This window comes from Chenopodium album, chromosome 20 (assembly GCF_948465745.1).
Source record: "Chenopodium album chromosome 20, dcCheAlbu1.1, whole genome shotgun sequence".
NCBI classification, from domain to species: domain Eukaryota; kingdom Viridiplantae; phylum Streptophyta; class Magnoliopsida; order Caryophyllales; family Amaranthaceae; genus Chenopodium; species Chenopodium album.
In genome coordinates this window covers 5911702-6055880 of record NC_137853.1, presented here as the reverse complement: position 1 = coordinate 6055880, position 144179 = coordinate 5911702, and the positions used below count along the sequence as shown (strand labels likewise).

Below are 144179 nucleotides of genomic sequence, written 5' to 3'. Positions count from 1 at the left end.
AGGTGGTAATTTCATGTAAACTTCTTCATCCAAGTCACCATGAAGAAATGCATTGTGAACGTCCATTTGATGGATTTCCCAATTCTTGGCGGCCGCAATACGATTTCTCCGGAAGTAAAATCATCTTTGTCAAAATTCAGAGAAGTAAAGCCGTTTTGGGATCATCTTCAAAAACGATTCGCTCAGACCAATGGCCCTCGTATACAGCAACTTCGTTCTTCAATTGCTCGGTGTGAACAGAGCAAAACCATGCCTGTTTCGGTTTACTATGGCAAATTACATACTCTATGGCTCGAATTAGATCACCACGAACCGTTAATTTCCTGCAAGTGCTGCTCTTCTTGTACGGCAGGGAAGCTTCATGAGCAGCGCCGGGATCAATCAAGGCTTCATGATTTTCTGATGGGCCTTTATTCGGATTATTACGCCTCACTCCGTTCTAATATTTTATCTCAAGATCCCTTACCTAGCCTCGACAGGGCGTATCAGCTGGTGGTTCAGGACGAACGTGTCCGCAACGCAAGAAAGGAGGTCGAAGCCAAGCCGACAGAGGCTGTGGGCTTTGCTCTCCGGGCTAATTCAGGTGGTCGAAGCTCTGTTTGCTCCCACTGCAAGAAACAGGGGCACGATTTTACCTCGTGCTGGTTTAAAGCTCCGTGCCCTCACTGCAAGAAGAAGGGCCACGATCCGTCTCGATGCTTCGAGGTGATTGGCTATCCCGCAGGTTGGACACCAGGGCCGAGAGAAGGCTCGGGTAAAGGGGGGGCTCGTGCTAATATGGCAGCAGTAGGGGACTCTTCTAGCTATGCCGCAGCTTCCTCGAATCAAGTGTTCACTGCCGAACAATGGAAGGCACTCTCGGGGTTTATTGGTAATACAACTATTCCCGAAAATCGCCTACATGGTAAGTTTGATGATTCTTGTTGGATTATTGATACCGGAGCGACTCATCACGTTACCGGAAATTATTCTTGGTTATTTGACACTCGTTATATTGAATGTCCCGTTGGGTTGCCGAATGGTGATTGCGTACTTGCTACTTTGGAAGGATCGGTCAAGTTATCTGATCAAATTACCGTCACTGGAGTTCTTTATGTGCCAAATCTTAATTGCAATTTGCTTTCTGTAACTCAACTTAGTGATCAATTAAATGTTGTTGTCCAATTTAACTCATATATGTGTGCTATACAGGACCGACTGAAGCAACTGATTGGAACGGGACTTAGAAGGGACGGACTATATTATTTCTATGGCAAACCGAATGTGGTGCAACGGGTGTCTGTGGTTGAAGCAACATCAGATTTGGAGCTTTGGCATAGAAGAATGGGTCATCCTTCGGAAAAAGTGGTTAAGTTACTTCGGAAATTCAAACTTGCGACGTGCCTCAAGGGCAGTTTGGATATCGGCAGCCCACTCATCGTAGTTGTCGCTGGTAAGTCGAGTAGGGGTAATGTAGTCTCCAGGTCTGTCTTGCGGACCCAGAAAATATGGAGAATTGGGTTCAATTTTAAACGGTGGTGGTGGTGGCGGCGGTGGTGGAACACCGTCGCCAGACATGATTATAGTTTAGAAAAAAAAATTATCCTGCTCTTGATACCATGAAGAATTAGAAAGATAATCACTTGCCCTCTCATTAATCGCAATTGGGAATATATAATCAAAATATTCCTCGTATGACAAGATAATGTAGGATCTTAGGTAATTAACTAAAATAGAATATAGATAAACATATGGAAATCAATCTAAATATTCTAAATATATGATAATATCTCAATAAAGATCAAGCTGTTAGTTAAACTATTAAAGGCTCATCTATCATCTAAACATATGTAAGTTCAATCTTTTAAAGTTATTGGTCATTTGCAAAGTTTTTGGTTGGACAGATGGAATATGACTCATCACAAAGCTTGATATTCTCTCTTTCTTTCATTGTGAATCCAATATTTTCCCTTGAACTTAATTAAATACTATCATATTGATTATTATTATAATCAGCTTTAAAAAGAAAAGAAAGCAAATAAAGAAGCAATTTAGTAGAAATTAAACAGTGAAAGAACAAGAAGCAGAATCATGACTATATATGCTTTTAAGTACAAAGTTTGCTAGAAAATGTAAGTTTTTATTTGACCACGTTGTGCTCCATCCCTCATCTTCTTGTTTTGCCGTTAACTTTCTTGATTGTTTTTGTAAGAATAAATATTAATAACTAATTGCCAATTATGCTTGCATAGTTCAAAGTTGATTGTCTGATCTTATGCTTAGTTTTAGGCCTAAATAAGTACGTTAAGATAAATTCTAAATAAATGAAAATCACGTAAATGTAACGCAACACATCATTAAAGAATACTCCCCTCATACCTAAATACTCCATTTGTATACTATTGGGTTTGATTTAACTATAAAGGGTTTCCAGAGGAAAATCCTTGCATTGTATGCAATATAGATAGTAAAAGTTTCTATCAATTTATTTATCACTATCTTACATTATCTAAACTTGTGTCTTTGACATGAACTTTGGTAACCTTACCTATCTAATATCTATACACTAATTGATCCTCATTTGAATTAATCTAAGTCATTGACACTACAGCTTTATGAATAAATCTGGACTTATTAATCATTTTCTAACCTTTTTCTACAACTTATTTTATTTTATTTTTAAAATTTGGTTAAAAGAACAAAGTCTAAGGAAGCACTTCGTATCTTAATTAATCCAGATATATATTTGGAGATGATATTACAGATCTAAGGGCCTGCTCTGATTGACTGAACTAAGCTGAACTGAACTTATTAGAGCTGAACTGAACTGAATTGAACTAAATATTTTATGAAGGAAGGAGATTAAGATAAGAATTGAACTGAACTGAACTTATTAGAGCTGAACTGAACTGAATTGAACTAAATATTTTATGAAGGAAGGAGATTAAGATAAGAATTGAACTGAACTGAACTTATTGAATCGGAGCTGAACTGAACTGAACTAAACTGAATTGAACTGAAAATAAGCTGAAGTGAATAAACCCTTACTTCTCATAATACCATGAACCATGAGAAGCAAGAATGCATGAGGTGATATGATCAAGAAACCAAAAGTAAGCAGAGAGCCCAACAAAAATGTACTCCACATTTGCTTACACACCTATGTTTAGAATGTAGCAAAATAGCATATTTTTTTCTTGATGGACACATAAAAAGTATTAATATACTATAAGCTTGACCAATAAGCCGCCACTTTGATTAATTAATTAAACTATGCTATGTAATACACTAATTAATATTACTAATTATACTAAAAAAGCTGTCATTAGAATATCTAGGTTGTACTTTGAAGTTCATTTTTCAAAGCAAAACATGCCATGTTAGGGTGCTCAGCACTAAGCTACCATTCACATAACTCTTCTTTCCTGATTAAGAATAAGGTTAAATAGGGTTCATTAGTGGACCACTAAAACAGGTAAATAAAGTTTACAAGACAAGAGCTTCACACTACAAGGTGCTCCAATTTGTACTTATTAGGCTTTAATTAATTTGTAATTTGCAACTAATTGTTTCCTTCTATATCTCTTCTATTGGGGCATGCACCATATGCACCACGCACATAGTAACACTTTCCAATATATATTACTAATTGTATATAGCCATAAGCTGCAATTGATGTATAAGAGGGATTCAAAATCAAATCTTGGATACTACCTCCTAATGGTGTAGGCGGACTATAAGCTGCAAATGATGTACGCGACGTGGGAGTCAAACCCAAATCTTTTATAAGGGCACGAACCTGTAGGCGGACTATAAGCTGCAAATGATGTACGCGACGTGGGAGTCAAACCCAAATCTTTTATAAGGGCACGAACCATATAAACATAGTAACACTTTCGAATAGATTACTAATTGTATAGAGCCATAATTTGAAAATGATGTACGCGTACGTACCCTAAACTAGAGTACTACCCCTAATTCTCTAACTAACAAAGATATGAAGTGAGAGTGAGGGATAGCTCAAGTGGTTAGAGCTTCCCTCCCGATTCCTGAAGATCATGGGATCGATTCTCACCCCCGCTCTTGTGGCTCTCTAAACACCGAAAAAAAAAATTTGAAGTGGTTATCATCCGCAATCTGAATTGTTAAAGTATTACTCAATATCATTTAGAAGTGATCAGATTTGGATAAGCTAAAATGGGCAAGATTTCTAGAATTTTATGCCTAATTTGTTGGGGTTGAGCATGCTTTGGCCCAGATTTTTGGCCCAACACTTCACGAAAGGGGGTTTTAATTATGAATACTAAACTTAGGGCATGTTCTGATTTACTGAAAACAATTGAACTGAACTAAACTGATTGGGGCTTAACTGAACTGAATAGTGATGAAATGAATTGTTTATGAGAGAAGGAAATTTGAAAATAGGAACTGAACTGAATTGAACTGATTGGAGCTGAGTTAAACTGAACTGATTGAGCTGAGCTGAACTGAACTGAAATTAAGCTGAACATAACAAGCCCTTCTCAGTATGGAGTAAAAATATATGAGTAGCTATTTCATTTTTTAAAAAGGGGGTACCAAACTGATTGTTATGGCGGTGATTGGGACCACATTTAGTAGGGAAGATCGCGTATTCGATTCCCGCAGCAACAATTGAGAGGAAACTAAAATTTAACCACCTAGAATTGATACTCGAATTCGGATTAACCTAAAAGGTAAAATGGGTGGAATAAAAATTAAAAAATGGTGTCTTTAAAACTTAAATTGATTAGTCCTAATGTCCTACAACTCAATTGCAGGCTTTGGGTTTTGAGCATAATCCATGTTGGTCTATTTGGGCTAGTTGTCTTAATATGTTGCACACGACCTTAAAGTTTATGTTTGGTTTAGGTATTGTACTGGCATTGGGGTATTATTATAGTCCAATAGCTGCTATTTTGGGCTTTGAACTTGGGTTCGGTTATACTTTAAGATCTAACTCTATATCAGTTATATGTCATCCTTAATTGTAGTGTTAATTATTCTTCAATAATCTTCTACTCCTTAGCTATTTAAATTTGTACTCCTTCTATCCCATAACAAAATACTCCACCATTTTCTAAAGGATACTTTGAGGTTGAGGTGATGGAGTAGTGGCATCGCTCCCACCTCATATCCTTGAAGTCTAGGGATCAAATTTCATGGGACTTATTTGAGGGATTTTTCCTTAGCTTCCCCTTCAAACAAGCCCCTTTCTTCTTACCATTAAAAAAATCTAGATTACTCCCTTCAAACAATGGAATTTGACCGCATGGGCGAACCTATAAAGCCCAGATGGGGAGCAGCTGCATCCCCATTTTGTGAAAAATAAATCTGGTCCATTAGGCTCATATATATAGATTAAAAGAAGAAAAATCCATAAATTTGGACCCCCGTTCCTAATGTCATCACTTGAAGACCGGCTAACCAAGACAACTAGATAGAATGTTTTCTTTTATTTTTTTAAAAAAATTGTTGGCTATCTAATCACTTTTCACGAGAGGTTAGGGCCTATATTCTTATTTTGTCTCTCCAATTCCCAGAACTCACAAATACAAACAGACACCTATATTTGCTATTATCACATCTGATCTATCGCTGCCCAACCCGACTTTGCCACCGTGGCACCGTTGACCGATTATTAGTTTCTGGATCCGCCACTATTAGTTTCTGGATCCGCCACTATTTGACCGATGTTAATGATTTATACACATGTATTAATAAAAAAAAAAACAGTCATACAGTCATATGTGAGTAGTTTTCGAATATTAACCTTAGATTAACTAAGGCAGTTAATGCCTTAGCCAATTAGCCATTTCTTGAGAGCTTTTTCGTTTTGGTCTTATTTCACAAATTTAGTTGTTGAAACATTAGTAATGAGGAAAAAACCTGATCCATGTGAAAGGTCTTGTCAATGGGAAATATGTAAGAAAATATATTTAGGGGTATAAATATCCGCACACAATTATTAAGAGTTCAAAACTGATGCAATTAACATTAATAAAGACAACTAAGTAATCAAACATTTGTATAAATATACAAATTCATGTCCGCATGCTATAACTTTTTAAAAGGTATAAATTTACACTTACTGATAAGTTTACAACGTATACTATTGATCAAATTAGCATACGTGTCCAATTTGACTAGGGCACTAAACAATTAGAGGGTTTATTTTATTTTAAATAGAGGTGATCATCAATAGCTACTCCGCCGGCTCTATCCAAAAAAACAAAAAACAAAAAGCGAGGTAGAGGTTTAGTAAACCTAAATACTCCGTATGTATTTTTAGTTTAACACTCGAATCCAAACCATTAAGGGCCTGTTCACATTTACTTAATTTCAGTTTAGTTCAGTTCAGTTCAGCTCCAATCAGTTCAGTTCAGTTCAGTTCAGCTCTTAATTTCCCTCTCTCATAAAATATTCATTTCAGCTCAATTCAGTTCAGTTCAGTTCCAATCAGTTCAGTTCAGCTCCAATCAATTCAGTTTAGTTCAGTTCAGTTCAGCTTTGTTCAGTAAATGTGAACAGACCCTAAGTCCTTAAAAGTCATAAAAAAACCGTTTTAACTCAAAAATTTCTATAGAGTATACCTTTTTTTTCGAATTTGGACACAAAATTTTATACAACGGGCTGGCCCTACCCGATTTTTGATTGCCTCTGAATTGAATTGAAGTAAACCAAAGTTTCCAAAATCCCAAAATTGAAAAAACTCATCGTGCTATACGAAATCCCCAAAATAATCAATTCAACACTCAACTGCGCAAAAGTTTTCCATATTCAGTCGTAACTGAAAACCTAATACTTCGTACTTAAGATGCTGTCACTTCAATAACTTATGCATCACACAATAACTGTGAACACTTACCCAGACACGAGTACTAAGTTTTCAATTAGGGTTCAATTTGGGGGTTAGGGTTTCTGGGAAACTGATGAAACAGTCGAATATGGAATTAGCCGATTCCAGAATTGCAATCATCAAATCGGGCGCCAGTAGTAGTAGCGCAATTAATGATGATCTTCAATCTTCAAGCCCGGAATCTGATTTTGGATTTGCCTTCAATGATAGTAATTTTTCCGACCGGATTTTGAAGGTTGAGATTGTTCCTGATTTGCCTGATGTCAAATCCGATGGTGATGGTTGCACCACCATTGCTGATTGGGCTAAGAATCGGAAGCGTAGGAGAGATGATATCAAAAAAGAACCTGGTTTGTTTTTTGCTATAATTTTCTTGATTTTTTTTTCAATTTCTTTTGATTTATTTCATTAATTTATGCTTTTGAGTTGTATTTTTTGATTGTTAGTTTTTATTATGATTGTAATTGCGGCTTTTAGTGTTGATTGATGCATAAATAATTAGGGTTTTTGGTTACCATTATTGGCAAATTTGACTGCAAAGGTAATTTTTGAATTGAAATCAAGTTTTGATTTTTCAAAAAAAAAAAATCAAGTTTTGATTACCATTGGTTTAAAATCATATTTCGTAATTTCGCCCATATAGTACCCCCTCCAATCCGAAATAAAGTATCTAACTAGTATGAAAGTATTATACTTACTCCGTATATTAGCTGGGGAAACCAATGCCTTGACTAATGCTTCATGATATACTTAGTCTGTGTGAATAGCCTTAATGCCCTTAAGAAGAGGGCTTGATTTTTAAATGGGGGATTACTAGCTAGCTAGTGGTAATTTTAGCTACTTTTAAACGTGTGATTTGGGTTTTCTGCTGTAGTAGTATCAAAGGTGTTTTGAGTTGCATGTGAATGTAGTTTTATACTTTTATCTAATGAGTTTTATTTATTTTTTTTTATAGTGGTTTTCACTAGGATGACCAAGATTTTGGAATATCTTTAGTTTCTACTTGAATCTTCCCCAATTCTCATTATTGTGGAAAATTTATGTAGCTCAAGCACTTGACCTTTAAATGGATGGATTTTTGTACTGTTACTTTGCTGAAGAAACCTGTGTGTTTAGGATTTATCCGAAAACTTAATAAACTATTTGCAAAATTATTGGATCTCTAGTTTTATGTTTTGGGATATTTAGCTCGAAACCAAACTAATCTATATTAGCTTGATTTCCAAGGGTCTTGGTATAACAACATTGTAAGGGGGAGTTTGTTTGTAAAGGGTCTTGGTATGATAACACTATAAGGGGGAGTTTGTTTGTAAAGGGGAAAGGGAAAGAAGGGAAAATGATAGCTACTCCCTTATATCTTTTAGATTGTATTTTTTTTTTTAATTTTTAATTTTTAAAAAACAAGGGAAAGGGAAAGAAGGTCAACAACCATCACCACTATTCTCCATCACCAACTCCATTGTCACTCCTTAACCTGTTTTTGGTTGGTTTTAGGGTAAGTGGAGTAATTTTTAAATAGTTAGAGTAGTTTTTCTGTTTTTGTTATTATTGGGGCGGTTTCCGGCGAGTTCAATCAATCAATCAAAGCCTTAATATCTTTTTTTTGTGGTTTGGGTGAAGTTGGGAGGATTGGTTGTGGTGGAAGGGTGGTTTTGTGGTTGGTTGGGTATGGTTCAATGTTAAGAGGATGATTATGGTGGGTGGGGTATATTTTTAGTGATGGTTGGTGGTTGGGTGGTGGTTCGTCGTGGATGGGTGTTTTTGAAGGTTGTGTGTTTTTCTTATGGTTGGTGAGGTGGTTGGCTGAATTTTTCAATGATTGGGCAGTTCCTAAGGAAGTTTTGGCAGTGATAAAGGCGGTTCCGGTGTTGTTTAAGGAACTTTCGGTGGCGGTCAAAGGAAGTTCTGGTAAATAGGTGTAGTTTTTGGGTGGTCAATTGGCAGTTAAGTTGGTTAGGATGATTCCTTTGGGAGGTGGGGGGGGGGGGGGGGGTTGGTGTGGGGGAATCATGGTAGAAGAGAGTCGGGGAAAAGGGGGTAAAGGGAATCAGTAAATTGGTTTAACAAACAATAACAAAGGATGTTATGGACCTTATGGTAGTTGATTGTCTTTCCCTTTCTTGAATACCCCTAAACAAACACCTCTGAAAGTGATCTCATGTCCGCATGTGTCATTATTTTGACCACTAAATGGAAGAAATGATGCCATCTGATCACAACTCCAATTATAGCTTGATTAATTGTGCTAGTTTTTACTCCTGGCACTTCAATGGGTTTCTTTATTAGAGAATTTTTTTTTTTTTAATCATGAATGAATGGTTGAATCAAAATGTTGGATCACATTGCTCTTCTCTTACTTAGGTAAATTAAAGTAGATTAGAATGTGTTGTCTCAACTATATATGAGATGTTGCTAATGCGGGCATAACTATTAGAATAGTAACATGAAAGGCAGAATAGCAACATCCCTGTGCAATCCTTATTTTCTACTCAGAGCTTCTTTATTTAATGGCCAAATTCTGAATAGTTTAATATAGCAACTGGTTTATGAAGCAGCTTTTAGGGTTCCCTGCCTACTTATGCTTTTAGAGCTGCATCTGGAATTAGTCATCAAATAATCATCTTTGTAGATCATGGTTAAAGTGGGTATATGATATATGTGAGTGAATACCTTTTGAAGCAACAGCCACACCAAGTGATGCCCAATATGGGGTGGAATAAAGTCCAGGATTTGGGCCATATCAGGTTTTTGCCTTTTATTCAACCAAGTGGGGATTCAAGAGACCCCACCCCCCAACCACCACCAGCAAAACCAACCTTAGTTATCTAGCCCTTTTAACATCAAAAATTGATTTTATTTTGGCACAATTGTAAGGCAAAGAAGAAAAAACTGTGAGTTTATCTTCATAGTTTGAATTATTATTATACCTAATAAAGCTAGAAAATAAGTTGGTGATAGATTGGGAAAGGATTATCCCACAAACGGATACTTTGATTTTATAACGAATTCTGATTATTTTGTAATCATAAAATTCCATGAGTTTCCACATTAGTCAAATGTAGGAAAACTCATTTGTAAGGATTTTGTGGAAGGAGGTTTTATCTTTGTTTCTCTGATATTATTTATAGGTTTTATTTTTTTTTTTAATTTTTTTATTTTATGATTTAATTTTTTGAATGAGCTTTTTAAAAAAAATTTCTTTGTTTTTTTTTTAATTTTAATTTTATTTTTTATATTTATTGAGCTTGTCGAGTATTTTTTTCATTGTACTCTTGGGTTTTTGGTATATAAAACCAGACTATTTCACTTTTTGTTTGGTTTGCCATGGTTATTTGCTGACAGCACTGAATAAACATTGCGTGCAGGTGCAGATATTATTCTGCAGCCCGATGACCAGATTTTGAACTGCAATATTCCAGACCCTGATGGTGTTGCCTATGAAAGTCTAGAAGGGGAAGCAGTGGCTATGCTAGAAGAGTCACCAATTATTGATGGTGTGATACTGATTTATCTATTCCACATTCTGGAAATTATTTGAAATACCTGATGTTACATCGTTTTGTGTTTCCATGCTCATATTTTTTTATATCTTTTCATTTGGTTAATCCTCTGCATGATTTTGATCTGTGTTAAAATCTTGTAGGTGATGAGTCTCTGCAAAATAGTGGTTCTCCCTTGAACATGGATTGTTCAGTTGTTCTTCAAGTGAAGACTATTCACATTAGCTCTCCAATCTTAGCTGCCAAGAGTCCTTTTTTTTATAAGGTTAGAATCTCAGTTTGTATGTCAGTCAGTCTTTATTTATTTTATCTTAAAATTAGTATCATGTTTCTGATTGTTTGACACTTCTTCTGTAGTTATTTTCAAATGGGATGAGGGAATCTGAGCAGCGACACGTGACTTTACGTATTCATGCCTCTGGTAAGTACAGATGGAATCATCTGTTTGGAATCTTTTTCTTAATCCATTATTAGATACTCCGTATAAGTGGATTAAGATGGATGCCTTGCACGGTTGTAAATGATCCCATTCTCCTTTTGAATTCTGTCTCAAGGGCCATTATGCTTGAATTTAGTTATCCTTGTCATTATCCTCATCAAAATGTTCTGTTTTGCTGATTCATTTTTCTTGCTGATAAACTGATGGTGTGTTAGAAAGGGTAATTTGGACTTTTGGAGGGAAAGTATGGGAAGAGGGTGAGGGAATCTTTTTCCGTTCTTCCCTTGTTTAAGTATGACTTGGGAAAGTAAGGGATACATTATCCTCACCTTTTAATTAACCAAATCCTTCTAGTGTTGGAACGAAAACACAAGCATTCCCCCTACCCACGCACCCTCACCTCCATTTTTCTTCCCCCTTTTTTCCCCTCTTTTCTACTCACAACAGATGTCAAAGCATAGTTTAAATTTTTAAAATTTGTTTTGACTGAGCTTGGAATTATTAACTTATGAAGCTCCTTTTTTCTTTTCTTTTCTTTTATGGAGCAGAGGAAGCTGCGCTCATGGATCTCCTAAATTTTATGTACAGCAATACTTTACAAACCAACACTCCACCTGGTATACTAGATGTTCTGATGGCCGCTGACAAATTTGAAGTTGCTTCATGCATGAGATACTGCAGCAGGATGTTGCGCAATTTTCCTATGACTTCTGATGTAGCTTTGTTATACTTGGACCTTCCCTCAAGTGTCTTGATGGCTGATGCAGTCAAACCATTGACCGATGCAGCCAAGGAGTTTCTTGCATTGCGGTTCAAGGACATGACTAAGTATGCTTACCTGAAAATAATCTGAATTTCTCATCCTTTTCATAAATAAAAGATGAAGAGAAAATAGATACTTTTGCTGTTCCTACATTAATTGCCACAAAGTTATTAAGTCCAATATAATTGTCCACTAGCTCTTGCAAGTTGCAATTAGTCCATGCTTTCTTGCTTTTGTAATTGTTGTAGGTTATTAGCTTTTGTGTGAGTATTAATTGACAGGCCATTTGCTTTCCAGATTTCAGTCAGAGGTGATGGACCTCCCCCTTGCTGGAATCGAGGCAGTGCTGTGCAGTGATGATCTCCAGGTTGCTTCTGAAGACGCGGTTTATGATTTTGCAGTGAAGTGGACTAGAACCCATTACTCGAAGTTGGAGGAGCGACGAAAAGTACTTGGCACTCGACTCTGCCGATTGATCCGTTTTCCGCACATGACATGCAGGAAGCTAAGGAAAGTCATGACATGCAATGACCTAGATCCAGAGCTCTCCTCCAAGCTGGTGTCGGAAGCACTTTTTTTCAAGGCCGAGCCACCTTATCGTCAACGAGCCCTGCTTGCAGATGAGGCTAACACTTCTGGTCACCGTTATATTGAGCGGGCTTACAAATATCGCCCAGTGAAGGTGATAGAGTTTGAACTACCGCGACCGCAGTGTATAGTGTACTTGGATTTGAGGAAAGAGGAATGTCAGAACCTCTTTCCATCAGGTCGAGTGTATTCCCAGGCTTTCCATCTCGGTGGACAGGGGTTTTTCCTCTCTGCCCACTGTAATATGGATCAGCAGAGCTCCTTTCATTGCTTTGGTCTGTTCTTGGGCATGCAGGAGAAGGGTTCTGTATCTTTTGCTGTGGATTATGAATTTTCTGCTAGACAAAAGCCAGCTGATGAGTTTATTTCCAAATATCGAGGGAATTACACTTTCACAGGAGGGAAGGCAGTTGGGTACAGAAACTTGTTTGGTACACCATGGACCTCGTTTATGGCGGAGGATAGCCAGTTCTTTATCAATGGCGTATTGCATCTCAAGGCTGAGCTGACAATTAGGCAATAGTCACTGGATGCTAGTTAGATGCCCAACAAGGGAAGATGAATTTGCTTTATTTATTACCTGTATATATAGTCGCATAATATATATAAAGAAGTTATGTTAGGATGGTTTAGTTTGCTTTGCTAGAAACCAAAATAGAAGGAAAAACTGTCACTAACAGCTATAACTGGTGGTGCAGTTGGTATTCTATTTCTATGGCACTGTAACAGCTTACTGTCAGTAAATCATGTTATGAAGTTATTTTTATGCTCGTCTTAGCGAAATAAATGTCGTTTCATGCTCATATTTGATATATCTTGTGCATTTGTTGAAAAATGATGAATGGTGCTCCTTTGTGTATTTTGATATTGTCAATGTTGTTGTCGTCCTCTGTTACTCTGTAGCAACCTAGCTCAGCATCGAAGGATGACACACTTAGATGGATATTTAATAGGTTTGGAAAAAGGTGATGGTGATTATAGATGGATTCATGTTACGGATCTTGATCTAATTCCACTTGGACCAGCATTAAAGTTTTTATACAGTAGTTTGTTGCACCGATCAACTTATTACCAAGGAGAGTTTTATGGTATTAATCTTTTTGGTATTGTTCCCAAAATTTTAGACTGCTCAAGGTAATACTCATTTCCATGTAGTGAATCAATTTTATACCCCAAACATGACCAATGAAACCTGGTTTCATTTTTTGGTTGAATCATCACTTCATCAGTCAATTGTGACCAATATCAAACTATAAAATTTTAGGTATTTGAATTGCCCTCTAACTACCTTGACCATCCCATTTATTTAAAATAGTAGTAAAACAAACGACCTATGATAAGTTAAGGAGTAAGGATTTTTTTTTCTAATTTGCTGAGCAAAACTAAACTAAGCTGAGCTGAACTGAACTGTATATGAGAGAAGGAAATTTGAAACTGAACTTAATTGAAATTAATCTGAAAAGTTCTCATTTACTAAACTGAGCTGAACTGAATTGTTTATGAGAAGGAAATTACTAAATTAGGAACAGAACTGAAATGAAATGAACTGAACTGAATTTAAGCTAAATCTGTTCTCATTGACTAAAATGAGCTGAATTGAGTTGAGCTGAACTGAATTGAGCTGAAACGAATATTTTATGAGAGAAGGAAATTAGGAGCTGAACTCGTATGAGAACAGGCCCTAAGTCTTTCCCTTTCCCCTCTACCAATCAAACGCCAACAGTATTTCTCTTGTGAGTATAAAAGATTCCAAATTTCCAATTTTAGCAAAAAAAAAAAGTGTTGTAGCAAAAATTGAAATGGAGGAAAACACAAGGCTATCCCACAAGAATTTGATGTTGTTCAAATTCTTTGAGAGGAAAGTTAGGAAGAAACCCTAGTTTTGTTATGATACACTGATTTACCGTGAGTGTGATAGCACTTGCAGTAATTGATAACATCCAACTTCTGGCCTCGGAATCAAACTGTCTAAATTTGATATATTAAGATGTTCAAGATGAGAAATTTTTGGCTCACTTTAAATGTGTTAGTGCTAGTGTGCTACAGTGCTACCCAAAGGTTTGGGGTCGTAAGATTTTGCAGCAAAGATTAATGTAAAAGTAATTGAAAATGAATTGAGTTTGACAACAATTAACATGATTACTTTTAATTTGCAATCTAGCATAATCTACCACAATGTGAAAATTAAGATAAATAGATGGTCTTTTCAAAAAAAAAAAAAAGAAAAAAAAAGAGATAAATACATGGTACACATAAAATAGACATGTACGGAGTAATACATAGATTGTGTACATAGAAGTTAAAATGTTTTACAAAAAAACTTGCCGTTCAAACAGTTCTATAAGTTAGACTGTTACAATTAAAAAGACCAAACTACTGGTGTGCACATAAGTTGGTATAATTCAGATAAAGTATAACTAAACCAGCTAACCAACATACGAAAGTCGCAGCAACTGCAAAGACATATTCTATACATGGATTCTTGTTGCAGGAGTGTAATCTATTGCCAAGAGTGTAGGCAATTGTTCCACTCCCATAGAAGGCTGAAAAGATGGTCGCATATAAGATCTGCACAAAGAGAGAACATACAAAATAATCAACCCCTACTGCTATAAGAATTAATTAACTATTGTCAGAAAATTAGATTTTGTCTTAAACTACCAATAATCTGTTAATGTGATTAATTATACAGTGGATAAATTCATTTCCCTTCACGCTCTTTTCATTTCATTTTCCCCTTATTTCTATAACTCACTCAATCCCACAATATCAAACTGCTCTCAGCTCCCAATTAATCAAATAGGTCATGACTTCTACACAAAAGTTCAAATGCAAATGTGTTATTTTTTTATTATGAGAGTAGTATGAATCTTAAACACATGATAGTAGGCAAACGCTATTCAAATCTAATACGGAGTACATGCTATTTTAATCAATAAAAGAAGGGTAAAATAACTTGCAAACTAAAATTATAAAACAAATGATGATCTACGATCATAAGATCTTATGATTCTTACCCCATCAGCAAAGAGACATACAATGACAATCTTACGACTCCAAAATGTGCGTTTGGTCACAATACTATAAAAGTCAAATAGTATCATGAGAATGCTCCATACAAGTTGAATGAGAAGAGCGGCAATCAAAAACCTATAGCATAGAAACACAATATATGTTCACATAAGATAGGTTAAGAAAATGAAGTCATCGAGATACAAGATGCAGAGTATCTATCTATAACTATATACTAAACGCGAATAACTATATACTAAACGCGAATAATATATGTCTCGTATCAATTCCTAAGTAAAACATATTCTGCTAAAATTATTTTGTGATTTTTCTTTTGTTTTTTTTTTTGTTTTTACTGCCAAATTGCTTAGGAAAATTCTGTTTCACCATCATATATTCCTTCCTACTTTACCATTATATATGTTTCTTCAACATAAAAATTTATTTCAAATCTTTTATATTATTAATTATTTTAAGAAATGATATTTTGAAGGTAATGTAATATTTCTCTCCCAAATCCAGTATAAGAAAAAATTGTCTTTTACCACCATTTAACTAATTCATGGATAAAATCCGTTAGTGGAGCCTACAATACCGACGTGTCAGCATATTATGGTTCCAAAATAATATATTTTTTGGTAATAAAAAAAACTATAAAACTAACCCAGCCATCTAACCCCACCGCCGCCACTCCTCAACCTGAGAGCCCTGCTCCCAACCTCGGCCATCGGAAACTTGCCCCCTCCTTTTCGCCCTCCCCAAAACTGGTAGCCCTCCCCAATGGCCACCGTTTTTCATACCCCTTAAAAACGGCCACTAGCAGTCGAAATCGTCCGGTTTAGGGCCGAAATGGTCGATTTCGACCATAAACTGGTTGATTTCAGTCGTAAGTGGAGGTTGTTGTTGGTCATTTTTGGGTTGTTTGAAAAATAAACGACCATTTATTATGGCCATTGGGGAGTGATTGTCGGTTTTAGTGGCTGAGGCTGGGCACGAGAGGGCCAAGGTGGGGCTGTGGTGGCAACATGTTGCCGGCAGTGAGGCTGCGGTGGCTGGATTAGTTTAGGGTTTTTTGGTTTTTCTTTTAAATTTTAAATTTTTTTTTCCTTTTTATTTTATTTAAATAAAGTCAAACTAGTGCTATCAACATGTGTGCAAAGTTGGTTGTGTTAGTTATTTTGAACAAACGAGTATTGTTGTAAGTTGTAACTTCATTTAAAAGGATAAATTACCAAGCAACAAATCAATATATTAAAATGATATCTCTTTCAACAATATTTAGAGTGAATTTCCAAACCAAATCGTATCCAACCAAAAAGACTCAATTTAGTGATTATAAAGGTTGTTAGCGTCGATTTCATATTACAGTTACTGTATTACATATATACTTTTAGTTTTAATCTTGTGCTTGATATTTTCAAAGATATATTAGCTTAAATCTATGACATCATTCTGGTGATAACATTTGATTTTCCATAATGTTTTTTAAAAAAACAAAAACTAATCATCAGGCGAGCAAAAGAAAGGTACAACAATTTTAATATTACCGGAAATAAAAAATGGTCTTGGAATCATTAGTTGTGAATAAATCAATCACCCCGAAGATTATTGACAGGCATTGAGTCAGGCGCAGCACAAAGCTCACCAGGGAACCTACGGAACCGTTAACAATAGTCACCGCAAGAGGTGGAGGCCCTTGTCCACCTTCAACATTCATCTATACAGAAATTTTATACTATGTTATTTTGAGTACTCCGTAACACATGACTCATGCACAAACTAACTACAAGCAATCATATAAAACCATATACTTAAGCCATAAGCACAAAATCTGAATTAATTAAGAAAGTAGGAGCTTAGTAAGTAGAACAAACTTGTTATAAAATGCTACACACCATGATAACCAACCATGATCACCTTAATTAACAATCCAATATTGCAAAAACAATAAAAAGCAACTCCTTAATTGCTTAAGGAACCTCTCCTAAATCAAAACCCTCTTCTCCTTCCAATTTACTAGAGGTGATCATTCAGCGGGTTGAGACGGGCTAAAAAATATCAGTCCACTCCTTGGGCAGGGACGGGCCAAGTTTCGGGTCAGAAAAATTATGTGCCATTTCGGACCAGTAAAAAAAATCCCATTCCCAAGCTTGTCCAATAAAATAAAAATTAGGCTGGACCCGGCCCGATTTCGAGCTGGAAAAATCTGCCCAAAATCCGTCCAAATTGGGCCGGGTCGGGCCAGCTCACTCTGATCAGGTCTACGAAAATGGCAGGATCCAACGGCTAACAAGTAACAACAGAGAATCACCGCAGGTTTAATAATAATTTATTGAATTTGGGCGGAAAATGCATTTGAGCACATAAACAGTGAATGAAATTAATACTTGAAATTATTAAAAATGAAAAACTAACCGTGTAATGGGGAAGGCCGGTGAATTGAAATCCGATGATCGTGCAGAAAAATGAGTGTGTTTTCAGTTTTGGTATGTAATGTTTTCGATGTTATTATCAATAATTCTGCTTTATTTCAATTATGTCTTCTTCCATTAACATTTCCATTTTTGTTATAACCCTCTTTCTCTTAGCTTTTGCTCAAACTGGAAATTTCCGCTTTTGACCTGGATAACCTTTACTTGCTATCATAATTAGTTATGTTCAATTTATTCAATTTTATACTGATTGAGTTTTTAATTTTTACATTCATTTTTTCGAATTACTTTTCATTTGGCATAGTAATGGGTGTTTGTGTGCAATCTTTAAAATTTAAGGCATATGATATCAAATCTGTGTAAGTGATTATGCTTCAAAGTTTATGAGATTGTTAGTAGTGATCATTTTAGTATAATGATGAGCAATCTCCATCAGACTTGTTCTTGTACTATACAAGACCTAGGAGCCTAAGACTTGCTTTAAGACTATACGAGACCTGGGAGCGAGCCTAAGACTATACAGCATTCTGATGAGCAATCTGCATCAGACTTGCTCTGTATTGAAGCCTAATGCTTGTTTAGGTAGTTGATATTTTTGCTTGCTATACTACTTAGCTTGAATGTTCAGGCAATAACTTACTGAAAAAACAATCACTAGTAGAAATAAGCAAAACAACACCAAGAGAAAGGCACTGATTATCCAGAGGTCCACCCTTTTGCTTGAAAGGCTAATGAAATCAATATACGAAGTATATGAATTTTGAGAAACTTTGATTATTTTAAATAAAATTTTAACTCTACTGTTTTATTTTCTAAGTTATTATGTATATACCCAATTACCCATAGTAATTCGGCCATTTGGAGATGTGGTAGACTTCACTCTGAACTGATCTTTTCATTATTGCATGTAAAAGTTGCTCTTGATATTAAGAGGATTGAGAGATTGTATACACTTGGTAGATTATTTATGCTCTCATTGTTTATTGTTAAGTGGGTAGTCCCTCACTATTGGATTCTATTCAATGCTAAATTTGATGTGCTAATTTTAATTTTCAATCCCCTGAAATTTTAATTTCATTCAATCATTGTCTTTACAGTTTACCCCATAATCCATGACAGTTTGACAATTCTACTCTTTTGATTCCTCCTGTAATTTTTTTATCAATCCCCCTTTTCAAACCTCTTGATACAACAAGGATTTCTTATTTGTGTTTGCATATAAAAGGCTGATGTTGCCCATGTTGGATTATCTAAGTAAATGGATCATTATTTAGATTTGTATTATGGTAACTTGGTGATCTTTGCAGGTTTCAAAGAGGAGCTTCCAGGACTTTCTGATAAGGAATTCTCTGGAATTTGGGGTGGTGTAAGATGCCGATCATCTAGATGCTATTGGCGCTATTGGTATTTTCTTAATTCCATTGTTCTAACATGACTACCTTTTACAGTTTCATGTGTGAAAGAAGCTCCTTATGTTAGTTTTTAGGGGATCTTGAATGCAATGTAGTTAACTTCATATTTGATCATATGGTTTATTTGGGTGCCTGAAGCTATTTAAATCCATAACTAGGGAGATAAACTTTCCTTTACTACTCATTTTATATTGATGCTCAATAAATTCAGTTTGCTTGATAGAAAAAATGGTTTATAGCTATGCAAAGGGCTGAACTGCTGAAGAATCCATGCCTCTTTTAATAGCATTGCTCAATTTGATGATTTGCAGAACACTGAATGCATCATTATTCCTCCAAGATTAAATGTAAAGTCTTTCAATAACCGCCCTCCCTCCCTCCCTCCCTAAGTCCCCAACTACATCTCTCCCTTCTTTTGATAATAGGGATAACAGGAATAAGGGCGATTGAGAAAATGCTGTCTAATTAATGAAGAATTAGTCCTGAATTTGTATTGTTGTCTTTCAGGACAGTGATCAGACATTCATGTGCCATTTTATCATGCTGTAACCACTAGCCCTGTACTTTTCAATTGCATCTTAATATAGTTATGATGAATAGATGTGGGTTAAGAATTAGGACAAATCTTAATTTATTTTCTCTAATTTCAGGTATTGCTCGTCGCTATAAAATCAACCTCCAAAGCTGCCATCATTGTTCGTCTGTTGGTGCTACTGTTGTCCTCAACAATGTCATTCATTGCCGCTGGCCCAATGCTGCTAACAGCTAACTCCTACTCCGTAGCTTTGAACAACTTTTTTTTTATTTATTTTTTGGTTGAAATTGTGTAGTATAATAATCATTTATTATTGAACATATGCAAGTTTATATATATGGAAAATTGAAATAATTTTATTAATGAATTGCAATCGTTAGAATATTAAAATCTGAACTTTGATTAATACAAGTATGATATATCACTCCCCAACCGCTTGCCAGTGGGATAATATGTTGCCATGTTGGTGCAGGAACTTATGAAGGAGGGATTTGCTGAATGGGACGAGGATAAAATAAGGGGGCTTGTTGACTCAGAGACTCAAGCTTTGAACCTTGCAGTACCTCTGTCTCAAAGGATGGGATGTTTTGGTATTTGGCTAAGAATATTGGTTAGCTAAGGGGGGTGGCAATGATGAGTTTCTGGGGGAAACAATGATCACCTGTGGAGATCAGTTTTGAAGATGAGGGGCCCTCCTAAGCTCCAACATTTTCTATGGAGCGCGATTAAAGGCAACCTTGTAGTGATGGATCATCTCGTGCACTGACATATTATTAGTGATGCCTCATGTCAGGTTTGTGGATGTCAGACTGTGAGAGGGAGACTATATTGCACTCATTGTTATATTGTACTGCTGCTGGTATGCTTTGGGAACATAGTGATTTGAAGGTGTATTTAATAGGAGCTCCCAGTGAGTCTTTTGCTGCATTCTGGGAATGGCTAATTAATAAATTTAGTGTGGAGGAAGTATGCACTATGGCAGTGCTAATGTGGTCTGCTTGGCGATGTGGAAATCTGGTCATTTTTGAGAATGAGCGACCTGATGTAGTGTTGTTTGCGGCAGGGTATTGTAGATTGGTGCAGGAGTATAATATATACAATGCAAAGGTGTTTTTACCTGCTGTGGTTCGATCTAGAGCTTTTAGAAGCACCCCTTGGGGCTGCCCACCTGTTGGGTGTGTGAAGGCTAATGTGGACGGCTGGACGCCCATGTACCTGTGGGGCTGTGGGAGGGGCTGCTGGCCTGGGTGTTGTCTTCGGGGATGCTGAGGCGCCTTTTATTAACAGCCATGAAGAAGGTTGGTGCTTCAAGCCCGAAATGTGTGGAAGCGATGGCTATGAGGTATGCTATGCAACTGGCAAGGAGGCTGGGGTATTTGAACGTATGGGTGGAGTCTGATTTCTTGAATGGTCATCAATGCTGTGTCTTCGAAAGCTTGTGGGTTTTCCCATATTCATGTAGCCTACGATGATATTTGTATTGAAAAGGGTTTAAAAAAATCATACTCTTAATAAATTTCAATTCTCTATAAATAAATAATCCATAAGTAATTAGTTTATGTAGACGAATTGATTCATTACAAGAAAAGAATACATACATTGTAAGACTTTTTTTTTTAATAAGAAAATGAATAAGAAGAGTGTAGTTCATTTTTGTGATTAAATTATTGATAAATTTCTCAATTTATATAGTGAAGATGTCTCGAAAAAAAAAATGAAAATTTTGTGTTAATGTTTATTGGATATTTTATCAAGATTATATCTTATAACTAATTAGATCCCGTGCCATGCACGATTATTTCACTCTTTGTTACGGAGTATCAATTTAAAATTATATATAGATATGAAAAAAATTTGGTCAAAAATCTAATTCTTATTATATCACAAATCAAGGAACTTAAAATACTATTTTGTAGTATCTTTTATGACAACATATTACTTCATACATTTTTCTCATGGAAAATGTTATACATAGCCCTTAGGGCTATATATTAGCATTAAATTTACACAGAAAATCGTAAAAAATTAGGAAATCATGAAAATATAAACACTAATTACACCGATTTACACGTGTTTTTGTCATGAATTCCTAATTTTATACAATTTTCAGGAGTGTATTTAATGCTTATATATAGCCTTTAGGGCTACATATAGCATTACCCCTTTTTTTTTATTCAAGCTTTCTTCTATTTTGTAAACAGATTGCATTTTTTTTTTCACATTTGATAATTTTTAATTTATTCACCAATTATGTTAGGTTGAAAGATATATATACATGATTTTTTTACTATAAATAATTGATATGGCTAGATATCTAAGTTGATAAATGTATTGTTTTATGATTTTTTTTCCTAAATTTTGTAAGAAAATACTTTGAGTTTATTCTTTTTCAATTATTTTAAAAGTTTATTTTCTTACAAAAATATACTAAGGACACACCAGAAGATAACACGTGTCATTGCTGGTGTGTCTTTTAGAGTGCATATATATATATATATATATATATATATATATATATATATATATATATATATATATATATATATATATATTGATGATTGATATATTCCACCAAAATTACATTTTCTTGAAAAAGATTTTATATTTCCATTATGTAGTTAACTTTGTATGAACAGAAGAATGGTTAATATAATTGTTCATTTGTATGGTTAACAAAAATAATTTTTTTTTTTTAATAACTTCCTTAAAATATATATACTAATTATTTATTAAAAAAAAAAAACTAAAGACACACCAAAAATTAACACGTGTCATTACTGGGTGTCTTTTGGTATATAACTAGTTTTGTCCCCGTGCAATGCACGGGTTTATAAAGTATGATATACTAATAGTCAATTGAAATAGAATTAATTGAAATTAAATAACTTATGTAACACTTTTTTTATTTTTAAATTTGAATTTAATGATGTCTATCCTTTAAATTTTTTTAATAGAATTTTTTTTTTTATTTTTTTTTTTTTAGAAAAAAAGAGCATTTTGGAGGGAAAATTTTTCACAAAATTATGCCAAGTGTCCCTTTTGGTGATTACTTTAGTATATAGTATAGACTAGTGTGTGGCTCGGGCAATGCCCCGAGTTGCTAGTTTACAATTAACTTAAAATTATTTTTGCTTAATGTATTGATAATTATCTTCAAAGTGTAATATTTTGAATAAAGATTTGTATTAGGAGAATCATATTCGATATTTGTAACAAAATTTAATATAAGTTGTTAAGTTATCCTATGATTTGTAACAAATAGTACAATTAAGGACAAATCATCTTATCCAAGTTAATTATAATTTTGTTGGATAAATTCACACAATATATGGTTAGCTAAGGTGGTAAGACTTGTATCGTAATACTTATTGGTCTCAAGTTCAAGTCATGTTGTAAGCATTTTTTAAATGTCAAACCTAATTCTTGTTGTGGAGGTGACATGACATATTTATAGTGTTTAAATACATAACACGTGGTATATATTGATGACTTGGCACGTTTATAGAGCTTAAAAGGGTGACACGTGGCACATATTCTGTTTTAGGAACGCTTTTTAATATATAAAGTATAGATAGATTATTGATAATTGGTTAGCACAAACTTTTAAATAAAACAGATGTTCAGTAATTTACTGAACATCCGTTATAAAGTGACAATAAAAAGAGCAAAAGTTACACTAAAACGCACAAAAATTACTCTGACATATATAAGCGTTATTTATATTTCATTGATAAATTTGACAAAAGTGATACTAAATTTGACAAAAGTGACATTAAATTTGACAAAAGTGAACTCGATGTACAGTAAATTACTGAAAACCGGGTGTATACAAAAGTGATTGATTGATTAATTGGCGCTCTATCTTTTCTCTCAAAAAAAATAAAATAAATACGAGTACAATATATCACATGTAGTAATATGCAATATTCTAACATTTGATATATATATATATATATATATATATATATATATATATATATATATATATATATATATATATATATATATATATATATATATTGTTACGAACTAGTTATTGATTTACAAAAGTATAAGGCAGTTTTAATATATTGTTTTAATATTTTTTTTATACAATATAAGTATTTCAAAAATGGTGACAATATCCTCCAAATAATATTACTTACTATTACACCTTTATAATAAAGGATATGCATATCTTTTGCATATTAAGATAAAGAAAGTAATCAATTGTGATCACAACTCCATATCACATGTGATACAGATTTTATTTAGACCACTAATTAATAGCTACTAAAATCTTAATCTTCCAAAATTACATATATCATGTATCTATAAATTCAATTTTAGGATTTGCCAGTCTTTTGCATATTAAGATAAGGAAAGTAATTCATTGTGATCACCACCCCGTATTAAATGTGATAATATTCTTATTTTGACAGTTAATTAACCTTCCAAAATTACCAACACTATGTATCTATAAATTCAATTTTAGTTGAACTCATGACATACTCATAAAATTTATTCTCTATTCAATCGAAAATAATGGCATCAAGTACCATTTTTCCTGTTGTTGTTATAGTTTTCTATCTTTTGATCACTGCAAATGCAGATTATAAGTTATGCAATTTTTATTTTATTTTATTTAACCATATAGGTTTCTCTAGTAATTTATATATGGTGCACATAATGATGAGATTGATGATTGTTTTATTTAGCTACAAGTATGTCATTAAAATTTATAAGGTAGATTCAATTGTCTTAGTGTATTAATAACTTTTTTTTCTTTCAATAATATGTAGGTGGTGATGGCAGTTTGAAGTTCTCACGCAAGGATATGTTGAATAATTTTGACAATGGATATGGATCTATAAAAGTAGAGCTTAACATTTGCCAGCCACAAACTCGTGGTGGACGAACACAATATTGTTGTCTTGAATTCAAATGTTATGATACTCAAAAGCAATGTTGTGATGATTACTATGATGGTGGTTGTATGACAAAGCTCTAAATTTAGAGCATTTATATTTATATGAGCATTTATATTTATATAAGTAATAGTAATCCTTGTCCTTTTAATTGAAAAAAAGGCTATCATATGTTTTATTTTGTTCTTAAATGAATAAATAAAACTTGTTATATATTTTTTCTGTGTATTTAGTTAACATACTTTTTTTACTACGCTGGCCATTGACTAGTCAATTTTTACTCGACTTTACAGAGAGAACCCAAATCCAACCCGATTCGACCCAAATGACCCAAAATTAATTCGATTTGACCAATCTACCATAATTTGTTTTCTTTAGAATGGCAATCTCTTTCTTTGATTGTACGGAGTTAGTAGTCACTTTCCCCTTCTCTCTCGTCTTTTTACCTCAAACCTTTGGTTCTGACTTGTGAGTAAATTGTTGTTTGATTAATACAGAAAAATTGGTAAATTCAATCACAATTTCGAAAACTATCAATTTAATTTTATTTGTAGATCAAAATGGATTTGGGAGTTTCTGGGGTGAACTCAGTTGAACGTTTGATTGATTGCCTCAAATTAGTGTGTTCCCTTCAATTGGCCAACTTACTTGTAATGCAAATTAAGGCACTCAATTCAGAACCGACTACTTTCAATTTTGAAATAATTCATGACTTGTATTTGAATTGTTAACAATCATCCTAACAATTTGATGCTCGTCTTCAATTTTTGATTTCACAATCATTGATTATGTTTTTCATTGTTGGGTACTAGTAATTCATGCTTAAAAGCTCTCATTCAACTGCCATTTATATATAATATTGTGTCAAGTTTTAGAACCTCTCAAGTAAACATGGAGTAAATTGAGACTTTTAAGTACTGGAGATAACTTGTATATTCATCTCTTCCTCTCTTTCTTGTATTGCTCTTTGATAATTGATAACTTTTAAGATAAGGTTCAATCCAATTCAACATTGTGGTGATTGTGGTATGAAAAAAAGACTGACTGTTTAGTTGTGATGTTTTAATCCTAGCATTTCTTATATCTGTTGATGATCACTGTAGAGCTTGTACAAAGGGGAAAAGTGAGCACGATAAAAAGTGAGCACGGTGGCATAAAAGCTGATCTTCTCGGCCAGTTAGATTACTGCATGGTATCATCACTGGATTGACAACAAACCTCTTTACCTTCTTATGGATTGTGAGGTCCCTAATTCTAAAGCTCATTGGTTTGTAGCTGATATTATTCGTAATGGTGGATCTTGGTACCTAAATGATGTTATGCATTTGATTCCAAAGTCTATAAGTTATTGATCAAATATTAGCTGTTCCAATTTCCAAAATTCCCAATTTCTCGAGGACTTAATTCAGTGGCAGCATTCAAAGGATGGTAGATTCAATATCAGCTCTGCTTATCATTAATTAGAAACAAATGTACCCCCTCGGATAGCTGTTTTCCCTGGAAGGGTATTTGGAAGATTAAGTGCCCCTACAAATACAAAATGCTAATTTGGAATTGTATGCATGAAATCCTTCCTGTTTCCGAAAATCTTGATTGTTTTATTCCTGCTATTGCTTCTACCTGTTCTGTTTGTGGTCCAAACCCCAAGTCTCATATCCATCTATTTTGTGACTGCCTCCTTTCTGCTTGCATTTGGAATAAGATTTTAGCTAAAATTGGAGCTCCTACTAATTTTGATCTTAATATCTTCTTTAATGCTCCTTGGTCAGTTTGGCCAAACCATAATCTTAAGCAAAGTGCTCACTGGAAAATGACCTTTGCTATAGCTTGTTGGCATATTTGGAAAGCTACAAATGCTGTTGTCTTTGATCATAAAGCTGCTGCCTCACATTCGGTTTTTAATGGTTCTATTTTGGATTATCAGATCACTAATTATGTACTGCAGGGCAAAGGCAGAACCAGTGCTGTGACTGCCCCAAGGCTTAATCCTCGCAGATGGCGTCCTCCCCCCTCTGGCTATGCTAAAGTCACCACGGACGGAGCTTGGGTTTCCATTAATAATGCTGCAGGAGGAGGGTATGTCAGAAGGGAGAATGGTACTGGTGTATGGGTTTCTCCAGCAAATATAACGCTCTTATTCCATTCGGTGCTGAGCTTCTTGCTGTTAAAGAGGGCCTCACCATTGCCAAAGTTTACAATTTTCAGAAAGTTGTGGTTGAAATGGATGCCCTCTCCCTCAAGGTCAAGTTTGACACTATTGATAATCATCTTCGTCACAAGCTCTCTGCGCTTATTAATGAGGTAGCCGAGCTTACCACTGAATTTGAGATCGTTGAGATTGAATATGTTAGAAGGATGGATAATATCATAGCACATTGTCTTGGGATTAAGATGACAGTGGGGCATATTGACCATGAGGTTGTTCCAGAGTGCATCAAGAACCTGTTTGATGCGCAGATGGATGCTCTGAATGCGAAATAAGCTATTGGTTTTTGGATCCCTGAAACTGTGTTGGCTCTGCCAACCTATTGCCTTTCATGCTCTCTGGATCACTTGTAGTATTATTATGCTTTATGTGCTTTTATATTCTGTTTTAGGAATGACTGCTTTATGCATTTTAGTAGCCCTTTGAGCTCTAAGTTTCCTCGTTCTTCTAGGAAGTTCTTTTGCTCAAACTCTGTTAATGTTGCTGTAAACTTTTCCTTCTTTTGAAGGTTTATTAATATATCCTTTGTTGTGTAAAAAAAATAAAATTTTAGCCTACTTGCTCAAATTGCTCAATTGATAGTGTACGTGCAATCAAATCACACACAAGTTTACTAAAAAGCTCAGTTTTAGACAAAATTTAAATAAACCTTGCATAAACAAGGAGGGTGATTTTCTCAAATTCAGTAAAAAAAAAATGGCATTTGATGAGGTCAAAGAGGGCAAAAACAATATAGTCTACCTTGTGTAGCTAATACAACGAGCCTAGATAGAAAGGCAATTTAAATATTTCCCTCGTAACAAGCTTAGAAGGCGAGCTTTGCATCAATGAGAGCAATTTCTCTGTTTTGTTGTGTTTCAATCACATATGAAGAGATAAAACAAAAAAATAAACTTTGCCTTAACGTGATCAATGTAGCTGTAGTAATTTATAACTCTATGTGTAGGGTGATTGGAAAAAACATAAAGCATAATAATCCCATATACTTTTAGAAAACGTAGAATATAATGACAAGCTTGCAATTTTTTTTTTTTTTTTTATTTTTATTTTTTTTAGGGGTGGTATTGACTAAGGGCCTGTTCTCTTACGTTGAAATTTAGTTCAGTTCAGTTCAGCTAAGTTCAGCTCAATTCAGTTCAGTTCAGTTTAGCTCAATTCAGTTCAGTTCAGTTCAGTTCCTAATTTCCTTCTCTTATAAAATATTCATTTCAGTTCAGTTCAACTCCTAATTTCCTTCTCTTATAAAATATTCAGTTCAGTTCAGTTCAGCTCAGCTGAGTTCAATCAATGAGAACAGCCCTAAGGCCCTGTTCTCGTACGTTGAAATCCAGTTCAACTCAGTTCAATTCAGCTCAACTCCTAATTTCCTTCTCTTATAAAATATTCATTTCATTTCAGTTCAGTTCAGTTTAGCTCAATTTAGTTCAGTTCAGCTGAATTCAGTCAATGAGAACAGGCCTTAAGTCATTTAGAGCCCAGTTTATCTTTTCTTTGTATAATAAAAGCCCACTTGTGTTGTTGCGAGAAACAGTGATATAGGCAAACTTTTATCATTAATTAATCTTGAATACATAGACTACTCCTACTGAATAGTGAGTCCAACCCAAAGTCCAACAATAGTGGAATAGCCAAATAGGTAATACAAACAGTGGCAACAAATGCCGATATACTAGCTAATAAAAATACAGTACAAAGTCCAAATCCCTCTATACTGCATTTATGAGTGTCAACGGTGTAGAAGAGCACCATCGATGCCATCGAGTTTGTGCCGGCCAACGCATAAGTGAATACATTCTGCGTTTAGAGTTAAATTAATTTGTCTAAATTAATATAAAACTAATTAAAATTATCAGCAAAATTAATATGAAACTAATTGAAAAATACATACCACATCACCGAAACGAATAATAGAATAGTATACACGAGAAGTCCGAATATCTATTCCCTTTATTAGGGCATACATTTCTCCCCATATAAGGAGAAAACTCCAGCCATCCAAAAAGCCCATTAATAGCATCAAACCACTAACAAAAAAAAAATTGTTAAAAATGGTACAAAAATAATTATTTTAAATCCAATATAAAATAAATAACACGTAGTACTTGAACCAAATGCCGTCAGTTAATTTGATTTGCTTGCTGTATATCAACAGAGCAATAGAAATGCTGGAAAAAATCACCTGACCAACTCGTAAGATGATACTAAAGTGCGTCCCATACCGTCCCTTGAAATCGTCCATCCTATTAAGATATGATACAATTTAGCATCTCGAGTAATTAACACTTAATTCATGCACAAATTAACTATACACAACAAATAATTTAGAGACTATCTAATCACTCTCTTATCAGATTGAGAAATCTTCTTACTTATATGACACTTCAAACTTTCAATTTTACAAAGGGTATAATAGAAAATAGGACTTTTAATGAGGAGTTAAGCACACATTTGGTGATCAAGTTCTTGTGTATTTTCATCTTCTGGTTATTGCCACTTTTTTTTTCCACCTTTTGGTGATTGAGTCTCATTTTCAGGCAAGGTAACCCACCGGAATTTTGTTAACTACACCGTTAAGGGCGTTAACCACACAAAGAACTTAATCACCTAATAGCATTTATTGCAAAAACACAATCACCTACAAGCTTCATATCTGCCAAATTTTGCGAAAAATTCAAACTGAAAATATATATAGCCGTTGGGAATTTGGGATATTGTCACAAATCCACATATATAACCATAAAGAACAGACTTCTAATTGTTTTTTCAATCAAAAAATAGAAGCCAACTGTATAAGCATTATTTCATCACAGCTGCATTAAAAAAAAAAATAAAAAAAAAAAAAAAAAATCACAGTAGGCTGGTTTCATCACAAGCAGAAGCACAACTGCACAAGCACACTAACATATACGTTCAGAGACAAAGTATACTAGTTTTAATAATCAGCAATTACGCAAAATTTGAGCAATTTGAGCACAGCTGTGGTTGAAATTTGAAAATCTCCAACATTACAGATGGATTAGCTAGTTCAAATTAAGTTTGCCTATCTTTTATTAATTCATTCTGTAATTCTGTTCATGAATATAATACAAGGAATTACCTTGTATACTATAAGAGTATAATTTGTAGTGCTATAGATATGAATTTTTATGCAAAATTAAATCCAAGCACTTAATAGAACTAATTTAGAGCCCAGTGACAAAACCTATTCCGGTATTCCCTCATTAATCCCATACACTATGCAATGCAACGAGTCCTCCCGCGAAACACCTAACAATGAAGGTATATTTGCAATTTACAACACATAACAACCAAATTTCACTCAATTATCAAATTATACTCCAAAATTCACATCTCGCATTAAATTGTACACACCAAAATTCTACCAATAAAATCGATAGTTATAATATTTCATAAATCAGTAATTATAACCAAAAGTTCAATAAACTATTCACCTTATAAGAACCCTAAATTGAATATACTGAAAACAATTCAATTAACGACAAATCCCTATATTGTGAAATTGATATTCGGTGATTTAGGAAAAAGAAAAAGAAATAATCTTACCTCAAAAGCTGCTTCAATGGAGGAATTCGAAAGAAAGATCACGAGCTTCAATTGAGGAATTCGAAAGAAAGATCACGAGCTGCTTTTCCTTACCGTCTTTCCATGATGTTTTATGTTTTAGTATAAAAATTTCAATCAAGTATGAAAGACTTATATATGTCTCTTTTATTTCCATTAATGTTGGAACACACTATCTTTTAGCTTTTGCTCAAATATAACATTTGGAATCAAAGTTACTATACCACTGGAATAGACTTTTGTTGTTTCCCTCCATTTTTACGTAGTAATTTTTTTAGAGATGGTCATTGGACCGAATAGGCCAAGGCAAAAAAACAAAAAATCAGCCCATTTCTCATGCTAGCCACCAGGGGTGCTTATGAGACGAGACAACTCGCGAGTAACTCGAGTTCGACTCGGTCAAAACTCGACTCGAACTCGAGATTGACTCGAAATGTTAATGAGTCGAGCTGAGTTGATCATTACTCGACTCGAAAGCTCGTAAGAAGCTCGAATTCTTTCATATTATATTATATATAAAAAAAATAAAGATATTTTGATAAAAAAAAAACTTTTATTTTAGATTATACATTAATAATAAAATTATTTATGTACTCTTAAATGACAAAATTAAAGAGAATGAAAAGATGTTAAAGAGAATGAAAAGATGTTATACAAACTCGAGAGTTTTACTAAGACAAATCAAATTGCAAGCTACTCGAGATCGACTCGGTCAAAGCTCGACTCAGTCAAATTCGGTCAAAGCTCGACTCGGTCAAAGATCGGTCAAAACTCGACTCGGTCAAAGATCGACTCGATTTGTCAACGAGTCGAGTCGAGCTACCCCAAACTCGAACTCGACTCGCATCATAAGCACCCCTACTAGCCACCTCGAAAATTATGTGCACAAACCTATCCAAACTAACAGGCCGTATGGGCTTTTCGAGTCATTTTCGGGCCGATCCAAAAAAGTCAACTAAAAATTGCATAAAATCACATTTCAAAGCCTATAAATTTTTACCTACACTTCCTTTCACCACTATGACGTCATTTTATAATATTTCGGATTTTGAATCACGTATAAAGTGTTCATTTTTATATATATAAATGTTCAATTTTGTATCATTAAATGTTCAATCATGTTAATACGATGAGGCACTTACGTAAATCGAGACATTTTCTAACGCACAAATCGAGAAAGTTCAAAAAAATATTGTAAGTGCCTTGTTTTGTGTATTAAAATGTAAACATGTAAATCGAGACACTTCGTAATAAGCAAAACGAGGCACTTACGTTTTTTTTTTTTTTTTTTTTTGCCAAATCTGAGCTCAATTTGGACCTTTAAGAGCTAAAATATTCCCCAAGACCTTAAAACGGAACATTTTCTAACGCGCAAATCGATACAAAAATACTAAAAAATTGATAGTGGACCCTTCTAACGGAAAATTTTTAACGGCAGGATAACGGCAAGGTTATCGTATGGAAACAAAGTATATTGGAGTTACAATGTGAAAAGAGATATATGTTGGGGCACAACGTAGAAAAGTGAAAATAACAGAGTTACTATATAGAAAAACCCAAAATAATATCATGTAACTGAGGTAGTAGGTGCGTTTTCCGGCTGTAAGCATGCAGCTAAGAATATGCCTCACAGTCTCACACCATTCCTCATAGTGGGTTGCATAGTTTTGGGCTTATTTTGTCATTGTCACCCACATATTTGTATTGGGTTCTTATAAGTAACTTAGTGAATTTCCCTTTCATAATAACCCAACTACTTTTGTGGATGTTATATCATCAAACCTTATCTTAATCATCAAGTCCACCTTAATTGTAGCCCAAGATTACATACTTACATTTCGGCCTATCCAGTGATAGTATCCCAATAAAAATTTGTACCCAAAACCCAGTAGGCATATCCACATTTAAGTTTTCATCATGATTGATGATTCAAGCACTATAAAATCATTTCACCCAATCAGCCCAACTGTCATATGACTGAATCACACTTGAAAATCAATTAAGCCAATCAGCCCATCATCTAACATTGAATGTGAATTGAAAATCAAGTAAGGATATCTGAGATAAACAGGACCCAAAAAACACGTTCAGGTACTATTGATGAAAAGATAAACCTGCATCATCATTTCGATTAAATTTGAAGTCCAAAAAATACAGATAACGTTAAACGTCAACCTGCACCATCAGTTGGATTGCATTTGAAGTCGGTTGTTAAACAATGAACTGAGACTTGTAATTGTAACCTTCGTACCGACACATAAACATGATAAAGAAATCCAAAAGTGATCAAACACATCCTGACATCCTCACTTGCCTTGTTCACTGTGGTTATAATCCAATGTGGCTCCGAGGTAATGGCAGCATCGCAGCACTCAGCAGGAAGGATATTTGGAACTTTACTACATATTATAAGAGCTTACCCATCCCATGGTTCCATCAGGAGAAGAATTCGTAAGCTTTCTACAGGGATACTTCTACCAGAACGAATCAAAAATTCTAGAACATCATCAAAAGCTCTTACAAAAGTAATAAAAATAAAAAAATAAAATAGAAGATCATATTCACTTTCAGCCTATTAATAACTATGAGTAAAGTAGTATAGCCAAGACAACAAGGCTAAATCCGTACACACAATCATAAATGTACTAAACTAAGGCTTTGCCAGACATGCTGAGCTTGAGGTGGAGAAGGTGTTTGCCCTACTAATTGGATATGCACGTTGCGAGCTATTGAGCTGCATATCTCACAAATTGTATTGCGTTTTTGTGTATGTGAACCATTGAATAGCACAATGTTCATGGGCAGCTGACAAATTGTATCTACAACTTTTTAATAAAAATGGACATCTTGATTTATTATTTATAAATATGGCATGATGATTAGAAAATGGACTCTACAATAATTGATTTATTCAAAATAGTTGACATTACCTACACATTATTGAAAAATTAGTTGTATGCTAAGATGATTGAAGCTATATTACAAATTTTAATGACATACTTGTAGCCATGGGAGGATCTTCATTGGGGCTTGTAGGAGTCCGACACCTAAAATTTTGAAATAATTACTAGACGTGTGTGATAAAAATACTTTTACTACTTAATTAAAAAAGAATTAATATTTCGAGACCTTAAATTTTTACACCCGAATCATAACATTACAAATTTATGTCATAACTCACAATTTATCAACTACAAATCCAAAATGATACGTAGTTTTAAATTATATTATTTTTGTACATATATTGTACATATATTGTACATGTACCGTAATATGTTGTTGTATCTATTGGCCCATATAAGTTTGTGTAAATTTAATTTTTAAATAAAATTAAACTCACATATTGTTTTATTATATTGTTTATATTTTTTACAATGTTGTTAATTAGAGATATTAATTGTTAAAATTTTGCGATGGCCAGCGTAATAAAAGAAATATGTTAACTAAAAACAATATATCCTTAATAACAAAAGCAATAACCTCAATTGACTTGTCATATGGGCTTGTTAAACAGGCCAAAAAAGAAAAGTAATTACAACAGTGAGTGGAAGGCAGAACATAGTAGCAACCAACCTCTTACAAGGACATATATGGAAAGGCGCTGTTCATAAGCTACAGTGAAGCAAGTATTGTTCATAAGCAACAGTAAGGATGTTGCTCATATTTATAGAAAGGGTTAAGGATTAATAACTATGAGTTAAGTAGTATAGCCAAGACAGCAAGACTAAATCCATACACAAAATCATAAAATGTACATAACTAATGCTTTGCCAGAAATGCTGAGCTTGAGGTGGAGGAGGTGGAGAAGGTGTCTCGCTTGTTTGTCTTGCTAATTGGATATGCACGTTGCGAGCTATTGAGCTGCATATCTCACAAATTGTAGTGCGTTGTTGTGTGAACCATCGATTAGCACAATGTTCATGGGCAGCTGACAAACCCCTCTACACGAACAACCTAAATCAATGAAACCACAGCGGCCTCGCTTGCGATGACATATCCTACATTGTTTCGCTATCATCAGCAATAAAATCCTCCTCGCCCCCTCATCCACTACATCGTCGTCACCCATTTCCAAATCCACCAAACTTTCCGACGACGACGACACAATTTCATTCACCTTTTCCATATCTCACAAATTGTATTGCGTTTTTGTGTGAACCATTGAATAGCACAATGTTCATGGGCAGGTGACAAATTGTATCTACAACTTTTTAATAACAATGGACATCTTGATTTATTTATAAATATGACATGATGATTAGAAAATGGACTCTACAATAATTGATTTATTCAGAATAGTTGACATTAACTACACATTATTGAAAAATTAGTTGTATGCTATTATAAATTTTAATGACATACTTGTAGCCATGGGAGGATCTTCATTGGGGCTTATAGAAGTCCGACACCTATAATTTTGAAATAATTACTAGACGTGCGTGATAAAAATACTTTTACTACTTAATTAAAAAAGAATTAATATTTCGAGACCTTAAATTTTTACGCTCGAATCATAACATTACAAATTTATGTCATAACTCACAGTTTATTTATGTCATAACTCACAGTTTATCAACTACAAATCCAAAATGGTATGTAGCTTTAAATTATATTATTATTGTACATGTATCGTAATATGTTGTTGTATCTATTGGCCCATATAAGTTTGTGTAAATTTAATTTTTAAATAAAATTAAACTCACATATTGTTTTATTATATTGTTTATATTTTTAACAATGTTGTTAATTAGAGATATTAATTGTTAAAATTTTGCGATGGTCAGCGTAATAAAAAAAATATGTTAACTAAAAACATGGAGACAGTACATAAAAAGTCTTTGTTTATTCATTCAAGAACAAAAAAAAAATACATATGATAGCTTTTTTGTCAATTAAAAGGATAAGGATTACTATTACTTATATAAATATCAATGCTCTAGATCTAGAGCTTTTTCATACAACCACCATTATTGTAATCATCACAACATTGTTGTGGATCATCTTAACATTTGAATTCAAGACAACAATATTGTCTTCGTCCACCACGAGTTTGTGGCTCGCAAATATTAAGCTCTACTTTAATAGATCCATTTCCATTATCAATATTTTTCAACATATCCTTGCGTGATAACTTCAATCTGCCTTCACCGCCATGAACAGTACCACCTACACATTATTGAAAAGTACGCTAAGACAATTGAATCGATATTATAAATTTTAGTGGCATACTTGTAGCTAAATAAAACAATCATAATTCTCAATCATTATGTGCACCATATATAAATTCAGGGCCGTTTCTGAGATTTCGGGGGCCTAGGGCGAAATAATAAATTGGGGCCCTATAGTATATATATATATGAACAAATAATCATTTTAAAAAAAAAAAGTTTTGACCAAATAATCTAGTTTTAATTATTGTTGAAAAAAACTTATAATAAGTTAAACTCAATGTAAAAATTCCATTTAAAAAAAAAAAAAAAAAAAAAAAAAAAAAAAAAAAAAACCTCAATGTAAAATAATACTTCTATGATTATATACTACATTACTACTACAACTATATGGTAGTAAAAAAAAGAATTTATAAAGGAAGCATTTTGTAGTTATTATCGATATATACTACGTAAATGGTTACTAATTTTTAAAACAGGGAAGGAAAAAAAATAAAAGAAAATTGGTAAACATGGTAGTCGAACCTTAGGACCATAGAGAACATTTAACTTCACCAACTTATCCTAACCACTAAGCTGGCGAGATACTCATGTTAGCTATTGCTTCTATAAATTGTTGATTAATTTGAAGTACGCACACGCATATAAAAGCTAGTAATTGATACTATTATACAATACTTTATTTTGTCTCTATATGCATATAACTTTAGTTATATGAATTTACATATATATAGTGTATAGTAATATCACAATAAGATTTAGTTGATAAATTTAAGGTGAAAAATTGAGGAATAATTTTTTAAGCACAAAGGGAGTTGTAGATTACACTTCCTTTGTTTTATACTTTTAACAATATATATATATATATATATATATATATATATATATATATATATATATATATATATATATATATATATTGCTAAAAGTTTCCTAAAAAGAAAATGGAACAATTGAAACAATTTACAAAGTATTAGATACTAGTATACAGTAAGATTGATATCGTCTCGTAGAATGTTAAATCAAAATTATATAAGCTCAAAATCAAAACTCTTGTGTAAAGATTCAATTATAATTCCAAATATAATAATGAAGACACTGTGTATGCAACTGTGCATTAATTATGAAGCTTTTGAAAAGTTACTACTTCCTTACCACCTTAGCCAATAACAATTGATGTCATCTATACATATAAATATAACTATAAATGACATGCATCAATTAAAAATGAAATACGAGATAAGCAGTTTGAAAAAAAATAATAATAAGGGGGCGTTTGGTTCACAGAGTGGTATGGGGTTGGAATCAGGAATGGGGTTAAGGTGGTATCGGGTTGGAACTTGATACTTAATACCATGTGTTTGGTTTAATTCTGGAATGGAATATCTCACTATTCTCTCCTTTATTTGATACCTAAGGGAATGGAATGAGCCAAACCCACCTCCCCCAAAAGGTTTCTAAACCCCATACCTCATGGGTTTGAGGTGTGGGTTTGAAATTCATATTTTTGACAACCAAACATATGGTATGTGTTTTAGTCATTCTAAACCCATACCTCATACCTATATTTCGTGAACCAAACGCCCCCTAAGAGGAATAAAATCAACATTTCACAAACAATAGAGTGTTAAAAATTATCAATCTATATTCTTTATCAATTAGTAACATTATTTTTAACATTTATGCATAACATACATAACTGATGATAATATATTTCATTTTGTCAAAAAAGATGATAACATATTTCAAAAGAAACAATTTAATCAAAGTAGTAACCCGGTGTAACGCCCGAGCAGCACACATACGTTACAAGAAACTTGGAACTAATAGACAAAGCTCAGTGCAGCTGATCTTTGTACATACTCACATTTTCAGCATATGACCAGTACTCCCTAACGAGTTTCCCAAACAATGAATCATGCTTGTTTATGAGCTTTGCTGGCTCGTCGAACTCTATTACTTTCCCTGTGTAAAATATAACACTTTTCATTAGTTCCGAAATATTTCATCTGTCCATAAGTAAGGCGTTCGGTTCGTAAGAAATAAGAAGAAACTCACCGTCACTAATAGCTAGAATCCGTGTGCAATCCATTACACTTGGTATTCTATGTGCCACTGTAACAACTGTACTGTCACTAAATTCTGTTCTTATGGTTCTATGGAGGATTGCATCGGTGGTGTTATCAATGGATGCAGTAGCTTCATCTAGAACTAGTATCTTCCTCCTCTTCAGTAAGGCTCGTCCTAGACAAAATAATTGTCGTTGTCCCATGCTCCAATTTGATCCATCTTGTACAACTGCATACCAAATCACCATTACTACATCTACTCATTGAAAATGGAAATGCCGTTACTTTTTCTTTTTTGGTGATACCTGAGGAGTTTAGGCCGCCTTCTTTGTCCTGAACAGCATCTCGGAGATGACACTTCTCAAGAACCTTTTAACACATGTAGAAGAATCACTTGCAAGTCAGAATGGGAAACTATAGCTTTGTTGTTTACACCTTAAAACTAAATTTAGGAGATGACTGAAAAATATGAAAATGTATGCTTTAAATGCACATCACCTGCCAGATCTCCTGATCTGTATGCTGTGACAATGGGTCTAGATTGTGGCGAACTGAGCCACTAAAAAGTGTTGGGTCTTGAGGAATTATGCTAAGGTGAGATCTAAGATCATGAAGCCCAATGGTGCAAATGTCTATTCCATCTATGATGATCTTTCCCTCGGAAGGCTCCAGCAAACGGAACAAAGTGCTGATAAGGGTTGTTTTCCCACTTCCGGTTCTCCCAACGATCCCAATCTTGCTATCACCTTCAAAGATGCAGTTAATTCCTTGAAGAACCAGTGGACCATTGGGTCTATATTTAACCTGTTAACTATCACACTTTATTTTTCGGAAAGCTATATTCTGGCAGTTATAAAGCATATATACTTATATATAAGTGTAGGCTCAAGTTTACCTTCAATTCACAGAATTCAATTTTCCCCACATCAGGCCAATTAGGAGGAGGTCTATTTTCTTGAATTATTTCACATGCTTCTTCAGGGATGTGCATGTACTGCTCCAACCTTTCGGCTGAAACTATCATGTTGGCTAGCATGCACTGGTTTTGGACAGAACTCACAAGATAGATATTCAAGGAGAGACCATAGGATAGTGCCATCCCAATAAATCCTATCACAAGAACATCATCAAATAGAAAATGTAATAAAAGAATTAACAAAATAGCAAAGGTTAACCAATCTGTTTTCGTTGTTTTGGGAGGTGAGAAACTAACCAGAGTTGGTTTCACTAAAAGGAAGCAGAGTCAGGGCAAGAGCGGAGCATGAGAGAATAACTGCACATAGCATCTCCAAGCGTTGTATCAACCATTCATTGGAAGAGAAATTGTGGAAGAAAGGGCTGGCATTGTTGTCTATAAGCTCTACAGCCTTTGAGAAGTATTGATCTTCCTTGCCAAAAGCTCGTATTGTGGTGGCTCCTGAAATGACCTCTGCAAGATTGCTTGCTATTGTGGACTTTGTAGTTCCATTAATTCGCATCAGCTCTTTTGCTGATGCAAAATAGTAATTCTGTATACATGTAATGTAATTAAATTCAAGTTTTAGTATCATAACAGGATCATAAACTCCTGCTAGAACTTTTCAGAATATACCAGAAAATAGTTTCCAAATTTAATGTGTAAGATTTGGAGGTACCTGTAAGAGTATAGTTAGATACACCACAGGCACAATGATAAGCAAGACTTGCCAGGTCACGATAGCCAAGATACCAAAGCTAAAGAAAGCTGTTAGTGTAGACGCTAGGGCCATGCTTACCATCATGGCTACATCAAGGTCAATGATACTTATGTCTGAAGATACCTACAGGAAAATATAAGATAAAAGGTTAGCCTTCCATAATTGACAACGAATGCTCAACCTTTGCTTAGAGATAGATTAATAATCTTACCCGACTTAGTATCCTTCCTAGGGGAGTGGCATCAAAAAAGGACATTGGTGCTCGAAAAAGGGAGTTCAGCAAAGTAGTAAATATTGATCGTGATGTGTCAAGACCCAGGAAAACAATAGAAAATGATCTTACGAGCAAGAAAATTCCCACACTTAATCCTATAATTGAGTACACTGTCACCAATTTCACTTCACTAACACCAGGATTTTGAACATTATTGGCCAACCAATAACTTTGTATAGACTGCCCAAGAAGAAATAAGATATGGGCTAAGACTGCCAAGGATGAGTATAAGAAACCTCTTCCATGACTAAGGTACTGTATATACGGCTTAAAACCTTTGTCTCCTGTTTCTCTTTCTTCTTTCTGAATCAATTGATCACCTAAAGACGCATGTGCTTTGTCCTGATTGAAGCTATCTCTTTCATCACTTTTCAAACTTGGTAGAGATCTCTCTTTACAATTGTCAGACTGCACTGAGTTGTTATGCGCATTGACTAGATTTTGGAACTCAAGGCTTGAAGTCATCAATTGTTCATAAGTGCCTGACTTTATAATCTGACCTTCAACCATCAACTGCAAAAGAAAAAAAAAAAGATACATATACAAGATCATTTGCTTAAATCGGAAAACTATATATCTTTTCTCCTTAGTTTGTTCATTTGTCTTTTTAGTTTCCACGTATTTTCTTTATCTTTCTGTAGATTAGAGCTGAGGATAAGATGGAACAATTGTCAACGAAAGATATAAACTTATTTAAAACTAACCAATATAGAATCAAATGTAGGTAGGAAGTCAACTTGGTGAGTGACTAGCAGGACAGTCTTTCCTGCCAGAGCTCCCATGACATATCTCTGCAAAAAATGTTCAAGTTAGTTAAGCAATAAAGGTTTGTTTTTACTATAACTAAGCAAAGGGATAGGGAGCTTCTTTTTTATCACATTGAATAGACTAGTCGCGGTGTGAGCATCAACAGCGCTGAATGGATCATCCAGGAGGTAAAGATCAGCATCCTGATACAAGGCGCGTGCTAGTTGCACTCGTTGCTTCTGTCCACCACTGAGGTTAACTCCTCTTTCCCCAATTACTGTGAGATCACCACATGGAAGCATGTCTATATCTTTTACCAATGAGCACCTTTTAAGTGTGTCTTGATATCTTTGATGATCCATGTGAGAACCAAACAGAATATTATCTCTTATAGTACCAGTTTGAATCCATGCTGTCTGAGAGACATAGGCAAGCTTTCCATAAACTTGCACCTGAAATTCCAGAAGCCAATCAGTAATTGAATCTCACTTAGCTTAGAGTGCTGTTTACACAACATACACGCATTAATAATTTAGTAAAAAAATCAGAAGCTGTTTGATTAAATCCTGAATCCTAATTTTATTATATAAAACTCAGTAAGAACTACGAGTAATAAAAAAATAATAACAGTAAAGAGAATAGGGCCTTACAGTACCATCAATGCTTGGAACTTCTCCAAGAATGGCTGCCAATAGTGTGGATTTACCGGCTCCAACCTCTCCACAAATGGCTACCTTCTCTCCAGGTTTGACAAGTAGATTTACATTTCTAAGGGTTGGCTTTAGTGAGAAATCCCATGAAATTGCTGTGCTTCTGATATCTATAGACTTCTCTAGCCCCTTCCCTTCCTTCCTCTGCTGGATATGTTGATTTTGCAATTCAGACGCATCAAGAAACCTTATGATTCGGTCTAATGATACACTTGCCTGTATATATGCTCCAGCAACATCCGGGATTAACCTTACAGGCTCCTGAACTATTCTCAATGTAGCTAAAAATGTAAAAACATTACCAGCACCCAAAGGAATTCCTAAAAAACAGCATGCCCCAAATGTAGCTATCGACATCAGTATTGGAAATGACCAGAAAAGAATCATATAGTACCCTTTCTGTAGAAGCACAGCTGCTAGTGACCTGAACTCAATTTCCCTCAAGTTTTCGATGCCTTTCTTGAAATGGTTTTCCCAAGCATATACTTTCAGCACCTTCATTGTCACCAAGGCTTCAGTTATGGCCCCTAACCTTTTATCCTGTTCTAACATAAGCTTTGTTTGATATTTATGCTGTAATTTACCTAAGGGAGAGTTTCCAAGTACTGCAATAACAACAATCACTAATGCCGCAATTGTTGCATTCCCAACACAGTAGTAAATGATCACCAAAGCAATACACATTTGGAGAACCACAGTCCATATCTGATGAAACCAGAAAGGGAATTCACCAATTCTGTAAGCATCAACCGTGACATAGTTCACTATCTCACCAGGAGTGTGACTCGTTTTAGCATCATTCGAGAGTCTGAATTGCTTGGCATAAACAGCTGCAGATAACATCGATCTTATCTGGAGTCCAATCAATCTAGTCCTAAAACACCATTGCCTCTCTGACAATGATTCTAAGCTTTTTGTGAATAAAAGCAGAAAAGTGATTGCATAGCCCTCATATTTAAAGACCCTTTTCCCTTCAGCTATATCAATGAATGCTTTAAGAAAAAGAGGCCCAGTTGATAGAGTAAGCACCTTAACCAATGCAAAAGCCCCAGAAATCATAATGTCTTTCCATTGCCAGGAAAATATGACAGCAGGAAAATTGGAACTTGATTCTTTTTCTTTCCTATTGCTAAATTTCTCCATAAAATCGCGATAGCAGGTTTCTGCCTGATCAGCAGTCCTAAGTTTAGGAATATCTTCATCCACAAGAATTTTCTCCTTTCCCAATTTCATCAGTGGATTTAACCACCAAAATGACATTCTACTGAAGAATTCAGCTTTCGAAAACAGACTTTGATTTTCATCAGTGCTATAAACATCTTCATTATTAAGCAAAGGTACACTAGATTCATGTAAACAAACTTTTGATTCTGATTCAGATTCTTGGTTATTAATATGCTCTTTAAAAACACAGGATAGTAACAAAACAACTCCAGGAAGCAATAATATATCAAGCACAACCTTAACATGTCTCACTCTCCTAGAAACAACTACATCATAAACAGAATTTGCAAATAAAAATGCAGCATATAGTCCAGAAAAGGTGAAACATATACCAAATGATCTTCTGAAGCTCAGAATCAGACTCAGAAACAGCCAAGTGAACCCCTGAAAGAGCAGAACCAGCCATCCATGCAGGGGCAAAATAGTCTTTTCACTTCTTATATTGTCTTCCAAAACCCATAAACCCAAAATTAAGTATGCTAAACTCAGAACAATATTTACAGCAGCAGAAAAACATTTGAATGCAGAAGTTGTATTCTTGGTTGTAGGGGTGGATAAAATGATGAACAAAAATAACAAAATGAGCAACAAATCAATGGAGATTACTATGATGTGGTTTATACATGAATTTGGATGAATTGTTGATGCAAAAAATGAGCCAAAATTTTCATATGGGTAGGCTGAATTTCCACAGTAATTTGCCCAGAAATTGTTACCCATTTTACTGATTTTTGGGGTTCGGATTTAAAGTGAGAAAAAGGCAATCATGAATTCATGATTGAAGTTTCATCAGGTTAACTTTTGCAGTGGAAATAATGTAAGATTCGCCTAAGTTGAAGGTGAATAGCTACGTACAAGCAATAAAGCATGATGGGAGTTTATTTATTTTTGAATAAGATGGGAGTTTATAAGGCAATGAATCTTTCAAAAAAATATAAGGCAATGAATGAAGTAATTTACGAACCATGTATGTTAGTCATTCTTCCTCTTTCTCTTTAATTTGGAATAATCACGACATAATTTAGATCTTAGTTACTTCCTTAGAATAATTATAATACGAAGTAATAAGCTAGGTCCAATGACCAAAATGTGGAGAAATTATTTTGGTATTATTAATTTTGTATTTGGCATAATTGGACTGTTAGAGAATTAGGGCCTATTCACATTTACTGAATTGAACTGAACTGATTGGAGCTGAACTGAACTGAACTGATTAAAGCTGAATTGAACTGAAATGAATATTTTATGAGAGAAGGAAATTAGGAGCTGAACTGAACTAAACTGATTGGAGTTGAACTGAACTGATTGGAGCTGAACTGAACTGAACTGAACTGAAATTAAGTAAATGTGAACAGGCCCTTAGAATAATAGTCTAATAAAAACAATAATTTAGATGAAATTTGATACGAAAGGTCGTTAAATTGGTACGATAATGATAAGAAATAAGTAAATGGGAAATTAAGATAGGGTTATATTCGTACCAAAGAAAATGAATGGTAGGTTCTTTTTATATAGACTATGATAATAAACAAAAAGTGAAAAAGATGATATGATTGATACTCCGTATCAATTAGACAATCAAAATAAAGGACGTATAAACAAAATGGGAAAATAACAAAAGTTGAATTGAAGCTAATGTTACCTTCACGAATGTAATGCACACACGTTGCAATTAGCCAATTTAGATGTCAGTTCCAAGATGGAAGGTCCAATATCAAAACCAAATTGTACTCTCACTAGTGGTAAAGATAAATTACCACTAATTCACTAAATATTAAAGGGGCTTAGGCCTTAGGGTTAATAAAAAACAAGCGATTAGTAAATACTACGCAAGTACGTAATAATAGTGGTGCCAAACTGCCACATGTTTAACTAATTCAACATGTAGAATGGGGTTTAATATCACGTCATCGTTTTAAATTACGTATAATATTTACTAAAAACAGTTGCTACATATTATGTGCAACAATTTTTATATTTTCTTTGTAGGTTGTCGATTTTCTCTTTCTTTCTCCTCATCACATACACCTTTATAGTTTTTAGAGTAGCGGATAACTGTAGCTATTTGAAATTTGACTAAATAAATACAAATTTATTTTATTTTTTTGAATAAAGATACAATTAAATATGGTTTTTTTTTTTAAAAAAAAATAGATACAATTAAATATTTGTAATATGATCTAAGTTTTTTACTCCCTCTGTTTTCAAAAATAATCATTAATAATTTTACACGGTTAATATTAAAAATAAGATATTCCATACAATGTCAACAAGAAATAAGGAATAAGAGTGAAGTAATGAGGAGGATTACAATTTTATCATTTGATAGTTGATACCATTGTTTCATTATTAATCATTACTTTCATGGCTTTAGATTAGACTCTATTTTCAAGTGTATTAAACTAAAAAACTTATTGTATTCATCATGTGATGTAGATCTTAATTAATTGCTCGTCAGGCTCGTCACCAAATCACGATTGATAAAGAAGTTTTTTAAAAGAAATTGGAGAAGAGTTAACACAGCTAGGGTTCTTTTGGGTAAAGGCTTTAAAGTTTGAATTGTGGCATTTGGGCTGGTTTTTAGTTGGGCCAAAATAATCAATAAATCACACCCCTAAATTTGGGTTATCAGGTCAGCTTCGGTAACCCAACCTACTATTGACCCATTTCATTTTTGGACTAAAATTTCCAATCTTAACCACCCCATTTAACTTTAAATCGAGTTTACATTAACCCATTTAATAAATCGGGTAAAATTTCAACCCAACCAACTAAGTTCAGGTCGGATTAGATTTGGTCAGTCCTAAGAAAATCTCTTAATCATTGATTTGCATTTAATTGAATTAAGACACCACTCCTCGCTTTGTATATCAATATATACACGTTAAATAACAAAACGGAGTATCTAATTTTTAGTTGTGTACTTTTAAGCATTATAAAACTTGTATAAAGTCGGCATCGTATACAAAAATAATCCACATGACATAGTGACTATATTCATCCTGCTACATCATGACTATGTTTTTTTATTTACCTAATACTATAAAGTACAAACGATAATCAAAATAAGTTTTAAAATAATGTCATACTTCAAATCTTTTATCGTAATAGGAGTATTATATATACACCATACACAATTTGTTTAATTATCAATTGACAATTAATAGCTCGAGTTGAACTTAGGATATTAAAAAAATAAATACAAGTATACGGAGTAGATTCCAAAAAAAAAATATAAAAATAAATAAATAGAAGCAGCAGTAGACAAAATTTAATAGGCAAATTGAAAAAAAAGGAAAAAAATAAAAAAGCACTTGCTGTTGTTGATTTATAGGCTAGTTGAGAAGACTCACAGTCGGGGGTGTACATAAACTGGCCGGATCGGAAACCGGACCAATGATCCGGTTTCCGGTCCGGGGTTTAAAGGATTTTCCCGGTCCAGACCGAGAACTTTTTATTTTGGGGTATAATCAGGAAACAATTCATTCTCACTCTCACCATTCAACAACGTTCAGTTCAATTCTCTTGAGTCATTTGGCCCTTGCCAATCGAGATAATGAGTTTCTCCTTCATGTTATCAGGCTCTTGAGTCAGCCCGTAACTTGCCAATATTCTCCCTATCCCATGCCTTTTGACAAAGGTATGGCATTATATTTTCTCATGCTAATGCTAATGTATTTATATTTTTGGAGAATCATCCCTACATAGTGCAATTTTTGGAACTAGAATAAAGTGTATTTTATACTATATCTGAAATTGTAAACGTTTTCAATTTGCATAAGTATTTTTTTTCAAATTTCATGTAGTTTTGTTATTTGAGTATCCTTATTGGGAAGGGACATATTCTAATTGTTCATGCCAGTGTATTATTATTGCTCCGTTTCTTTTATTTTCTTTTTTTTTTTAAAAAACATAAGTTTCAACTTTTATGTGGGTAGGGATATTGTGAAACTTGACTAATGTGTAACTGTCCAAACTATAATATGCTTGTTACTACCCCCTGTCCCATTTTTTCGGATCATTTTTATATTTTGCTCCTTACACACCCCACTTGTGTTTCTTTTTTTTTTTTTTTTTTTATAAAAAAAATTATTTTTGCTAATGTACCACTTAGTATTTTTTTAGTATTTAGTCTGGCACAGGGACAAAAAATTTCAGTTTTACTTTATTATAGGCCTTTTCTATTTTACCTTTCCAGTTTGGAGGAGGGTCTTCGGTTTAGTAATGACAATTGTTAAGGTTGTGAGGGTAAGTAGAGATGGTTCTGTGGATTATAAGTATGCAACTTCCATTGATGCGATAATAAAGTAAAGTACAAAATTGATGCATGCCTCAATCTATAGTTTCGTGGTGGAAAAGTTGTGTGGGTAAGCAGAAATGATTATTAGGATTGCAGGTTTGCAAATTCCGCTAGAATGCAAATTAAAAAAATAAATCTATAATAGATGTAGAAGTCTGTCCTCCTTTACAATCACAGCATAATATAGCCTTATAGGAGGTTGAGGAAACGCACATATCTATCACCAGGGGAGGCCTTGTGGCGGAAATGAAGGCAATTGTGATGGCTTCTCCCACAGAATTTTTACCACTTATATCCTAGTGCAAATAGTGAGCATAGCCTAGTAGACAGATTGGTCAATATCTTAATATGGTATATTGGTATCCATGTTAAAATTAATGTTGATTGACTTCCCCAGGCTGTTTCAATGAACCCTTGCCCTTTCACATTCACAATGTGTAGTTTGTAGGATCGAGTGGCATTAGTATTTACTCAAATAAGGACCAATAGATACTCAGCAGGTTTTAAAACTTGGAATAGAAGTGGCAGGTTCTTCATTACTGTTGTTATTTACTGATCATGTTTACAACTGCAATATGCGTGCTATAACACTCCCAAGTCCTAACTAGATGAACTTTTCTGCCTTGTCCCATATATTAGTGAATAGTGATTAATGAATTTTTGAGCACATAGTCATGTAGCTAGTACCAAGTACTATAGCTAATATACATCTGGCTCATTGGGAATCTGTTTATGTATGCAGAGCACATTAAGACTACTGTCGCACATCAGCTTCAAGGTGAAGTTCGCTCAAGATTTCTATTGAACAATACGTATGGTTTTTTGATCTCATTTAGCGTTGCCTTGGTTTACTTGCTGGAATTGTTTTCTAGTAATCCTGTTGTTACTGATGTTATATGTAAAACTAGCTGAATCTTCATCCAATAAGTGAAAACAGGAAACCACAAATATTGTAAATTTTTATAAAGGTAGAATAATAGAAGTTGAGTTTAATAAATGTTAGTTTTCTACATATGGGTATTTTGTATAAATCAGAAAAGTGGCTGGGATTATACTTAGAAATACGTGATTTTGTTTAAGACATGCTGAAGACTGAGTTTTGTATGGTGCTGTGATTCATGGATCCTGCTTGCATAGCTTGAGAAAATTAAACCTATCTCAAGTTTTATGTAGTACTTGCCATATGGCCGACATAAATAATCATGCCATGCATCCCGTTGATGGCTTAATAAGGTGCTTCATTGCACAATAATTAATAATTGGAACAACATTTTTGCTGCTATATACAATGTAATATCTTGAATTTCATAATTGTCTTGGTAAGGAATATTTCGAACAACTTGTAGGGTCCTTTGTTGAAAAACGTGGGATATTTGAAGTCAAAGTTCATAGTTGGAAGAGCAGCTGTCAAAGTTAATCTTCCCTGAAGGAGGCAAATTCTGATGTGTTCTGCTCTACGGGAGTGGTAGGACATTTTTTTCTTTTATTCTTAGGTGCTCATTATTTTTATAGTGAGGTTGTCTAGGCAGATATACAGATTTATAATCTGTCTGTATATATACTTTGAACACATTAGACTTTTCAGGTCAACTCCTGTTTCTTCTGATATCTTTCTCCTTTTTCTTCCTCTCTCTCTCTCTCTCTTAAAATTATGCTAGTGAATACTACCAGCCCTCAGACAAAAGGCTGACAATAGGCAGCAACTAGAACTTTTGTACCATGTATGCTGAGTAGTATGTTTGGGATCATGATTTAGTTGCATATTCTATATGGCGGCTGTATGTCAAATGAAGGTGATGGTTTATCAAATATATTGGTTTGTCAATATCAGGATAATCTCAGGATCTATCATATAATTGGCCTTTTTTAACTTTGTGTGTTATCCAGCTTATGGCCTGATCTTTGATTTTTCCTTTTCATATATTCATATATAAGAAAATCAATTTGTGAATTTTGCAAGTTGTAATCTTTGCTGTTGTGTAAATAGTTGGTGAATAAGTAAATAATTTTTTCTTTTTATATTTTCTTTATTGTTTTACTTCTTAAATAAGTAATGCTGGGAACTAGGATGAAGACCAGTTAGGGCCCTGTTCTTTTGAGTTAAACTGAAAACTGAAACTGAACTAAACTAAGATACAGTATCATGCAAGGAAAGGAAATATAGCATATAATTTCTTATCCAACACAACCACTATGTTTAATCTTTGTAAAGAACTGATGTAAATAACAGTGAAATTATAGAGAAAGATTGATTCTTTGAATTATGTAGATAATCTGATTTTTGTAAGTTGCAAGAAATAATGAAGATGGAAGCTTCAAGATTGATTGATAATGGTGGAAGGGTTATAAAAGATAATTTAATAGCTTTAGGTGAGTTTAGCTCACAACTCTCCAAATGGCTTTAGGCCATAACTCTCCAAAAGGTTCATACCAAATTTCTGCCTCCCTTCCTTCTACCTATTTATACTACTTAGCTAACTGGTACAGCTTTAATTACTAACTTTACTACCCCTTTGTCATTATCCTAATATGCCAACTAGTGGCTGCACCCCTTTAGTTACCGCTGCTTGGTATGGTTGTGTGTCACCACCTTGTTTGAGATAGTGGTCAGAGGTCTCAGACCCTGTCCTTTTTCTCTGCTGGCTTTTGTTTGTATAAGACACAGGTGGCTTGCTCTGATTCGTTACATGCTTTATGCACTAGCTGAAATCATTCTTCAGATTTCGTTTATTTCTTAGTCTTAACCATTTGTTTTCTTTCTTCTGATAAAGTCCAAAATCGTAGATTTATACAACAGCAACAACAACCTTAGTCCCAGAATCATAGATTTATATATTTTTTAAAAATCACAGGGCAAAAAAAAATTGATGGGTGTAAATCTTTTTCTATGATTTTGAGCAGCAGCAGGGCACCAGGGTTGCTTGTGGTTGATGTTCGTGAGGGAGATGGGAGTTGTGTTTGGGTGAGGTGGGGTTTCTGGCTCGTTGATGCGGTATGGGAGTTTTTGGTGGTGAGGGTTGGCTGCGGTGGTTGGGAATTGGTGGGATCTGGGCTGTAGAAGGGTTAGGGTGGAATAGGGACCGGTTGGTGGGTTGTGTGGGAGTTTTGGTCTGGTGGAGGGGTGGGGAGGAGGTTGGCAGCGGTGGTCGGGAAGGGGAGGGGGCGATTCTGTGGTGGGGATGGGACTGGAGTGGTGCAGTGGTTGTAGGGATGGAGAGAGGGGTGGAGCAGTGGTGGTGTTTGTGGAAGGAGAGAGAAAATAATTATTAAAAAAAAAATTTAAGGAGCTGTAGGGTCGTGGAGAAGAGTTGGGTCGGTGATTCGGAGGTGGGCGAGTAGGTAGGATCCGGGTGGGGGAGGTGGGCTGACTTTTTCTCCTATTTCTTTCATCCGTTTTTTTTATAAACTTTGATTTAATGTTTGATCTTAACCTTTTGATAGCGTTATTGATGTTAATTTTTGATTGGATTTTTTTGTGTTAATCAACCTCTAACCTCTAATTTCTAACGGATTGTAGGGGGCTAGAAATCAAACAATTTGCAAAGGAAGTACAAAAAGAATTGCAAGGGAAGCAAAGAGATTTTGAGACCGACAAGATACGGGGAAATGATGTGCGTGTATCTCAGGTGGGTATGAGTGTTTAAAACCCTTTAAGTAGTACCTTATTATAGCCAACAAATTTTTGCTGATGAAATTTTGTTTATTGTTGCAGTTATTATCTGTTGTCATTATTTGTAATTTAAGAAGTGATATGGTCCAATGTAAACAACTTTTCTTCTAACTTTTTCTTTCTTTGTTGATGAGATAACTATAATAATAATTATTGTCGGACAAGTGAAGAATGGGTGCTTATAGTCATCTCTCATCTCATAATAAAACAAATGAACAAGAACTATCTTTAGTGACACACTTTGGGATAAATTTGTTGCACCACTTTTGAATATTTGTATAAGAAGGTAGCAATATATCATCTATTTAATATCTTGTAGTATTGAGTATTGATATAATGTTAGTGATACTAGTGTTCATATATTATTGAGTATTAACAAAATTAGATAGTGTTCATAAATTATTTGAGACAAAGGAAGACATGAAGTGGCATAATAGTAGATTAAGTTTGGGAGCTTCAAATTCGCCCCTGAAACTAGATATAATTAACATGATTCAATGTATTTTACTTTCTGATTTTTCGATTTTGCTATTAATGGGCGATGTTAACTACATCAAAGTGATGAAACCACCCATATGTTAAGGGATACATATTGTTGCGATTTTTTCAATTTGATGATCAATTTCAGTCATACTTGTATTTGCAGTTGGATTTTCTGGGTCTTTTTTAGTGTGAAAAAAAAATATATATATTGCTTCTGAGTTTAATTCAATTTTATTGGGTTTTTTGTGTTTCCTGAAACCTAAATTAGGATTCAACTCTCTGATCTTCATTTCAGTGTTCATCACCCAGAGCTCTTTCCAGTCACCATTTCTTCTCTTGTTTTTATCACTGGCGGTCTCACAGGTTTTTTTGCCATCTTTTTCTCTCCAATCTTTGGTAAAATTTGATGTTATTGAGCTTTGTTTTTGTGGGTTTTGCTTTGATTTTTAATGGGTTTAGTTGGATTTTAGAATTGGGTTTGCTTTAATTCTTAGAATTGTAGTTTAGGTTGGTGTAATTAAACGGTTTAAATTTTGAAATTGAAGAGATTTTTGAATTGTTGTTAAAGTTGTAATGCTCATGAATTCTTGAGACATTGACTTTGTGAGTGTTAAATAAAGTCGATGTCCAACTGCTAGAATGTAGTTGAGAGTTGACTCTGAAATAACCTTCTTTTACTTAATTGATGACTTGATGATAAGTATATTTTGTTAGGCTTCTGATTGCTCTCTTCTCTTATTTATATCGTTTTCTCTCCCTGTTGACTCTGACTATCCTCTTATTGATTTCATGTGTATCTTTATTTCATCATTTGAAAACGGTTTTGGTGAATTAGTTTCGTATGCATATATATTTATTCATTTGAAACGGCTTTGGTGACTGGTTTGCGTTAATGAAAGGCAAAGAGAAAGAGAGAATCAGGATATTTGGATATTGAAAGCAGTTTGTTTTAGCAGAAAAAGCTATAATGGTTTGATTTATGACACTCCCTCTCCCATTTTATGGTTTAAGCTAACTACAGATTATGAGAGTAGAATTGTCAAAATACTGAGAAACATGTAAATGGAGAGTGAGAATGCTTAATTGAATAGCTCTCATGCAACCTAACCTGCCATTAAAAAAAAAGAAGATGAAATCCCGTTGCAGATTCCGTGCATCGGTTGATCATGAAATGCTCCCCTTAAGTGAATTTACACTCTTTAGAGTGGTGAATTGTTAGATATATATGTGGGGCAGATTGAATGCTTCCATACTGCTGCTTCACTAGCATATGGGTTTGAGAAGAAGAATAACGAGATGATTTTGGTTGTCGATCTTGGAGGTGGTTTCGGGTGAGTTCTTTAAAAAGAAAAACTCCAATTTTGAGAAATTCTATGTATTTATCAACCTTCTGCAATAGTTTACTTTTTGATGCAATACATCAGATTTTCTTACATTGCAACTCTTTCTGCCTTTTGCAGTTCTTGAGGTTGGAGACAGAGTTTCAAGGTGTTATCTACATCATGTGACACTCATTTGGGTGGCGATGACTCCGATAAGGTAAACAAGGAATTGGCGTGCCTAAGTATGTGTTAGCTTGAATCAGTTGTTTAATTTTGTGCAGTGAAATGATACAGTTGTTTGCAATTGCTACTACACAGAATGGTAGATTGGCTAGCAGAAACTTTCAAGAAGAATGAGGATATTGATCTTCGGAACGACAGACAAGCTCTTCGGCGTCTAGCTAAAGCTGTTGAGAAGGCAAAGATTGAGCTTTTGATGTTAACTCATATTAGCATTAGGCAAGTAAATGTGTATAATTCCTCAAAAAAAATAAAATAAAAAAAAAAATAAAAAAAAAAGGAGCAAAGTTCGAAGACTTATGTTCTGACTTTGCTTGGAAGGTATTGTACAGAAAACTGTTGTAGTTATTTGCTCAAATTGTGTCACTTTGTTTTGATTACTGACAGACTGCTTTAATTCTGCAGATTAAAGACACCTGTTGAAACTGCTTTAAAGGATGCTCAACTATCAATTAAAGACATAGACGATGTTATCCTATACCAGCTGTACAGGATGTTGTGAAAAAGATGACTAGTAAAGACCCGAATTGCACTGTCAACCCTGATGAAGTAGTAGCATTTGGTGCTGCTGTTCAGGTGAGTAGTTTTTCGTTTTGCTTTAAAGGACGCTCAAATTCACATTTCTTTTTTGAAATTCATGGTTTATGGCTCTATATAATGAATATGAATGGTGAAATGGTAAGGAGGTAATTGTGAATGTTGAGTAGACCATCAGAATCTAAAGCGAGTGGTGGTGTTTATTTGCTTATTCTATTCAATTTGATGATGTAGGTTGATGACTATGTTAGTCTACAACAATACTAAGGAGGATTTGAAGCCAATGAAAGATACAGACCATATGAATGCTGCTCAATCTCAGGATGATATTGTTGTGCAACAAAGGATAGTGCTATTTATTTTTAATCAAGGTAGCTTTTATTCCACAAAGATTATTCGGTACAAGATGCGGCATTTATTGATGTATACAAGTTTATGCATATGGTATAAATATATTAATAAACTTATGATCAATCAAAAAAAAAAAATTCCTTCAAATAATCACTCAATTTTGAATATAACATTGGTTTTCAAAGTAGATTTTTTAAAAGGATGAGCGAATTATTTAGGCATGAGACTAAATAGAGGTGAGCAAACTATTTAGGATAATGTAACCCATCCAATGTCCTCTATAGTCACTCCAATATATTAATTGTCCTAGTTTATAACCTACAGGTATCTATTAAACCTTGGATTTATCTCCATCTAGTTGTTGATAATTGGGCTTTGCGTTCGATTGCTCAACTAGTATAAGAAAATTCAAAAACTAATCTCTCTCAAGTATTACTTAACTAAAAGATAAATTTACAAAAGAAAATCCTAACATAACTAAAACTAAGGTATCCCCTTTCCAAGGCCTACGTACTTCTACCTTTGAAACAAGCTGGGCCTTTTGTAACAAAGTCCAACTTCTTATAAAAACTCCAAAGTAGTCAAAGCCGAGATTGCAGTAGCCTATACGTCCCACCGATTACATGGGCTGCTCATTTAGACAATGATCCCAATCTCCTTTGGCCCATATTAATTAGACCATATGCAGCCCTGTCTTATCATGCAATCGTTATTCATACAAATTCAACAGTATGCCTTGAGCTTATGCTCGAACTCAAATGAAATTTTAGATATCGTGTACAACTTTTTTTTGGTTATTTAAGAAATTAGCATACCGGAGATTGTCCAAGAAGATCAATCCAACTAGTTGAAGAACGTTAAATTAAAGGGGAACTTGTCCAATCCGAATCACACCACTTTGATAATCGACAACTCACCTTCTAAAGATCAACCACCAGACTAGCTAAGTTGGGGTTTTTCTTATATGCCTGCTTAATTCAGTCCAAGAAAACTGCCCTGATAATACATACATCCACCTTTCCAATTCCTTGCCAATTCCCCTAAAACCCTTCTCAGCACTCTTTGCCCTCAACAAATTCATCCCTTGAGCATAACTACAGATCTTTGAAGCATACAAAGCTTACCTCACATCATCAATCAACCTCTTCTTATCAACCCCGGCTTGAACTGCATGAACCTCATCCTTCATCCCTGCAGGCTGCAGCTTCCAGTATATCTGCTAATATTTTCATCATGCACCCACATTTATCATAGAAATCAATATCCACACTCAATTAAAATCCAATGACTATAATCAAATACATATTCTACCAAACAAAAACATGCACATACATAATACACCCTACTTCAATTTCATTACCAGGTACTCCTTAAAGGGATCCCAATCTCTTATAATCCAACACATGATACCACAAAGAAAAACATTCTGGTTTATACAATTTTCCATCACTCAATTAACTACGATTGTCCACGAAATCAAGTCATAAACCATACAAAATACATGAAGGTGGCAACATTATCCGAACATCCAAGAATAGTATGAAGTACACAATTACTAAAAGCATATACTGGTAGTATATAATTCATACCATAGCAAAATAAACATATTCATAACTCGAAACAATGATTCAGGTTATACCTGCGATTCAAAGAAGCAGCAGCAACAGATAACTCAGCAGCTTGTTGAACAGTCCATTTCCCAGTACCCTTCATCCCAGTCTTATCCAAAATTTTGTCAACCAATCCACTTTCTGCTAAATCATCCTAAACCTTAAAGATATCAGCAGTAATCTCAACTAAGAAACTCTCAAGCTCACTATTATTCCACTCATAAAAAATCCCAGCTAATTCATCATTACTCAAACCACCCACATTCTTCAACACATCATATGCTTCCGAAATCAATTGCATACCACCATACTCAATCCCATTATGAACCATCTTGACAAAATTCCCAGAACCACCTTCACCAATGTAAGTAACACAAGGTCCATCATCAATCTGAGCAGCAACCTTCTTCAAGATCCTCTCAACAATTTCATACGCGAATAGAGCAATAGTATATCATTATAGTGAATGAGTATACAATGAAGACTCTCATAAGCCATTATCATGCATACAAAAGGAAATATTTTCATAACATACAAGCACTAAGTCCAACAAGAATTCTCCAAAATCAAAGACCTGAACTCAGCCTAGAACTTTCACAGGGGATAGTAACTCTGTGCTCTAATCTGGATTGATATCTTAGGCATTAAAGTATGGATGATCTCTTAAGTTTTTCCTCTCCTTGATTATTGTATGTATTTGGATGCCCAATTGGTAGCATTTGGTGAATAATTAGCTTGAATTTATTAATTAATCTTGTGAATATATAGCACAAATTGCAGAGATTAGTGCTTGTAGGTTATGAAAATATTTATTGGATTGATTTATATCCAATAAATTAATCGGATTTTGATTACTAAAGGTCCAAAAGTCACTCAATTTACACAATTGTATTGATTTCAAAAGACAAGCTTTTATTAACACCATTTTCCAACATCATTCTACTGAACTAATACAATACTACAACAATTCCTATGTCTAACCAGGGATCATCACTAGAGACACTAAATCCCGATTTCATTCGAAACAACGAAATTACATGATAACAATACTAGAGGTATGATAAATTTTCCTCTTTCATTACAAGGATACCTATAATATATACTCTAAATCTAAAGCTATTTCACCATCATAATAATCTTTACAACATTCAGCTAGAGTATTTTAACATTCCCAATCTAAGCAACAGTACTTGAGTCGTCCAGTCCGATGTACTGGCGCACATACATCAAGAACAATTTTTACCGACCCAAATTCGTTTTCAGTTCTATGGTCTCCACCTACACGTACATTAGCGGGATAATTATTCGAATTTAAATGAAATTCTTATATCTACTAAACAAAACAATTATCATTATTATAAAAACGAGATTAAATTCAATTAAAAATGAAAATGATTACACACTTACAGTTTGCTTTTGCCAACATTGAGCACGAAAAAAGTATGACAACGATAAGCAAAATGGTTCTTGGTGCCATTGTTGTTGGTTCAACAGATTTAGGGATTAAAAAAAAAAAGTGAATTGCGATCAGCAAATTTGGGGAAGGAGAAAAAGAGAGAGAAAGTGGGTATCTTTTTCAATTTTGATTTTGTAAACTGTAAATTTTTTATGAAATTCGGAGTAGAAATAAATAGGAGTATTTTGCTGACTTTTAGGTGAAAAAAATGTGGACCACCAACTCACCAAGTACTGGTAGATTGCACCAAAAAAAAAACCAAGTACTGGTAGATATGTGAATGAAATGGATAAATGTGAATAATATCTTTGAATAATACTATGTTCTTGATTAATACTTCGTAGGTAGAATGTCAATTTTACTTGCCAATTTAGGGAACTTATGCTTAGTAATAACTCTGATGGTTTGGTGTATGCTATTTGACCGTCCATTTAGTGTAGTTTTTGGCTCGTTGACAGCTCTAGTTAAGGGTTTTTTCGGACATGTGATGAGGACTTGTGAAAAATCAAAGATGTTGGAGAGGGTTACAAAAAATATCAAATACAACATGTTAAGTTGTCTTAAATAATAGAGTTAACTCAAAGTCACAGTATGAATATGGATATGAATATCATAAGCACATCAGTATTAACAAGACATGGTTGATATGTGAATGCCCATTGAATATTGTGGAGGTAGTCAGGTAGTGGCAGTTTCCATTTGATCAACTCCACTATATACTCTATCCAGTATGCAATAGACTAAAAGACAAGAAATAGCATACTAGTATTCACAACCAATATACATAGATGTCAGACACAAAGTTTGTTTATCAGATGTCAGATGCAGAACACTTGAACAATACAGTCATACATCAGCAAGGTTCATCAGCTCTGTAGTCGAGAGGCCACAGCTACAGAAGTGCAAGATATATTTAGTACAAAATTGATCAACATGAACTCAGCTCCAGCCAACTTAGGCGGGTATTGAGCAGCCATTTTTCCTTAAAGTGCAGCCAAGAGGCTAAGTGATAATACCATTTTCAGAAGTATGGCCTGACTGAAAGTTATTTACTACATAATTACATGAAATTCAGTTTGTGGTTTAATGCCAGCCCGTTAATGCTTTAAGCTACCTTCTTAATGTGAAGTCCAGCTTAGCTCATGATCATGTAGATTTTAGCCCCATATTTTCACCAAATAATAGCCCAATGATACATCACCCCCACGCCACGAAAAGAAGAATTCCTGGTCTACAGGACCAGAACTCAAGTATACAGAATAAAAACTACACCCTCTATTTCAGATAAAATATGAGCTTCGAACAATCGAAAAGCAGCAGTTACAGACAAGTACAATCACTGACATCATATCACATCTAGAGATCATACACTTCAAGAGCGGGTGTGCAATCTTCTGTTACTTAATAGCCTTACTAGAGCAGAAATTATAGGAAGAAATAAATTTAGATTGATATGGAATTGCAGATTGGTAGGTGATAATAAAAATGGATTTGTATGTAAATGTACGTCTTATGTCAATGCCCATGGTAATAATACACAATTTTGGAGATAGGGTTGCATTACCATGTACATTAAGGTAATATATTTCTTGCGAAATTACAACATAAACCATTCCAATTTCCACTATTTATTACCACCTGCCAAACAAAATGTAAATTTAAAAAAAAAAAAAAAAAAAAGAAAAGAAAAGAAAAAGGAACTATAAGATAAATACTTGCATACAAGAGTCTCATTTGACAGAAAGTTGGTTTAAGCAAAAGCCAAAGTAACTGACAGGGTACAAAAGTTAAGAGGGGATTGTTTCCTTAGAAGTGAATGGACAAATCAACAGAGTAAGCAGCAAGACAATCATAGACTCAAATAACATAGACTCTGACTCAGCCAAGGAAATGCAAAAAAGACCAACAAAGAATTATAAGTCTGCACCACACAGTACACATTGGTTTCTTACATTGCTGTTCTATTTAGAGAGAAGTAAGCAACCTCTCTGCTCCACCAAGATATCTTATAACCAAACTATAGTTCTTAGAAGTCTCAAGATTGAAAACTGGTCGATGCCTTCAACTAAGAAAACCAAATCGGTTCTTAGAAGTTTTATGGTTTATAAAACTTTCTTATTGATCTTCAAAATTTGCTGCTTGGATTAGAGTGTTCTCAGTCTTATTCCTAGCCTCAAGCTATACCACCACCACTGACATTAAATTTTCCATGGTTACGATTTTTCCAAACAGTTCTAAACAGAGCCTAAGGATCACATAACTAGGTTTGGGACTACAATCTCGCCAGTCAAACAGCATAGAATGTTTTCTAAATTAAAGCATGCACTAGATTTCGCTTTCTACACAACAATTGCATTTCCTCCAAGGAGAAATTTATCTAGCATGACAATGATTTCAGTAATCATCCTTCACAGTCTAGTACAAAATTATTTATCTGGTAAAGACAGAAAAGTACGGAAAAGTACCAAATCAAAGTGAGAATAAAACAGAAGAACTGAAAAAGTAGTCAATCAATGAAGAAGAGAAATACTGACATACATTTGTATCGATTTTGAAAGACATGCTCTTATCTACATCTGTCCTTTCAATTGAGCTAAAATAATACTGTATCAATCTCTATGCCTACAGGACTTCCTACATTCAGAGATTCTCATTTTAGATAAAGTTGGTTCTAGTCTTCTTGATGCATAAAGCCAAGTGATTAATAGCATTAGAAAAATAATAGGGAAACATTTTCCTCATGTGAGATGAAGAAATATTCATGACATTAGCAAATAGAGCAGTAGTATATCATTATAGTGAATACGGAGTACACAATGAGGACTCATAACACCTTTTTTGTGAAATTAACTTATGATTCATAATTGTTATCACGTAAAAGGAAATATTTCCCTAGCACACAAGCAGCAAACACTAAAACCATAAAGACAACTATTATGCCCATTTGTTTTGCACCAGTGCAGACTGCAGAGAGATTTATGTAATAACATGTACAGATAACTGATAGTGAACAATGAAAGTATAATAGGTTCTTCAAGTAAAGAAAGGGATACTCAATTTAGTTTCACACAATGCTTGCTTGTATTGATTTCAAAAGGCACGCTCTTATTAATATCAGTTTCCACTTTCATTCTACTAAGCTAAAACAATACTATAACAACTCCTATGCCTAATCAGGGATCATTGGAGACACAAAATCCCGAATTTAATTCGAAAAAACAAAAATACATGATTAAAAAAAAACACAAGGCAAGGGAAAAAAGCATAGCTCAGTGAAGGGCAGCAGCAACATCAGGGTTACTCTTACGAGCAAGCTTTGACCACTCTGTGTGGTAGGCACCAGGACGATCAACCCTCTCATAGGTATGAGCGCCAAAGTAATCCCTCTGAGCTTGAACAAGGTTAGCTGGAAGCCTGGCACGCCTATAAGTATCAAAATAAGCCAGACTTGCACACATTCCAGGAGTACTTATCCCAGCCGAGACTGCCAAACCCACAACCCTCCTCCAAGCTGCTTGCCTCTGAACCATCTCTTTCGCAAACTCAGGGTCAACCACCAGACTAGCTAAGTTGGGGTTCCTCTTATATGCCTGCTTAATCCTGTCCAAGAAAACTGCCCTGATAATACATCCACCTTTCCAAATCCTTGCCAATTCCCCTAAATTCAAATCCCAACCCTTCTCAGCACTCTTTGCCCTCAACAAATTCATCCCTTGAGCATAACTACAGATCTTTGAAGCATACAAAGCTTGCCTCACATCATCAATCAACCTCTTCTTATCGACTCCAGCTCGAACTGCATGAACCTCATCCTTCATCCCTGCAGCTTCCAGTATTTTGGCTGCATTTTCTCTCTCTTCCTTCAGCCCACTTAGGTACCTACAAAGCAAGATTGTACCAATTCAATAAGCAAACAATATCCACACACACATATCATTCAGTACATCTGATAAATTTTCATCATGCAGCCAAACATAACAAAGAAATCAATAAACACACTCAATTAAAATCCAATGACTAATCAAATACATATTCTACCAAACAAAAACATGCACATACACAATACACCCTACTTCAATTTCATTAACAGGTACTCCTTCAGGAGATAATCATTACATTATCCCAATACTTTATAATTCAACACAGGACATGATTTCACAAAGAAAACCATTATACAGACGGGTTATACGATTCCCTATCATTCCATTAACTACATCACTCAATTAACCACGGGTGTCCCCGAAAATCGAATCATAAACCATAATAGTACATGAAGATATCCTAGAATAAGTATGAAGTACACAATTACTAAAACCATATAGTACACAATATCCACACACTGACACACACATACCATTCAGTATATCTGATAATATTTTCATCATGCACCCACACATATCATAGATTTCAATATCCACACTCAATTTACAGATACATATTCTACCAAACAAAAACATACACATACACAATACACCCTACTTCAATTTCATTACAGGTACTCCTTCAAGGGATAATCATTACAATATTCCAATCCTTCATAATCCAACATATGACATGATATCACAAAGAAAACCATTATACAGTTGGGTAACTTGGGTTATACCATTCTCCATCACTCAATTAACTACGGGTGTCCCCGAAAATCGATCCATGAACCATAAATAATACATGTAGGTATCCAAGAATAGTATGAAGTATACAATTACTAAAAGCATATAGTATATAATTCATATCATAGCAAAATAAACAAATTCATAAGTCGAAAACGACATTCGGGTTATACCTGCAATCCAAAGAAGCAGCAATAGTAGGAGCAGCAACAGATAACTCAGCAGCTTGTTGAACAGTCCATTTCCCAGTACCCTTCATCCCAGTCTTATCCAAAATCTTATCAACCAATCCACCTTCCGCTAAATCATCCTTAACCTTGAAGATATCAGCAGTAATCTCAACCAAGAAACTCTCAAGCTCACTATTATTCCATTCATCAAAAATCCCAGCTAATTCATCATTACTCAAACCACCCACATTCTTCAACACATCATATGCTTCCGAAATCAATTGCATATCACCATATTCAATCCCATTATGAACCATCTTGACAAAATTCCCAGAACCCCCTTCACCAATGTAAGTAACACAAGGTCCATCATCAACCTGAGCTGCAACCTTCTTCAAGATCCTCTCAACATTCTCATACGCCGCGTAATCGCCACCCGGCATAAGCGAAGGACCGAAACGAGCACCATCTTCACCCCCAGAAACCCCCATTCCGAGGTAAAGAAGTCCATTAGAATGAGCATCAGAGATACGACGTTCAGTGTTCTGGTACCACTCATTACCACCGTCAATAATGGTGTCACCAGGCTCCATGAAAGAGGAGAGAGACTGGATAGTTTGATCAACGGGTGACCCAGCTTTGACGAGGATGATTATGGATCTGGGTCGTTCGATTGAGAGGACGAAATCGCGAGGAGTGTAATGGCCGAAGAGAGGGAGATCGCCTTCGGATTTAGCGCGGTCGATGGTTTCATCGACTTTGGTGGAGGTGCGATTGTAGACGGAGATAGGGAAGCCTTTCTCGGCGATGTTGAGGGCGAGGTTTTGGCCCATGACGGCGAGACCTGCGAGGCCGATTTGAGAAGCGGCCGCCATTGTTGAAGAGGAGAGAGAAAATGGGGAAGAAGAAAGGTGAAGGGGAGTTGGTGAGGAGAAGAAGGGATGATATAGAAATGGAGGAGGAGAGAGAAAGTAGGGAAGGGAAGGTAAAAGACGGACTCGTCGAGGGGGTGAAGGGACAGTGACCTTCCAAGGGAGTGGAGATAGGTGGAGGTTGAAGGTAGGATTGTGTAGGAGGCCAATTGGTTTGTTAATTAAAATATAATAATCTACTCTATTATTGCTTAATATTGTAGATTAGATTGCTAATGTAGGTTATTTAGTACTTTGCATTTGGTACAGTAGTATGGATATGTTTAGCATACTTTCTTCTGATATTTCCCCTCAATGAAGTTTAGAGCACTAACAACTGATCGCAAAACTATTTTTTGGTTTGAATGATGCTACAGGTTCTTATATAAGAGTTGGTAGATGATAAATGTGCTCGACTTTAGTGTTTTAGTGTAAATTTGATTTCATGGAGTTTAGTTAGTAACTTAGGTTTTGCTATAAATTATAAAGATAAATTGAATTCATGACAAATACTATGTACAATTTGAAATTATAACATACATAACATTTTTTTCAAAATTTAGATACAAAAATATATTGTATCGAAATATGAGGGTAAAGAGGGAAACACCAAAAAATTTCACATTTAAAAAAAATGTTAAACAGTCATAAAATGCAATAAAGATTAGAGCATTTAGGGGATTACCTTTTAAAATCAAGTACAACGTATAGGATTCATTCATTCACTTCTTATTAGTTTATTGTATTATGACATATTCATTCACTTCTTATTAGTTTATTGTATTATGACATGTGAAGTATAAACTGTCGTGTTACGAAATGATTGTGAATTGTAAATTGTAGTGGAGTAAAAATACACTTTTTTAAAAAATTTATTTATTGACAAGGTGTATCAAACAAATGACGGGTATTAATTAAGTATTGTGATGGCCTAAAATACATGCGTATTTGACATAGCCTAAACCAAGAGCCATCAAAGTCATAAATTGTAGGAATGCGGCTTAAGACCTTCAACATGGGTGGTGCATCCACATGCATAGTTGCAGGCACAACTTGCATCACGGGCTCTCTATCTCACTAAAACAAAAGCTAAGAGAGGGAAAGAGTAATACGTTATGTTTAATCAATACAATAATTTAATGTCAATTTGCAAATCATGGATCAACTCACAATCACCCATTATAAGTATTAAATTAGCTACATAGCCCCCACCTTTTGTCCTTTCATTTTCAATACACTTTTGGTACACTTTTGCAACGATCTTTGATTAATTGACCCAAAAAATGTCAACAGCATCATATCTAAATGTGTACTACTCCGTAGTTTTTAGCTTTGTACAGTATATTATTATTATTTTTTTATTTTTGGCACAAATGAGGACAATTTACCAAGAATCATGATATGGTGTTGAAAAGATATTAACAAATAGTTTGATAATTGATACTAGTACATTGCAGAATCAGCTGTTCTCTTTTTGACTCAGATTTTTTTTTTTTTTTTCCCTTTTTTTTGGGAAAACTTTTTTTTTTGACTAAGAGTCTCAGATATACTCTTGGCAGTTTTCTGAAGAAATTTTCCACACATCATGAAACAACTGCATCTGTGGAATTTCATACTACTAGCAGTCTCGTACCGTATACCAGTGAACTACGAAGTACTATATATCTTATTGCCAACCCATAAATAAACACAGAACAGCTCGGGAAAACAGGAGCAAGCCTATAATAAAAAAGATGGCCTAATACCCGATAATTAAATACTCAATGTTCCATATTTCCATTCATAGCTTCAGACTATCCGAAATTACACAAGCTGATGAAGGAACACAGCTTTTCATCTGAAGCTGTCATTTATTTGATCCAATGACCATAAGCAAGAAAAATAAGGAATTCAATGTCTGATTTAATGTATGATGAACAATACATAAAACACTCATGTACTTACTAATCAACTTAGTCACTCGAATGGATAAATAGAATTTGTACTAGTCTCACAGCGATAAACAAATTGCTGATTGTGGTCAATGACCATATATCCAAAATCTTAACGGCCTCGGTGACAAGGAACGCATGAGTTTCTCCTGACCACAGCTCATTATGCAGCAGCAACCTCAAAGAGATGCTTGCGGATCTGCATTGGATTATAAGATTTATAAGAAGATTTCTTAAAGAAGGCCGAAAAACTTAAACATCATACCACCAAAAAAATTAAAATTAAATTCATCACAACAGGAACATTAATGACCTAAGAGTAGCAACTCAGAATCTGTAACGAACCCAAGGGTGCAGCCCCAAAGCATCATCACACATGAGAGGAAACGCAAGAAAAGGTGCAGACCGAGGGAGCAGATGAAATAGAGCAGCAGCAGCAGGACAACATTTTCAGTGAGCAGCCACCACTCAACAAATGACTGCAAGAGGGGTTGGTGGGAATATATTTGTGACTGATCTCTTGGCCTTTTGTGTAACCTAGCTGGCTCTTTTTAATTGTTGATTTTTTTTGGACTGATGTACATTTAAAAAGTGGGAGAGGGCAATTGCTGAGGTAGCTAAAATATGGTATTTGCATTTGGAGAGTTGTGACCTGTAGTCACTTAGAGAGTGGTGAGCCTAAAGCCACCGGTGTAAGAAACTTCCTTGTTTTTCATATTAACCAAGAAGCGGTCCTACTTCCCCAAACTTATTTCCTCTTTAACAAATTATGTGCATTTTATTTTTGAGTCTAAGTGGACCAGGCCAGATATAAAATTACAGCACAGTCACTATAAACCCTGCCAATTGAATTCTCTAAATATTTCACCTAGTCACCCCCCCCCCCCCAAACACTTAATAAGAGAGAGAGAGAGAGAGAAAAGAAAAAAAAAGAACCAACTTTTCTTTCTAAAATATACTCTCTTTGCAAAGAATTAAAAGTCAGAGTTACATGATTAAATTTCTTAATTCACCCTAATTTCAAGTAAGGATGGGATATGAAAAAGATAATACAACTATTATCAAGGGCATTTTTCTTGTATAAACATGTCACCTTCTTAATTTAAGAAGGTTGCAACTATGTGACAAACAATTCAGGGCAGAGGATGAAGTTTCCCAGTTATGCTGATTATGTATCAGATCCACTGTGAAAATACAGTGTAGCTTCACAGGTTAAGGACCTGTTTACTTAAATTAGGAATTGAAGACCTTTATAAACACAAAACGTTACAAAGGAGAGTGAAAGCATAAATCACCTGAGGAAGCTTCTTCCTATATGCAACATCCAATCTTGCATCAAGAGTGTTTTCACACACAATTTTTCCATCCCGAGAAGCCAGCACAACACCTCCAGAGCTAAAAGCAACAGGATTTACAATAACACCATTAGCACCACTTGTACAATGTTCAATACAAAATTTAACATCTTGAACAGCAGTTCTTAAAACTTAATAATTTAACTCAAAAATCCTTCATTGAAATTCAAGCAACAAACCACCTACTACTTAAGGCAGCCTACAAATTCAAAATTGAGAAAGAACATCTTACACAGCCAATTAAATCAATTTAATCCATCCAAGAGCTAACAAGGTAACTTACCAATTAAGACCATGTTCCTTCTGTTGACCAGGACCAGGAGGAAGATGTATAGTGTCAACAACTATCTCAGGGACATGTACATCTGCTTTCTCAGCATATTCATTTTTAGCTGAATTGATAATATGCTCCACCAGGTGCACATCATCCTTTCGGCAACGCAATAAGACAGCAGGTTCTTTCAACCTAAGCAAACTCTGTCAACAAATGAAAAAAACAATTCATGGAAGAATATTAATCCCAATTTCACACTATTTCATCAAAAGAAATCATAATTATTAATATGGCTGAATAAACAAGAGACAATCTCTTTGCACTGTCAAAGTAAGACAATATCTACTGTATAATCAAGAGGCCATCAAGAGATATAATCATATAAGAGGAGATATCTTATTTACAGGTCAACTAATCACTTTAGACAAGGTTTTTTACCCTCCCCTTCCCACCCCCACCCACCCCCCCCCCCCCCAAAAAAAATAAATAAATAAATAAATAAAAGAATTGAACAAGACTAGAAAGAGCAAAATATCAACTAACCTGAACAACGAGCTCTTTCAAAAGCTGCCTGTAATGATGATGGTCTCCACTGACACGCAGTAGCTCTTCGGCTGCTGCTTCTTTCATGGAATTAACTAAATCATCCTGAGCTTGAAGGACCTTGATCCGAGATGCGTTGAGCTGCATAGAGTACTCTCTGCCAAAAGAAGCAGATCAAAAAGTGTTGATGGATTATTATTTCCGCAAATTACAGAAGTCTAATAAAAGAGTTTACTTTAACTACTAACACCATCCCACAAAGACCACAATACATTTCAATCTTGCCTTTCTATGATACTTTATATTACTTCTCACAATCTCACTATATCCCTACACTCTCTCTATATATCTACTATTCTTATATTTTGTGCCAAAGGCAAGTCAAATTGTATTGGGGGAAAATGAAATCATATAATAGATCCCCTCAATCAAGATCTTCTATTCAAGAAACTAACTTACGGTTGCTTGATGTTATGAATAGTTGGAAGTTCTAAAGTAAACTTAAATTTGTGATGGGAGGAACACAACTTTTAAGGCACACACTTTAGTGCTTAGAGAATAAGCAAATCTTTTACTAGTGGAGATTTGTAGGACCTAATAGAAGTAGTACTATCTTTCATGTGTGTAACATGCCCTTTTAGCCTCTCAACTGATTGACAAATCTGATTTTGATAATAATTACAAATACTAAAAAATACGAGTAACATAAAAGAATACACAACAGGACAGCACAAACATTGATGTACAACTTGAAAAAAGGAGCAAAATGAGTCCTGCATCATGTTTATCACAGAAAACATATCCAGGGAAATTGGAGATAACACCTTAAACTAGGAATCCACAGATGAAGTACCACACCAAGAAAATCACATGAATCCACAACATGATTTCTAACCGTTAGTCAAACCACCAATCTTAAATAATGCAAGAAAACAAAAGTTCTCGTCAAAATCTTATCCAGTCATACAAATCTTGGCCTCAAAAACGCAACGGATCTCCAACTCCAGACCAAAGAAAAATAAGACAGAATTCTATAGGCCATAAATGGACAGCTTCACAAAAACAATTTAGCATATAAAGAAAATAGCGTCTTTCCAGATAAATAATATAAATTCAACTTGGCCTTAATCACAACGTCTATTTAAAGGTAAATAGGTACATTTAAAATTACGCAGTGATGCAAAGATTACAATCAAAAGACAATACATATACGAGATACGATGTATAACATTAGGCAAACAGCAATTTCAACCACAATTTGACATTCAGCCCTATGACCTTGATTTAATTCAATAATTCGCAAATCAACATTATCAATCAATCTGGAATTCTGGATCATAAATCTGTAACTAAGTAATCAAAGTCGAAATCGAATTCGACTAGATCAACAATAGCATAACATATAAGTAATCAAAGCCGAAATCAAATTCAACCAGATTAATCATCAATAGCATAACATAAACTGCATTCATTCCTAACCAATAGCCAAATCATGCATTCACAGCCATTAGTCATTACATTATACTTCCACAACAAACCAAATAAAGTATCAATCACATCACAGATATCAAAGTCAGGACAGCATAATCACAATTCACAGTAATCAACATGAAATTAAGCAACGAAGTAAGCAGTACTTCAATCAATAAACAACAGATAGTTTACATTTTCCTGCGAACTTCAACTTGCTTCTCCTTACGCTCATACTCCTGCCTGATCTTCTTCTTCTCCGCTTCAACTAACTGCAATTTCTCAATGTTGAACTCCTACAAATCAAAAAAAAAAAAAAAAAAAAAAAAAATCAATCAATTTCTCTTTCCAATCAAATTCGAACCAAAAACAATCAAAACTTCAATTCAAACAAAATTCTTCAATTAAACTTCAAAATCAACAAATAAAATTCAAACGAAAATCAGTCGATTCGCTTACTTCTTCAGCAGCAACGGAGATCTCGTTAGCCTTTTCCTCCGCTTCTTGGCGGATGAATCTAACCATCTGCTGGATCTGCTTCTGGACATCGGTGTCATTCATCTTCGGATCTGTTGAAATTTTCTCTCTCCTTCTCTAATTGGTTGAAGATGATAGGGCAAGAGGAAGACGAAGATCAGTTCTTCAAAGTGTCGATGAATGAATGAAACCGTGAGACTTTAATTATTGGGGGAGAGTTTGTGAGTCGGACAAATAGTGGTGATAAGAAAATTTGGAAAGAGATCACAAAACAATTAAATAAGGGTTAATTTCACATTAATGTGTGAGCTGGCAAATTAGGGAATATTCACGAGATTGTTGTTGTTTACTACTGTTGTCATCTGATAGGCGGTTAAATATAAAGCGGTTAAATAAGAGGGATCATTGGACGGGCTGGGCTGGGCTGGGTTGGGCCCGGCCAGGCCGGGCGAAGTATTAAAATCAGTCCACTTCTCGGTTTGGAATTTTTGTGCCCAAATTAAAATGGTTGGGCTCCCGGTAAAAAAAAAATCAACTAAAAAAAGCATAAAAACACATTCCCAAATAAACACGCCAACCAAAAAAAATAAATTTTCGGTCCGGGCCATAAAAACCTGCCCAAAATCGGTCATGCCAACTTTGATCACCTCTAGGTTAAATATATAGGATTTCACATGAACTTCCTCTCTCTTCGCCCAGAATTTTTACAAACACAACCGGTGGTATTTTATAAGAAGTACAGTAGTGGATAGTTAACATATTTTGTTTATCTATGTACTGTATTTATGTACGGCGTACAAGCTAATTGTAATTGATTGCACACTGAAAAATGTGTTTGTTTATTTGAAAATATAAACTACATAGTACCGAGTAGTTTTCAAACTCGTATATTGCACACTAATAAATATGTGTTTGATTTGAAAGTATAAACTACATAGCATCGAATAGTTTTTAAACCCGCATATTGTATTAGATATTTTATAATGTAATGCTCGAAATTTGCAATTAAGGTTGGACTCGTCGAATCACCAACTTCTCTCCATTGTATTTTTTTCATGGTTAAATAGATTTAATTACAAAACTGTCTTATTCCAAAACTTTTGCTATTTTTTCTATTTGATTTTTGATAGGATATTGTTTATAGTATTTAGTGAAATGAACTACATAAAACCTTTTGTGACAACAAATTATAGAATTTTCAACCTAAGGTTTAGCCAAAAATTGATAATTCATCCTCAAAAATACTCTTCTTAGGTCAAAAGCAAGCAATCCAACAATTATACATCTGCTATCCAAGTCAATTTTAATTCACGATATGACCATATACACCTCCCTAAGACATTCACTAAAGCTTTTAATCAAATCAATAAATTAAAACTTCTTTTGGAAAGAGTCATTATAAAAAGAAAGACACACTTATCATGATAATGTGGCACAAAATTTTCCAGACTAGATCCTTTTTTACTTGTTCACATGTTTTTTTAAAAGAAAGGTCTAATCTAAGTACAGCAACAATACAAATCTTTTTTTTTATTTTATTCATAATAGAGTACAAAGACCAAATACAAGAAAAAAGAAAATAAAGACTACTAACACAGTAACACTACTAAAACAAAACAAAGGAAACTCCTACAGAGGGACTAAGAGAGGCAAAGCCACGCCCTAATATCCTCCTCTAAACACGAACAAACTCTTTTTATTTTATTTGTTCTCACATGTTTTTGCGGGGTCCGAAAATAAACAATAAAACAATAAACCAAACCCAAAAACAGTTAAAATTAAAACAAAGATAAAAATATATCGATAAAGAGTAGGATGAAGTTTACATCCAGTCCTGAAATCCTTGATGCACTCTTCTTCACTATGATAGCTGCAAATGTAATGACCATCCTCATAACACCAGCAAGTTCCTCCGGTAGGCGCCGGCATTTGTATTGTTGAGAGTATTGAAGATGAGTCACAGGACACGTCAGCACATGCATAACAAATTCTACAGCTGTCATCATTTTTCTGTTATAACAAACTTCTAATTAGTTGAGCTTTTAATTGTTGTAATAAATAGGCTCCTAAAGCCTTCTGTTAGTTCATTCACACATTTTGCTCTTTCTCTTTCTCTTTCCTCAAATTCTCTGTAAGAGTTTCTCTCTCTAAACATTGAAGCTTTCTTCAGCTTCTTCAATGGAGTAGTTTTAGTTTTGCCTAAGCTCGGAATCTACGGATAGAGCGATGAAGGCCATAAATCCTCTTTGTCATTTCTATTACTGCATTTAGATTTCTGCTGCAATACTTTGATATGGTATTAGAGCTTGGTGGTTGCGATCTTGAAGAAGTTTGTTCGATCGTTTCGCATTATTTCAGTTCATAGTTCTTCAGCTTGAGGTATTCGTTCTTCGTTCGATTTCTCTCGATTTTTCTGCAATTAGTCTTGATTTTGCTCGATTCTTCGTTCGATTTTGTTCGAAATTCGTTCAGATTTGTGGTCTGCTGTTCTATTCGTTGATTTTGTTCAAATTCTGGAGTTATTCTGCTTGTTGCTTGATCGTATCTCTGTTTTTTGCGATTTGTTCAATCGTATTCTTCTTCAATTTGATTTTCTTGAAGTTCTTTGTTCTTAATCATGGGAACACCGATCGATCCTTCTCAAAACCCTACTTCTCCGTATTATCTTCATCCTTCTGACAATCCTGGTCAGAAACTTGTCAATTTCAAGTTTGATGGAAATTCTTATGGAGATTGGAAACGATCTATGTTGATTAGCTTGTCTGCTAAAAATAAACTCGGTTTTGTTGATGGAAGCCTTATCAAACCTGCTGCTACTGATGATGCTCATCAGGCTTGGGATAGATGCAATAATATGATTATCTCTTGGTTGCTTGGAGTTCTTGAGCAAGATATTGCTCGTAGTGTTCTGTACTTTGGTACAGCAAGGGAAATTTGGCTGAATTTGGAGGAGAGGTTTGGACAATCCTCTGGTGCTTTGTTATTCTCTTTACAGCAAGCACTTCATGAGATCAAACAGGGACAGGATTCAGTTTCTGGTTATTATACCAGAATCAAAATGCTCTGGGATCAGTTGGACTCAGTGGATCCAATTATTGTTTGTAATTGCTCTAATTGCACCTGCAATATTACTCAAAGGTTACTTAAGTCACAACAGGACAGAAGACTTGTGGAATTTCTGATGAAGCTCAATGATGGCTATGAAATTTTTAGAGGCAGCATCCTGATTATGAATCCTCTTCCAAGCATTTCTCATGCTTACAGGCTACTTATGCAAGAAGAGAAACATAAGCAACTATATCAGACCACAGCTACTACTACTCCTGAGGTTTTAGCTTTTACAGCTCACAATAATAGAAGGTTTTATGGTCAAGACAGATACAAGCAGAATTTCCAGAATAATAGAGGAAAAGATCAACCTCAAAGGAGAGTTAATTACTATTGCGACCATTGCAAGATACCTGGTCATAGCATGCAAAGATGCTACAAGCTGAATGGTAATCCAGGCTATGTTGACAAAGGCAAGAGGTTGGCAGCTAATGTTGAGTTCGATTCTTATGAAGAATCTGAGGATGATCAGAACACTATCTCTCTCCCTGCTGATCAATATCAAGAGTTCTTGCAGTATCAATTGAATCAAAAGACTAATGGTCAGAGTTCTGGATCTTCTGATGGTGCTCAAGGAAGCAAATCTGCTCATGTGGCAGGTAAATTCTGTTTCACTTCCTTTAATAATGTGCAATGGGTTCTTGACAGTGGTGCTACTGATCATATGTGCTTTGATAACACATTATTTGATTCTTTAGAAGTCTATAATGGTGTTGATAATTACATAACCATACCTAATGGCAAGAAAGTTAAGGTCACACACTTTGGTATAATATGCTTGAATGAACATTTAATTTTGAGGAATGTTTTGCATGTACCAGACTTTAGGTATAATCTGATCTCTATACCTAAACTGTGTAAGGATTTATCTTGTCATGCAGCCTTTACTGATGATGAGTGTTATATTCAGGGCTCTTCAATGAAGCCACTGCTTCTTGGTAAACTTAAGCATGGTCTTTACTGCCTAGATGACACAGTTATACATCCTAAGTCTACTTCCAGCTCTCTTGTAGCTAATGCAAATGGGAGTTCTACACCTTCCAAGGATCAAAATAAAATCAAGCTTTGGCATCTTAGACTGGGGCACATTCCTGTCAATAGGTTACATTACATAGTTGATGATATATGTAATAAAGACTATAGTCTAGACAGTTTTTGTCAAATCTGTGCCAGACAGACTAGGAATTCTTTTCCTGTCAGTTTCATTAAGACTACTAGTCCTTTTGAGTTGTTACATTTGGATGTATGGGGCCCTAATCCTGACCCTACTCATAATGGCTGTAAACTTTTCCTTACTATAGTTGATGATTACAGCAGAATGACATGGATATTTTTAATGCATCTTAAGTCTGATGTTGTTCCTATCTTTGTGAATTTTGTGAAATTTGTTGAAACACAATTTGGAACTGTAGTTAAGGGTGTGAGAAGTGATAATGCTCCTGAATTGTGTGAAGGAGAGTTAAAAATTTTCTATGCAAGTAAAGGAATTTTGCATCAAAGGAGTTATGTTGATACACCTCAGCAAAATGGGGTAGTTGAGAGAAAGCATAAACACCTTTTGGAAACTGCTAGGGCATTGTTTTTTCAAGCCAAGTTACCTATTCAATTTTGGGGAGAATGTGTGCTTTGTGCTACTCATTTAATCAATAGAATGCCTCTTCATGTTCTTGGAAATACATCTCCTTATGAGAAACTCTTTCAAAAACCACCTATTCTTTCCCATCTTAGGGTATTTGGTTGCCTATGTTATGTATCCACTCCTAAGCAAAATAGAACCAAATTTGAACCAAGAGCAACCCCTCATGTTTTCCTTGGGTATTCTACTGGTAAAAAGGGATATAAGGTTTTGAACATGGATAATTTCAGAATTCATGTTTCTAGGGATGTAGACTTTCATGAACAACACTTTCCCTTTCATGTTTCTGACACACAAACTGAGCATCATAGGTTTTTCTTACCTGAAGCTACTGATTTACCTCCTTTCAATTATGATTCTGTACCACCTATTTTCAGACAACCAGATATTTCTATCCCTAGTGATTCATCAAATTCTCTTGTCAGTCATCCATCAATTTCACAGTCACTTCCTTCTTCTCCTTCTTCTTCTTCTTCCTCTTCTCCTTCTGATTCACATTCTTCTTCTTCCTCCAATCTATTTGATATTTCCACCACCAGAAAAAGCACCAGACCTGTCAAATTTCCTTCCAAATTTGACAATTTCATCTGTAACATGGTTGACACTTCATAATCTTTTACTCACTGGTGTGGCTTAGTGGAATTTGACTGTCTTCCTTCTTCTCATCATGGTTAACTGCTACTGTTCATAACCTCACTGAACCTGCTTCTTATTCTGAGGCTGTTAAGGATCCTAGATGGGTAGAGGCTATGAATAAAGAGCTTTCTGCTCTGGAAAAGACTGGTACATGGATTATGGTGAATTTACCAGTTGGAAAGAAACCTATAGGCAGTAAATGGGTTTTTAAAATCAAGTTGAGAGCTGATGGTACTATAGAAAGATTTAAGGCCAGATTGGTGGCTAAAGGGTATAATCAAAAGTGGGGGATTGACTATGATGAGACTTTTTCTCCAGTGGTGAAAATGGCTACTATTAGATCTTTATTGGCTATTGCTGCAAATAAGGGTTGGAAATTACACCAATTGGACATCAACAATGCTTTCTTGCATGGTGACTTCAATGAAGATGTGTATATGTTGCCTCCTGAGGGTTATTCTAATCCCCACAACAAGGTTTGCAAACTTGTCAAATCATTGTATGGCTTGAAACAAGCCTCTAGACAATGGTATGCCAAGTTAGTGGGGGAGTTAAAGGGTAAACACTATGTTCAGTCTAAGAATGATTACTCTTTGTTTATTAAAAGCAAAGGTAATCTGGTTACTATCCTTGTTGTGTATGTGGATGATATTGTGCTCACTGGGAATGATGAACAAGAGATAATTTCCTTGAAACTTCATCTGGATTCTGTATTCAGCATTAAAGATTTGGGAAGGCTTAGTTATTTTCTTGGGATTGAGATAGGATATCTTGATCAAGGTATATGCATGACACAAAGAAAGTTTACTGGAGAATTATTAAAGGATGCAGATTTGCAGAGTGGTAAAGGAACATTAACTCCATTACCTGTAAATCTGAAGTTACAGGCAGATGAGGGAGAGTTGTATGATGATCCTAGTAAGTACAGGTGCCTAATTGGGAAGTTAAACTTTCTAACTCATACAAGACCAGACCTATCCTATACTGTGCAGCATTTGAGTCAATTTCTGCAGGAACCTAGAGTGCCACACTACAAAGCTCTTACTCATACTCTGAGAAATGTTCAGGCAACAGTTGGACAAGGTATTTTGTTAAATAGTGCAGAAAAGTTAATTCTCCAAGCATATTCTGACTCAGACTGGGGTGCATGTATGGATAGTAGAAGATCCATCTCAGGGTATGTTATGTTACTTGGAAAATCTCCAATAAGTTGGAAGTCAAAGAAACAAAGCACTGTCTCAAAGTACAGAGCAATGTCATCAGCATCAGGGGAAGTGGCTTGGCTAATCAGATTACTTGAAGAATTGGGTGTTGAAATCTCAAGCCAGTTACTTTGCACTGTGATAATCAGAGTGTTATTCACATTGCTAAGAACCCTGTGCATCATGAAAGGACTAAGCAAATTGAAATTGATGTGCATTTTACAAGAGACAAAGTCTTAGAAGGTCTGCTGCAAATCACCTATCTTCCAACAACTTCTCAAATTGCAGATGTGTTTACAAAGGTTCTACCTTCACATCAGTTCAATGAATTGTTATCCAAACTTGGTATGATCAACACCATGCCAAGTTTGAGGGGGACTGTTGAGAGTATTGAAGATGAGTCACAGGACACGTCAGCACATGCATAACAAATTCTACAGCTGTCATCATTTTTCTGTTATAACAAACTTCTAATTAGTTGAGCTTTTAATTGTTGTAATAAATAGGCTCCTAAAGCCTTCTATTAGTTCATTCACACATTTTGCTCTTTCTCTTTCTCTTTCCTCAAATTCTCTGTAAGAGTTTCTCTCTCTAAACATTGAAGCTTTCTTCAGCTTCTTTAATGGAGTAGTTCTAGTTTTGCCTAAGCTCGGAATCTGCGGATAGAGCGATGAAGGCCATAAATCCTCTTTGTCATTTCTATTACTGCATTTAGATTTCTGCTGCAATACTTTGATATGTATGCCGTGCACGCATATTTATTCGTCCATATACTCGCACAATACCTCCGCGGTTGATCACCGCCCCCGCTTTCATCGACACCCGAATTCGTCGATATACAAGTTGGTATGATCATCAAGATGATGATATTAGAAAATATGGTACTCGTACTTGATAACATTTTTAAACTCAGATTATCAGAGAGAGAATAATGGCGTTAATTTGCTCAAACGAACGATCCAACCGTTGAATGTGAAGATCTAGGTGTCTCCAACAATCTGACCGATTTTCAGCTCGATCGGACGGTTGAAATTCCGATAACGGTCGATTTCGTGTAAGCTGAAAATTTGTGATGAATGAAGATCTTCAATTCAAACCCTTCTCTTGTTTCTTACGTTTTTTGTGGATGGAAAATCTGAAATTTGATGGATGAGAATTGAGAAGAGGAAGAAACAGAATACGAGTGAGAACTGAGAAGAGTGAGAAACAAAGAGGAGAATAGGAGTGAAGACATAGAGAAGTGTAGAGAGAATTTAATTTAATTTTGGAAAAAGTAAAAGCAATTGCAAAATGTAGCTTATCTAATTTTTCCATTTTTGTCAAAGTTTTGGAAACACTCTCTTCAATGGAGAGGGGAATTTTGGGCAATTTATACTTTCTGCTACTATGTTGTTCTATTCTTTACAGCTCACTATTCAGATAGTATGTCCAATTTTATTTTTTTACTTACCTTATCTTCAACCCAGAATATGTGTTACTGTCTGGAAGATATATTCCAGTTTTGCCCTTGTTTCTTTTTTTTTTCCAGAAATGCCCTTGCTTCTTTATGTTTGAATCTAACATAACGTGTCTTGGTTTCTTCGTGAGTCAGCACCATGTGTGTGCTTTGTTGATTTGTTTGTTGATTATTTAGAATTTACCTTGTGATTGATGTGTGATGTAAGTGTTAGATTGAATGTTAGGTATTTAGGTAATTAGGATGAAGAGAAAAGTTACATGGAGGTAATTGTTACAAAAGATTACTTATTTGGTAGAATTATGATATTTGTGTTACATGTGTGAGTCTATGAAAGTTGATCTATCCGTATAACCATAACATGCATGTAAAAAGTATAAAAACAAAAATTCAAGTTCTTACATAAAACTTGTAGTGACAATCTCAACATTCAACCAATAATACCGGCAATAAGCAAGCAACCAACACTATTATTGTCACCCCTTTCAGCTCCCTCCAACTTGCCATTTTTCTCAACCTCTAGTTTAAGCTATGTGCTCATACAAATGAAAAATTGATAATGTTTTTTGGTATATCTAGCAAAGCTAAACCCAAGCTTTTTATAAATGATTATGGGGGTGTGGGAATAAATTGAAGAAAGGTGGTACATATAGTAGTTACATTGCTACCGATTATTGCTAAGATGTCTTTATTTCTTAGTTGGTAAAATGAAAGAAATTAAATTAAATAAAGTAACTAAACTGATAAAATTGGCTAGATTTTGTAAATAACACTTTAATTAGCTAGTTAATGTAACTAATAACGATCATTTTTCTTGTAAACTACACCAAATTAGTTACTATGTTTTTTTTTTTGATGCAAACGAGGGGTAAAGCCCCGAGAAAAAACAATAAAAACTAAGCAGGAACTAAACGTGGCAAAGCCACACCAACAACATCATCATGTAAAATACATCCTAATTCTATAGGAGGGAATTGAATCAACTCGATGGTGTTGTTCTGGGTGACCCCTTGATTCGCGAGCCAGTCAGCTGCTCGATTTGCTTCACGGTAGATATGAATTATTTGCACTTGACAATTGTTTCCATCTATGATCTGCTTGCAATGTCTTATGATGTGGTAACCTTGGCCTCGATGAGTATCTTCTCTTGTGAGTGCTTCGACAGCTAGTTGACTGTCCATTTGCACTTGGATCTTTGTCACACGCATACGCTCTGCCATTTCTAGTCCATACTCTATAGCTTTAAGTTCAGCTAAGAAAGAATTGCACGAGCCAATTTTCAATGCAAAGGCATACACCAATCTTCCTATGGAGTCTCGAATTAAACCACCCCCTCCTGCTGGACCTGGCGTTCCCCTCGCTGCTCCATCTGTATTCAAGGCTAGCCAGCCAACTGGTAGAGCTAACCAACGCACTAGAGTCTCCACCCTTCTTCTTAAAGGCTGGTTCGTTGAGTTCATATCATCCCCTAGTACTCTCCACACTTCCTCAAAGCGTGCAAGAAGAAATTGCCCAATGTCAATAGGTATCTCTTGCGGTTTATCGAAGGCCACATTATTCCTCCATTTCCAAATCCACCACACAGTTATAGAAAAATAAGTCGGCCATATCTCAGGTGAATGGTCACTCCTAGCTTGAATTTTAATGTTACGACCAATCCATTGCTGCAAAGAACCTTGATGAAAACTCGGAGCAGTTGCTGGACCCCCAACTTGACGCCATACCTCTCTGGCAGCCTTGCATTCCCTTAAAACGTGTAAGGTTTTTTCCTCAAAATTATTACAAGTCCTGCACCAAGGGTTGTTGGTGAGATTTCTCTTGAGCCTATTCGCATTTGTCATGATCCTATCATGCATTGCAAGCCATAGAAAAACCTTGGCACGTTGTTGAACCTTAAGCTTCCAGATTAAACTCCATGTTCCATCATCACCAATATCATCGTCACGCCTTATGATCCTCATAGCAGATTTAATAGAGAACTTCCCCTTGGGGCCACTACCCCAGTAAAGCAAGTCCCCTACCTCATTATCCTTACGCAAAGCATGAGCTTCTGTCATTCGAAGAGTCTCAGAAGGAAGTAAATCCGCAAATTCCTCCCATTTCCACCCTAATTCTTCATCCCATAATTCCTCAAACGTAGCTCCATCTAGATGGTCTGGAATGCTAGCTAGGGCAGCAGCTCGGAGGGGGCTTGGTGAAGCCCAATTGTGATCCTAAAAAAGGGTGGTCGAACCATTTCCAACTGCTACTCTAGCCCCTGCTGCAATAATCTTCGAATTTTCAGTCATCCCACGCCATACATTTGACATATTAGCCTTCGATTCGAACATATCAACATCACACCTCCCTTTAAAATATTTTGCCCTTAGCACACGAGCCCATAATGCATTTGGTTCAGTTAGAACACGCCAACCAAGCTTTGTTAAAAAAGCTGCATTTGCTTGACGAGAAGTTCTAATCCCCAAACCACCATTTTCCTTCGATTTTTGTAAAAATTCCCAAGAAATTAAATGAATTTTTCTATGTTCATCATCACCTCCCCAAATAAAACGCCTCACTTTTTTGTCTATCTCATCACAAATAGTTTTAGGGATTTTTGCTGTTTGCATCGCATAAGAGCTCATCGTGGTGAAGGTCGACTTTGCTAGAGTAATCCTCCCTGCTAAAGAAATGTACTTTGACTTCCACCCCGCAAGTCTTCGATCAATTTTCTCACATAAATATGCAAACGTATCCCGGGTAACCCTACTAGTAAGGGTAGGCATACCAAGATATGTTCCCAGATCATCAGTTTCATCAATGCCCAAGGCATGAAAAATTTCAGTAATATTTTCCGTACGCATATTTTGAGAAAAATAAACTCTCGACTTTGAGTAGTTAACCTTCTGTCCCGAGGCACTACAAAACCGTGCAAGACACTCTTGTATCACCACGGCTTGTTCTACTGTAGCTTCGGCAAAGAAAATAATATCATCGGCAAAACAAAGATTTGACAATTTAGGACCATTCCTACTAGCATATATTGGTTTCCATCGATTCTCAATAATCGATTCTTCAATCAACTGATTTAATCTCTCCATACATAAAACAAAAATATAGGGAGATAAAGGGTCACCTTGACGGATTCCACGTCCCGGTTTAAAAGCTTGGGTAGGCTCACCATTCCATAAAACATTCATCGACGAAGTTGTGATACACTCCATTATGAGCTCAATCATTAGAGGTGGAAAAAGAATTTTATAGAGGGTGTCTTGTATAAAATCCCACCGCAACCGATCATAGGCCTTTTCAAAGTCAATTTTAATTGCCATAAGTCCTTTGCCACCTTGCTTATGACGCATACTATGAATGACTTCTTGGACAATAACTATATTATCCGTAATTTGTCTTCCCGGCACAAAACTAGTTTGAGTACAAGAGGTTAAATGAGGCATCATCGGCTTAATTCTATTAACAATAGCCTTTGTAATTATCTTGTAAGTCACATTACATAGGCTAATCGGGCGAAATTGTGTAGGAACCTCCGGATTATCAACTTTTGGAATAAGAACAATAAAAGTATCATTTAAATTTTCCGGTAAACCTTTCCCACTCAATGCATCAAGGGCAACCTTATAAACATTCTCCCCCACCAAGTCCCAATGTTTTTGAAAAAATAAAGCTTGGAAGCCATCCGGACCCGGGGCTTTCATCGCACCCATTTCAAACACTACTTTCTCAATCTCACATTTAGCAAAGGGCCTAGAAAGCATATCCCAATCCCTCGTGGTGAACTCGGGAAATACACCAGTGGGCAGCAGGCCGAGTGTCTCATGTTCATCGGCCTCAAATAATTTCTGGAAATAGGAAACAATATTTTGTTGCACTTGTTCCTTTTCATAAACCTATTCTCCACTCACAGTGTCCTTGATAGCAGTCACATTGTTCCTCCAATGTCGCGCTATAGTGCTAAGGTGGAAGTAAGATGTGTTACAGTCACCGTCCCTAATCCACTCCACCCTCGATTTTTGGTACCAAAGCAACTCTTCTTGTTCAAGGACATCATCCAACTCCTTCTGTAGCTTTGCTTCTAGTTTTATAAGATCTCTTGATTTTTGCTCAGCTAAACATTTTTGGACACCCATAATCCTCGCAAGCAAGTTTCGTTTTTTCTTAAAAATATTATGAAAAACGTCTTTGTTCCATTCCTGTAAATCACCTCCAACCTTTTGTAATAAAGGAACAGGAGGACTGCTTTTATCCCATTTCGAGACCAGAAAATCACGGAAGTTATCATGCGTCATCCAGGCTGCCTGAAACTTGAACGGTTTATTTATTGATGAAATAGGGGCAAACCCATTAGGAGAGATCAAAATCGGGCAATGATCCGATTGTACAGCAGGGAGATTTTTGGCAGAAGCATTAGCAAAACGAAGGCTCCACTCGGCATTACATAAAGCTCTGTCGAGTCTAGCACTTGTATGTGTCTCAATGGTGTTACCTCTAGCCCAAGTGTGGTTTAGACCACTAAATTCTATCTCCAAAAAATCCATATCTTCAACCCATTCGTTGAACCTTGCAGTTCGCCTAGTAGTTTCGGAGCAACTTGAACTACGTTCATGGGCAAAACGAGTATAATTAAAATCACCTGCTACCATCCAAGGTTTATTATGAGTGCTTGCAAAATCTTTCAACTCACGCCATAAGTCACTACGCTTCACAGGATCCGGGCTTGCGTAAACAGCCGTAAAATACCAAGGTTCCTCACCCACCCTTCGGATATTCATAGTAATAAACTGATTATGTTGATGAATTGGCTCGACCGTAACCAAGTCTGGTTTCCAATAGACCCAAATCCCACCACTGAAGCCTTGTGAATCAACCCTTGTATGTCCCGCATAGCCTAGGATGTTAGAAATGCGCTCTGCTTGTTGACCCCCCATGTGAGTTTCAACTAAAGTAAGAACATTAGGTTTATGGTTCCTAACAACTTCTCTAAGTGCACTAATAAATGCACGACTCCCTGCCCCTTGAACATTCCACACTAGACATGAAATAGATTGGGAATTTGGAGCTAAATTAGGAATAGTGTCTTCCATTAATAACGGTATAGAGGGTAAAGAACTTACATAAGCACTAGAGATAAGTCTCATCAGACGACCTATCTCATTGGCAATCTTCAATGTCACTACCAATTCCATTGGCTCCGGAATCGGTTCCATCCATGACTCGATCCTCACCTCCATAACATTCGTCGGGGGGTCGGTTATGCCCAAATATGGTGTCTCCATCGGTTGAGCGACGCATAAAATTTTGTCCGTCGGGATCATCAATTGAACAACATCCGATGGTGGGGGAAACATGAGTGAGCTCCTTTGTTGATTCATCTTGTGATACTACATCTACAACCTCTGGAATCACTTCTTTTTCCTTCTGGTTCACGTCTTTCAAAGTATCAGTGTTGAAATTTTCCTTTCCTTCTCTATTTTTGGAAATAAAAGGTTGAGTAGAATCTTTTGAATTAGCTAAATTGGTAATTGGGGCAAGAGGTCTAAACTCTTGCGTGGCTTTACTGGGAGCTTTAGGATAGTATTTTTTTTATTATTAGATTTATTTCCCAAACTTTTATCCTGATTCTTTTTTCCTAAATTGAAGGAATTAGACTTAGGATAATTACCAAAACAACTTTGAGAGTTATCCCCTAAATTAATTGTAGGGATATTCACCTCATTAGTAATTGGTAGAGATGACTCCAAATCTTTCCTAGTATCTCCGGATCCCAAATTAATTACTTTCGAAAAAATATCTTTTGAAAAAGAATCCTCGAAGGCAATATTTTCGGCTTCATCTTGGGCAGCAAGTACTTCGAAACTGGAATTAATCCCTTCAATCCCTCCCGGTGATTTAGCTTGACTTTTGGAAATATTGTTAATAATTTCCTTATTTGAATTTTGACCCTCTTTACCATGGGTCGGGCCAGCTTTATCCGCTTTCGGGTTACGTTTCCGACCCGGTTTCTTGACCAACATCTAGTCACCATAATCATCAATTTCCTCAGGCTTGGCAGGGGGAGCATTGTGCTGTTTGCCATGATCATTCAATTGATCATTTACAGTAACGATTACCATCGTATCAGTTTGCATTCTTGATGCACATTGGTCTTCAACATGGCCTAATTTCCCACATTTATAACAGAGCATCTTAATACCCTCGTATTGTATCCTCCATATCTTCCCTTTCAGCCAAAACTTAGCTAGCAGGGGCTTCGAGAGATCAATCTCAACACTTAGCCTTGTGAACTGACCTCGTTCTGCATAAGCCGTAGACCTGTCAACTCTAATCACCTTCCCAATTTTTTCTCCAATCTTTCTCAAGAACTCCTTATCGAAGTACTCTACAGAGAGATTTGGAATACGCACCCACGCAGTGAGAACATTAATAGATGCTTCTTCTGGAATGAAGTTTGGAGTCCACTTTCGAATGGTGAGATACTTATCATCGATTAGCCAGGGGCCCTGTGTTAAAACATAATTGTAATCATCGACATTAGAGAATCTAGCAATGAAGTACTTGCAGCCAATATCTGTCAAAATCAATTCACCCTTCAATTGCCATTTTCTTTTGAGTCGTTTCATCAACCCCATGTAATCAAGACTTCCATCGAACATACGGATTATGAGAGTATTTTTCCAGGGCTTTCGCATTGCCCTTTTCTCCTCTTTAGTGAGGAGAATAACAGGGCACCTCTCACTATCTTCGACACCTTCCGGGGCTTCATCATCATCAGAGACATCATCTTCTTCAATTTCGATATGATTTCCCAAATCTGCAGTAGAGGCTAGTTGAGTATCTCTCAACAGGTCCCTAAATGATCTTGAATTTTCCCCAATAGCAGGAGGCGGGTGGAAAGGCTGTGGATTAGAGGTAGGGGGCTTTGGCATCTGCCCTCGAGGGTTCTGGGAAATCTCCCCATTTTCAATATCCATATCTGAATTCCCCAGATTTGGAACAGAATTCCCCTCTTTGTTAAAGATTATATGTGTGATTTTCCTCTTTGGTTTTTTGTTTGAACGAATCAATTGATCCACCATTTCTTGAGAGTTAGGATGATGCTGGTTATCGCTCATTCTAGAGAGAGTTTTTCTCCGTTATCAAATTCAGTTACTATGTATGTATACATGCATGCAATGTCAAAAATAAAAATAAAAGGAAACTATAGCTTTTATAGTTAGAAATTTAGTATATTATAAAAGTGTATTGTTTATTTAAAATTTGGAAATTTAGTGTATTTGTATTCCATCCGTAAGTGTTTAGTTTGTACTGTAAATACTTTGTATATTAATGTGAGATTTGAATAATATACATGAGAAAAAGTTATACTCAGTATATGCCTGGTTTGTAATTTTGTTCAAGTTTCATGATGGGTAATTTAGAATGAGCAATTAATGGTTTTAGGAATAATTAATATACACACTATAGAATTGAGTAATAATCAGCAATTTGTCAAAGATCAATCTTAGAGTTTTATTGGACAGAATTAATCGAACTAGACCGGACGTCAAATACTTAGAGTCTGTTCACATTTACTAAACTAAGCTGAACTGAACTGAACTGAATTGATTGGAGCTGAACTGAACTAAACTGAAATTAAGCTAAAATGAATATTTTATGAGAGAAGGAAATTATGAGCTGAACTGAACTGAACTGATTAGAGCTAAACTGAACTGAACTGATTAGAGTTGAACTGAACTGAACTGGACTAAATTGAACTGATTAGAGCTGAACTGAACTGAAATTAAGCTGAAGTGAACAGGCCCTTATACTCCGTAATATTCTACTCGAAGGCAAGATCGATTTTCTTTGAAATTTTCCTTCCTTTTCCACCTTTTGGTGTAGCCATTGCCCATTAGTAGTTCCTTGTAGGAAAATTTGAATCTTGAATCAATTCATATTTATTTATACATCACAAATTCACAAGTCACAACATCTAGTATGTCATATTGTTCCCCATGTATATTGTATCAAACTATCAATCAAAAATCAACGATAGTCAATAACACAATTTTGTGTCCTCTATTGAAAATTCTTAAATCATATACATCCTAATATAGAGTAAGACCGTTTATGGGTATCACTTTTAGTGAAATTGGTTATTGAATACCCGAACCGTTAATACTAACGGTACGAGTACCCGTCCCGTGCTCACCCCTAGTAAGACGTATGATGATAATCGAAACCACCAAAACAAACCCTAATCACATATTAAAATCTAAAATCTATGCACAATGTGTAGTCAAAGTCAAACTCATAAACAAGAGTAGTACAGTAGTTGATTTTTGGAAAAAAAAAAGTTGTTGTTGTTTTTTTTTTTTTTTTTTTTTTTTTTTTTTTGCAACATTCAAATAAGAGGTGGAGTAAAATGAACTCCAAGAAGTCAGTTGAAGTTGTTGCTGACAACAGTATTATAACATAACCAGTCTATAATATACGGAGTAGTAACAAAAGTGAGTACTAATAATTAGGAATATTATTGTTCCTTACTTTGTGCGTTACAAGACTTACAACCCTTAATCGATCCAGGATGTCCATTATTTGTATGAGCATTTGAGACATTGGGTGCTAATCCAAATTTTAGTGCTTAGTTGATCACGGCTTCAACATCCGATTTCCACCATTTACCTATATGGGTAATCCAAAATGATAATTAAAAATCATTTTCGATAATCAATACCGTTGGAATTAGTTTCCAACATTAATGCTATACGTTATGTACTTATGTAGTAAGTTATGCGTTGCTTGTCCCATAAATTTCCAAAATTTAGAATGAGCAATTAATGGTTTTAGAAATAATTAATGTACGCACTATAGAATTGAGTAATAATCAGTAATTTGTCAAAGATCAATCTTAGAATTTTATTGGACCGAATTAATCGAACTAGACCGGAAGTCAAATACTTATATATACTCCGTAATATTCTACTCTTGTAGGCAAGATCATTTTTCTTTGACATTTTTCCTTCCGGTTCCACCTTTTGGTGTAGCTAGGGATGGCAATAGGTCGGATCTGGACCGGGTCTGGATGGACCCGGATCCAGATCTGTTTTTCAACCTTGGATCCAGATCCGCCCCGGATCCGTCGGGTCTGGAAAATGAAGACCCAGATCCAGATCCGACGGATCTACGGATCTGGGTCCGGATCCGGGTCCAAAACGGGTCCTACATGTTTTGCTTAATTTTTTGAAACAAATGTAATAAAAAACGCATTTCAACCGAGTTTAATACATAAATTAGGATTATACAACTAAATACAAAGTAACACAAATATTGTCTTTGAAAAAAAATTACAAGCTAGCATTTAAATAAAGTACGAATGTACGATGTTACAAATGGTGATGTATCCGATATGAACATCCAAAATCCTTCCCGGAAAGGACTAATCTTCATCACTACTAAGTACTAACACCATCAACATCCTAGAATAAAGAAACAAAGAGAAGAATTAGTAATTGGCAAAAAACTAAATTCTACAAAGTATGTCTTAATAATAATTTATGAATCTTACCATATCAATAATTTACCTCACAGTAGTACATTACAAATTAATCAAACAAATTAACACAAATTACATTTACACATAAAATTGCAGCATATATGCATATTAAACACACAAAATCGCAGCTACAAATTAGAGAAGACAAAAAAACATGTACAGAAATAGAAAAGGCAATAATAAAAAATAACTTGTACAAATTAACCCATAAAATCGCAGCACATAAACATGATACAAATTCATCAAATAAACAAAATTTTGTACAGAAACATCAAAAACAAAATTTACTACTACTATCTTACTTTATTTTCTCATAAAAGGTAAACAATAAAGAAAGAGAAGGGAGTATTGGACTTACGGATCTGAAGTTTTGAACGGAGGTAGGCTCGTGATTGGAGAAGGTTCGCCGTCGATCTGAAGGTCCTCGTTTCGTTCGTCGCCGCTTTGATAAAGAGTTTGGAGTCGTGGAGATTGGAGAAGGGAAATTAGATTGAGAAAGTTAGGGTTTGTTAATTTGGGTTTTGTCTTTCTGATATGTGGGTAAGGTTGGGTACTTGGGTATTTTGGTTGAAAGTTGTGACCATTAGATTTTTTATTTTTTTTAATGAATTTATAAAACGGATCCACGGATCCGGGTCCGGGTCCAGGAATTAGACCCGGACCCAGATCCGTTTTTTCTAGCAAGATCCAGATTCGACCCGGATCCGTCGGGTCCAAAATTTGAGGACCCAGATCCGTAAAAAACGGATCTGTTTCACGGATCCGGGTTGGGTCCAGATCCATTGCCATCCTTAGGTGTAGCCATTAGTAGTAGTTCCTTGTATGAAAGTTTGAATCTTGAATCAACTCATATTTATTTATACATCACAACTCACAACATATAGTATGTCATCTTGTTCCCCATGTCTATTGTATCAATAAAAATAATCAATGCTTGTACCTAGTCTAATTCAAGTCAATGACGCTATTTTGTATCCTTTATTTAAAATTCTTAATTCATATAGATCCTAACATAGAGTAAAACGTATGATGATAATCGAAACCACCAAACCAACCCTAATCACATATAAAAATCTGTGCACAATGTGTAGTCTAAGTCAAACTCATAAACAAGAGTAGGACTGTAGGAGTGTAGGACAATAGTTGAATTTTGGAAAAAAAGAAAAAACACAGGATTTTTTTTTTTTTGGTAACATTCAAATACGTAAGTAAGAGGTGGAGTAAAATGAACTCCAACAAGTCAGCTGAAGTTGTTGCTGACAACAGAAACACAGAAAGTAATCCCTCCTTCAAAAAAAAGAGAGAAAATTTCATGATCCATCTTCCATTTCTCCAATTCCACCATACTCCAATCTTCTACTCAAAACATTGAATTTTCAAATCTCCAGAAATTCAATTCAATCGATAAACCCTAGAAAGCCCAGAATTCAATCAAATCTGCAAAATCAAACCAATACTCAAAGAGAGAAAAAATAATAATCAATGCCAAGTCGGGAATCAAGTCACCGGCTCACTGGTTCACCAATTAGGTCTCGAATTTCATCTCTTATGCTTGCTATGTTTGCTACTATGGCTTCCCTTTACGTCGCTGGCCGGTATTAATCTACATTTTTTAATTACAGTTTTATTTTTTTAGTTTTTTTGTTTGTGGTTTTCAGTGATCTTAAATTCATTCATAATGTGCTTAAAATTTTTTTAATTGGATTTTGATTTTTTTTTTAAAATGGTAGATTGTGGCAAGATGCGGAGAATCGAGTTTATATGATTAAGGAACTTGATATGAGGACTGATAAGGTATATACTGATAATCTGTTATGGTTTTTGTTCATTTATTTGGCAATTTTGCAAATGTGTATTATGTTTTGATCTATAACGTTTTTGGTTAATATTTTACTTGTATTTCTTTTGAACAATTGTTGTGTGAAGGTGGTAGTTATTTTTTGAAATAAGTTAGAATAAGCTGATCTTAATAAGGCCTAAGATTAGTGCTCTATTATATATATGATATTATAAGACCTTATTTTGTCAGAACAAAATTTTTTTGTTTGAGAGAAAAAAAAAAAAAAAAAAAAAATCCTTGTATGTTTAAATTGTCTAAAAATCTGTCTGAACTTGTCTGCTTACCTTTTTTTACCTCTGATTTGATCATATGCTTTTTGACAAGTCAAAATAAGTCAAACACATTATGGCCTAAGTGAGGTAAAAAAAATACAGGACCGAAGTTAATTTTTTTGAATAGTGGTATAGAGGATCTAAGTACGACATAGAGCTTGATTAAAAAGGATTGAGGAAGTGGTTCAAAATTTGGGATCTGTTTGAATAGCGGTGTTTCGTGGTCATTGCTTAAAATGTCCAACTTTTCTGTTGAAGTATAATAACGAGTATATAGTCCATAAGAAACGTAAAAAAAAAAAAACCTGACGTATTAAAGTTTGAGAAGAGGTCACTTATGAAGTTATGACTTATGAGTATCAGACTATACATATATATCCTTTTTAATTGCACTGTCTATATCTTTTGAGCTCTATAGTGTGACATATCAAGTGCCTCAATCTCATAATAGTTTCCTCCATTAGAAGTTGACGCGTGGGTATTATCTCTTCGTGATGCCTTCAACCATTGTGAAGGATATTTTTTGTGTGTTGGAGAAGTTTGGGTAGTGGAAGATTGTTTCTACACGTTCAAGTTCATTAGTCTCTTGAGGAATTGCATAGACAAGGGGTGGGCAATGATGTTTACTGACTGTTGTTTTTGTTTTGATTCATGTATAAAGTTAGAGTCCTTTATGTTTCACTATTTGGAAAATTGTGTTAAACTGTACTTTGTGCAAAGAAATTTGACAACAAATTTTCACTCCCAGGGGCAGACAGCTATATCGGTTGATGACACTTTGAAAATAATAGCTTGCCGGTAAGTTATTTACTCTCTTGCTCTGTTGGGGCTGGGGGGTTGCATGTGTTGGTTTATGAAATCTTATTATGATGTCATTGTATAATTTTGAAATTATATCTTGCTGGTAATTTGTCTACAGTGTTTTTGAAATCTTATTGTGATGTCAATTTATAATTTTTCGCAGAGAACAGGAAAAGAAACTGTCAGCCCTCGAGATGGAACTGGCTGCAGCTAAAAAAGGAGGGTTTATTTCAAAATACTCAACAGGGAATGATGCTACTGCTAAAAAGAAGAAGCTTTTAGCTGTTATAGGAATTGCTACACAATTTGGTCGGAGGAGGAACAGAAATGCTATACGAAAAGCATGGATGTCTACTGGTAATGGATTTGTTTTCTGTAATCTACACTATTAAAGTTTGATGTAGCAATTCGCTTTGTTTTTTTCTAAATGGAAGGTGTAATTTGTAGTTACATCTGTGCAGGAGCTGCATTGAAAAAGCTAGAGAATGAGAAGGGCATTGTTCCAAGATTTGTGATTGGAAGAAGGTCTATGTTCTGTTGGTTTGAATTTATGTTAATTCTCTTTCCTGCTTCCTTAAACTTCAATTGAAAATAAGCAATCTTGCAGTGCAAACCGTGGAGACAGTTTGGACAGAGATATTGATGTTGAAAGCAGGCAGACCAACGATTTCATTATTCTTGTATGTTGAATATCTGCTATCTTTCTTTATCCTAATCTTGTCTCAAATGGATATCTAGCTTGTTCAATCATGAGCTGTGTCCCTGTAGGAATGCAGGATCTTGTTTATAGTCTTTGTACTGTTTAGCTGTAGACTGAGAGTTGGCGTACTACATTGAAGTGTGAAATGCTCCGATGCTCATTTTCTTTTAATTCTGGCTGGTGTTAAGCTACTGTTGCTGTGAATAAATTCATCCATTATATTTGTATAAGAGTTCTGACATGTTCTTGTATGTGATTAGCATAAAGTAATTAATTATTTTTGTATCAACTTCAGGATGATCATGTAGAGGTGCCAGAGGAGATTTCTAAGAAGACAAAATTGTTTTTTGCTCATGCCGCTGAAACATTGGAGGCTGAGTTCTATGTCAAGGTCAATGATGATGTTTATGTTAAAATAGGTTTGTATATCCAACTGATTCTTGACTGGCATGTAAATACAAGTAGATTGGCACACATGATCTCACACCTTTTCATCTCAAGAGAAATTTCTCAATCCCTAAGTTGCATGCTTTGTCGTGCAGATGGCCTCGCTGCAATTCTTTCTGCAAATTTGGATAAACCTCGTATTTATATTGGGTGCATGAAGTCAGGGGAAGTTTTTTCTGAGCCGTAAGTGCAGTCCTTACTTTGAAACCTGAGAAGTTTATATTTTATTGTCATTGCATTATGTAAATTATATATTTTGAAACACATTACCTATGAATTTCCAGGGGTAATAAATGGTATGAACCAGATTGGTGGAAATTTGGTGATGGAAAATCGTAAGTTAATTTACCTTTTACCTCCCCCCCCCCCCCTCCCCTTCTATGTTTTTGAAATTATGTGTATAGTTTCAGGAAATTTTTGCTTGTTGCTTGCTCTGTGGCCTGTGCTTATATTACCCGTGGTGTCAAGTGTATAATTATGAAGCAAATGATTTATGCACATTCATGTTATTCTTTCTTATTTTCTCATCCGAGAACTTAGCATTAAACCAGAAGTCCACAATATTCCTGTTTTCCTTGGCTTTGTTTCCTGTTCTTAATGGCTTTATTACATAATTATTGTGAAACATTTTAATCATTTAATCTGTTCGTGTACCAACACAGATTATTAATAAGGAAACCATTTAAAGTATTTTACAGACAGAGTATGAAATAATTTAACTGGAAATGGTTTTTCTCAAAATCTATATATATAGTTTGGGCAAAATTTTGAGAGGAGAAAGATTAAAGGTTATTCAGATTGCACTCAAAATACAATTAAGTGCCTCATTGGGGAATGAAGGGAGGGGGGGTGGTGTGTGTGTGTGTTCATCCTTGGCTCTTTGGTGATCTTTTCTTCTTTAATCTACTTATATTTTGATCAAATAATATTGATTCATGGAGCAAGTGTACGGTATGTATTGATTCATTTCTACATGTTGACATACATGATACATCTGAATTTCCCCTATGGGCTATGTCCCAGGAACAAGAGCTTTAATGTTGATGTTGCTGTTTTTTCTTTGACTACTTTTGTTCTGGTCTTTTACAATGTCTCCTTAATTTACTGAGAAGTTCCAATGATTGAAGGTATGTTAATTTTAAATTTTTATTCTAGGAATGTGGCAAAATTAACCAACTGCTTAGACGATTTAGAGTTCAAACATAGTGGCAAAAGCGATTTCCTGTCTGCAATATTCTAATTTTAAAGTCTGCACGTGCACATCCACGTTCACTATCAGAGAAATTAAATAAAAAGATGTTACTGTTACAACTTACAAGATACACCCTATGATGTGATGCAAACTGGTTACATGTGTATGTGTTGCATGGGGGTGTTTGGGGTGTTATCTTTGTACATGTAAATTTACTGTTATTAAGATTTGCTGCTAGATCATCAAAAGGGGGGAAATATATGTTGAAACAAGATGGATTGAGATGCAAAGAGACTTGGTGGCTTAGATAATGTGCCCTGGGTGCTTGAAATTAGCATATTACCTGAATTATTGAAGATGCCCCACTCCTTTCCGCACTCCTCATAAATTCACTTAATCTCCATCCCTAAAGTTTTTCCGACAATTTGTTGAGTGAAAAAAGTTAAGATATCAGTACAATGAACCAAGAACTTAATTGAAGATGCTTTGCAACTATAGCAGGAATGATCGCATGTTAGCAATCACCGTTTTATCTGTAATTAGATTAACAGGGAAGATTTTAGTGTAAACTTTGTCATTATGTCATCCATAGTCGAAACCTCAAAATATGGTGAATCGTGAATCTTCACATTTTAAGATCATTATAGACAAAGATTCTCTGCAATAGAAGAATAATATCGTATAAACCATAGTATCATGCCACAATTGTATCAGCCCAGCTGTATGAAGATGTTTGGAAGTTATGACTTGAAAAAACTGGATGCTAAATTTGCCTCGTGCTCAGAGTCTTTCTGGATCCTTGATGCTGATGTCACCATCAACATTCTTTAATCTTAAGGACAGTGATTGCTAGAGCTATGAGCAAATGAGTGTTCTATGCAGTATTACTTTATGGCTTTTGGGATGCTGCCAAGCTGAGAACTATTTAAAAAGGGAGGCATGAAATTGGGAAAGGGATACAAGGAATCCAAGTATGGTGATAATTGTTATAGTGTATGTGGATAACATGGTACCTCTAAAGTACACAATTCTTCCAAGGAGCTGAATAGCATGATTTTAAAACCCAAAGTAGAAAAACCTAGCACCATGAATTTGTTGATCTACTCATCTACCAAGATATAATCAGAAACTAATTTACTGAACACATTTGATGATTTGAATGATAATTACTGCTTCACTTTTAAAAACCGAGAATTCATTCTTGTTTGAAGTTTATTTGTTCAGCTGCTTCAGTGTGAATCATCTTTTCGCTTATTCCGCGAAGGAATCATTAGAGTTGAGTGGCCTTATTCACTTATACCTGAAACTAGTGAATTAAAAATTCTGGCATAATTGGATTTAGGCTTCTAATCCTTCTATTATGCTACTTATACTAGTATTAGTTATAATTGAACAATTTGGTTGCTTCCAAGCAGCATTAGACAAAAAATTAGTGACCCCCCCCCCCCCCCCCAACACACACACACCTTCGTTACTGATTTTGCCACCATTTGGTTGACGTCGGTTTAAATTCGCCTAAAGTAACTATTTATGTATGACAGGTACTTTCGACATGCTTCTGGAGAGATATTTGCCATATCACAGGAATTGGCTCAGTTTGTATCAATAAATAGGTTATCCTTGCTGCATCCTTTCCCTTAGTCATATTCATACATGAAGACATGTTATAGACAGATTCATGTGCTATAGACAGATTCATGTGTAGCTCTCATTTGTGCGCTAAGGGCTGGTCAGGTGAATTGAATTTGGAACCTCTGATTGATTTGCAGGTCCATCCTTCGAACCTTTGCTCACGATGACATCAGTGCTGGGTCTTGGTTTATTGGACTGGATGTGAAGCACATTGATGAAGCAAAGCTTTGCTGTTCTTCTTGGTCATCAGGTATATTGTGAATTTTGAACACGCCAAGAAAAGATTGGGATAGGAGTGGAGACTACCCTCCCCTTCTGTGAAATTAACACTGATTGAATGGTTCTGATTTGCAATGTGTTTGCCATGTTCTTCTTGTAATGTTCAAATTGGTTTGACCAAGTTGTTTAATACTTTTTGAAATGTCATGTTGGAGCAGGCAAATCAACTGGTGTCAGAAACATTCTATCTGTTTGGCAGCTATTGCTGTTGTGCTATCTGAATAATGTGCTTGTTAGCATGTTGTTCTATCTGTTTTAGGATTGTTGAAACATGCAGTTTCACTTACACAAACTCCACACCTAGAACAGGGGAAAATTCTTTCAGTATTGTGTAATTGGTTGGTTGGGCCCTGTTCGGGAAAACATAGATGTGGGAGTAGTTTATGGCTGTGGGATTAATTGTTAGCTGTGAAACAGTGAAAGTAGATACTCAAAGTAGGAGTGGTCATGTGAAAATGGATAATTTATCTTTTGATAAAGTTACTTTTATTTATCGAAAGCTAATAGCTTCTGATAAAAGCTTTACCTCTATAACTAATCACTACCTCCACCACTACATTGCCAAACACTGAAACCACAAAAGACTACTCTAAAGCTAGTGCCGAAGACACCCTTAATCTGTTTTTAGAAGTTCAATTATATTTATTTATAAATATAAATGGATCAAATTGGATTTTTGATTTATGTTTCTATGCTAATGAGCATGACAATAAGTCTTTGAATGGTTGACATAATTGGAAGAGAATTTTGTTTTCCATTTCTGAAGAGTCCTTGCTAAATGAAGGGTTTGTTTGACCTAAGTTTTTGAATGGTTTCAGGTGCTGTATGTGCAGCTGGTTGACTTTACATGGCAAGCAGGAGACCATTCTTTAGCCTCAGGCCCTCAGTGTAGGCCCTTGGTTGACATTGAGAATGACCAATCGCTGCCACTGTAAGTTGAATTTGTCTATATCTTAAGAGCCCGAGAGCAGTGAACAGCTCGTCAGTTATGTTTCTTAGAATAGGTCACCGCAGACCCTGAAACAACATTGATCACAGCTAGATATACAGGCCGTTAAGGTTACACACATGGAGGGAAGTAGTCCTTTTCCCTTACCGTGTATCATACAGCAAATTTTGACACGACAAGTACAGCCACCCCCTCCCCACCCAAGAAAAAAAAAAAAAAATCAGATTCATTACAGTTAATGTAATTTGTGCTAAGTGTGGGACTGAAAAATCAATCTATGCAGCAATTTTTTTTGCTCCATTAGATGCATGATCATTTAACTTCATTTGAGGTTCTCCCTTGTAATGCTCACTTTTTATCTTGCTTGGAACTGTAATTTCTGATCAACTGAGAAGATGTTACCAGTCGATCATAAGATACAGTCTATAAGCTGAAGAAAAAGATTTTACTATGTTTTCGATTACTGTTAGCCCTGATCCAGAACATTTTTGTGCTGGGTAGCTATCATTTTTAAACAGTTTATGAACCACTCAAAATAGGATTACAAGTGTTGCCACCGCCCTTATTGCTTGTGTGCCTAATTTTTTAACTGGTAGGTCAAAATAGAAAAGATTCCAGCATTAGGCTTCAGCAACTCACTCTTCTTATGACTAATTTGTTGAATGGTCTTTTTCAGTGTACCAAGTTAGGTGCATTTGGATTCTGTGATGCCATTTGCTGATTAGCCAGCTACCAAACTACTCCTGAGAGTCTTTCCTTGGACATGGTTTGTTTTAAGTCATTTTACTTATTTTGGATTTTCTATTTTTGAAAGTAACCCCTCTCTATACGATAATTCCATTATCAGTTTATCACCAAGCTAGCTTATTCTATTGATAGGCATGTTATTTTATTTTTTTTAGTCACTACTTGACCTCGCTATCGGTCCTGGCTGTGGTGGGCTATGTGCCAAGAGTGCATAACAAACCAAACCTAGGACATTCTTGAGTTTGTAGTCCAAAGCACGACATGGACTGGCTTGTAATGTCCCTTTAGGGTCCCTCAAAACATTTAATAGGGAAAAATTAGTGAGATATCCTTGGTGTCAATTTTGATATGTTTTTGTTACATAGCATACTCTAAGATGTTCAGGCTAGCAGTGGGCTGGTGTTGCCTGCCTATTCTCAACTCTAGTCTTGAGTTCAACTCCCCCACTAGGACTATTAAGAGAAAATTCTCGTCTTCCCCCACTCTCGAGTTTGGGCTTGTTTTGCCCATCCCTTTCATCAGCATACAGACATATGGGTTCGTAGAGAATGCCATGCCTTTTTCAAGCTTTATCGATCTAGGGGTTCTCTTGTCACGGGTCACTGGTCAGTGGTTAGAACCATATCATTACCATAAGCTATATACCAGAATTCTAAATTAAATTATTATATTGTACTCCGTATCTTAATTTGGCGACCAGGGAGCAAAGCGAAGGAAAGAGGAAATGGGGTTGGTTGTTGAGGAATAATTTGCTCCTTCGTAGGTGTTTGTAGAAGCGGTGAATGCCGTTTTGCACGATCATGCATGCGTGCAACTGATGTGTCTAATTCAATTTGGACTGGTATGGTGATGGAAGCACTACGCTTAATTTAATTAAGTTGAAAGCTACATTTTACTTGGGAAATAATCAAATTGAATGTGACATCTTATTAGTTTATTGTCAAGGGGAACAACTATATGGATTATGGAGTAATGTTAATTCCTTACAAACTTGGTCCAATTACTATTATCAGAAAAACCATGGGACTTTTCTGTTGATGTGCACTTTCCACTAAGAGTATGAAATACTCAAATACAGCATACATGCTAGGGAGTACTTTTTTTTTTTTTAAAATGTTATTTTCGATTATTGCATTGAAAGGTTGTTATGTAGTGGATACAAGAGCGCAATTAAGAGTGTGTTCGACATAACAGGTTGTTAGAAGTTAGATATTTTAAATTTAGCTTACCGAACGTGTCTAGGTATGAATTACTTTGTAGTCAAACCGGCAGTCTCCGACAATTTGGTGGCCCTGTTCTAACTTTTAAAATTGGGCCCTTCAATTTTGGAGGACTATTTTAAAAGGTTAAAAATATTATTATTATAAAATAGCTTTTTTTTTTCGAGTATAGTACTACAGATTATTATAGAGCTTAAATATTCATAGTAATAAGTTTAATAGCAATTCAATAAAACAACAAACAAAAACTTTTTATTTAAAAAGTGTCATCCTTTTAATATTTTTTGAAGAAAAATCCACAAATATATCTTCATAATCAAAGATGAATTTTTAGGTTTTAGTTTGAAAATGATGGTCTTTTACGAGGAAGAAGGTGAATTTGTAAGGATATAATTTTTATTTTTTTTAAATTATGGGGCCCTGATTTTGGGGGGTCCTGTTACGTGTGTGAGAAAAAACATGTCTAAAGACGGCCCTGAATCAAAGAACAGAACGTGTCTAGGTTATGAATTTACTTTGTAATCAAAGAACGATCATGAAGTCGGATTTTTCACCTCAAAAGTACTTCAATTTTTTATGTATTAGCTAAAATATTCTGCAAACAAATCTAAAATAAGTCCTATGCTATCAGGATACCTAATTTGACATCCAATAGTTGATTCGAGATTTGTATTAGAAAATTCGGATCATCACCCCTAAAAAAGGAAAGAAAAAAGGCACAAAGTGTAGCATTCAGTCGACAATGCCCATTTTCATGTCATTAAGTTAATCTGACCACAAAAGTAATTTATGTCTGGTAGTTAAGTCATTACCCTGAGTCATTGCGTACGTGTTTTAACTATTAAGCCTAATAATAAAGCATGGATTAGGCTAATCACAGTTAGAGTAATTTTTTATCTCTCAACTCACCAGTTTCTTCCCAATAGATTTTTAAATCTTCTAGAAACTTTGCTATCATCAAAATAAATTAACAAACATTGCTAGCATGAATCTTGAGATTTAGCCATTCCATTCGCTTTCAATATGCAAAATTAATATTTCAATTCAAAATCACGCGCAAATTAGTGTAATTAATGTATATATATCACCAATATTTTTCTCTTTTAGCTTCTTATTCATAGCCTTTAGGGTTATGTATAACATCTCCCTTCAATTAAAATAAAATAAAAGCCTTCATCACATCTATTTTTTTTGACAAAATAACAATAGATAACAAAACAATCATTTATCAACTCTTATACTAGTAATATTTTGAGAATTCGAAAGAGTTGTCAGCTTATCACAATGATCTTATAACTTATTGTATCTTAACACACAAGTAAATAAAAATAAAAATAACAATACCTAATCGTAAGTTTGCCTCATCTAAGCTGTCATCTTTTTATTTTATTAGTTTAGATATTTACAAGTAGATTATCCCTTATTAGATTAGATGCATCTGGAATTTGTATTGTAAAAGATGCGATGAATTTTTGATTTGTTTGGAATGTTCGATCTCCTTTCTTAAAAAGATTTCTTACTGCATGGTCTATAATTATTAGATTCTCTTTTTATCTCCTTTTTTTTAATTTATTTTATTGAGATTACGTTTTTTTTCTTAATAAAATTGGTCCCCTTGTTGTTCTTGTTTCATTGTTGAAGCGCATTTATCGCTGATAATTCTTTTGCAATTATGTAGCACGGGTTTATGCACGACTTATTCTGTCTCATCCTTCTAAAAAATATCCTACTAAAATAATGAAGTAACTAATTAATAATTGCAAAGTAAACAAATACAAACGGAGTACTTCCTATATATATAATACACTCTGTAAAAAATATTAATGAGAGAAAATATCTAAATATCAATATAAAGTCTACCTTTGTTCCTATTTTATTTGGCTACTAGATGTAAGCCCGTGTGATTTTGTATATTTATAAAATCATCCATAACATGAATAAAATCCTAATATCTTTTTTAATTTTAACACTAAAGTTATTTTTCGTTGTTTTATTTTTTTTTTACGTGACAATTGAATTTAAAATCCTAAACCTTATTCATTAATTTTGCTTAGGTGACAATATAAATTTTTAATTCAAAAAAATGACAAATCTCTCTTATATATATATATATATATATATTAAAATAAGTCTTTTGCATATGCGTTTTTTATATATACTCGTTCTATTTAAAATGTTAGTCTCATTTATAATCAGTTAACTATTAAAAATTATGGGGAATTATTCATATGAGATCTAGTTTTATTTGTCTCAATGAGTAATTGAGTACATATTAAAATCAAACTTTTATAATATTTGCTAGGGGGAGATTAAAGATATTTGCGATCAAAAATTTGGATCCATATATGTAAAAAAAGATAATTATTAGTTTGTTTAAATAATTTAATTTAAATTATTTACTATTCGTTGCTTTACCTATGTGGCAAAATTCTTAAATCTTATTCGTCACTTTTGCTTAGGTGGCGAGTAAAATTTTTAATTCTAAAATAAATTATTAATCTAATATTTCATTGGACAAGATAATACCTTTTCTTATGTGGCGCGCCGAATGCTCCTGAAAAATGCCTACTTTATTTATATAATAATATATATATTAGATTAGACTTGCAACAACGAGATACTTTATGTGATACATATTTGTTGCAAATAAAAAGAAATGGAGGTGCTTTATATTTGGAATTAATTTTTGTCATTTATTTAAACTTGTGCGCGTATAATCCTGTATAAATTTTCCATGGGGACTACACGTACTATTTGCTTTTATTTTTTTAATAAAAATGAAAATAAAAATTAAATATCTGTCTAAGAAAAAAGCTTTTAGACAATTTCAAGGGCCAAAATAATAAATATCAACATGACTTAAGTAGCTGGATGCAACAACATTAGTTATGGAAATCTGTTTTTATTATTTATGTTTATGTCATCAAACCTTAGACTAAAAATATAATATGCAACAGACAATTTATAAGAAAAATCAATACTCTTTAAAATCTAAACCCTGTGATAGCAAATTTGCAATGTATGCATTCTTTCTTAGTTCTAGATCTGCCGACTTCACCTAATAGTAGTACGTACACATCTAAACTAACAAACTATATACAACTACACAAGGGACCATTTATGTTCACAGACTTTAGTACGAGTATACATTCTAGGAGACGGTAGTAAAATGGGCCTGACGAATAGTAAGACTAACTATCGTAAAAGACGAGGACAGTTGGATTATGTACATGCCTTCGTTTCTTATTAGTTGCAACACAGTTTTATTTTTTATGTTCTTTTTTCTTATTGCGTATGCAGTACATGACAATATCATATGGAGCTATGCACAACATCGTTTTAATTAACTACTCTTTGATTTAAGAACTTGATAATAAACAACCATAAACCATAATCTATTGACAATTAACGGCCTTACAAATTGCACTTCTGACGTCTACTTTACCTTTGACTACCCTCATCGATCATGAGTAGCCAACTATAGCATTTCTCCCATATTTGACTCTTGTTAAGATGGTATTAATGTGCTATCAATATACGGAGTAATTAAATATCTTTGGAACTAATCCTCGGTGTTTTTTTCCATTTATTTTTCACCGGTGACAATTTAGGGTGCGTTGTATTCACCTAATTTTTAGGAAAATTTGACATTTACTACCACCGAAAGCACCCTGAATCAGATTTACTACACATTTAAAAAAATATTTTATTTTGCTACCACAAAAATCCCTAAAATATATATTTCACTACCAAAGACTAAGACCGTTACTGATTCCGTTAGTTGGGTTTAGCCACCGTTCAACCACCTTGCGGTCACCCCTATCACTTCATTGCCACCCGTCCTCAACTGCCACCCCCTCCTCCCTGCCGGCGCCGGCACGACCCCACCCCCTCCCCCCAACCGGCGCGACCACACCCCCTCCCTTCCCCCACCTGCGCAACCAACCCCCTCCCTTTTCCCGTACTTGCTGCCCCGACCTCTCCGATCCATTCACACCGTCACCCACAACGCCGAACCACCACAACTCCGATCCCCTGCTCTCTCCAACATCTCCAAGCTCAGCCCACACCGCAACACTGCAGCGAGCACCACCACCGCAAGAAGCTTCTCGCTCCACCAGCAGCCCCGCACCACCATCAATTGAAGCTGAATATACGTCGCTGCTGCATATACAAGATATATGCCCCCATTGATGCAAGATAATGCTTGGACTCCATCTCCATCTCCATCTCCATCTCCATCAACCATAAGCCACCATCGCCGCTGAAAAATTTCCCCCTTTTTCAAAACCCTAATTGCTTCAATCGTGATTTAATTTCAATCAAAATCTTCTATCAAATCACTTCAACGACCCTTCTATTCCATTTTCGACGCTTTAGTGCTAGGAGCCGAGGTTGAAAACGCCGGAATTAATGGAAGTAATTCAATTCGAGGTGGGGGTGGGGGTCGGGCAGCGAGAACGGGGAAAGGGAAGGGGGATATGTTGGCTGCGTAGGGGTGGGGGGGAGGGAGGGGAGTGGGTTTGCGCCGGCGCCGGCCGAAGCTCTGGACGCCGGCCGCCGGTCGCTGGCAGTGGGGAGAAGGGGTGGCAGTTGAGGAGGGGTGGGTGGCTGGGTTACTTTTTTTTTGAAAAATAAAATCTTTTTTTTTTTTTTTTTGAATAAACTTAACGGAACCTTAACGGATTCCGTTAAGTGGTATTGAAATTTTAATTTTGTGATTTTGGGTGGTAGTAATATAAAATATTTTTTTTAAATGAGTAGTAAATCTGATACATGATGCTTTGGCTGGTAGTAAATATCAAATTTTCCTAATTTTTACTTATCTGAACTTATTTAAGTTATAAATTAAACTTAGGCAGTCTGGTTAACCCTTATCACAACTTATCTAAACGTATTTTTCCTGCAGAAAATCTTGCGTGGACCTGGTTCACAATAATATTATTGTGGACCTAAGGTTAATTCACACGTAACTGACATCATATTCAATATAGTGACCCTTATTTTTAACATAGTAACCTTATTTTTTACATAGTAACCGTTTTTAAAAATTTGAGTGATCTTTAATGCTATATTATGAATTTAAAGTACAACATTATGTTGAATAGTGACCTAATTTTAACATAGTGATCTTTATTATTCATATTGACCATTATATTAAAAATTTCATTAAAAAAATTAAACTCTTATAGCTTTTATTATGTCACACTAACTTTTATTTCAACATAATAACCTTTATTTTAATATAGTGACCTATTTTTTTTATTAATAAAACAATCATATTGTCTCTAATGTTAATGGTCCACAATAAATTAGTGTGAACCAGGTCCATTTAAAAATTTGTATTTTTCCTGGACTTATCTTATCTAAACTTATTAACCCTAATCTAAACTTATTTTTTCTGAAATAAGTGAAAATAAGGTGAATAAAACAAAGCTTTAAAGGAGGAGATTGCCTTACCTTTTCCCTCCCCCCACTCCGCTCTCCCAGAATCAATTTGGTCTTTCTAACTCCATAAATTTTTTCATCTTACCTACTTACAAAAATACATATAAAATACAAAGATTAATATTTACAAGGACCTGTATACCTCTCAACAAAATATTACTAGGATAGTAGGATTAGTAGGATATTTGGGTTGAGATGGAATTAAACAAATTTACATAAATACTACTAGTAAATAATTAAAAATATAATGTTGTAGAATAAAGAAGATAAAGGATGTGTATGAATGTATAATGCATCTCCCTTAGGATTCTCACGCGTATTTTTAGTTTGGTGCTTTGTGAAGGAATTTACAGGTAAAATGTATCACATGATCCCACCATATGAATCCATATCCACATTTCTAGGATCTTTCACTATTTCTTTCTCACAAATTTCCATTATCAACGGTTTTGGACCTTTGTTAGACTTTTAGCTAATGTCTTATGTGTAGAGACACCAACACAAATACAAATATAGATTATATTGTTTGTACTTTTATTCATAAACCACAAATTTTTCTTAAATACATAATAACATAAATTTGAAAATAGATATTAAATATTGGCTTCACCTAATTAAAACCTTCATAGTCCTTCCATTTCAAACCCATATTGTGTGGTTAATGGTGATTGCCAACTAGTAACCCCCAACTCCTTGATTGATGAATAATATCCAACCCTATTAGGCTTTTTTTTGAAAAATTGTGAAAAAACACTCTTTTTTTTTTCTTTTTTTTTAAATAAAAACACTTGTATTATGAAATAAAGATATTTTTTTAAAAAAAAAAACTAAATTCGCATTAATTTCTCCATAAGACTTAATTAGTAATGATAGGAAATTAGGATTAATCAAAAAAGTGGATAAATAGTCCGAATGAGCACAAGACCATTACATTGGGTGTACTGTATGTTCAATAACAATTGGTCAAGATCGAATATTGAATCAATATTACCGATCCGGTCCTAGCATGGTTCTAGCACAACTGGCCTGATTTTCGAATCTTGAATTTAAATTTTCAATTTTTGTCGAATCCGTTTCAATTATGGACTACAAATAGAATGAGAAATTTAACCATATAACCTATTGCACGTACATACATAGACTTTCAACCATGCATGCCTTTCCTACTATGTCATGGTATTAGTGACAACTGACTAGCGATAGTGGTTGTTAGCTTGTTAATTAGTATTTGATGAGAGATTTTTTTTAGGGGAAAGAGAATATTGATTAATTAACACTAACTTTTTGAAACCAACACTAACTAAAACGAAGTAAAAAGTAATGATAACTCGACCTTATGAAAATAATTATCCCAATGCTAACATCTTCCTATACGGTTCTTTCCTCCACTAATTGAGCATTGACCTATCCACCGACTCCTGAAGCAATAATCACACTGATTTAATAGAATAGTAAAATAACATTAGTACAAAAGAATCAAATTTATTCTGTCTATTCGTAGAAAAAGGGTAGAATTATAGAATTTAGAAAACTTTATGTAATATCAAACTAACAAATTAAATTACTCTTTTTCTATTATGCATGTGCGCATATGATAATTGTAATACAATACATATACGTACACACCTTTATACCAAAATAAATTTTATTCATATTCATTATATTCAGATAATATTCTTTAATTTTTTAAGTGTCTCATTTTTATAAATTGCCAGTTTCTTTATTAGTATCCCATTTTACATTTCTTTTTTACACTTATTATTTTTTAATGAACTATTAACCTCCTAATATTTTTTATAGTTGTAATTCTCAACAAACCTCATTTGCATGCCCAATATAGACTCAGTTCAACTCATCTTTCTAAAGACATATTGAATGTTGAATTGCACCAATATAAAAACAAATTAAAGGAAGTGATATTTGTCTTTATTAATTTAGCTTATGTGTTCTATCGATCTAAAAATGGCACCAAAAAGCGAGTTAAAGATTAGAAGAATAGATCACATACAATTACATTATTGCAGTTACTCATTTACATGGCACAACGGCACGACACAAGCATGCACAACGGCACAACTATGCCCTAATAGCCATCTTTGATAGAACAACATAGGAAATTACTACTCCCTCCGTCCCTAAATTACATTCCTCTTTCTCTCTATTATGTGAGCAATTAATGCTAGAAAGAGGAATGTAATTTAGGGATGGAGGGAGTAACAAAATTTGTATTTTATGCAAGTATATCTCAAATTTGAATACTAATATTAGTGTGGTGGGGTCAGAAGGAACTAATTCTTTGCCATATCCATCTAATATTTGACTGGCCGTTAAATGAGGAAAATCTCATTTCATCGTCACATATCATTAATTATGTTTAACATGTTTGCTTACATGCATACAACAATGTCTTTTATAACCCCCTGATCAAGTCAAATGTGTATAAAAAAAAGTCAAGCACCTTTTCTTTTATTCACACTATTTTAAGTCTTTAACCTCATTTCAACTTTCAAAAGCCAACTTTTCTTGCCTAGTCTCCCACGGTACGTATGACATACTCAATTTAGGAATTAAATTAGGACATTCCCGTCAAAAATGACTTTTCTAGACTGTAAAAAAAGATAAAGAAAGAAACAATGAAAAATACATACACTCAATATTTATATTTTCATATATCAAAAATAAAAACAGTAATTTTAGAGATGGTGTGTTAATAGTTTAATACCCTTTGATCTTTTTTGTTTTTTTCGCTTTGACCTTTTTTTTTTTTTCTCTCATAAAAAAAGTTCAATAAATGAGAAGAATAAAGATCGATCGAGAAGAGTGTGTTTAATGCATGAATAACAAAAATATTACTAGGGAGCTGATTGAGTACTCCAATTCATAGATGAATTGTTTCTCCTTCAACGATATCTTATATGGATTATTGGATTAATTTATTTTCCATCACAACTTTATAAATTTATATACATGTTTAATTGTATACTCCAAATTTTAGAATATTACATATTGTAGGTTACTCTATAGGTGTACTAATCAAGGAAGGAGTTTTTTACAAATAAAAAGACTACATGTACACACACCTAAAAAAAGGATAGATGGTAATCTTGTTGGTTGGGATGTACCCCTCCAAGGCTCCAATGCCTTGGTGACCTAATTATTTACGAAAAATTGATCAAGTAATATTGTTATTAATGTAACCTTCATAAAATTCACATATTTGGTGGTATTTTTAATTTGGGAATGTTTAGAACAAGTGTACTGTGTACCCTAACTAAATTATACGAGTATTCATTTCTATTTATTGTTTAGGGATTGGAATGTGGTAATAATTGTTGAAACTTACTTAGATAATGAACTTTAATTTAAACAATCATGCTAGATTACACATTTAAGTAACAACAACCTGTTAAGTATAAGAGCTTAATTATAATTGGAACCCATTTAATTACAAAGGTTGTTTTAGATCGATTTAGATCCTTCTATGATCTATGTACCAGGAAGTACACTATCAACCACAGTCATCCTGACATATAACGACTTTCAGAAGTTTGGATAAATGACATATGTTTGGTTAGCACGTGGCGTGATCTTATTAGATCTTAAGCCCTTGATTAGGGTTTCAAGCCATGCAAAAGTATGGTGTAACATACTTACTTGTGCCACATGTCTTCAATAGATTGAATCTCATGAGGTCGATGTGGCTAGGTGTCACCATGCAATTAGAATATGTGGCACCATTATATGGTTTAGCCACATCATTACTAGTCTTGCTTCTACATGTATGTTAATACAACCAATTTTTTTTGTCCAAAATTTTGTCATTCTATAATATAAAATACTACGTATAATGCAATGCTTCATAAATTTGATATATATTCTTCGTACATACGTAACTTTATGTTTGTAAAATTTTAATAATGTAATTTGTCGAGCTTATTATTTTGAATTACTTTTAAATCATGATGTTTCAATAATGATTTCAATTAATATTTCAATGATTTCATATAACTCAAACAAAATAAGTTATTGTATTAATAAGATTCACATAAATTAGGTAAGCAAGATAATATACATCCAGTACAAGTTCAAAAATGTCAATTTTGGCTAAATGAAGACACAATAATGTCGATAAATAGATAATAAAAATGGACCATAAAAAACATATATTTGGAGTAGGAGTTACACATATATATATATATTAGTAGAAATCACAATTTATAACCCGATAGACATTAATCCAAAAGAATTGCTGCATTAATTGGTAGATTTTCATTTTAGTACCAAATAAAATTAAAAAGAAAACTCATCAATGAAAGATTAGTACTTACAATAATAATCAATTCTAGTTAATAACACATTAGAAAAATATAAATAATAAGACTAGCCTTTCTTTTTCACTCGATAGCGCACATTGATACAATTTTGACCATGAATTTCATTGATGATACTAAAAAAAAATTCCAAAATTGATCCACACACTAAGCTTTAGCCATATAAAAACAATACGTTTATAAGAGATTTTATAAATACTTTAATTATGCGGCTACCAAAAATTTTAAAATAAAATACTTTCACAAATCACAAATCAAAAATAGGAAGATAATTAAGGATTCTCGATCATTAGAGAAAAAAAAATTGTTTGATTACACGTCGGGTATATCCATATCCCCATTATCCAAGTAGGATCTCACAATGACAACATAGTTTATATCAAATAATCTACAACTCCAATCATTCCAAACAACCAAACAAAAATTTCATCACCAACTCATACTAATTAATTTAACAATATGATGTAAAATGTTTATGTTTCATACTTTTCTCTTATTCCCTTTTGTTGTTTTCCTAAGCTAGCTAATCAAATGATATAAATTAAAGTATATATTAACCCTATAAATGAATCCTATAATTCTCTAAAGCTGACCCTTCGAGTATCCACTTTCTAATTTTCTATTTTTCTTAATCAATTGTTATTACATACTCCCCTGTCCCACGGTATCTAACCTAGTCATCACCTGTTTTCTTTAGCACGTTTGCAAACGTACATCTTTGACCATTAATATCTTAAAGTGATTCGTATTTATTTTTTTCAAAAAAAAAATATTTGTAGAAAGTTAATATATTAAATTAAGACATATAACGTAAAAAGTCAAAACATGTAAAGTATTATAAGTCGAAGGAAGTAAGTAATATACTAAATCAGTTATTTTTTGAGATATATTGTTATGTACACCTATGTGCATATTACAACCATGAGCATTTTATATTTATTTTAATAATTTCTTTAATTTAATCATCAAATAAAGAGCAAAAACTAACTTTGGATTAATTGGGTACATAGTACACCCGAGTGTACATAAAATATTTCATTGCGTTTTAGTTGTAACATCGAGGTATTTTTTGGTGAGATATAAAAAATTCATTTATTGCAACTAAAAAGTAACGGAGGTAGTAAAAAAAATGGTCATAATCAAGCCACAAAAAATAAAATAAAAAAGGGTTGGGGGAAGTCTAGTGTGCAATGATAAGAGTTCCTGACCCTTCTTAACCTTCCTCTATAGTCTATATATCTCTTTCATTTTACACCAAACTTTTTTTTATTTAATTTTTATTTTGTGGACTATAGTTTTCGTAAGAGTCTCGCTTGATTCAAGCTCTTTCACAATTCGCACAATTCAGAAATTGTGATCTTTGGGTCTCCTTTTCTTGTGTCAATTTTTTTTCACACATATAATTGTGTGCACAATCATAATATCCTATCTCTTTGCCACCTGTACACCAATAATTATTTTTGTTCGTATTTTCATTTATTCTTATTTATTTGGGTTTTTTTTGGGTAGTATTAATAGCATTCAAAAATTTATTTTTAGTCAGAAGAAAAATAATTAAAAGGGTTTGTTTTTAGTTGGAGTAAAAGTTAGTTAAAGTGGTTGTTGGAAGTCTTTGTTCTCTTTAGAAAAATTTATGTACAAAAAAGTAAGAGAGAGTCCAATTTTCTAAACTTTATTTTAATTTAATTTAATTTAATTGGCGGCTTCCCTTTTATATATATTCAAAGTTGAAGCCTTTACTTCTTATTTCTTTCCTCTGAAAAATTTTGCACAAAATTATTCTCTCATTAAATTCAATTCCTCTGCCTCATTATTCATAGTCTTTTATTTTGGCCGGTGAATTATTTCTCCAAAGTTTATAAATATACAACTTGTATCATATAAACTTTGCATGGTATTACCTCTCTTAGTTGTTGAGAAAAATAAAATGACTAATTGTGAAGAAATTTCCTTGGATTCAAGACCTGCATCATATGAAGAAATCAAAGATAAAAATGGTATTACTCAAATCATTCTTCGAAATCTACGAGGCGCTACCGTTCGAGTAAGTCAATCTATCCCTATTGTTATCAGCGTGTTAATTACTCCCTCCGTCCCTCTAAGATCTTTCTACATAGTTCTCTTTTTTCATCCGTTTTTTTAAGTTCTTCCCACTTTGCGCGGTTTTATTTCTATAAAATCAATATTGATTTGGTGTTCGATTATTCAGATAAGCTTATATGGTGGTCAAGTTCTTTCATGGAAGAATGAACAAGGAGATGAATTATTGTTCATGAGTAGCAAGGTATGCCAAATTGCCAACCCATTTCTCTTCAATTATTTTTAATTTATTTTATTTTCATTGAAACTTCTGATATTTTCATTTGATTATTTTTAATAATAAGGAAGGTTCCTAACAATAATATCTTTGATTTTTTCTGTATGTAGTCTAAGAAATAATTAGTACTAATTATCATTTTTTACTTTTCCATATCAGTTAGAGGTGGGGTTGTTGTCAAGAATTGGTCTAATATGTTGATTTATTGGTAATATATATTAATCATATGCTTTGCAATTAATGATTTATAATAATCATCCTTAAATTTGACTGATTCAGGCTTCGTTTAAGCCGCCAAATGCAGTTAGAGGAGGAATCCCCATATGTTTTCCACAGGTAAATTAAAATCTAATATTACTAATTTTTATAGAAGTTTTTACAAAAAATTAAAAAAATTTAGACCAACAAACATTTCATTGTTAGCTGATTACTAAAAATTTTGTTCATCTACCATTGGAATGATCTGAAGTTTGGAAGCCGCGGCCTGCTAGAACAACATGGATTCGCGAGGAATAGAATGTGGGTGATCGACGAACAGCCTCCTTCACCACGTACCAATAAATCGAAAGGCTATGCCACGGTCAATTTGTTGTTAAAACCTTCTGAGGAAGATCTTAAAGTGTGGCCTAACAAGTATGTACTACTGAGTACTAGTAATATGTTAATCTGAATAATTCTTGTAACAATTTTACTACGAGTTGATTTAAGGTCTAACAACAAATTCTCTGTTTCAGATTTGAGATTCGAGTCAGGGTTACACTAACCGAGGATGGCAATCTTATATTGAGATCGCGTGTTAAGAATGCAAATGGAAAGCCCTTGAGTTTCAATATTGCATTCCGTACATATTTTGCAATCTCCGATATCAGGTAATACCTCTTTCTTAGTCGATGCTAACACTTTCCTTTTTTGTTCGTTTTTAATTAAGTCAAGATACGTCTTTATAAAGCGTGTCACAATTCATTATTAACATTATAAGGTCAGGTCTTGCTAGAGCATCAAATTGTTTCTGTTATGCATCTAGCTACAAGTTTTATTTTTCAATGATTTTCGAGTCTGATGATCAATTTTTGGGCTAATGGTACAGTGAAGTTCGAGTGGAGGGGTTGGAAACTCTGGACTACCTCGACTGTTTACAGGACAGGGAGCGATTTACAGAACAAGGAGATGCCTTAACATTTGAATCAGAGGTGCATAACATAACCCAGATTTCTGATATATAACATATATTGCATTATTGGACTAATTGAGGTATTAATTAGGAATATTTTTTAACAACACAATTAAATTCAAACCATACTGCCTCTTTCTATGTATACAGAATTCAAACTGTATTTCAACTGATGAACTATATATTCGTGCAGGTTGATCGAATTTATCTGAGTTCATCAGATGTAGTCGCGCTCTTTGATCATGGAAGCAAAAGAACATTTCAGATAAGAAAGCAAGGGCTTCCTGATGTTGGTAAGTTTTATTCTGTTTGTCAGTTTTGTTTCTACAGAGTAGACGAGTAGTGTTTGATTTTTTTTTTTATCTAACAAAATGCATTGCAAGTGTTTCTTACCTAGCAAAGAAACACTTGTAATGCATAAATGTGTTTGAAATTCACATACTTGTGAATTTCAAACACATTATTGGCGTTACAAATGCATAAATAGCAAGTAGTACGACTAGATACAAGTTTTGCTGACAATAAACTTGTATATATCTTTCAGCGGTGTGGAATCCATGGGAAAAGAAAGCAAAGGCATTGGCAGATCTAGCAGACGACGAATATAAGAAAATGTTATGTGTTGACGGATCCGCAATTGAGAAGCCCCTCACCCTTAAGCCAGGGGAAGAATGGAATGGACAATTGGAGTTCACAGTACTCTCTTCATGCTAACAAAGAAAAGAACAAGTTTAGATGATGATGATCAAATTTAGAAAATAATCATAAATGTTGCTTATTTTTCATGACAACATTTTGTTTATATATTCTGACTGCTAAGTATTATATGCAGGTTCAGCAACCATTTAGAAGAGAAAAAATTTTCCTTTTTTATTTTGAGGGGGAAAGAAGTTTTACTTATTTACATTCCATTTTTTGGTTTATGTGAGCATATTTAATTTGTTGAGGTTGGCAAATTGTAAGTTATTAAAATACACTGTATTTTGTATATCATTTATGCTCTTTGATCCAAAAAAAAAAAAATTAAGTTCATGGGTCAATGAGATTGTAAAACTTGTATTGCTTCTATTTAGTGATGTTTGTACTAACCAACATACTTTGTTACACATTTTTTTTTAATTTTTTATGATTTGTTATCATTTAATTTGGGAGTATGTGACTATATATTTAGCTCATTTTCAAAAGTAAAGAATAAGATAAAGGTTTTCATTGGCTAGTGGCAGTTTCTTGTACAAACAAAGGAAAAAATGCATAAAACTAGGAGCATAATTTAGGGGACAAAATTAGAAATTTTTCAAGGGTTATCAAGATCAAACACAAGTATTGAATATCACTTACAGACAAATCAAGTCTCTATTTAGATGAAATACCATCAATCTATTGTTCAAGGAACTTTGATTAAGATTAAAATACACATGAACATAACCTTCGTATTATTTTGAACACCTATTCTCATAAGTATTAAACATGATACAAAGTTCACCCTTGTATATAGAAGGAGTACGTACGGTTTTAACTTTGACACTGACCTAATTCAATCAGACTCGGTCTATTCACAATTCAATCTCTATGGCCACAATAATCTACTCCACCATGACTCAAATCCAAATATATTTGAGCCAAACCGAACCCCACCCTATGATCCAAATTGATGACATCTCGGGTTGTGTAGCCTTATAGATTCTATCATACATACTTACGTAAAACTATTTATAACATAAAGTTGCAATGTTAGCCATCCCATCAAAATAGCTAGATGAAGACTTCTGTATTTTATATTGCTTAATTGCTCTAGCCTTGTAGCCTTGTCCTAGGTCCAAACAAAAAAAAATGCTTGACAAATGAGGGTGCTAATGAGCTATAAAATCGAATAGGAGTTGGATAAGTAGAGCACCTAACTTGGTCACAATTTGTAGCATCGACCGGCCTATAAGCTAGTAGGTCATTCTTTAGTACTAAGTACTATGTAGAACACTTGAAAAGAAGGGTTTGTTTTTTTTTTTTTTGAGACAAGACTTGAAAAGAAGTTATAGCACGATACAATACTAAAAGAACTAATGATTTAATCAATTACGTCTAAGGATTGGACTTGTATTTTTACAGTTGCAAAAATTGAATTGTAATAAAAACTCAAAAGTAGGTATTGCTTCAAATGTATTTGCAATTAAAATGTATTTAAGAGCTCAATCAAAGAGCCAAAAGGATTAAAAACTCGATTTTACATACATTTTAATTAAACTGGCTTTTTGATTGAGCTCTTAAATACATTTTACTCAAGGGGTATCAATTCTACTCATTAGCTAGATATAAGAGGTAGACCATTGATAAACACAGGTGAAATTTATTTCTACGATGTTGAAATAAACTTTTGTAAGTTACATGTGCACATTTTAAACACGATATTTACATTTTTAGCAAATCAAACAAATTACTCCATGCCAATAACATGTAATAGGTTAGTGAAAAAAATTATCAATATATAATACATGTGTGGAAGGAGAGGTAGGCCCTGTTCTTTTGAGCTTCTGAGCAGAGCAGAGCAGATTTCAGTAGAGCAGAGCAAAGCAAAGCAGAGAAGATTGAAGCAGAGCAAAGCAGAGCCGAGCAGAGCAGAGCAGAGCAGAGCAGAGCAAATTTCATTATTATTATTATTATTATTATTATTATTATTATTAGTTTTTTCATTTTTTTTTTATTATTATCATTATTATTATTATTATTACTAATATTGTTATTATTACTATTATTATTATTATTATTATTATTATTATTACTACTACTACTACTACTAATACTATAATAATAATTGTAATGCTTTATTATTGTTATTAAATATTAAATATTATTATTATTATTATTAATTTTAATATTATTAAATATTAATTATATTATTGTTATTAATTATATTATTATTAAATATTAATTATATTATTATTATTATTATTAATATTATTATTATTAAATATTAATTATATTATTATTAAATATTAATTAATATTATTATTAAATATTAATTATATTATTATTATTATTAAATATCAATTATATACTTCCTCCGTTTTCTTTTACTTGCAACACACCTTTTAAGCACGCAGTTTTAGGAGATGATTAGTCAGGGTAAACGAGCGATTTTATCAATATAATTTTTACACGAAAATTAGAATAGAGTTAAGTATCATTTGTAAAAATTATAATGAAAAATTTGTCCATTTACATTACATAAACCAGAGCTCAAAACACGTGCCACAAGGCTGTGTTGCAAGTAAAAGAAAACGGAGGAAGTATTATTATTAATAAATATTAATTATTATTAATAAATATTATTTATTTATTTATTATTATTAAATATTAATTATTATTATCATTAAGTATTAATTATTTATTATTATTTTTATTAAATATACATTATTATTATAATAATTTAATATTAAGTATTAATTTTAAGCAGAGCAGAGTAGAGCAGAGCAGGGCAGAGCAGAGCAGATTGAAGCAGAGCAAAGCAGAGCAGAGCAAATTTCAGCAGAGCAAAGCAGAGCAGATTTTAGCAGAGCAAAGCAGAGCAGAGCAACTCTAAAGAACGGGGTCGTAGACCACTCAATTTTTTTTTTTTTTTTTGACACAATATAGAGATGAGAGGTAGACCACTCTTAAGCATAGGTGATGTTTCATTTCAAAACCGATTGTTTGATGGCGAATATGAAGAGTACTAATAAATTGATTATTACCTCTCATCTCTATGATTGATTTCAAATAACTTGCACAAGTAACACGTGCATTTCTCAATCTCGAGTTTATTTTAGTGTTTTACCATACATTCATAACAAGAAAAAGAAAATATAAAAACTTATCGGTAATTCTCCAATCTACTGATTATAAACAACTGAACAAGAAAGAAGAATGTCTCTAAATGGGAAGTACGTCCCATGAGAAGAGACTATAATGAAATTATTAAACAGCTTATTAATTAGCTTAGGAGAGATAATTTAAATTCAACGGTCCATATATAATTGTACATTCAATTGAAATCCATGATTTGTAACTTTCTTGGACTGTCATAATCATGGTGTCTCAATAATAATTACATATGTCCATTTCTCTTCTTCATTTTTTTTTTATTTTTGGGTGAAAATGTCAATTTCTTATGAATTGGCAATAATATGAATTTGAAATGTAAGATTTAAATTCTATCTGTCAATATGACCTTATAAGTTACTCCATAAATATTGGTTCATATCTTACATTCGATAACCAAATAAAATTGTTCCACATAATTGTAATCTTATCTCTATATGCCATTCAATGTGGAGAACTTTTTTTTTTTCCAACCATTTGGAGAATGAATACCTTCTAGAATGATAAATTGTGTTTTGAATTTCAACCATAGTTTCATTACACGGTTTAATTTAGTCGTTTTAAAGTGTAAATGGCATTTTCACCAAGAAAAAAAAAGGTGTAATAGTATTGATTTGTGCGTGTCATCCTTGCGCAGGGGCCATGCTAATCTTCTCTGTATCGTTCCAATTTTATCAGATGATTAAGTCAACTTAACTTTGTATCATTTGCATCATGATTATGTGTGAGGGTGTGACATTGTAACTAGATCGTTGCACTACTATTTCTCTTTTTAAGATCTAACTTTGAAAATTGTGACTGTATACTTTCATTAATGTTTAAAGGAAATATATTTAAGTTAAATCTTGTTCATCTATATATGAATTTTCTATATTGTAGCAATTTTATAAATCTAACCAATGTGGAACTTAATATACTATATTACTATGATCAAACAATTGCAGAGATCATGAAAAGGAAAATAGTGTAAGTGTTTGGTAATGGATGAAGATATAATATAAGTTCGGACATAAATTTTAATATTTTTTTTTTTTTTTTTTTTTTTTTGGGTAATGGTCTCTTTAATCCATAGTATTTTCTTTGTTCCAATTTACTTGCGCCATGGTCATTTACACAAGATTTAATAGAAAAAAATCGAGAATTTTTTTTAAAAGGTGAATATGGAGCAGATAAATTGGGATACTCTCAATAGAAAAATGGGTCAAATAATTTGGGATGGATGTAGTGTATTATTTTGTAGCTCATTCTAATGAATTTTAATTAAGGGACTTAAAACTTTATGGTTGGTTTATGTTTTATCCCTTGTCAAAACACTCATTTGTGATCCTTGATCCCTATTTTTTCCCCTCTTATTATCATGAGAGTATACTTTCACTGGATAGATCCAACACATTACCTAGGCTTGATAAATGATAAGCCAATACACAATTTTTGAGATAAGCCTTTCAAGTTTCGTTCTAACAATAATTTTCTAAGATTACCTTTTTGGTTTCACCATACAAATTGATTGTTCAATCTAAACTTCGTACTTTTTTTTATACAAGTGTCACGTGCAATTAAAATGTTCTACCACTTTCGTATATTTAGAGTGCCCTCTCTTCATCTTAAAAATAAAAGTTTAACTGTAACAAAGTCTAATAAATTTCAATTAATTCTAATAAGATCCAACAAATTTACTCTCAAGCGAACAATAAAACAAGTTCAATCAATTCCGACCTTCCTATGATTCCATGTCTAAGTCTTGATAATATACTTTCACATCTCCCGATAATTGGCGATCACCCTTTATAGAGTAAATTACTTGCAACCCTTATAATTTCGTAATTTTGCAATAAAATAATTTTACGCTCGCACACACGTACACACACGTCATAAAAATAAGAAAAATATTAAAATCAAAGTAATAAATGAGATTTAGAAAGGTAGGGCCAGTTCACGGGCAAAAGATTTCACATAATGGATTTAGTGGTCCATTGCCTAATATATACAACTCAGTCATTAGCCCAAATCTAACGGCTTGTCTACTTACAGCCCATGATAGTCCAAACAATGTGCACAACTATTGTAATAACTTAAACTAAATTAGTGAAATGTAACAACATCATCAGAGTGGCGCAGCGGAAGCGTGGTGGGCCCATAACCCACAGGTCCCAGGATCGAAACCTGGCTCTGATATAAAAGAGTAGCTTCCCATGCCAATGTTTTTTTTTTTTTAATTATTATTCTTTATTATAATTACTCCGTATTATTATTTTTTTAATTTATTTAAATTTTCCCCTCTTTTAGTCAAATATCTTGTGATCATTTTGGGAAAAAAAAAAAAAAAAACTTTTCTCCTCTTTTTAGTCAATAACAATATTTCGTGATCATTTTGGACAACACGCAACTTATTTTAAGGACCTTATTTCCTCTCTCCTCTCTATAAGTAACTAATAACGAGTGCCCTAAATTCATTCAAAATTATACATTTCCTCGCCAATTATTTATTTCTGTTTTATGTAGGTTTGCTTTGTCAATAATAACTAGAATTGAAAGCCCAAAATTTAAAAATACGTAGATAACATTAATCATCCTATAAACTATAGATCCCCTTGCCAAAGCAATCTTCCTTTTTTCTTTGTTTATTTTGATCATTCAAAATTATAAATTCCTCTATGAGCTACGAAAACTAGAAGCCCACGAAACTTCTTTTTTAGTCCCCTAATTTTCTCCAATCTATTAGTTACGAAAACAAAAGGAAAAAAAAAAAAAAAAAAATCAAAATCAAAGTATGTCGATAACATCGATCCATCCTATATAATATAGGTCCACGTGCATTGTTATAATGCATGGCTTGTTACAACAAACTACAAGGAAAAAACAACCAAATTGCCAGCCAATTTTCCTTTTCTTTTATAAAAAAGGGTTCAATAATTGGATATCATTTTCGTCTATAAAATTTCCAATAATTAGTATGTGCCAAATGATAGAGTTTGGATCGTCATAAATTATTGTCACTTCTAATTGACACACGAGTGGAATTAGGATGTTACAACTCAATCACAATGGCCCACTTGGCCTTTTCATTCTTTGGGATAAAATTTATACGTAGTATTACTCCACTAAGAATATAATTATCATTTGTTTCAAAAAAAAAAAAATAAAAAATAAAAAATAATTATCATTAATTATTAAAATCGATTAATTAATTAATATACCTAATATAATGATGTCAAACACTTATCGACATCGTAACATTGACATGAGTGGTTTTTATTCTTCAGTTTGTTGTTGTTTAAAACTATGAAAATATGATGATAAGTTCTAGCTACTTTTAGTTTATCTATGGATCATTATATCATCTAATACAACATTATTAGGCAATGATTTTCAAGCTTTATTTATATGGATCATCATTCTCTTCTTGTTCTATTCCCCTTACTAATAAAGGGGTATGGTAGTTTTTTTAAACAATCTAATTCCTTCATTTGATTTTTACTTAATTAATAATACAATAAATTATTACGTATAGTCTAATTTTTCAAATGAAAAAGTAATTTCGTTCATCATAAGTAAATTTAACTTATCAAAATTAGGTTGTAACAAGTAGTACTTGATACTCCTCTTATAATCAATCATTATATATGTTTCTTTGCAAAAATGTTTTAATTCAATATTGTTTTCGCAGCAAATTATACATCGTATTTATTATATACCATTATTGGGTATGGTATTGATTTTAAAATTTTTTTGACTTTTATAACAATGATGGTTCTCTTTCTCTCGACGAGTGATAGGAGTAAGTATTTAAGATGAAAATGATATGATCTTCATGCAGAGTGATTTTTTTTTTTTTTTACCGATGATGTAATTGCCTAGTGGCAAAGGACTTGTATATGTTTATGAAAGGTCTTTGAATCCATCCACCCCCTCCCCTATTTGCAATGCTTTGTGGCTCATTTAATTTGCACACAATGCAAAAAAGTTATTTTCTTAACTACAAGTATTTAAGACATAAGTGCGAAAATAAGTAAATAACTGCATCACAATTAATATAATTGAGTATATCATATTCTTAGATAATTTAGAAAGTCCCAAAAATCTCTTCTCTCTCTAAAACCCTAGCCTCCATTGTTGAATTTTAAAGGGGCTTCCATCGATTTTTATCGGTGGAAAGCCCCAATTGTTTGTTTTTGTGTGCTTTTTCTATTGTTTTAGGTTTATAATAATATTTCTTCCTCTTCTAGGAGGAATATTTCTCCCTCGAAAGACAGGGTTTTTCTTCTTCTTTAAGAAGATTTGGCTCCTTCGAAAGACCGGGTTTTTCTTCTCTCTTTTGAGGGAGGATTTGCTTTTTTATTTTATGGATTTCTATAGAGTTGTTTCATGGGTAAATTTTGTGCGAGATCGAAAAGGAGGTTAATATGTCGATTACAATCTAGCGAATCAGACGGAAATTTTCTGCAGGGCTACAACAGATCGATAGACCCCCTCGCCAATGAAGGCTGTAAATCACAGCGATATGAAAGAGGGTATGAAGAATGTACGATTTGCAACAACGATCGTAGCTTTGCTTATGGAAAGTTTTTATCTGATTCAATTATTATGTATTCATTAGATCTAAACCTCTTTGTAGGTGTCGTATGACTTTATTTATGAATCAAATTTATTTCAAAAAAAAGACATAAGTGCGAGTGAATTTATCTAAATATCTATAATCTATATCTATAATATATTATTAAAACTCATGGGGACAACATGTTAACGACATGTGTCACCCATATGCCACATATGCACTACATGTCATTCCTACGTGTCATCCCTCTTCTCTCACCATATTGATGAATTGAATTAATGTTTAGTCTCTTTAACAAAAACTCTTCATTGGCCTAACTTTTATGCTATAGTGTTTAGTTTAATTGAAAATCTTTTCATATTAACCTCTTATTATATTTTCTTTTAGTTATTAATATTGTTCAACATCAACCCTTCTCAATTAATTTGATCCAACGAACTTATGAATTTATGATAATCCGGGCCGGGGCATCGCCCGGGTCAATAACTAGTTTATATATATAAAAATTAATGGTACAAATTGTTATATAAAAACCGTCTTATTATTTATCATCATAAGATGACCTTTTAAGTAGGTCTTACCAAACGGTTTTCAATTAAAGAACCACCTTCACACTTAAATTGAAATTTCTTTCAAAGTATTAAATCAACGAGTTTAAAATATAAGATTTTTATATCAATAAAAAAGAGCGAGTGAGGATGCTAATTAACAAATTACTACATAAATAAACTAAATGGCAAATAATAAGTTATTCTCGTTTAATTAACTAAAATAAACTAAATGGCAAATAATATTTTTTTTATCAAAGTAAACTAAACTAATGCTTATTATAAACCAAATAAACTAACATACATAATTAAACAAGCTATTTACTAAACTAACATATTATTTTTTCCAAAGTAAACTTAACTAGCAAAAAATGTTAACATTATAAATTAACATATATCAAACTTAATTTAACTAAGTTAACATTTTTTTTCATAATAAACAAAACTAATGCCTATTTTTAACTAAATAAACTAACATACATAATTAAAATAAACTAAATTAAACTAACAAAAAATGTAAACATTATAAATTAACATATATAATTAAACTTAATTTAACTAAGTTAATATTTTTATTCAAAATAAACAAAACTAATGCCTATTTTTAACCAAATAAACTAAACTAACATATTTCTATATACAATTAAATTTAATTATTTATATATTTCACTAACATGTCATTCATCAACTAAACTAAAAATTTTAAGTTTTATAATGTCATTAAACTCTAGATCTACCCTTTTTATTGACAATTACACCAAAAAAATCCACACTTATAACAAATAAATTTAATTGACATATAATTTAGAGTGTGTAATGTGAGATTTAATTAATTATAGTGTTTTAAAAAAATTTAAAAAAAAAAAAAAAAAAACAAAAAACAACCACAAAACTTACCACCTTCACACAGTGGCCGGAGGTTGTGGTGGTGGTTGTGGTCGTCGACGCAAAGGTGGTGGTTGTGGCGCCTGTCAACCCAAAACAGGTAGGGGTTAGTGTTTAACAAAAAATAATAATAATAATAATAATAATAATAATAATAATAATAAAACCCACAATTCACTTACCGTCGACAGCCAAGCGGTGGTGGTAGAAGGGAAAGGGGCGGTGGCGGTGGTAGAGAAACCTCAGGGGACGGTGGCGGTGGCAGAGCAACCTTAGGGCGGTGGCGGTGGCTGGTCCATTAGTTAGGGTTAGGGTTCATCGAAAATAAAAAAAAAACTACGTGCGGCACTTACCTGAGGTGCGCACCGACGGTGGCTGAACGGGAGAAAGTCCGACGCCGGCGGTCTTCCTCTTTCTCCCTTCCGTTCTTTCTCTCTCTTCTCTTCCCCTTTCTTTCTCTCTCTTCTCTTCTGTTCTGTGGCTAAGGCACAAATGGGGTGTTTTGTATTAAATATTTTCCGACGGAATTTAATTTCCTCGCAAAATTTAAATTGTGACGGAAATTTCCGTTGGAAACCAATTTTCGACGGAAAATTCCGTCGCAATTTAAATTTTGCGAGGAAATTTAATTCCGTCGGAAAATTTGCGAGGAATTTTCTGTCGGAAGATCGATTTTCGACGAATTTTTACGAAGCACACAATTCCATCGTAAATTTCAAACTTTCCAACGGAAATTTAGGTCCGTCGGAAGGAATCCGTCGGAAATAAGCGGTTTTCTAGTAGTGTAAATTAATTTGACTAACACATATATAACAAGCATATAATCCAAGGTTAATGTACATGTGTTGTTTAAATCATATAGAGTATGTCAATATATGATGAGTATGTCAATGTGTCACATACGTGCACATAATTTATTTTTGTCATATAATTGTCCATTTCATGTCAATATACTTTCATTCTGTGTTGCCAACTTGCCATCTTTGATATAGAGATGAAATATAAGCATTCACATAAATTGTAAAAAACATTTAAAAAAATTACATGTACTTTATTTTTTAACAATACATAAAAAGAATAGGCACTCTATAAATGGTTAATATTGGTTACTCTTTATGGTTTGAGTCCAAAAAAAAAAAAAAAAAAAAAAAAAGTGTATGGTATTAATTAAGTACATGTGTACATCTATGCATGTGTCATTGTGTTGCTTTGAATTTGATCATGTGAACAAATATTTGAAGCAACACATATATCATACAGAATACTAGTGTTTAGTGTATGAGCAATTGTCATATGAAGATAACAAAAGTTGAGAGATTATAAATTGAAATACTTACATCTCACTTTCATAGTTAGAATTCCTTATGGTGCATGCAATTACGAGTAGATTTTATACCTTGACCAAACGTACAGTTCAGAATGAAAAACAAATTATGTTTGTTATATATGTCAAAAGTCAAGTCGAATGACTCAAATAACTAAACAAGTACAACCATACAAACATGCTAGGAAGTATCGATTCTTCGTAGCTATATATGCATGGCATGTATTGATGTATCGACCTATAGTATATATGGTTAAACACTAAAACTACTTGTTTAATCTCCAACTTCAATTCAACTAATCTTTTGGACTGAATTGGAGAGATATAATTAATATAACATTAGCATGTGACACCTAGTTAATATTATAACATAACAACGCTGCAAGCTGTATTTTGGTTTTATCTTGAGAAGACTATCCTAACTTTTGATATTCTCCTTTTAAAATAATACGGAGGAATAAAAGCTTTAGTGATCGGACTTGTAGCTTGACATATATATTATAACAAGAATACAAGATTATAAAAAATAAAAAATAAAAATAAAAAAATAAAAAAAAGGAATACATGTTATATCTTAAGGTAGTGTGTTAGGAATACATGCTTTACCTCTTAGTTACTGTAATTTATGCTTTGCTTGTTCTCTTAATTAGCAATTGAACGTATCTTAGTTTATCTAAACCTAAATTAATAAAATAAACTTATAAAGTTCGTAAAATGAATGAATCCACAAGACCACAATCGATGAAATTCTATCCAATATATACAAGTAGAATTTATACATCAAATAATTTGCTTTCCTTCTCCCTTGATCAATCCATTGAATGAAGACACAAATTGAAGAGGCTAGCAAATATGGACATTTGTGAAACAAAAGGAGATGAATGAAAATGAAAATGCCCTTAGCTTATCTAGTAAACACTAAACAGGTTGCATAATGAACATGCACCCTGTTGCTCCCAAGGGTTCCATCACGCACAGTTTTGGTCTCTTTACGGATTGTATAGCACTTTGTAACTATGTTGATGTTTGTATCTTCTAAAGCAATAATCACAAAGATAAGTGTTGCACACAAACACTTTCGATTTGATGTATGTTATGCAATGTACTTGTCTATGATACGCTAATTCTTTTGATGCTCTTATGAATGTTTATATTTTGAGACAAAGAAAGTATCATCTATTACTACACGATACAAATGCTAATTTTATAATAACACTTAAACTTTAGCTAATTTAATTTGTAGTTTTTGTAGCATTTCTACCTTAAGCTATGTGAATGTAGTTCGATGATGCTGATGGAAGGATTCATTGGAGATTCATCCAACCTTGATCCCTTAAAGACAAGCTAAGTATGATATATGGATTACCACAAGTATGAAATATACATCAGAATATACTCCGCAACTATTTATTTCAAAACAAAGGTAGTACTTCTAAGTGCCTATTCTCTTCAGCTAATTTTAGTTCAGAACCTAATTTCCTTCTCTTACAAATAATTTAGTTCAGCTCAGTTCAGTTTAGTAAATCAAAACAAGCCCTTAATTTTATTATAAAATGTACCTATAAAGGTAAGAATACCGTTAGCATGAAGAAAACGGGCTAAGTAAATGGGCCACATGGGAGGTTCCTCATTGCACACAGCCCATGAACAACAGGTCTAATGGGCCCTGAAAAGATTTGTGTAATTGGGCTACGTGCGTTTGTCTTCAACTATTTGGAATCTAATCCCACAATGCTTGTGATAGTAGGCCCATTACATTTACATCTTTTTGTTTTGAAGTTTAAACTTAAAAACAATAATACAAGTACTATTATTAAAACATTCTCTGTAGTTTATTGATGAGTCAATGTCTTTATGACCTGTCTTAATCTTGCCGGGGTTGGTAATTTTTTTTGCCCCAAATTGGTTCCTTAAAAGTTGTAAACTTGTAATCCATCCAACGGTTGATAATTCGTCTTACTATGATCTACGGTTCACAACTATCTATATGATAGTGCCCTATTAAAGGACCATTGCCATAAAATCCAAATAGTAGTTACCATCTTTCTTGGGCAAACAAAAATTTGGACCTACGAACAGTTCCTCCTCACATGGAATTTTCATTACGGAGTACAGTACATGATAGGATTTTCATGCTCATCTTATCGTTAATTTACTGTATTTAAATCAAAAAAGTGTTTTATAAACTTAATTAAAAATTTAACACAAACTCTTATATGTAGCTGGTCACACCGTGTGACAGGGATTATTTCGTAGTGTAATAGGGGTTACTTCGTAGATGTTAAAGGGGTTACTTCGTCAGTGTTATAGGGTTACTCGGTTAATGTTATAGGGGTTATTCAGTCAGTATTACAGAGGTTATTTGGACAGTGTTACATGAGTTACTTTGTTCTTTTATAAGTGGCCACACACAAGACGGGGCTAAAAATTTAATCTATCCATCTAAATTCACTTATTCAACTTATGTGATATGGGTCATTTTACTAACATATTTCGCTCAATCAATACTTCAGTTTTTGTTAATGATTAAACTAGGATTTTTTTATAAAAAATAACTAAAAACTTTCAAAGGTTATTACAAACACACATCAAAGAGCATCTCACCTTCCACTAACTTTATTTACTCGCACCACCTTGCTACAACATCTAGCAAGGCCACCCGTCCCAATTAGGAGCCCTCGGGGTACTAAAATGACCACTAACCGACCACTAACCTCTATTTTTTATACCCGCCCTATTATATACCATCAACAACAGTCACATGTCAAGCAACGCAATTATTAACAAATGGGAAGGTGCCTCAAAACCTTAGATACCCCAATTAAAAACAGATTTTGGTAGCTACCCTTGGGCAATAGCCACTTCCCTTGCAACGAGAATGCTTTTATATTGCTCTTAATAGACTATTATGAATGCAAATAATTTAATTAATCACTATCAACTTCTCCAGAGTTTATCAGCAATATATTACCAACTTCAATTCCCGCAAATCAAAAACCTACCTTAACCAATTTAACCTAAAAACCAATCCCTAAACTTTGCCTAAACTTTTCCTACATGGACACCACTTGTGCTAAATTGACACTCATGAGTCATGATTGCTTATATTTGAACCACAATAGGAAATTGCTTTATTATTGCCCATTATCACCATATGTCCATTAATGCCACTTCTACTCATTGTTCCACCAACATGATGCCAAATCTGCAATATAATTATCAGCCATACCCTTTTGTAGATCTTGCCTGCATATATCCATATTTATTTTCCTTACTAAATTGAAATTTTAAAAAAAAAAAAAAAAAAAAGGTCACATTTTGACTTCCCATTTGAAGTATTTAACCACCTTTTTCAGTTACTCTACACTTCTTCCACTCCACTCACTCACTCCACTCACTCATTTTCTCTCTTCAAACAAAATCATTCTACTTTCATTGTTAATCATCATTAATTTCTACCCAAAAGTCAATAAATCAACTTTAATTACCCCAATTAATCACATTAATTCATCATTAATCTTGTCATTTCACCTCATATATATTTTGTCTGTATTTCGCCATTTTTATGCTACTATCCGAGTAACTCGTTTCTGACTCAGATCTGAGATAATGAAGAAAAAGCAAGGTAGTGTTAAAATGGTATTTCTATAAAGTACAGAGTAGTTTCAGTCTTTCAGATTCGATTCCTTTTATTTTACTTTAGTTTTTTTGTTTGTCGTTTTATTTTATTTTATCACTTTATTTCTTCTTCTTCAAAATTATCTCGATTTATGCACTTTTTTTTAGAATCTAAGTTGTTAATTTTCATGCTTTTAGTTAAAAAATTACTCTAAAAGAAACAAATTCAAACACCCTGTAACTTTTTCTGCTTTTTTGTTGCTTTTTTTGGGTTTTGAATTTTCTTTCTTCCCTATTTTGCTTGTTTTTTGTGTTTAGAAATTAGCGCGAAGTTTTTTGAAAGAATCAATGTTTAACGGCGGACATTGTTTAAATGTTGTTTAGGTGCTTGAGGTGAAGAAACAAGCAAAAATTTAGCAACCCCAGAAAAAACCCAGCAAAAAATAGGAGAAAAAAAAATGAGGGTAATTTCAATTTATTATGCAGTGTTTTTAGTGCTGTTTTCTGGGTTGATTAGTAATTATAATGGGGTAAATGCTAGTTTACTTGATGATGATAAGGAAGCATTGTTGGATTTTGTGGGCAAAGTTCCTCATTTACATGTTCTTAATTGGAGTGAGAGTACTTCAATCTGTAGTAATTGGACTGGTATTACTTGTAATGCTGATTCGACTCGAGTAATCGCGGTCCGATTGCCGGCTGTAGGGTTTAATGGAGAGATTCCAGGTGATACTATTAGTAGGTTAACAGCATTGGAGATATTGAGTTTAAGGGAGAATGGTATTAGTGGTAAATTTCCTAGTGATTTTGGTAGATTGAAGAATTTGTCTATGTTGTATCTTCAGTTTAATAGTTTTAGTGGTCCTTTGCCTGATGATTTTTCTGCTTGGGAGAATCTGAGTGTGCTTAATTTGTCGAATAATCGGTTTAATGGGAGTATACCTAAGTCGATTTCGAGTTTGAGCCCGCTTTCGGCTTTGGATCTTTCTAACAATTCGATTTCTGGTGAGGTTCCTGATTTGGGGTTGCCAAATTTGCAAGTGCTGAACTTGTCGAATAATAATCTTACTGGCATTGTTCCGAAGTCGTTGCAAAGGTTTCCGAGGTCTGCATTTGTAGGGAATGATGTTGGTTTAGTGAATTCTTCGGTTGAGCAGTCTGATGTGTCGCCTATGCCTGGTGTAAGGCCGAAGCCAAGGAATTGGTGGAAGCAGGCTTGGTTCTTGGCGATTGTTATAGGATGTGGTGTTCTTGGGATTGTAGCATTCGGGTTTTTATTCTTTGCTTGTTGTTTGAGAAGAAAGGATGATGATGGTTTTACTGGAAAGTTTCCTAAGGGAAGCATGTCCCCTGAGAAAACAATCTCAGGTAGTCAGGATTCAAAGAACAGGCTCGTGTTCTTCGAGGGTTGTAATTATGCTTTTGATTTAGAGGACCTGTTGAGGGCTTCTGCTGAAGTTTTGGGGAAGGGGACATTTGGTATGTCTTATAAGGCGATTTTGGAGGATGCAAATGTTGTGGTTGTCAAGAGGCTGAAAGAGGTGAGCGCTGGAAAACGGGAGTTTGAGCAGCAGATGGAATTGATTGGGAGCATTAGACATGAAAACGCTGTTGCACTACGAGCATATTACTACTCAAGGGATGAAAAGCTAATGGTGAATGATCACTGCAGCCAGGGGAGTATCTCTGCAATGTTACACAGTATGTTTCTATCTCATATCATATTTCCATATGAAAGTCTTCTGTGCAACTCTTTTTTTCTTCTTATATGTGACTTTTGATTGATGGATCAAAAAACTATTTCCCTATGCAAATTTTTTGTCCTAATAAGCTTTGAAAATTCTACGTTTCCTTGGGGGGGATTGTTGAAGGTGTGGCTGTTTCAAAGATGTTAATTCAGATTGTTCTGGCGATATGCAACTTTTGTGATTTGCTCATCATGAATTATCTGTAGAATGTATCACAGAAACAACAAAAATACATGTAGCTGTAGCCTTAAGATACAAGGGTTATTGGTACTTCCTTTAAACGATTGATCAAGTTTGTCGAGTCTTTAAACAGAAATATTTCGAGAACTCAAGTAGTAGTGAACTAGCAGCTGTATAGTTTATTACCTGGACTCAGTAGTCAGTACAACTACTGACCTTTGCGCTGTAGATTATTACCTGGACTCAGTACAACTACTGAAGTTAGCTTAAATGTAGGTCAGTCCATCGGTGCCCTCTTTTTATCTCCCTTTTAGCTTGCCAGCTTGGGGTGGGTTTGGCTGATCAAGGAAAATCTTTCAGCTGATAGCCTCGGTTCTAACTTTTGATGTTAATTCAGTGGCTTATGTTTACTCGCCTCTAATCCTTTTTCAGTTTTTCCTAAACATCCTGCTCCTAGATTTAAGTTCTGGTGATCATGATACATGTTTTTTCCTCACATTCTATGTTTTCTTTTATAGATCAAAGAGGAGAAGATAGGATCCCTTTAGACTGGGAGACACGGTTGAGAATAGCCATAGGAGCAGCAAGAGGAATTACTCACATCCACTCAGTCAATGGAGGGAAATTTGTGCACGGCAACATTAGGTCTTCAAATATCTTTCTTAACTCCCAGAAATATGGCAGTGTTTCAGATTTTGGATTAGCAACAGTTATGAGCCCATTAGCTCCACCTATTTCTCGAGCTGCCGGTTATAGAGCTCCTGAAGTGACAGACACCCGAAAGGCAACCCAAGCATCGGATGTCTACAGTTTTGGAGTATTTTTACTCGAGCTTCTTACTGGAAAGTCACCAGTCCATGCAACTGGGGGTGATGAACTTGTGCATTTGGTCAGGTGGGTTCATTCAGTAGTCCGAGAGGAGTGGACTGCTGAAGTCTTTGACCTTGAGATCCTGAGATATGCTCATGTTGAAGAAGAGATGGTAGAGATGTTGCAGGTTGCTCTGACATGTGTGGCCAGGGTCCCAGAACAGAGACCCAAAATGCCAGACCTTTTAAAAATGATTGAGGATGTGCGGCAGTCTCTTGCCGAGGCTCACCCTGAAACTACTACAGCCGCATCAAGTCCACCACATTAGCTGTTTAGCTATGTTATTTTGATTCCTCTTTCTGATTCAAATTTCTTACATCGAGTAATCTGAATCACTAAATGGCCAAAGTCAGATGGAACTCTTGGAAATAGTAGGGCTGTAGAAGAGCATGATATGTTGCAAGACATTTTTTTTTTTTTTTTTTTTTGCCCACTCTGGTTTTGTGATGTGATGGTTGTTGTAATACTAATTTCAAGCTGTATTGAAATGCCTCTTTTGTCATTAAATTTCTAGAATACACTACTGCAATGTAACTGGTAACTGTTCCTCGCTTGCGTAGTTCCTCTCATCAAGCTTCAACTACACTCCGTTGCCCCCTTGCCTCTTCTCACAACAATTTTTACTCTGCATATTGTTTCTACATTCATATAATGCATGATTTGGACATTTTTATTTGCTTTTGTTGAAGTTTGAGGGTTTCCTCTGCCTCTGGTCAGGAGGGGTTACTTCTTATGAAGTTTGAACACCAAAAATGTTTGTTTATCCATATATCAGATTTATATGCATGTTATGCAAACTTTCATACATTTCTTAATTTGTCAAACTCTGATAACAAAATCTCATGCTTATATCGAAAAATATTTTCGTGCGGGATAGTGTTAAATCTATCTCAATTTGTATATTTAGGTATAAAATACCATCATTGACACAAAAGTGTGTTAATGAGATCAGTGCTAATGAATAAAATGGTTAGCTCCTCCCTCTGGTTGGCTGGCTTTGAACATTGGTAGAGCGGCAAAGGGGGCGCCAGGATCTGTTGGTGGGGGAGGGGTGATTTGAGGCTACACTGGTAAGCTTATATATGCCTTCTCGCTTAATTTTGGCGCTTGCACAACATTCATGGTTGAGTTGAGAGTTGTTGAGTATGGGATTGAGCTAGCAGATCGACTTCGAGCATCTATGTTACAAGTCCGACTTAATAATTAGGTGGTGGCTACGGCGCTTAATAACTTAGAGACTGCTCATGGTGTCCATATCATCCAACATTGCAAGCGTATGCTAGAGGATTCAAAGTGGCGTGTAGAAGTGCATCACATTTATTAGGAGCCAAATCGAGCTACAGAATGGCTAGTGTTGGAGCAAATGGCTGGTAATTGAAGTAATTAGCAATGAACAATTAAGAAATTTGATAGTAAAAGAGACAAGAAATTGGAAGGTCGGAAAATCCTTCAAGTAATTACTTGAAGGCTATAAAACCCACCCAAGAACAAGGAGAATGTTTGTATTGATTTTAATTAGTGTTTACAAGAGTAATCTCTCAGTAATTTCCACTCTAAAGCACAAGGGTTTTAAAAACAAGAACCCTAGCTCTAGTTGTGTTTCACTTAATTTAGAGATAATAAACAAAATAACCCTTAATGGGTATTTATACCCCCGACAAATTTGGACAAGGTATCAGGTAGGCATGGACGTGCCAAATATGGAACGGACGTGCCAAATATGGCACGAACATGCTAGCTTAGATAAAGCATTCCAGTAGCTATTGCTTGTCTAGAACTGCAGCTGCACGCTTGTGCCAAATTTGGCACGGGAGTGCAGCCCCTGTCCACTGCTGTCCGGGTTAACCCATATAGATCGTAGTAAAACAACTATAACTTCCTTGTTTCTCATCGGAATTAAGCTTATGACCTATCGTTAGAAAGCTCTTGAAACAACCTTTCACCTCCAACTTGAATCACCTCAAATCTCCAAGTAGTTTGAGAGATATGCCCAGTTCAAGTTGATCCATCCATTGCTTCCTTGCTTAACACAAGTATTTCATCCCCTTAGCTTATATGCCAAGCCTCGATTTATTCTCGAGACATATTCCAATAACTAGCAAATTAAGGCATTATTCAAAACAACAAAAACGAGTTGATTTCAATTCCCTCCTTTGCCATGCATGTTTAGTTCTATTGTAGTTTATTTTCTTTGTTTTTTTCCTTCAAGCCTTGGGCCCTCGTGTGCACCAAAAAATATGTTACCAAAAAAAAATAAAATTGAAGGGAATAATGATGATAATTTAATGAAAATACCTATTATGATAACACTATCAATTAAATGTGTGACGTGTTACATAGAAAATCAACTTTCTTAAATGATACATAAATTAACTTAGATTCTGTAACACTAATACAAGTTTATCTGAACTTAAATGAAGTACTACATATTTACACGGTGCACATTCATTATTATTATGCACTCGATGCATGCAAGACGAGCTGTCTTTTACCACACAAAACACAAAGTAGGAAGATGATTGATATATTTCGTGTTTGAAGATGTATTATTGATGCTAGATTGGTCTCTATTAGAAAATTTAAGATATCAATTTTTTTAATCTCAATAGGCAAAATAACATTTAATGGCATTATATAATTCAAGAACAATGAGGTTGCTCCTAATGAATATTGAATACTCCCCCTTCCTTAAAAAGATTGCCTAAAGGCTAAAACCAAAATTTATCTTATTTATTTATTTATTTATTTTTAAAATGAATTAAAGTAGTTTGTGCACATGGTTGGACACAATTATTGATGATGAGAGAGGTTGAAAGAGCATGTAAGAAATTTTACCAAATAAGGTGTACAACGATTTTTTAGGGACATTTAATTTTGACATATAGAACAATTTCTTTTGGTAAGGAGGGAGTAATTATCAAAATTTCAAAGGAACTAACAATAGTGATTTAGTGGCAAAATTCGATTACACGACAATATCAATTATGTGTGTAATACGTTATACTGAACACTTGTCAAAAACTTTATAAAAATATCTACTTATTTACCTAAATTCATCGACATGACATATTGCATGTTTATGGAGGACTCTCTCCATTCTATAATAATTAACTCACTTTGATTTTTTATTTTTAGTATCATGTAAAATGTTTTTAGATTGATATCAACAAGAAGATTAATAATAATATTTTTCTTTCAAAAAAAAAAAAAAGATTAATAATAATATTTTCTAAAATAAATTCTATTAATGTTTAATTATACTCCATACGTTTTATTATAATCGTAACATTTTCTTTTCTTTATATTCGTTTTATAATAATTGCAATACCTTATATTCCGTATTTAATAAAACAATATTATTTTATTAATTCTCTCATCAACTTCACTTGTATATCAATGGTCAAGTCATTCATAGACATGTGTGCCAAGTTTTTGACAAAGACATGTGTGCCAAGTTGACTACTCATATACTCCAAGTATACACTATACACAGTATTTCAAATACAAAAGGCGAACCGTTATTGTTATTATACGCGCGATGCACGCAAGACGAGCTGTGATTAACACAAAGCAAGAAGGTGAAATGACCGGTCCATGAGCCTCGAAGAAAGGCTTTCACCTTTTCGAAAATATAAAAACACCTCTTGATCGAGTAACCATTTGTCATACGCAAAACCCTCGTTTAATACTTTCCTTTGGCAGGAATTTGATCTCAGGTATAACTACGTATTTTCCTCCGTATTCTTATTTAAATACCCCTTCACCTTTTCTCACTTTTTTCTCTCTCCTACCCTTCCTTACGCTAACTCTCTCTTCTGTGTTCGACGATTTTGGTATCTCTCCAATTCTAGGGTTTTGCGAAGCTCCTAGGATTTTTTCATGGCGTCGAAGCGAATCCTCAAGGAATTGAAGGATCTTCAGAAAGATCCTCCTACTTCCTGCAGTGCTGGTAATCCTTCAATTTTTCCCTCGATTTTTAAATTTTATTTCGGTTTTTTAGTTTTCTTAATTTTGCGATTTTGTTGTTTTTCTCTTTAATTTGTTGTGAATTCGAAGGGAGATTAGCTGAATTGATGATTTCGTTTCAATCGAGTTATGAATTTGAGTTTTGGTGTGGTGATTTCAGTTTTATATGCATTGGTAACTGAAATATGTTCATTTTTTGTTGAGTAATTGGATTTTTCATCGAAGTTCGTTAATTTTAACTGTGTGATGTGATTTGCATGCAATTGTAGCTTCTTTAGTTGTTTGAATTAGTAACATTCTTGTTTGATTGTGGTTGATTACTTTATTCTGCCTTGTGAAACTCATGAATTGATCGTTTAGGTAATCTACTGTTGGTTTTGTGGTTGTATAGTTTTCATGGTCGAATTAGTAAAATGTTTAGGCTGGTTTTGTGGTTATCGTGTGTTTTTTGATTGTATAGTTTAAGTGATCCAATTAATTAAATGTTTAGGCTGGTTTTGGGGATAAAATACGCAAGTATCGATTTTTCTGTGATTTCACTGCCATGTATGGATTTTATACTGCCTTGTATTTTAATTTTGTCATAACCTTACACAGGGAAAGCTTTTGTGTTTTCCGTATTACTGTACACCAATTAAATTAGGAAGACTTTTATGTTGCCCTCTATCAGTTTCCTTAGCTCCACACGATATGTTTCAATATTACATTGTTAGATATGAAGGATGTGCAGCTGGAATAGCTTTACTGCAGAAGAAGTTTTTATACTTCTTTCTTTGCCCTCTGTCAATGCAGTTCATGCCATTGTCAGCTGGAGGTTATTAAATCAACATCTTTTGGTTGCCAGTGGAGCTATCTAACTTTGAAGCTTTTTGCTCGTGTTGTACTCAAGAGCATATTGCTTACTTTAGGTTCATTTGCTAAGTAACTTCTAATCTTTTGTTGCTGTTTGTATGTAGGCCCAGTTGGTGAAGACATGTTCCATTGGCAAGCAACAATTATGGGCCCAGGTGATAGTCCATATGCTGGAGGGGTGTTCCTTGTGAACATTCATTTCCCTCCAGATTATCCATTTAAACCACCAAAGGTTTGACTCTTTCTCATCCTAGGATAACCTCTGTTGTGACTTATGAGGTAACCTGTTAAAATTTTCGATACTATATGATTAAAGAAAAAAGCTTTGAGTTGGCATTCTTGGTCTTGGTACCATATTGTTTTGTCTGTTTCCCAGGAAAGTTATGATATTGGAAAGCTTCAGTCCAGGGTTTTATTTTTGTGGACAATTTGTGCATGGCCTTGGTTTAAGACTTTAGGTGGCATTCAGCCTTTTTAAGATTTGCGGAAATCTGTTGTAACTTGCATTCATTGTTTGCCAGCTTTGCTTATAATAGTTCATTTGCTGTGTGTAAAGTTGCCTATCTATCTCACAGTTATTTTAATTTTTTTTTAAACTACTTTCTCTGGTGGGTTGATCTCTCCCTCAAATCTGCATTTTTCATGTTTAATCCACACAAAGCCTTTTATAAGATAAGCTTTTATTATATCACAGTATGTTTTATGGCCACGTTTATCAAGTTGGTCATCTGTCACTTCAAGTCTCTTAGTAAACCCCTAAAACAAATAGTAACCACTCATTACCTTTTTTTATATATATATCTAACTGTATGTATATCAAAGATCATAAAAGGTTGGAAATTTTCATAAAAGCATGTAGTAACAAGTCACATATATGGTGATTTAGAAGTGCTAATTTTTACATGACAAGATGGCTAAGATCTTGTGTATAGTTTGTTTGGGATTGTACATTTGTGCTTTGGAGTGGGTTTTGTCAACTATTTTGAGGCATTCAAATGTAAGTTGTGTCGGATCTGGAAGGAATTTGGGGAAGGTAATTCTTTCGATATATTATGGACACTTGGCCATCCATGGGTTTGTTAATTGGAGGAAATTAGTAGGGTATATTGGATTTTGGCTTTCTTATGCCTTGCTTATACCTGACAATGTTGTATGGAGTTTGTTGATATAAATATGGAAGATTTGAAGTATATTAGTGCCACAGCTTGGGCATTCGCAAACAATTGAATGTACTTGAACAATATCTGTATCAGTGTATCACTATTCTCACATCATCATGTGAGGTTTCAAGTGAACTCCGACTAATCTTTATAGGAGTGCTGTTTTATGTACATCTTTTTTTTCATTGATTTTTTTTATTTTATTTTTTTTTTTTTATTTTTTTTTTTTTTTATGTATAACGTCACGTTGGCTTTCTCATGATCACTTATGTGAAGTTCAAATTTTTTTTTATTTGGTGATGTCATGTTGTTTTTGGTTTAAGCATTTAATAGCAACGTTTGATGTTCTTTGCCCTAGAGTTCTATATGGATATTTGAAATTGAAGGCTAAACAAACCTAGTTATTTAACCTGGTGGATTGAATTATTTGAGTCAAGGGCACATCTGGTTGTTAGGTTTAAGAGAAATGCAATTGTTTGGGATACTATAAACTATAATGTAATTGGGAGGAAAGGAAAATTTTGGATTTATAGTGCATTAATGTTGTTTGGAAATTTGACCCACACTAAGTGGCTGTGTGAGGAATCAAAGTTGGAAAAAAAAAAAGTGAAATTAGCAGACTAACTTTTCATGGATTGTAGGGTAGTTTAGAGCAGTGATTATTATATACGCTGGAAATTAAAATTAGGATAGTTGATTCATTTTTTTCCAGAGCAGTATATGATTATTATGGAGTTCATATTTAATAAGGTTTGTTTAAAGAGAATAAGTACTCCTGGAGGGTGATTGGTGTAGAATTTTGGTAGTGATAGTTTATAAAAATTTCTTCTAGATCCTTGTTTCTCTGTGTTAACATGATTTATATGAAGTTTACATTTCACAGGTGTTAGAATAGTTTGTAGGAACTTAGTGTGATGAAGAAGAAAAGGATTTGGGATTTGCCTTTGGTTAAAAAGCAAAGTGTTCTGTCATAAGACAATTTCCTTAAAGGTATAGGAGATTAGGATATGCAAAGTGCTATTTTGGGTGGTATGTATGGACTTTTGTACACAACTAAATCGCAATTTACTGTATGATGCTAGGACTGAAGTGAATTTACATGTTTTGTCAGTTGATTATGGCCTTTTGGACGGTCTTGTTTTGGATGTAGCTGTTGAGTACAAGATATTTTAAGATGGGTTGAGGTGTTTGCTGTGCGTGGTATGTAATTGATTTTTGTACACAACTAAATCACAATTTTACTGTATGATGCTATGACTGAAGTGAATATACATGTTTTGTCATTTGATAATGGCCTTTTTCAGTCTTGTTTTGGATGTAGCTGTTGAGTATAAGGTATTTTAAGATGGGTTGAGGTGTTTGCTTGTTAATGGACAAGGTATAAGCTTGTTAATATAAGGGATTTTGGTGATTGATGATGTTTAACTTGGGTATAATGATTTGCATGGCCTTTTATTTTACACAATAGTTCATTTTGCAGAAAGTTTCAACAGTGTTAATTTTGTTTATTTATTATTTTTTTTAATTTTTTTTTTATTAAATTTTTTTTTTTTTTTTTTTTTTATCAAAGATGTTTGAATCCGAAGTTGAAAGTAATGCCGTAATGGTGCAGGATGTTTTGAGGGGTTTTCTTTTGCTATGGGGATAAATAGTGATTGTGGATATATAAGTCATTTGTCAACGAGGCTTTATTCTTGCAGTATTTCATTATGCAGAAAGTTTCAAGATCTCTCATTGAAAGTTACAAAGTATTTAAATTATACAAAGTTGAAATTCGGAAGTGATTGGTGCTGGTTCTATAAATAGTAGCTTGCCATCTTATGCTGGTGCAATTAAAAGAAATTTGTTAACATTTAAGTGATACTGATACTAGATTAGAGAAGCTGCTGAAGACCCTAGCTATAAGAGATTTGTTGCTGGCAATATTTTATTGAAGTGGAAAGTCATGTTAAAGTCATGTTTAATAGTGATATCCTTGTGGCAAATATGTTTTCTAGTTCTTTGGCAATTTTGTTCTTTCTAAACCCTAAGTTTTGGTATATTGTGCTTTTTTATTCAGAATTATTCCTGTGCCATTTAATTATGATTTAAGACCTTTTTTCGTCATTTGGTTTATCTTTAGTTGGTGATACCTAAGATCAATTATGGGGAGCAACTTAGATGATAACTTGTTATTTTACATATTTGGTCCAAGAATCATCTCACAGCGAAATATCTCCATGAGCCTTCATCTTTAAGGAACCTTTCTTTGTAGGCATAACAATATAAGAAATTAGATTTTGTCCTAAGATGTAGGAGTCCTTCAACTTAACTTGCCTATTGAATCATTTATGCTTCCTTATATGATAAGGCAAATGACATCCTCATTGTTGAGACAAGTTCGGCAGATCTCTTATTGTCGACGAATGATTGGGTGTCAAATCCCATCCCACAAACTCACTCAAAAGCTTGATAAGATTAATGTATCTCAAAGGTGTAAAGTGTGGGGTTGTGTCCTTGATTAGACTTGTGATGAATTTTTGGTGGATTTGTTTAATATGAACAATTTTAACCATCTTTCAATTATTAGAGATTGAATAAAGAATTTTATTCTCCCTCAGTTTATGGCACTCATGATGTATAAGAAACAACATAGGAAGGCATTCTTAATGTTTGCAAGACAGCCAAGGAAATTATGACTTATGACCTACATCCATAAGTATGCCACACCTTTTTTTTTTTGGAGACTAAGTTTTAAATTGAAGAGGAACTTGACGTCTCTCAGTCCCAGCATAGTCAAATGAGCTTTGTCAATCTAAGTTGGCTTCCTAGAAGGATAAAGTGTGGGACAGAGTTTGAGAACATATGATTTACATTAATAGACTTTCTGTCTAAGAAAATTTTTTAGTAGAACAATTTATTTTGACCTGATGGCAGCATTCTTCCAAAAATATGAATCACTAGAAGAAAATAAAGTCATCTCTTGAGTTTTGGCTTTGTTTCTCTGTGTCTCATCATCTTCACTATGAGTGTGTCACCTGCTACTAGCTCTAGTATCTTATGAATTTGTATATGTTTTCCTTGTCTATCTAATCCTACAAAGAGGTCATAGTGAAGGATATAAGTGGCTGGATGATGCTTTTCATCACGAAGTACAATTAGCTTGAGGTGATAGGTCCTAGAGTTCACTAATCAACTATTTTTAGGAGTATATCATCTTATCTTTAGATAATATATGTATTTAAGAGATTATTCAATTTTTGGAAGGTGATAGCATTGATTACCTCTTGGAATTAGATACGACTAAACAACAAAGCCAGCTAGAACAGGTGTTGGAGTTTGGGGTCATTCGGTTTGGTTGCATGCCAATGTGTTGTACACAAGTAATGAATGTGGGCTTTGAAGCAAGTTCTGTGCTATGGGCTGTGTTGTTGGACTGTTGCGATACTAGAAGCTGGTTGTTTCAAATTCAATGTGTTAGTACCTATTTCCTGGGGAAGATGGGACATCATGCAATTATTAGTTAATTTCACTTCACTGAAGTAGTTGGTGGTTTTTTTTTCCTTGCTGAAGTTCTCTCTAAGCTCTTGGCAATAACTCTTAGCAAAAGTGAATTATCTCATCTAAAAAAAAAAAATTGGACTCTTTGCCCATTCAACAAAAGTGAAAGGATCATTATTTATTGATATAAAAGATATCAACCTTAGCTTTCTTGAAAAAAACTTATATGAGCGAAACTTGTAGTAGTTTTGTGATAATTGGGTGACCTTCCCCCCCCTCTTTTTTTTTTATTTTTTTTTTTATGTAGATGTAGCCCTCTGTGCCAAGGGTTTTTTTTATTTGTATTTTTAATTCCTCATTTTATGCTAGACTCGCAACTTTCTTGGTATCTGGAAGTTGATGTCTTAGCCTCTTAGGGAGCAGCTGTTATGTCTTCCTTGGACTTATCTCTAGGCCAATCAGGTAATAAGTCATTTGATCCACCAGGGTAGTTTTGCAACGGAATCCTTAGGTGGTCCTAGAAATCCAGAATACTTGTACCTGTATTAGGAGATGGAGGGTTATCATTAGATCTGGCAATGTTATGTGGATATATTTGGATAAGTGAAATTTTAAATTGCTGTTATGCACTTATGCCTAATATAATTTCTTGTCAAGCAGTAGAATATACTTCATTTTTTTTTCCCATGATTTTATTTGATTTGGACTTTATACTATATACAATCTCCTTTGACTATCTTTGTGATTTAGCAATGAAAAGTTTGTTCATATTTGTTTTTGTTAGACTTGTCTTGATATAGGATAGTTTCAAAATATCTTATTATTATAATTTTACTGCATGACAATTGATATAGTACTGTCCTAAGATACGTGCTGGGAAGTTTTAAATGACAATTGATGCACTTTAAAATAAACGGAGGAAGCTTATAGCAAGACAATATTAATTAAAGGGGAAATGAAGGTCAATTATATTTCAAGAAGAGCTTCCTGTACACTATCTTACCAACTATCTAGTTCACTAAACTGTTTGGCAGGAAATTACGCACATGAACTGGTAGCTGGTGCATATTAATGTGTTTGCACGTTTTAGATCTCCTAGCTTGAGTTAAACCTCTTTTGCTACAAAAATCTTTCATGCTTGCAGGACTGCACAGCCATTTTGTGGCACATTTCTAAGGTTGTGCACCCTGCAATCTGGGCCCTTTACTTCAGTTCAAGCCCTTGAATGCTTGCATCAGCCTTTTAAGTTGTTGCTCTATAAATGAGTGGCAATTCATTCAATTGAGCCATTTAAGCTCAAAAGTGTCTAGTGTAAGTTGAGGATACTTTTTCGTTAACTTACATCAAAAGTGTCGCGTGAAACTTAAGGATAACCTTCACAATTTCTGACTGCTTCCCAATTGTTAAAAATGACAAGTTGTTGGCATACCTCTGTGATCTCTTCTAGGTTGGCCTCATATGGCTAATGGCTTTCTTATACCTTGCTTTGTGACTCTTCTGCTTGAATCTCCATTTATCTATTTTGTAATTTATGCCAAAGGTCTTTGGTTGAAACTTGGAAAACATGATATTGGTTGAGGGTTCATTCGGCATCGCTGTGGTTTTCTGTTTTTTGGTTTTTTTGTTTTTCAAAGTCAAATGATATATGTTATATAATGAATCAAAAATTAGTCAAACTTATTAAAATCTTGATAATTTTGAAAACTGACAACAAAACAGTGGATTTTTTTTTTTTTTTTTTTCCCCTCTCTTGTTTTCTGAAAACAAATAACGATGCCAAACAGGCCCTTAGCAATTTATGATATGTATGTACAGTACTAATTTTTTTAATGATGGCATATCTAAAGCTGGTTGATAAATAGAAGTTGAGGATTGGCTTTTTCCTCCATTCATATAGTTTTCTTGCTCTAAAATTCTTGTTCACATTATTTTGAACAGGTAGCATTCAAAACTAAAGTATTTCATCCTAATATCAACAGCAACGGCAGTATTTGTCTTGATATTTTGAAGGAGCAATGGAGCCCTGCTCTAACCATTTCCAAGGTGCTTATTTGCGACACTTTCATTTAAATATATTGTCTGGTTTCTGGAGCTTTGTGTTTTCATAAAGGTCTTCACAATGATTTTGTTAGTTAGCATTATCTTAATTAAGCCATGTAATAAATCTGTATAAATTTCGAAGGTTAAAATAAATAGAGATGTGATCCTTGACCTATAGCTATAGGATTCTAGACCGATAATTATGTCTACCAAGTTGAGTGGTCCAGTGTTCTTCACTGAATGCATGTGTAAAATTTGCCAGCTGGTGACTGTTTATTGTTGAAATGCTGAGAACTACCTTGACTTTATAGGTCAATATTTTTGTCCTTGATACTTAATAATGTCTGTAGATTCCATCTTATTTTATGTTTATCAACTTTCATAGGTACTTTTTTTTAAAAAAAAAATCTTATTCCTTTTGTGTATAGGATAAAAAGAAAAGTATTTAACCTATTTTTTTTTGAAGAAATTACTTGAATTTTGTCCTAATATGTGTCCAGAGATGTAGCTGATATGTGCAGTTGAACATGGACGCTGGATGCATAGTTTTAGTGACCATAACCACATTAGAATGCACCAGGAGAATTTTGGTTAACTAATCATATCAATTATTAGTGTAGACATAAATCAACATAATGGAACAAATGATCTCCACTTTAAGAAGTGGCATTCGGAATAGTCGCGACTTGCGAGCTTGCCATGGGCAGAAATTGTAAGTAGAAGTAGAACAATGTCTAGCTAGTAAAAGTTTACTGTAAGGCCACTCCAACCAACAGTAAGAGTTACTATGTGTATATTTTTGTTGGAAGCTGTCTAGCAAGTAAAGTTTACTCAAAAGGCGGTTCACTCCAACTAATAGAAAGAGTTACTAACCGTATGTATTTTTTGTTAGAAACTGCCTATTGTAAATGATCTAGAATCTGAAATGGCTGCAATCTGCAAATTTGTTAAATTATAGAAAAGTTGGTACATTAAGAACTGCAAATATTGTGATTGATCATGCTGAGCAACAGAGATCTCTGTATGCTCTATCTTGCTTCACTTGAGTCATCATTGTCATTGTACCCCAAAGGCCTTTGGAAATTTTATTAGAAGTGTACAATTGTTTTAGCACAATGATTCTAGACATTTGGCTCTAATCTTTTGATGAACAATTGGCTAACGATTAATGAGGTATTTGTCTGTAGGTGTTGCTCTCAATTTGCTCTCTGTTGACTGACCCAAATCCTGATGATCCTTTAGTCCCTGAGATTGCTCATATGTACAAGACAGACAAGGTCAAGTATGAGACTACTGCCAGGAGCTGGACACAGAAGTACGCTATGGGTTAGCATTAGTTAAGTGTGATGATGTGAAACTTTTAATCTGTGTGTCCTTTATTAAGAAGAATGAAACTCGGCACTCTGTGCTTGTTGGAACCTCTGCAGCCGCTTTTGGTTTTATGCACAATCTATCCGTTATCAGTATTAAATGTTTATGCATGATTTGGTATTCAGTGCCACTGAATAAATCATTCTTACCTCCAACCTTTGGATGGTTTGGTCCAATACGGCAGAATGCATTTCTTAATTATCATGTGCAAGAAATTCTATTTCTGCAGGGCTCGTGCGAAGTGGTGCCTTTATACAAGGTAAAGAGCATCTTTCTCTTATGCTACATTCCTACAGTATTAATATATGCCCATAAGGCTAGCAGTTGAGTTGGACGATATTATCATTATACATCAAGTGGCAAGTGAAGTTGCCATTTTTCCTCTCTAGGCGTTTACTCGCGTGCATGAACTGAGTTTTCTCCGCACTTGAAGATGCTGTACTAGTGGGAGGCATACGACGTGCGCCCCATGGTGATATTCCATTGCTCCTTATCTCTCTAAGGTTTTACTGAAGCTGATAGACACTATATTAAATTAAGATACTATATGTTGGTGATCATTTAAGGTTTGGTCCACCCAACATAATAATAAAACATTATTATAGCTGCAACTTAATAACTATAGTCAACTGTATCTATGGCTTCCACGACCAAGGCAGTTTCTCCTGGTACATGTGACAATGACACGTAGCTGTCTCAGTCACTGGCTTGTTGCTGCTTGGAAAGTTGGCCAAATTCTTGGGACTAAGGAGAGCCTGGGGATTTAATTCTGAATAAATTATAAATTAAATCAGGAGATTTTTTTTGGTGTATAGCATTCTTTTAGAATTGAGGCATGGCAAATAGTTATGGGCGATGAGAAGGAAAATTGTCAAATGAAATGAAAGTGTTTGTAGATCTGAAACATGATCAACATTCTGGAGTTTCTACTGTCAGCCTAAGATAACTATACCGAGAATTTAGTCGGCTTGAAATTACTTGTTTGGAATGAATGTAATGAAACGGACTTAGGCTAGGTAAGTTCCCACTGTAGTAAGTTTTTGTGGACCATTTGGCATTATCGCAGTAAAGTTATACACAATCCTTATTTGTTTTCTGGTCTCGAGGGAGCTTCAATGCCCTCGAGAATAAGATTTAAACGGAATTTGATCTCAAGAGTTGAATACTATCTCCAAAACTTAAGCTAGTTGGTATTCACACGGCAATGAGCTGATTTTTGACACAGGTCTGATTCTATAACGTTTACTAACAGTTTAGTAAATTACTCTTCCCGTGCTTTTACTTTAGGAATCGACCAAACTTGTACATCCAAGATTATTAAATTTCATATTTTACACATGAAAAGTTATTAACACACGCTTTTTTTATTGAATAACTGCGCGCTCGAAGACAGACTTATTATCTAGGGTACTTTAAATTAAAGCATTGCATGTTTAGGTCGCTTTATTATACTGTTCAATTTTTCTATTTTATTTTTAATGGGATTAAAAAGGGAAGAGAGAGCTAAAGATCTAGCTAAATGCAAAAAGTGCTTTTAGAAACATCTGAAAAAGCACTTTAAATATAGACTCTTTTTTTCCTTATGAATTAAATCAATATTGAAGTTGAACAAATTGAATCAAACCCAATGTGATAAACCACTAGAACAACTTTAAACAGGAATAGAAATAGTACAATAATTATGATGTAGGTCAATGGAATTTTTACATTGTCTTCACTTTGGTGTAACTTTACATCCTTAATTGATGCCTTTCTGATTTAGCAATTTTTCACCAGTAATTATATTATTAACACATGCTTTTTCCATCATGATGTAATTATTAGGTTTTCTTTCTTACCTTCTTCAGTAGGAAACATACTATGCTTGTGGATCTTCTTTCGTTACTCGGGTACTTAATAGTTAATATGTACAATGTATAGGTTAACCTTGTCTAAAAAATGACCTCGTAAAATTTTTATTCATACTTCGTATAGTACTAACTCACAATCGCAAAGGTTCTAAAAAGTTAGTTATGGAATGTACTTCAAATCCATATATTGATAATGATTAAACAACCAAATGCAAGTGAAAAATCATAGAATTTCACTGAAAACTGAAACAAGATGGACTACAAACTTAAGTTTTCAAATTTGATCACATGAATCAGACCTAAAGATATTTTCACAAACAATGTCAAAATTTTGCAAAGGTAAAACCTTAATATATTTTATTTATCTAAATGTGTTTGAATGTCTCTATTTCATAGGAATCATACACTTTTCAGTTTGCAGAAGAGATAATAAAAGAAACCATGCATTGAATTCCATGATGAATTAGAATATTAAAAATGCTTTGATTCTCGCAAATTTGGCACCGATTAATCATCTGTTACACCCAAAATCAACCTACTACAATTTAATTACAGATATTGAAATAAAATGACAAATCATGTTGAAGATTTAGTAAAAGAAATTAGAGAATTAAGTAGAGAATGTAGAGTGAAGTGTGGAGGCTTGTTATACGTGGCGTAATTTTTAGTTATCTTATCACCTTCTAACAAACAACAAAGTGTTAATTATAGAAAGTGCTAAAGTTGTGGAAATGCTATTTTAGTACCAATTGTTAAGATATATTAGTATCAAAGAATCAATTACACGTGGGGTGGTTTGTGTTTGTGTTTGGACCGTATAAGTCACCAAAAAAAAAAAATAATAAAAAATAAAAAATAATAATAATATAAAAAAGACACAATCTAATCTTTTGGTGAAGTCTATTTGCTTTACTAAATTTGGGTTTTACTTTAGATGCTCTGTTACACTGTAACATGTCTATCCTAGTATCCTAGAGAGGGGAGTTGAGTTGTGTAGGATAGTTATATTTTTTATTACCTATTGAGATTTGGGAATCTCTTGAAGGGTTTAATGGTTTAATGTAATCTATGGAGTATTATAGAGTATAGAAAGTACTTGTATTTGTTTAAGGGTTATGGATTCTTCTACAATCCCGTATGGGATGTATCTGATTAGAGTGTGTTTGACAATAACTTTATTTGGTGATCAAACAATTGTGTTTGACAAATTGTAGCGCTTAGAGTTAAGTCTTCCAAATGTTGTTTGAAAACAGCTAGTTGTGTCATACACATACAGTAGAACTAATTTGAAAGTTGACTTAACGATCCTAATGGCTAAAGTTCGGCATATAGTGGGGTGGTTCGACTTGTGCCTACTCCAAGCTCGAGATGAGCTTTGTATGAGCCAAGTGTGAAATTGACACAAAACATCAACGCTGGTATGTAATATAATAGGCGCGACTCATTGACCAATGAGATTACACATACGGAGTATAAGTTGCATACATCATGAAAAGGTTTTCTTGTGTCTACACTTTGTGTCATTGGTTATGCCCTAAGATAATACAATGTCGACTTTGTAACAAGTAACCCTAGCAACTAGTATGATAACTAATGTCCATTGTGACCACTAAACTCAAAAAACACAACTAAACATAACTCTATATTATTCGATACCTAAAAATCTACAATTGGAGGTGGATTTTCTCTATGGCTAACAAGGGGCGGGCCAAGCCCCCCAAAAGCCAAAATTATAATTGTTGTTCGTAATTTGGGCGCTTTTAATTTGAGACAAAAGTATATCTCATTATACGTCACTCTTAATTTGGCCCCTAGGGAAAATTGTTCAAGATCCGCCATTGCCTACAATAAAAACATTACAAACTACACTCGTTATGGACATAACTCAAATCTAGGCTAATTAACCTAAAAATCCAAACCCAAAAGAGAAAAGGAAGAAAGATAAAGGGGACACAATAGTGAGGCATTTAACTAAACATGCGTTAACGATATAATACATTTTGTAATCAGTCGTCTTATAATTAAGCTCTTCCAATGTTGAAGCGGCGAACCTCAACAGCTAAACTTAATAGTAATACACCTGGAGAGTACTACTAGTCATGGGTTTCAATAATACAAGTATTAACTATTCCTAAATTAAGGGGAAAATAATTAAATATATTATCAAAACCTAATTTGGTCAGAACTTAAGGAAATCAAGTTTAATCATCAGCTTAATTTACAGTGTTATTTCCAGTATCTTCAAATATCAAATTAGCTGCTTGATAAGTGCTTAGCTCAGAGTGGCCTGAAAGTGATCAATGTGTGCATGGCACGTTCAATATTTTAGTATAGACTTTATTATTATTGAAGACCATCATTCATTCGTCGTCAATTACTCATAAAGATGTTGTATCTTGTATTTATGGGATTATGACATATATGTTCTCTCTAGGTATTTTTTTTCTTCCATTCAATGTTTGTTGAACTTAACTTAATTTTACTAAACTGTATAAGTAGGAGTATGATATTTTGCTAAACGTATAATGAAGTACGTATAATAAAGTACGTATAATATATATTGCTAGAACTTAGTTGACAACATGGATTAAATGTTGTAAACTATTTCTCACATGATCATTGTTTTTCATATTGCTAGAACTTAGTTGACAACATGGATTAAATGTTGTAAACTATTTCTCACATGATCATTGTTTTTCATGGGGTAATGACCGGTTTTCCCCCGGAACTTGGCATCTTGCACAAACCATTAATGAGGGTGAAAAGACGAAAAAGGTGATAGTTAATCAACAAAAGGATTCAGTGCTCGTGCGTGGTATCAAACTATCAATTCTGTATTAATTTGAAATCGAATTATGTTTACATTATTAATTACTCCTTATCATGTCTCTTTAAACACCATTATTAAAATGATCAATATATTCTTATCAACCATATAGTTATAATAGAGAAGTTTGAAAACAGCTTTAAAATCTAAGTGTTTTTGTAAGTTAAATTATCAATATTTAAGTCCAAACAATACATGTACTCACTAACTATAAACCCAGGCCACCACTAAAAGACAATGAAGAGATATCTCTACTCCACCGTGTTGAGTCGGATTTTACTATCATCACCGATTTCTATTAGAGATAGATAATTTAGCCGATGCATATAT

General features: G+C 34.1%; 12 protein-coding genes, 2 long non-coding RNA genes and 2 other non-coding genes across 18 annotated transcripts; 10 read left to right on the top strand and 6 right to left on the bottom strand.

The window, feature by feature from the left end:
- Positions 1–69: 69 nt before the first annotated feature.
- On the top strand, positions 70–1911 carry LOC145596682 (uncharacterized). The gene is made up of 2 exons (XM_081652901.1): positions 70–1463; positions 1884–1911. Exons 1-2 carry the CDS (start codon positions 70–72, stop codon positions 1909–1911), a joined length of 1422 nt encoding a protein of 473 aa, XP_081509027.1.
- A 4768-nt stretch (positions 1912–6679) lies between these two features.
- LOC145597403 (BTB/POZ domain-containing protein POB1-like) lies at positions 6680–12923 on the top strand. Its single transcript, XM_081653561.1, has 6 exons — positions 6680–7206; positions 10222–10350; positions 10500–10621; positions 10714–10777; positions 11344–11623; positions 11856–12923. Exons 1-6 carry the CDS (start codon positions 6930–6932, stop codon positions 12667–12669), a joined length of 1686 nt encoding a protein of 561 aa, XP_081509687.1. The 5' UTR covers positions 6680–6929; the 3' UTR covers positions 12670–12923.
- A 4599-nt stretch (positions 12924–17522) lies between these two features.
- LOC145599336 (uncharacterized) lies at positions 17523–21059 on the top strand. The gene is made up of 3 exons (XR_014103733.1): positions 17523–17644; positions 18898–18994; positions 19653–21059. It is a non-coding gene; the product is annotated as an uncharacterized LOC145599336 (long non-coding RNA).
- Positions 21060–25984: 4925 nt separating this feature from the next.
- LOC145596681 (uncharacterized) lies at positions 25985–27156 on the top strand. Its single transcript, XM_081652900.1, has 3 exons — positions 25985–26520; positions 26565–26888; positions 27042–27156. The coding sequence occupies exons 1-3, from the start codon at positions 25985–25987 to the stop codon at positions 27154–27156; spliced, it is 975 nt and encodes a 324-aa protein (XP_081509026.1).
- An 8130-nt stretch (positions 27157–35286) lies between these two features.
- On the bottom strand, positions 35287–43070 carry LOC145597649 (ABC transporter C family member 10-like). The gene is made up of 12 exons (XM_081653864.1): positions 40817–43070; positions 40298–40618; positions 40124–40210; positions 39357–39932; positions 39104–39268; positions 38683–38977; positions 38365–38579; positions 37968–38273; positions 37775–37838; positions 37459–37698; positions 37268–37365; positions 35287–35398 (listed from the first exon to the last, which is right to left on the bottom strand). Exons 1-12 carry the CDS (start codon positions 42818–42820, stop codon positions 35366–35368), a joined length of 4404 nt encoding a protein of 1467 aa, XP_081509990.1. The 5' UTR covers positions 42821–43070; the 3' UTR covers positions 35287–35365.
- Positions 43071–49569: 6499 nt separating this feature from the next.
- On the top strand, positions 49570–53142 carry LOC145598449 (heat shock 70 kDa protein 7, chloroplastic-like). 2 transcript variants are annotated; one of them, XM_081654803.1, is made up of 7 exons: positions 49570–49759; positions 49918–50026; positions 50849–50916; positions 52014–52092; positions 52194–52334; positions 52521–52691; positions 52887–53142. In XM_081654803.1, exons 2-6 carry the CDS (start codon positions 50007–50009, stop codon positions 52615–52617), a joined length of 405 nt encoding a protein of 134 aa, XP_081510929.1. In that variant the 5' UTR covers positions 49570–49759; positions 49918–50006; the 3' UTR covers positions 52618–52691; positions 52887–53142. The 2 variants fall into 2 exon arrangements, with proteins under 2 accessions (XP_081510929.1, XP_081510930.1); XM_081654804.1 differs by lacking the exon at positions 52887–53142 and having other exon boundaries at positions 49572–49759; positions 52194–52436; positions 52521–52657.
- A 5994-nt stretch (positions 53143–59136) lies between these two features.
- Positions 59137–61904, bottom strand: LOC145598039 (6-phosphogluconate dehydrogenase, decarboxylating 2, chloroplastic-like). Its single transcript, XM_081654327.1, has 2 exons — positions 60853–61904; positions 59137–59948 (listed from the first exon to the last, which is right to left on the bottom strand). Exons 1-2 carry the CDS (start codon positions 61722–61724, stop codon positions 59339–59341), a joined length of 1482 nt encoding a protein of 493 aa, XP_081510453.1. The 5' UTR covers positions 61725–61904; the 3' UTR covers positions 59137–59338.
- A 1672-nt stretch (positions 61905–63576) lies between these two features.
- LOC145597517 (V-type proton ATPase subunit E-like) lies at positions 63577–68052 on the bottom strand. The gene is made up of 6 exons (XM_081653706.1): positions 67793–68052; positions 67529–67629; positions 65864–66020; positions 65330–65523; positions 64987–65086; positions 63577–63890 (listed from the first exon to the last, which is right to left on the bottom strand). The coding sequence occupies exons 1-6, from the start codon at positions 67892–67894 to the stop codon at positions 63855–63857; spliced, it is 690 nt and encodes a 229-aa protein (XP_081509832.1). The 5' UTR covers positions 67895–68052; the 3' UTR covers positions 63577–63854.
- Positions 68053–81856: 13804 nt separating this feature from the next.
- LOC145596680 (uncharacterized) lies at positions 81857–82954 on the bottom strand. The gene has a single exon (XM_081652898.1). The coding sequence runs from the start codon at positions 82952–82954 to the stop codon at positions 81857–81859; it is 1098 nt and encodes a 365-aa protein (XP_081509024.1).
- A 2096-nt stretch (positions 82955–85050) lies between these two features.
- LOC145599433 (uncharacterized) lies at positions 85051–85945 on the bottom strand. The gene is made up of 2 exons (XR_014103752.1): positions 85736–85945; positions 85051–85300 (listed from the first exon to the last, which is right to left on the bottom strand). It is a non-coding gene; the product is annotated as an uncharacterized LOC145599433 (long non-coding RNA).
- A 643-nt stretch (positions 85946–86588) lies between these two features.
- LOC145597970 (hydroxyproline O-galactosyltransferase HPGT1-like) lies at positions 86589–94361 on the top strand. Of its 2 annotated transcripts, XR_014103466.1 has the most exons (13): positions 86589–86972; positions 87108–87171; positions 88238–88287; positions 88454–88647; positions 88752–88815; positions 88898–88970; positions 89286–89409; positions 89533–89620; positions 89722–89772; positions 92171–92242; positions 92399–92511; positions 93359–93471; positions 94166–94361. XR_014103466.1 is itself a non-coding variant. In XM_081654250.1 (12 exons), exons 1-12 carry the CDS (start codon positions 86860–86862, stop codon positions 93379–93381), a joined length of 1029 nt encoding a protein of 342 aa, XP_081510376.1. In that variant the 5' UTR covers positions 86589–86859; the 3' UTR covers positions 93382–94006. The 2 variants fall into 2 exon arrangements, 1 of the variants encoding a protein (XP_081510376.1); XM_081654250.1 differs by lacking the exon at positions 94166–94361 and having other exon boundaries at positions 93359–94006.
- A 12418-nt stretch (positions 94362–106779) lies between these two features.
- Positions 106780–109815, top strand: LOC145597344 (putative glucose-6-phosphate 1-epimerase). The gene is made up of 8 exons (XM_081653498.1): positions 106780–107279; positions 107445–107519; positions 107832–107888; positions 108022–108185; positions 108287–108421; positions 108640–108742; positions 108917–109016; positions 109268–109815. Exons 1-8 carry the CDS (start codon positions 107127–107129, stop codon positions 109435–109437), a joined length of 957 nt encoding a protein of 318 aa, XP_081509624.1. The 5' UTR covers positions 106780–107126; the 3' UTR covers positions 109438–109815.
- Positions 109816–113166: 3351 nt separating this feature from the next.
- LOC145599834 (U6 spliceosomal RNA) lies at positions 113167–113272 on the bottom strand. The gene has a single exon (XR_014104094.1). It is a non-coding gene; the product is annotated as a U6 spliceosomal RNA (small nuclear RNA).
- Positions 113273–114678: 1406 nt separating this feature from the next.
- TRNAM-CAU (transfer RNA methionine (anticodon CAU)) lies at positions 114679–114750 on the top strand. The gene has a single exon. It is a non-coding gene; the product is annotated as a tRNA-Met (tRNA).
- Positions 114751–123272: 8522 nt separating this feature from the next.
- On the top strand, positions 123273–126878 carry LOC145597690 (putative inactive receptor kinase At4g23740). Its single transcript, XM_081653923.1, has 3 exons — positions 123273–123512; positions 123890–125206; positions 125952–126878. Exons 2-3 carry the CDS (start codon positions 123964–123966, stop codon positions 126569–126571), a joined length of 1863 nt encoding a protein of 620 aa, XP_081510049.1. The 5' UTR covers positions 123273–123512; positions 123890–123963; the 3' UTR covers positions 126572–126878.
- Positions 126879–130059: 3181 nt separating this feature from the next.
- LOC145596518 (ubiquitin-conjugating enzyme E2-17 kDa-like) lies at positions 130060–139282 on the top strand. The gene is made up of 4 exons (XM_081652696.1): positions 130060–130252; positions 131226–131353; positions 137700–137804; positions 138989–139282. Exons 1-4 carry the CDS (start codon positions 130183–130185, stop codon positions 139130–139132), a joined length of 447 nt encoding a protein of 148 aa, XP_081508822.1. The 5' UTR covers positions 130060–130182; the 3' UTR covers positions 139133–139282.
- Positions 139283–144179: the final 4897 nt, after the last annotated feature.

Excerpts from the sequence above, each read along its gene's own strand:
- LOC145596682 (XM_081652901.1), top strand. The coding sequence starts at position 70 with ATGGATTTCCCAATTCTTGGCGGCCGCAATACGATTTCTCCGGAAGTA. Across the intron at positions 1,464-1,883 it reads AGGGGTAATGTAGTCTCCAG|ATGGAATATGACTCATCACA; the intron begins GTCTGTCTTGCG and ends TTGGTTGGACAG.
- LOC145597403 (XM_081653561.1), top strand. The coding sequence starts at position 6,930 with ATGAAACAGTCGAATATGGAATTAGCCGATTCCAGAATTGCAATCATC. Across the intron at positions 10,622-10,713 it reads AGAGTCCTTTTTTTTATAAG|TTATTTTCAAATGGGATGAG; the intron begins GTTAGAATCTCA and ends CTTCTTCTGTAG. Across the intron at positions 11,624-11,855 it reads CGGTTCAAGGACATGACTAA|ATTTCAGTCAGAGGTGATGG; the intron begins GTATGCTTACCT and ends TTTGCTTTCCAG.
- LOC145596681 (XM_081652900.1), top strand. The coding sequence starts at position 25,985 with ATGCTAATTTGGAATTGTATGCATGAAATCCTTCCTGTTTCCGAAAAT. Across the intron at positions 26,521-26,564 it reads AATAATGCTGCAGGAGGAGG|CAAATATAACGCTCTTATTC; the intron begins GTATGTCAGAAG and ends GGGTTTCTCCAG. Across the intron at positions 26,889-27,041 it reads CCAGAGTGCATCAAGAACCT|GAATGACTGCTTTATGCATT; the intron begins GTTTGATGCGCA and ends ATTCTGTTTTAG.
- LOC145597649 (XM_081653864.1), bottom strand. The coding sequence starts at position 42,820 with ATGGGTAACAATTTCTGGGCAAATTACTGTGGAAATTCAGCCTACCCA. Across the intron at positions 39,933-40,123 it reads CTACATTTGATTCTATATTG|TTGATGGTTGAAGGTCAGAT; the intron begins GTTAGTTTTAAA and ends TTTCTTTTGCAG. Across the intron at positions 38,274-38,364 it reads TTGAATTCTGTGAATTGAAG|GTTAAATATAGACCCAATGG; the intron begins GTAAACTTGAGC and ends GATAGTTAACAG.
- LOC145598449 (XM_081654803.1), top strand. The coding sequence starts at position 50,007 with ATGATGTGCGTGTATCTCAG. Across the intron at positions 50,917-52,013 it reads TATCACTGGCGGTCTCACAG|TTCTTGAGGTTGGAGACAGA; the intron begins GTTTTTTTGCCA and ends TGCCTTTTGCAG. Across the intron at positions 52,093-52,193 it reads GTGGCGATGACTCCGATAAG|AATGGTAGATTGGCTAGCAG; the intron begins GTAAACAAGGAA and ends GCTACTACACAG.
- LOC145598039 (XM_081654327.1), bottom strand. The coding sequence starts at position 61,724 with ATGGCGGCCGCTTCTCAAATCGGCCTCGCAGGTCTCGCCGTCATGGGC. Across the intron at positions 59,949-60,852 it reads GCTGCTTCTTTGGATTGCAG|GTACCTAAGTGGGCTGAAGG; the intron begins GTATAACCCGAA and ends CTTGCTTTGTAG.
- LOC145597517 (XM_081653706.1), bottom strand. The coding sequence starts at position 67,894 with ATGAATGACACCGATGTCCAGAAGCAGATCCAGCAGATGGTTAGATTC. Across the intron at positions 65,087-65,329 it reads AAGGAACATGGTCTTAATTG|CTCTGGAGGTGTTGTGCTGG; the intron begins GTAAGTTACCTT and ends TGTTGCTTTTAG. Across the intron at positions 63,891-64,986 it reads ATAGGAAGAAGCTTCCTCAG|ATCCGCAAGCATCTCTTTGA; the intron begins GTGATTTATGCT and ends AATCCAATGCAG.
- LOC145596680 (XM_081652898.1), bottom strand. The coding sequence starts at position 82,954 with ATGAGCGATAACCAGCATCATCCTAACTCTCAAGAAATGGTGGATCAA.
- LOC145597970 (XM_081654250.1), top strand. The coding sequence starts at position 86,860 with ATGCCAAGTCGGGAATCAAGTCACCGGCTCACTGGTTCACCAATTAGG. Across the intron at positions 86,973-87,107 it reads TCCCTTTACGTCGCTGGCCG|ATTGTGGCAAGATGCGGAGA; the intron begins GTATTAATCTAC and ends TTAAAATGGTAG. Across the intron at positions 88,971-89,285 it reads CCAACGATTTCATTATTCTT|GATGATCATGTAGAGGTGCC; the intron begins GTATGTTGAATA and ends TATCAACTTCAG.
- LOC145597344 (XM_081653498.1), top strand. The coding sequence starts at position 107,127 with ATGGTATTACCTCTCTTAGTTGTTGAGAAAAATAAAATGACTAATTGT. Across the intron at positions 108,186-108,286 it reads CTTAAAGTGTGGCCTAACAA|ATTTGAGATTCGAGTCAGGG; the intron begins GTATGTACTACT and ends TCTCTGTTTCAG. Across the intron at positions 108,743-108,916 it reads CCTTAACATTTGAATCAGAG|GTTGATCGAATTTATCTGAG; the intron begins GTGCATAACATA and ends ATATTCGTGCAG.
- LOC145597690 (XM_081653923.1), top strand. The coding sequence starts at position 123,964 with ATGAGGGTAATTTCAATTTATTATGCAGTGTTTTTAGTGCTGTTTTCT. Across the intron at positions 125,207-125,951 it reads TATCTCTGCAATGTTACACA|ATCAAAGAGGAGAAGATAGG; the intron begins GTATGTTTCTAT and ends TTTCTTTTATAG.
- LOC145596518 (XM_081652696.1), top strand. The coding sequence starts at position 130,183 with ATGGCGTCGAAGCGAATCCTCAAGGAATTGAAGGATCTTCAGAAAGAT. Across the intron at positions 130,253-131,225 it reads TCCTACTTCCTGCAGTGCTG|GCCCAGTTGGTGAAGACATG; the intron begins GTAATCCTTCAA and ends GTTTGTATGTAG. Across the intron at positions 131,354-137,699 it reads ATCCATTTAAACCACCAAAG|GTAGCATTCAAAACTAAAGT; the intron begins GTTTGACTCTTT and ends TATTTTGAACAG.